The sequence below is a fragment of the Meleagris gallopavo genome, chromosome 2, assembly GCF_905368555.1.
Source record: "Meleagris gallopavo chromosome 2, MGAL_WU_HG_1.1, whole genome shotgun sequence".
In the NCBI taxonomy this organism is placed as follows: domain Eukaryota; kingdom Metazoa; phylum Chordata; class Aves; order Galliformes; family Phasianidae; genus Meleagris; species Meleagris gallopavo.
This window is the reverse complement of record NC_139405.1, coordinates 106274898-106400654: the sequence shown is the minus strand read 5'-3', so window position 1 is coordinate 106400654 and position 125757 is coordinate 106274898. Positions and strand designations below refer to the sequence as shown.

General features: G+C 47.3%; 7 protein-coding genes and 1 long non-coding RNA gene across 14 annotated transcripts; 4 read left to right on the top strand and 4 right to left on the bottom strand.

Annotated features, from left to right (window-relative positions):
* Positions 1-4235: 4235 nt before the first annotated feature.
* Positions 4236-24669, top strand: FAM167A (family with sequence similarity 167 member A). The gene is made up of 3 exons (XM_003204616.4): positions 4236-4791; positions 12027-12522; positions 21952-24669. Exons 2-3 carry the CDS (start codon positions 12151-12153, stop codon positions 22213-22215), a joined length of 636 nt encoding a protein of 211 aa, XP_003204664.1. The 5' UTR covers positions 4236-4791; positions 12027-12150; the 3' UTR covers positions 22216-24669.
* Positions 24670-45524: 20855 nt separating this feature from the next.
* Positions 45525-57267, bottom strand: LOC100544436 (L-threonine 3-dehydrogenase, mitochondrial). Of its 3 annotated transcripts, none has more exons than XM_085218320.1 (10): positions 57200-57267; positions 56492-56603; positions 54911-55112; positions 54062-54104; positions 52352-52422; positions 51491-51640; positions 51219-51391; positions 50244-50334; positions 49216-49485; positions 45525-48322 (listed from the first exon to the last, which is right to left on the bottom strand). In XM_085218320.1, the coding sequence occupies exons 3-10, from the start codon at positions 55092-55094 to the stop codon at positions 48183-48185; spliced, it is 1122 nt and encodes a 373-aa protein (XP_085074446.1). In that variant the 5' UTR covers positions 55095-55112; positions 56492-56603; positions 57200-57267; the 3' UTR covers positions 45525-48182. The 3 variants fall into 3 exon arrangements, with proteins under 3 accessions (XP_085074446.1, XP_085074447.1, XP_010706483.1); XM_085218321.1 differs by lacking the exon at positions 57200-57267 and adding an exon at positions 57082-57183; XM_010708181.4 differs by lacking the exon at positions 57200-57267 and adding an exon at positions 56989-57178.
* A 1995-nt stretch (positions 57268-59262) lies between these two features.
* Positions 59263-78445, top strand: LOC146545122 (uncharacterized). 3 transcript variants are annotated; one of them, XR_014881705.1, is made up of 5 exons: positions 59263-59600; positions 59697-61397; positions 62077-62272; positions 63538-63649; positions 71688-78445. It is a non-coding gene; the product is annotated as an uncharacterized LOC146545122 (long non-coding RNA). The 3 variants fall into 3 exon arrangements; XR_014881706.1 differs by lacking the exon at positions 59697-61397 and having other exon boundaries at positions 61901-62272; XR_014881704.1 differs by lacking the exon at positions 59263-59600 and having other exon boundaries at positions 59607-61397.
* Positions 75461-102344, bottom strand: MTMR9 (myotubularin related protein 9). 3 transcript variants are annotated; one of them, XM_085218318.1, is made up of 11 exons: positions 101994-102344; positions 98742-98850; positions 98247-98372; positions 91579-91752; positions 89393-89610; positions 87703-87864; positions 85465-85606; positions 82001-82221; positions 80447-80598; positions 79383-79582; positions 75461-79346 (listed from the first exon to the last, which is right to left on the bottom strand). In XM_085218318.1, the coding sequence occupies exons 1-11, from the start codon at positions 102176-102178 to the stop codon at positions 78762-78764; spliced, it is 2274 nt and encodes a 757-aa protein (XP_085074444.1). In that variant the 5' UTR covers positions 102179-102344; the 3' UTR covers positions 75461-78761. The 3 variants fall into 3 exon arrangements, with proteins under 3 accessions (XP_085074444.1, XP_085074443.1, XP_085074445.1); XM_085218317.1 differs by having other exon boundaries at positions 75461-79582; positions 101994-102343; XM_085218319.1 differs by lacking the exons at positions 98742-98850; positions 101994-102344 and adding an exon at positions 94781-94996 and having other exon boundaries at positions 75461-79582.
* A 9821-nt stretch (positions 102345-112165) lies between these two features.
* On the bottom strand, positions 112166-112731 carry LOC146545121 (meleagrin-like). Its single transcript, XM_085218519.1, has 2 exons — positions 112574-112731; positions 112166-112418 (listed from the first exon to the last, which is right to left on the bottom strand). Exons 1-2 carry the CDS (start codon positions 112629-112631, stop codon positions 112285-112287), a joined length of 192 nt encoding a protein of 63 aa, XP_085074645.1. The 5' UTR covers positions 112632-112731; the 3' UTR covers positions 112166-112284.
* A 3179-nt stretch (positions 112732-115910) lies between these two features.
* LOC109366509 (meleagrin-like) lies at positions 115911-116453 on the top strand. The gene is made up of 2 exons (XM_019613650.2): positions 115911-116040; positions 116196-116453. The coding sequence occupies exons 1-2, from the start codon at positions 115983-115985 to the stop codon at positions 116327-116329; spliced, it is 192 nt and encodes a 63-aa protein (XP_019469195.2). The 5' UTR covers positions 115911-115982; the 3' UTR covers positions 116330-116453.
* Positions 116454-119724: 3271 nt separating this feature from the next.
* Positions 119725-120656, bottom strand: LOC109366508 (small basic protein 1). Its single transcript, XM_019613649.2, has 2 exons — positions 120445-120656; positions 119725-119972 (listed from the first exon to the last, which is right to left on the bottom strand). Exons 1-2 carry the CDS (start codon positions 120500-120502, stop codon positions 119842-119844), a joined length of 189 nt encoding a protein of 62 aa, XP_019469194.1. The 5' UTR covers positions 120503-120656; the 3' UTR covers positions 119725-119841.
* A 2279-nt stretch (positions 120657-122935) lies between these two features.
* On the top strand, positions 122936-124026 carry LOC146545120 (meleagrin-like). Its single transcript, XM_085218518.1, has 2 exons — positions 122936-123100; positions 123769-124026. The coding sequence occupies exons 1-2, from the start codon at positions 123043-123045 to the stop codon at positions 123900-123902; spliced, it is 192 nt and encodes a 63-aa protein (XP_085074644.1). The 5' UTR covers positions 122936-123042; the 3' UTR covers positions 123903-124026.
* The last annotated feature ends 1731 nt before the right edge of the window (positions 124027-125757 follow it).

Sequence of the window (125757 nt, the reverse complement as noted above, 5' to 3'; positions counted from 1 at the left end):
GGGCACACAGCTCTGAACTGGTGGTATTGATCAGAAACAGCATGACAAATATAGGAAGAGGTGGACATCTGGGATGTCTCACGTCTCCAGATCAAGGGTAGTAAGCATAGGAATTCCCTCAGTGAGTACTCCTGGAGGTGCTCAAGGATGGGCTGGATGGAGCACTGGGCTGCCTGGTCTGGTGGGAGCATCCAGCCCATGGCAGGGGTTGGGACTGGATGATCTTTATGGTCCTGTTCAAATCAGTGATTCTAGAATTCTATCTGAATCTCAATACATAACCCAAGATGGACACATCATTCCAGAAGGGAATTCATCCCATCTTAAAGCAGTATCTGAGATAAGCTTTCCTTACCTTTCTCTTCCTTAGATCAGTAAGCCATGGTAACAAATTTAGGCCAGACAGAATATTTGAGCTGAAGTCTGGGTAGGTGGTATCCAGCCCAATCCCTCCACTGTCACGTTTTTCAAGGAAGATGTCCATCTGGCATTTTACTAAGTAGCCTTACTGGAAAACCAGGTAAGACTGGAAGGGTAATTCTTGGTTCACTAGCACTTCTGGAAAATAATTTACAATGATTTTGGATGAAAGTGTATCACACATCCTTTATTTTTTTTTTTCTTTTTTTCAGCAAGATAGAGAGGAGTAGAAAAAAACTACATCTTGTTCCCAAGATTCTAAATGCTTTTTCTTCTTTGGGCTGCTGCAATGAACTGGGGTTAGCAGATTCTCAAAGGAAAGCAGTTACAAATGAGCTACTTCAAATCCTTGGAAAAGGTTATGATTTTCTTTGGAAATGATTTTCAGTTCTTCACACCTTAGAGAAGTTTTTGGAGTTGAAGGGAAGAATCACTTGCTACCTTAACACATACATTTACAAAGTTCTGCAGTCCCCAGATTGATTCTTTTTAAGCTATAAAAAAAAAGAGTTGGCTCCAACCCTTCCGTTGGGGTGGTGAACTGCAGTGAGACGATATGAAGGGGCAAACAGCAATTACCCATAGTGACACCCAAGCTGGATTGGGTCTTCCAAGTAGAGGTCCCCAGTTAAGACATGTTGCTTTTCCACGAGGATGAGCTTAAAATCATAGAATCATGAAATCATGAAGGTCGGAAAAGACCACTAAGATCATCAAGTCCATCCATCAACCCATCACCACCATGCCAACTAAACCACGTTGCACCACCAGGTCATTTCCATTGTCCTGGACATCTCCTGGTCCCTCCAGATCCCCCAGTGACCCCTGGCCATGAGCAGCCATATGTCCACAACCCCCTGCACACATTCTATGTACGCAGTGGTTCCCCTGCAGTGACCAGAGCAGAGCATTCGCTGGAGTCCTGCTGCCCTCTGTAGGTGCCTCCATCCCATTTCAAGTTTGACAAGCACACAAAAGGCTCTCTGACCATCCCAGAGGACATTCCTGGTGCAAGTACCTATGCAATGATTAGAAGCTGCTGGCAGCTAGGGTAGATCAGTAGTGGTATCCTCTTTCATTGCAGTTCTGGCAGGCTGGGCTTCAGGGACTTTGTCTTATGGAAAAGGCATTTAGTTGGTGACCAGTTAAGAAGCCACCACTGATGCTCTTCCAAGACACTCCCAGCATATGGTACTACAAAATGGCCAACTTTCGTGCCGGGAAGTCCAGCTCCTCTGTGCTCCATTTTCAGGATGCCTACAAGTAAAACTACCTCAAAGCCAGGGAAAGGAGCAGATGATTCAAATCCTAGCTGCTGTGAGCAGCTGCCCTTATGAAAGAGGAATGGCTGCTTCTTGTTTCTGGTGACAAAAAGGCAGCATGGAGGGTTGGGCAATGATTAGCTGCCTATGGGACACATCTACCTTGTAACAACATGGCACAAGAGATTTGGGTTCCCAGCAAAGCTTGAAGAGAATTACCTCTGCAGCAAGCAATTGCCAGCATCGGCTTTGCAAAACCACATCCCAGCATTGACCCAGGCCTTTATCAAGGTGTTTCAAAGGATTCAGGCGTTCTGCTCAGGGATACTGAAGGGTGTAGCTCTGGGCATGAGCAGCTTTTGCAGCTCTGAGTGCAAAAGAAAGGCCTCACCAAGCATAAGGAAAAAAATTGAGCCATACGTATGGACAGCATAGGCACTGTAGAGGTTTATTCTGACTTCTTACACTCAGTCATACAATAGAATCATAGAATGCCTGTGCTGATCATAGAATCACAGAATCACAGAATGACTTGGGTTGGAAGGGACCTCAAAGATCATCCAGTTCCAATCCCTGTGTCCTGTGTGGGCAAGGATGTCAACCACTAGATCTCAGATGCTAATCTCAGGTGCTCACCACAGGTGGTTGGGGTTAGAGCTTCATCACAGAAATGGTTTTGGTGGAAGGAGAGGATCAACTCCCCGCCACAGATGCTTTGAGTGAAGACGATGAAATAAATTCAAGCCAAAAATATTAAAAACCCATGAGAAGACTTCAGAGGGATGAGGCTCCAGCTTTTCACTGGCATCTTATGGCAGCTCATTTGAAATCCATTACACAACTAAATTAAAAATAAACATTTACAGAAGAGGGAGCGGGTGGCCATGTGTGGTCTGTTACAGCGATGACAGAGATGTCCAGCCTTGGCAGCAACACCTCAGCTCCTAAACTAACCCACACCATAGCTTCTCTTCTTCTTTTAGGACAAGGGGGAATGGTTTTAAACGGAGACAGGAGAGGTTTAGGTTGGATATTAGGAGGAAGTTTTTCACTCAGAGGGTGGTGAGGCACTGGAACAGGTTGCCCAAGGAGGCTGTGGATGCCCCATCCCTGCAGGCATTCAAGGCCAGGCTGGACGTGGCTCTGGGCAGCCTGGTCTGGTGGTTGGTGACCTGCACATAGCAGGGGGTTGGAACTGGATGAGCACTGTGGTCTTTTTCAACCCAGGCCGTTCTACGATTCTCTCTAGCCTTGAGGCCAACTTACCCTCTCTGGCCACATTGTGCAATGAAATGCTCCTGTCAAAGCTGGGTGGCTGCATCCAAATTGTCTTCCTACAAGGAAGGGGCCTTGGTCTTGCTCACTTCTGAACAATGCTGATCCCACGTCAAAACTACATGTCCCTGGGTTTTGTCCATGCCTTGATAGTGTTTGGTTCATCCAGAGCAACCTGATCCAGTGGTTGGCGACCAGTCCATGGCAGGGGGTTGGAGCTAGATGGCTTTAGGGTCCCTTCCAACCCAAGCCATTCTATGATTCTATGATCAGCACAGACTCAGGATTGTTTCAATGAGATGCTGCATGAAATTTGGTGCTAAGACTAGAAATTCAGCTACAGCCCCGTATCAGAGGGTTTAAGCATCAAGGGAGCAGCTCTCGTGTCTCCTCAGTCCCCATTCAGCATCAGCAGCCCCAGGAAGGGTGGTTGCGAGCTGCCAGGTGGCTGGGAGAAATGATTGCCAGGCTGTTTGCATTTGCATATCTGAAAATTGACAAAACGAGGGTGCTGTCCAAGCAAAAAATAATAATAATAATTGCATTTGCATCAGAAATGTGAAAATGTTGCTCTTCACTCTTTGAAGTCTGCATGGTCTTGCAGGGCTGTACCCTACGCTGGAGGGGCAGCATGGTGTGGGGAGGGGGGTGGTTGGGATTGCAGCCTGGTGATGGGATTGTAGGGATGCTGGGCTCAGGGAGGGGCTGTAAATCATTCCCCACTGCCCTGGGGGAGAGGAGGGTGGGGAAAAAAAAAAAAAGAAAGGAAGGAGGCTGGCTATGGGAAGGGGCCGGGGTAATGAGGTGTCTATGGCCAGCACTTAACCCTTCACACCACCGCGTTTGCAGGCGCTGTCCTGAGATGCCAGATGTAAAACAGCTGCATGTGGGGACAGATGTAGGGTTTCTTTCCAGAGGTACCCTCACGTGTTGCAGGTTTAATTCTTAACCCCTGGGGAAGGAAGGAAGAACACGGTCTCAGAGTCACTGAGTCACTCAGCAACTGGGCTCGTGCCTCTATGGGTCCCTTCATAGAAGCAGTTAAAATGGTTTCCAACCCTGCTGGGTGAGATGTGGGAGCAACAGGGGCTTTCCCAGTACAGCAGATGGGCAACAACTGGTTTCTGGGTGGTGCCAGCAAGCAGTGCCCCAAGTTACCCACCCCACGGCTTCCCAGAGACACCCACACAGCCTCGCCAAATTATCCCCATCCCTTTTTTCCTTCAGTATACATGCTCACCTCTAGGCAAACATTTGGGAAACATTATCTTTGAGCTCTCCCTAGTGCCAGAGGTCCCCATCTCTCCGTGGAACGTGATGGGAACAGCCACGGGGATGCCATCCGAGTGTCTCCTGTGGGCTTTTTGGGGTCCCTGCCCTTGCAGCAGCCTTCCATTGCCAGTAGCATCCTTGCCCCTCCTGCCTGGAAGGAGGATGTCTAGGACCCGGGCGGTGCGGCTCCTCCCTTTCAGGTCTTTCCAGGGTTATTGCTTGGTGGGAGGTAGGTTCGGGGCTTGGTGGTATGAATGAAAGAGAGACAGGAAATCTGGACTGAAAAGCTCAAACTGGAATAGCTCGCCTGTCTCCAGGCAACAGGCCTGACGCAACCACTGGAAAAAAAAAAAAAAAAAAGAAAAAAAAAAGTCCCTTAAATTAAAAAAAAAAAAAAAGAAAAAAAAGAAAACAACAGAGAGAGAGAGATTTCTGAAGCGAGACAGGGAGGAGGATGAGACAGTCTCCTGGTGACATCGCTCTGCAAATACCAAGTTGGAGCCCCGGGGAGGAAGGAGGGAGCCAAGATGTCCGTGCAGCGCCCCTGCTGAGAGCCTCCCCGGTGAGTTGGGGTTGGGAGGGGATACCTGGGGTGGGAGCCTTGTGGAAATGGGGCTTGGCAAGGAGCAGGTCCTCAGGGAGAGAGTACTGGGGTGGGGGCAATGGGGACCCCAGCACGGTGATGGTGCCCATGCCCGCTCCCCCGCTGTGGGGCTGAGGACTCATTCCTCTCATTCCTCTCGGCCAAAATCCCTTGGAAACATCAGACTGGTGGCAACCCGACGGTTGGGATGGGTGGAAATCACTGCAGTGCTTGCACCCCTCGCAGCTGGGGAGAGGTGAGGGGCAACCACCACCTTCCAGGGAGGGGAAGGGATTTTTCTCCACTGTGGGCTGTGGTGTAACAGAGAAGAGTCTGTCCCCTGCTCGGGACGATCACCTGTTGCTCCCTCTGTCCCCTCCCGGACATCTGCAAGAGCCCCGGAGGGGTTTGTGCAGCGCAGACATCATGGGATGGAGCCTGCTGGCCTCGCAGGGCGTCACTACCTGTGGGTTTTGAGGCAGGCACGGTGCTGAGCAGGGTGGGTTTCCACCTGCTGAGGGCTGACCAGATCAGACTGAGAAAACAAAAAAAGAAAACAACCCCAAAAAATCACCCAGAACTTCTACAGAGCCCTCTGTAAGAGCTCGGGGTTAATTGCTAAAATGAATGATCAGCCTGCACCCCTACCAACGCCGGCACAAAAGCACCCCGCTCCCAGCCCCAGTGCAGAGCTGGAAGACCCCTCCCTATTTCCCCACCATTCTCCCTGCATTATTCACCGCTGCTTTGCCCCTCGAAGCTTTCCCACATTGGGAACCTCGGTGGAAAGAGGGGGAAAATGAATGAAAACCGAGCGCCTTGTTGGCAGTGAGGGGCTGTGTCTGGCTTTGTCTGCCCAAATCTGATGGATTCCCCACTTTCCAGTGGGAACGAGACGTGAGTTTCACCCCCCCCAGCCATCGTTTTGGTTCCATGGCTGTTATTTGCATGCCGTGTCCCCTCCGCATCCCTGTGCCCATTCCGGGGGATCTGAACGGTGCATAAATAAAACAGAAAGGGAAGGAGCTCACAACAGCCCCGCAGCCATTCAGGTTTGAAAAATGTAGCAGAAACACTGCAGGAAAAAAAAAAAAAAAAGTATATATTTATAAAAATCAGCTTGAGAGTAATTCATCCTTTCGGAGGGGAGGGAGCAGGGATCTGTTTGTGAGCAACTTGCCTTAAATGAGATATTGAACAGTAATATGGGGATCAGCGCTGGTAATGCTGGGGAGGAGCAGGTCTGAGAGCAGTGCTCGTTGGCTGCTGAGGCGGTAATTGGATGGGACAGGCGGCATGTAGAGGGGATTAGGGGGTCGTGGGGGCTGATCCTGCCCCTGATCGCTTTAATTTGGAGCTGGAACTGGCACTTGCTTCTGCAGGGGAAGCTCAGTGCTGGGCAGAATGAAAGCAGGAGAAAGGTTTGTTGTTTCTTACCAGGAATGTACCCTTCTGCTGCTGCCTTTGTGCTGCATTAAGGGAAAAATAACTCCCCGTGGCAGCCCCCTGGGAAGGGAGCATTTCTCAGCCTGATCCAGCTCGTTCCCAAGGAGTCCTGGCTGCGCTGGCACAGAGGTCCCTGCCATGCTCTTTTCATGGGTGAAACCCAGCAGGGTAGGGGGGTAGTGGGGAAAGTGAAGGAAGGAAGGGGCTCTGCCAAATCACTGGTCCTTTGGGGGCCCACTGGGGAGCCAGGGTGAGGTCCCACGTCCTGCTGGGACCTTGGGGCAGTGCCTGGAGGAGCGATGCTTGCCCAACGCTTGCAAGAAGATGGCTGTTGTGGATGGAGTATTTTCACCAAGGGGATGCAAATTGCTTTTTCTTCTGCAGCCTAACCCCTTCTAATAACAATTATACCTCGCTTTATGCGGTGGGCTGAGAGGAAGTATTGCCCTCCATCCACTTTCTACGAAGTCTTCCTGGTCCCCCACTCATCACCAGAGGAATTCCTGGTTTGCAGGAATACCAAACATCTGGCAAAGCCTGGACCATTTTCATGCTGGGTTTCCACCCAACCACTGGAAATCTGCTGATGGAGGGGAAGTGGGCTGCTCAGAAGATGGGGCTGCCAGGACCCAACAGAGGCAGTCTCCATCCTGCTGCCTCAAAAGCAGCTGGCTGTGACTTGTGCAAGGAATGGGCTCAGAGGTAGATGGGTATGAAGGAACAGATGTACTTCTTGAAGCAGGTTCTGACACTACCACTGAGGCTAGAGAGAAATGCCAGAGGGAGAAGTGGTCCCCTCTTCTTATTTTCATCCATTTGTCCGGATTGGCTGCAGTCCCCCACCGCTCTCTCTCCTCCATTGCACCTGGGGGCTGTTTGGGCAGAAGGAGATGTTGGGATGAATTCTCACTGTGCTTCAGGCCACGCATGACTGGAAAAGCCCAGTCCTTCCCTCTTGCCCCCATGTATTTGCAAATGCCACAACTGCACCCTAAGGGCTGAAGGAGCAGGATGGGCTGCTGTCCTGAGCATATGAGCTACCTGAGAGGGTTTGGGGGCATTGTTCACAGACATAAATGCATGGGAACATCCAGTGCACTCAGAACCCTATTAAGTCAGTATCCCAGACACAGCATGATGTAACTCTGAGATCACACTTCTCAACCTTCAGTCAGCCCGGGGACAGAAAGCTGCTCGACTCCCTGAGCTTCTGTCATGCATTAGGTTAGAGGTGGGTCCATGTGTGAGAAAGGGACACAGGTAACACTGCTATCCCTGCAAGTGTGGGGGATTCACCAGACCTGGAACTGTGCTCATGCTCATGATGCCCAGCTTGGCCATTTGCTGGCTTCAGGATCAGGATGATCTTTGGGCTGCAGGCATCTTCTGCTGGGAGGAGGGTGGCTGAAGGTCGCTTCAGGAAGGCATCCTCTTCACCATCCCACTGCCAATCTGCTGCAGACCACAAAGAGGTCAACCATCCCCATCCCCATCCCCATCTTTTTGCTGTACCCCAACAGCTGGCTCTGCCCCCCTCCTCCTGCTCTATTCTTCATGAGGTTTCATCACCCACCAAGGATGGTGTTGTTTGGTGCAATTTCTACGTAAGGTTTTCTTTCATAGGGTGAAGGGCTGGGTGTGTGGCTCATAAAGTGAAACCCATACAAACTCCAAGAGCAAATGGCTGCCAGCAATCTGGGGAACCTCATTCTAAACACCACGGGTCATACAGAGCATCCCTGCTCTGATAACAGTCAGAGTATGGACACCCAGATGGGAACGAGACACTTGAAGATGCTCTGTATATCCCTGAAGATCCTCAGAGTTTGGCTCCTGAAGGCCAGTTGTATGAGCTGCCTAACCAGTCAGAGGGATAAAAGGGGCTAAAGTGATTTTTGATGGTCATTAATAGTGCAAGCCCTGTTTGCCACATGCCAGAAGTGTTATCCATGGTCCTTGATGGCACTTCTTCATCCTGCTAAAGGACTTCTCTCGGCATGAGCTTTGTCACACACTGAGCTGTGTTTTTATTCTCAAAGGAGATAAGCAGAGTAATGTAGACTCTTAAAATCACTGCTGCTCCTCTGCAATAAAAATGGTATTACTGCAAGTTGATGTCCATCAGGAGTAGTGAAAGGAGCAGAATAATTTTTTCCCCATGCCTATTGTAACTGATGGCTTTGTTTATTCTGCTTTTTTTCCTCCAATTTTTATCCTGAGTATTTCTCCTTCCTTTTCTTCTTTCTTCCCCTAGACCTCTTGCTCCCTGACATGTGACCTTCCAAAGCACTGCACGCCCTTATTTATGGCCCTAAATTGAGCAGGCTGTAAATGTGCAAGCAATGCTGCTTCCTGAAAGCCTCACATTCAGAGCAGAGCAGGGCACGGAGAGCTGATGGGAAGGCAGAGATGTATAAAATTTTTCAGGCACATAAAACTCCCACAGGGTGTAGCATCATTTTATGATGCCAGCATCACTTTGTGCAGTTTCCCTTTTGACCATAAACAGCACCTGAACTGTGTTGTTATCCACTACCAGTGAGATAAAGCAAAGATCTTCTCCCACCCCAAGTCCACCTCCTGCTGCCTACCTCATCTCACCAAGGCTCTCCTGATGGATGGGCATAAGGATGCCTGAGAGTGTGTGGTGGGGACAAGGTCTGCTGCATCTGCTTCAGGGGTGGAGGAATTTCTGCAGTGGGACATCACGGTGGCCAGTGGTGCCACTGGACTTGTAAATGACTGTGCATGGGTGGATAGTAATAGCACAAGGGGGAATGGATTTAAACTGAGACAGGGTAGGTTTAGGTTTGATATTAGGAGGAAGTTTTTCAGCCAGAGGGTGGTGAGGCACTGGAACAGGTTGCCCAAGGAGGCTGTGGATGCCCCATCCCTGCAGGCATTCAAGGCCAGGCTGGATGTGGCTCTGGGCAGCCTGGTCTGCTGGTTGGTGACCTGCACATAGCAGGGAGTTGGAACTGGATGAGCACTGTGGTCCTTTTCAACCCAGGCCATTCTGTGATTCTATGATTCTATGACTTGGTTTCTTAGAGTACAGGACTTCCCAAGAATTTCACGAGGTGTGTCAGGTGTGGGAGACGGAAGGGTTTGCTCTGCTGACTTGCAAAGGTGTAAAAGCCAAGCCTGAAGGCATGTTTGCTCAGTGAGTCTTGGCATGATGGGACTTCACACCCCATCCAGATGACAGTCCTGTTATTCCTCCATCCTGTTTGCACACCGCTGCTAATCCCTTTGCACTGCAGCTTACCAAGTGTGTCAGTGAAGCCGACTTTTCCATGGAAGCCTGACCCAACAAGGAAATGAAAGGCATTCTGTTGACCTGGTGAACTGATGTGTCCTGTACGTTCAGGATTGATAGCTTTCATGAAAGGAAAGGGGGAAACCCGTTGGGTTTTGGTCACCATTTTGGTGCCAACCTCTTCTTACCCCTAATTTGGTACAGCATGAACCAACAGAGAGCAGTTGTGATAAAGAAGACAAATCAAGGGTTAACTACTCCAGTTCTTTTTCTTGTGAGGAAAGTGAGCGTGGAGGCCAGGTTTGTTCCTGGGAATTAGCTAGCTCTGGGGCAGCAGGCAGGTTTGGATTACACACAGACATTTTTCACACGTACAAATTTCAGAACTCTCTTTCTGCAGCAGGTCTTTCACTCAAGTCTGAGATATCAATATGAAATTTGAGGCAGCTCCTTTCTGCCTATTTTCATTTTGGAGAAGCTGGAGGACAGATGTGAGTGTCTGGGGTCTGTCCACTAAATTATGAGAAGTTTCATATTGCACATGGGAGGTGTAGGGTGAGCTGAAATGGTGCACGAGTATCCAATCCCTCAGCAGGCAACACAAGCTGCTGGTTTGTACTGGAGACACAAGATGAAAGAGTTTGTGGAGTCTCTATTTTGATGTTGTGATGCTTAACAATGTCAGCCTTACAGTAAGAAATTATCTCTGTTAAGGAGCACCAAATCCAGCAGCCTGGCGTGTTCAGCTTTTGGACAGCTGGATTCAGCCACAGCTAGCAATCACCAACCCACCAGAGGGAAAAACGCTTGGTTACTTAATGGAATCATAGAATCACAGAATGGCTTGGGCTGGAAGGGACCGCAAAGATCATGAAGCTCCAACCCCCTGCCACATGCAGGGCTGCCAACCTCCACATTTCATAGTAGGTCAGGCTGCCCAGGGCCCCATCCAACCTGGTTAAAGTCCCTGAACTCATCAGGTGCTACCCTTTATTGACTTTGATGGGCTAGAATGCAGTGCTGGAGCAAAATTTGTCAGTGTGCTCTCAGCTCAGTACACAAGCTAGTGCATGTCCTGGCTCTCTGAATGGGCAGCCCTCTTCTCGCCCCTCCCTATGATTTATTTTTCAGCAGAAGAAAGAAAATCGTGCTGCTCCAGGCATGAGAGCTCTTGGCTACAAACTGGTGTAGTATCTGGGCTTGCTCCCACTCACCGTAAAACCCTCATTAGCATAAATAGGAGCAGGAACAAGACCACAACATGAGTAATTCTCCACCCCCAGACTGTCTGTGTGTATATTATCAACTACTCATTCAGCCCATGTGCCTCCACACAACTGTGGGATAAATCTTGCTCACTGTTGGTGTTTATTTTAAATTGAATCTTCTTTCTGAAAAGGTTCGAGTGGCATAATTATGGTCTGGGTTTCAGAGCTGCACACGTCTTTGTGGGCACACATAGCAGGGAGGAGAATGGCTGATTTTACTCATATCGCTGTGTTTTAGTGCATCCAGCTAGAAACTGCGTACGTCCTGGCTGGTCTTTCTGGGCATGTTACCAGGCAGGCAGAAAGTATTTTGTTTTGTGTTTGACATGTAGACGAGAGCTCTGGATCTATTCCTAGCTCAGCTGCAGATGAATATATGACCTTGAGAATGTCTCTTATCTGATCCCACCTGAAATGTATGCAGCAGCTGCCTGAGCTTAACTCCCACAGAGGTATTCAAGTCCTGGCTTTGGCCCAAGTTAGCTGACCCTCTCCCAGACACTACAGGGTTGCAGTCTGGAAGTTAGCACAGGTGATGGACCATTTCCAATTGGTATACTGGAGATAGTCAGAGTTGGAAACCACAAGTCCAGATTTCCCTGGGAGTAAGCTTCTGAGCCCAACCACACCAGTGTCCCAGTTATTCCCAAAACTGGCCAGGGGCCATGCTCCTGTCCCAGGCTCACTGGATGGGTGGAATCTGATTCCCATGGCTAGAAGCTGGTGTCCTTAGCAAGCCTAAATCTAAACCCAAATCTGTGAAACTGGGTGAGAAAACAAATAAATAAGTAAACACATAAACAAGTGAAGACATTTGTCCAGCTCTCCTTTTGGCTCAAACTCCTGGGAGAAGTTTACGTTGTCTTACTTTATCTGTCCCTATCTTGCATAAGTGAAAAGAAATAGGATTGCCAAGCAGGACACCCCATCACTCAGCAACAGCCACTGCTGCCTCCAGAGGACATTGGGCAGTATGATTTGTGCTCAGAAGGTTGTGTGAATGTGTCCTGGCCTCATTGGCAACCTTTTCACAGCCCCTTAAAGATTGGAGATGTAGGTAACCAGAGCTCCACTAATGGCTGGAGCCTGTCTGTTCCTGCCCCAGAAGCAGATAGCTGAGATGAGGTAACACACCTTGGCACTGTGCCTTTCCCAAAGCCAATGCTCTGCAAGAGCTGTCTCTCCCTTCTTGCTCCCTTTTCCTTTTAAAAGTGGAAAACAATCCTCTGCTTTTCTTCTAGGTATTCACCCAGGTTTGGCGTGGGGCTTGAGCAGGAGCTGTCATCCAAGACCTGGCCATCAGGGCATCCTACCCCACCTCCGACCCTTGGGATCCCACCATATGCTGTTTGATCCCCAGGGAGAATGTCCCTACCTAAAATCCAGATAGAAGAGGCCCTGGACAGAACAGACGCTGGCACTGGAAGTGCTGTTCCTCCTGATGATCACCTAAGGAGCCTCAAGGCCCTGACTGAGAAGCTGAGGCTGGAAACAAGACGCCCATCCTACTTGGAGTGGAAGGCAAAGCTGGAGGAGCAGGCATGGAAGAGCCCCCAGCCCGTTGGGGATGAGGAGGGGAACGAGGCCAAAAAGGGCACAGAGGACACTGTCCCTCTGAGAAATGTGCAGCTGCACCTCAACGGGAGCCCTGCCCAGGACAAGGTGACACTTACCTCAGGGAAAATAGGCGACTTTGAGAGCATCGATGAAGCTTTGACGTGGCTCAGGAAGGAACTGGTAAGTGGTTTCCTGTCCCAGATAGATAGCACTCTTTCTCAAGAGAAAAATGAAGGAAATGAGTAGCTCCTTGTTCCCACCTGCCTTCAATACCTGCTGGAAAGGCAACCATTAGTCACTGCAACTGCTGTGGGGGGCTGTGGGGAAGGGAAAGGTGAATGACAGCATCTATTGCCTCAGAGAAGAAGCTGGGCCAACCTCAGTGTCCTTGCTGGGATCCCAAATGCTCAGGGAATACAGTAGCTTTTATAAGTTGAGATTTTCAGCAGTTTGCTTCTTCTGCTTCTCTAATCACACATCAACACTCATATGAATACAGAAGGTATGACACGTGCATGTAGCTGCTGCAGTAGCCCTTCTCTGATGGGGTTCAGGAAGGGATGTTACACCAAGGCTGTAGAAAGGAATGTGCCTAGCTAGACCTGTCCCCTAGATTTACCCTTGCTTCTTGAGGCTGTCAGTATCCTCAGTGGGATGCTGTCTGCAGAATGCTGCATTTGACAAGCATCTGGTAATGTAATCTCCAAATGATTGCCTATTTCCCTCTTTTTTCTCTTTTCCTCATTTTTTTTTTTTTTTTTTTTTCAACTCATAACCTCCTATAAGATTTTGGGGTAACCTGCTTCCCCCAGGTTATTTCTGCACTGCCCTCAGTGCTCCTTTTTGTTTCACATTACTCTGTACCATTTAAGAAAGCATATTTTCCTTCCCCTGCTGCATGTACAGTGTCAGAGCCTGATCTCAGACCCCTCTTCAGCCAACTCTTACAAGTTTGTCTGCTTCATTAGGCTCTGGTTGATATTTCTGTCAGCCTCTCATATCAGACAAGCACACCATCTTACATAAATCCTTATTTATGGTAGTTAAAAACTAATAGATTGAAGGACTGGAGACCTTCTACCTTGTCAAAGCAAGGAGGTGGCTGGTGGCTTTCTGAGGGGACATGGCCAACATGGGGGCCAGAGCCATACAGCCTTCACTGCCCTGGCTCCATGCAGTTCAAGGGAAATCAAAAATGCTGTTAACTATGATTCAAGGAGAAGAAAACAAGACATAAATGCTACATATATGCTAAGAAAATAAATAGAGCTAGGGCACAGACACTAGAAGAAGCTCAACTTTGACGTGTTGCGTTGCTGTCATGATCTTTATAGCACTGCCCCAAGCTGCTCCCAGCCCAATTTGGGAATCTGAGGACATTTCCCAGGAAGAAGCATAGATGCATCCTTCATGGAGGCCAGGGGAGGTCAATAGGATAGACAGCCAAACTGGAGCAGCCGTTTTCAGGCTGGAGAATAGACACGTGGGCCCTTCACATGTGTAGGAACGAGACTGAGACTTCACTTCCCACGATCCTTCCCTTCTAGAATGAAAATGAAAATAGAATGAAGTTATTTGGCTCGTATAGCTGGAAACTGGCTATAATGGATATCACGTGACTCTGTTGCCTAATTAGATGTTTGCCTATGATTGCCAATAGCATTTGCAGCTGTTTGGACAGCAGCAATCTTTGCAGCATAGTCCCCATGGACTGGGAAAGCATGTGGGCTTCACAGAATCACAGAATCACTAAGGTTGGAAAAGACCTACAAGATCATCCAGTCCAACCATCCACTATCACCAATAGATCTCACTAAACCATGTCCCTCAACACAAAATCCAAACGTTCCTTGAACACCTCCAGGGTTGGTGACTCCACCACCTCCCTGGGCAGCCCATTCCACTGCCTGACCACTCTTTCAGAAAAGTAGCATTTCCTAATGTCCAGCCTAGGTCTCCCCTGAAACTTCAGGCCACATACACCTGGGGACATGTTCCTGTGCAAGGGCTTTGCTTTTGATAAACACTGAAAGTCTCTGAAGAAAACTTCCCATGCAAAACATTTTTTAAACACATCTGTGAGTTCTACTCCAAAGAATGTTTATTTGACAAATTTTTGTTGCTCTCGCTGATTTTGCCAAGATCTCTAAAGTAGTTACTGACAGAAGTGGTCCTGGATGTCAGTTTTGGTGGTGGAGATGTTTCTCAGGACCGTGGCTTTTGGAAGACAAAAGCAGAACTTCAGGAATCCTGGAATATAACAAAGTGTTCTGAATCAATCTCATTGTTTTAAGATGAGAGGTGATGACCTTAAGTTGCACCAGGGGAGACCCAGGCTGGATACTGGGAACAATTTCTTCTTCAGAAGAGTGGTGCTTCATTGGCACAGGCTGCTCAGAGAGGTGGTGGGGTCACCATCCTTGGAAGTGTTCAAGAAGTATAGAGATGTGGCACTGAGCGACGTGGTCAGTGGACATGGTGGGTATGGATTGAGATTGGACTGGATGATCTTAGAGGTATTTTCCAACCTGGATGATTCTATGGTTCAATGATTCCCACTCAGTGCTCTGGAGAGAATATCAGCTCTATCAGCTCCTAATCTCAGCCCTGAACCTCGGTCCATGCTTGCATCTGTGATGAATTCTCACATTCACAGAGGACTAGATGTAAAACCCAAGTCTCAAAATGCCCGAAGACAGGAAGGGACAGATTTTTCCTTCTTAGTGTCACAATTCTTAAAGCGTTTGCTTTGTTCTTTGGTCTTCTGCCAAAAGTATAAATTGTCTTAGAGTTCAATTCTACCCTTTAGACTGGGGTGTGGTACATCAAACATCATAGGATGAAAATCTAAAGTTTAAATTAAGGAAGAAAAAGGGCAAAGTAAACCCTATTTTTTGCTCACTTTCCATTTTCCTCTGTCTTAATTATACCAGTCTTTGCTGGACTTGGACGTGACTCACATAATTTAGAACAATTTCCCCAGAAGAGAGAGCATGTATTTGACTGACCACATAGCTGAACTGCTATGTTGGAGGCAGTGTTGTTGGTCAGAGCTGCCAGCGAGGCCATCGTTTCACAGAGTGCTGGAACAAAAAAAACGCATTTCACATTACATCTGAAGAGTGAAAAAAAATTATTTTATTTTATTTTATTTTATTTTATTTTATTTTATTTTATTTTATTATTTCTTTATTTATTTTGGTAAATTAACAAACTTCCATTTATCACAACCAGGATTTTTCCTTGTTTACCACCATTTCATGATAGTAAAGCAAACAGGAAGGTTCAGAGCAGGATATGGTTGTTTGAGTTTCTACATCTACTTAAGGCAGGATCATGGAATACTAGAATGATAGAATGATAGAATCATAGAATGGCTTGGCTTGGAAGGGACCTCAAAGATCATCTACTTTCAAGCCCCTTCTGTGGGCAGAGTTGCCAACCACTAAATCAGGAACTAGGATCCAAGACCAGAAAGGCCAGGAAGGGCTCCAGTACCCATCCATTTGTTATGGTCACCCTAATTGGGAAATAAATCCTTCCAGTCTTCCTTAATGTAAGAGATGAAAGATGAAGGAGGCCAGGGCTCAGTGCCTGTGCTATGCTCTGGTCTTCCTTGCCCTGCAGTTACAGACACAGCCAATGTGAGTATCTGGGCAGCTTTTTGAAGAGCATCCAAAAATGATCCAGTAGTCATAGCTGGGTGAAATCTGCTTCTGCCATGCTGCCTTCCATCACAGGATTCTCCCCATTTTATGCATTCCTCCAAGAGAAGGCAAATTAGTGTATGTACGATTCATCTACCTAACAGAAGGGCAAAAGCTGCTGCACATCCAGAAAACAAGTGGACCACCAGCCTGTGCTCTTAATGGAATGCAGCAGTGCAGGATGTACATCTCCATCGCTCACACTGTGCAATCCTGTCACAGCTACAAGCACATTTAGGCAGGGTTGGTTCACTAGCATGGCCCCAGCATGGTTCTGGCTTGTACCAGTTAGCTCCTTGCCAAACAGCTAGAGCTTCAGGAGTTTGCACATGCTCCCAATAAGCAGTTTGTATTAGATCACCCAATTCTGGAAGCAAAGTGAATTTAATGTGTATACCCAGATTTCCACTTAGCAGAATAGGCCATAAGAATAGGCCATACGAATTAAAGCTACCTACTAAATCTGAAGCATTAGTCCCAGTTCACAAAATGAGTGTCATCCCATGCTGCAGGGAATTTGCATCCATGTATCCAGAATCTGCTCAGGTTCAGGTTCAGCCAGGTTCAGGCTCTTCCCATTCAGAAGCAAAGTGAGGGACAAACCCAAGGTCTTACTGAGCATCTGCTGCTCTTGGTCTTTCTCCCCAGGTGACCCATCTCAGTGCCGGATTCTGCCATTTGCACATGAAGATCTGGCCCTGGTATATAGGACTGAATATGCCCACTGAGCTCCAGCCAGCCCCATCAGCTGGCACCTGCTGTGAATCTGGCCCTGAGAAGCTGATTTATTCGGACATGCAAATTCCTGCTCTTGTTTTTGTGCTGAGAGGCTCTGTGTAGGTGTATGAGCAAATTGCAGTACTCAGCATGTGTTGAACTGCCTGAAGGCTGGAACAGTTCCCTTCCTGCCTCCTGTCTCTTCTTTGCCCTCTTTGCTTTTCTCATGTCAAATGCGGCTGCTTTTCATCAATGCTGAAATAGTTTCAAACTAAAGGAGGGGAGATGTATATTGGATATAAGGAAGAAGTTATTTACAATAAGGGCAGTGAGGCACTGGCACAGGTTGCACAGAGAGGCGGTGGTGCCCCATCCCTGCAGACAGCCAAGGTCAGGCTGGATGGGCTCTGAGCACTGATGGAGCTGTGGGTGTCCCTGCTCAGTGCAGGGAGTGGGACAGATGGCCTTTAAAGGTCCCTAACAACTCAAACCATCCTATGACCAATGTCTTGCTGGTCAGACATACAGAAAAGAGCCATGTTGGAGTGCAGAGGTGACTGGACTGGTGGAGGACTAAACCTGAGAGTGGCTGAATTCCCAATGGATTTCTTCCAACGGATTAAGCAAATGTTATTTGATCCTAATAAAACAGCCAACAAGGGTGGCAAAGACCTTAACGATTATCAGTGTCTCCATTTCAGATCAATTTGCTTTCCCCATCAGGAGCAACATGAGTTGTCAGCATGGTCCAGATATTATTCTGAGTTTTGACATCAATATTAGTTGAAGAAGAGCTTCTAAAAGAGATTTTAAACAACAGGGTGACACCAAAAGTGTCATCATGGGCTTCGTTGCTGAAGCAATGAACAGCCTTGTTTCAGACTGTGGGTTGCACCACAAGGGCCTGAGCATCCAAAATTAGCCACAGCAGGGTGTCATCTGAGCACCTTTGAAGATGAAACCTCAAATCTAAACATAGACCTAACCAATTTCTCTGAAGTATTTTGGCAAGGGTTTAATGACCGGCCTCTGCTCAAATCCAAGTGGTTGCACCCAGTTGGGACGGCACCACTTCACCTTTCATTTTCTTTTGATCTTTTGGATCCATGGAAGCGAGCATTTCTCCACTGATCACTACCCTGAGCTTCACGGACCACAGGTTGGGAACCTGTCCATGGGACACTTCTGTCTTGGGAAGAGGTGCCAAGGAGTTCCATGACACCTCCATGCCCTGGGATGGTCTCTGTTGCTATTTCCCTCCATAGCAGCACAGCAGGAGGTGGACTAATGGCAGTGGGAACAGTGATAGTGTGAGTGTGACCATACAGACAGCCCATGGTTAGAGACAAATTTGGAAACAAACCTAGGCTGCATCCTGAGCTACATCTGAATATTTGGGATAAGCCACCTAGACTGGACAAAAGGCAAGGACACAAGGACACATCCAAAATATTCCCTCCCTCCCTCCCTCATTTTAAACATTCCTGGACGACTCAGAGGCCCAACCCAAACAGAAAATCCTTCCTAAGACTCGCTCATTCAGATATTTGTGGTTTTGTGATTCAATTTGCTGGTTGCAGCCGGTCTTCTGCCAGGAAGGGCTTGGGTTTGGTTCCCTTTTCCAGACCCACACAATTCTTTGCCTGCTGGAGCTGGGCCGGAAAGAGGCAGGGAACATTGTTAAAAAGTGGTTTGTGCAAGCGAGAAATACGTGAGATTGCTTCTGCACTTGGCATGCAAGACTTGGAAACAATGCATGGCTGCTGCTGGGTCTGCCCTGTGGATTCCTATGGGACACTGCAGAGGGATCTGTTGTCGTCCCATTGAGTTGCATTATAGTAGCTGTCCCTGTGGGTGAGCTGCATAAACCAAAAACCCACAGCTAGCTGTGATGCAGCCCCTGTAATCCCATTAAGTCTTTCCAGGAAGCTTTTGGAGCTTGCTGATCTAGCAGTTCTCCTCTTTGAAAGAGGATTTCTAGTGATGGCTTGGTCCTCGGTGTGGGACATCTTACATGTCTGTAATACTCATGAGAAGCTTGTAGGAAAAGGAAGGAGAACTGGTATTTCTGGGTTCTGATCCAGATCCTGCTAAGATTTTGAGTGTTTATGAACAAAGCACATCACTTTCCTGTGGACTGCCCAGTCCTGTCCATCATCACCTCCTCAGACAAGGCAAATCCTGTATCTCCTGGTGGTAATCCTTTAGTACATCATTACAAGACGATGTTCCTCATCCATCCTCCTTGCTTTCCTGGAGGGCAAAAAAGGACTTTTTCTCCCTGGGAAATCAACATATCTGACATCTTTTGCCCTGCTCCCCCGCTGACCCCCAGAACATAGCAAGGGCTCGTCTAGGACAAGAAATGATCAATGTAGGTGGGTGCAGATTTTGCCCCACACAGCGCTACCCCTCCTATACAGGAGGACCTGTGGTTGGCATGGCAATGAGAGATGCCATTTCCACAAACAGCAGGGTATGGTGGGCGAAGAGAATGAAGACTGCAGATGGAGCACTGGAGGACAAAACTGGGATCTAACACCAATGGCCCAAGCAGCTTTGTCTGTGAACCTGTATGAAAGCAAAATGTGTTCTTAGAAAAGCAGAGAAAGAAAGAACTGGTCAGAAAGATGGCTTGTAGGGGGGAAATAGCAATTTTCATTTATGCCTTTCCATAAAGGCCTCTTAATTAAATTTTAAACCCTTTTCATATTTTTTTTTATCCCATGTTCATCAAAACCTTTCATGAAAGCATTTTTTGACGTTTCTAATGTAGCTTGATCAACTGACAAGAAATACTGACCAAAGGTTAGCTCAATAACATCCATGATCACCTTCCTGATAACATGTCAAGTTGCAGAGCTCATTGTGAAACAGGGGAAAATGTCATGAATACGAACATTTTTTTGTTGCAACTCACGTGGGGGAAGAAAAGCTCCCTGAGTGGCGTTGCTCTGCTCAGTGCAAGGAAATAGTGGTTTTCAGAGGACGGTAAATTGCCCCAGCCATGACAACCATTCAAAAGGAAGTTCAGAGTGAGATTTGTACAAAAGTAACTGAAACCTCTTCAGGCAACAGAGCTGGAGTCCAGTTGCTGGCTGAGAGCACCAGGCAAGGTCCTCCATGGTGTCTCCATGGTGCAGGAGAGAGAAGAGCCTTGCTTGGCTCGGATTAACTTCCATTATTAACGTCACCTCTTGGCTTGAGCTCTGAGCGTTGCAAAGGGCTTCCCAACAGCTGCAGAAAACACCTGGAGCAGAGCCAAGCTCTTCCCTGTGAGCCTTTCAACCTCCTAACGCTTCACCTTGCTGTGAGACTGGCAGTGCTGCAAAGGCCAATCCTGATCTCTTTGAAGGCATTGCCTGCAGAAGGAGAGATTGTGCCACAAACCAAAGCAATGGCAGTGCTACCCTGATTGATAGCCTGGTTGCAGCATACCCCACTTCATGTATCATAAAGACCTTGTGTAGAAATACCAGGGCCACCTGTGGAGCATCCTGATGTGAATTTTACCTCCTCCTTTCCTCTCTGCAGTTTCATGTTCCAACCACCAACCAGGAATAAAATGACCTCTCACTCCTATCTTCTGTACCTATAAACAAAACAGCTTATTTTCATGCTTGGGGGCAAATTGGTATGGCCTGGCCATGCCCATGCTGTTAGGATCCAGGCAAAGTGGTTGCATCCTAATGCCTACCAAGGATGAATCCTACTACGTCCGCTTCTGAGGAGTGCCTATGGTGAATCACTTAGGGCTGTGTGATAGACTCAGCTCAAAGGATGCCAGGACCTTCCTCGCAGACAAGCAGAGAGAAAGACTTTGTTGCCACGCACAATTTCACATATTAATATACTTGTAGTCTGGGTCTATTTCTGAGCCTCTCATTCAGACCACGGGGAGCCAAGAAACCAGTGATCCAAAGCTGTCCCAGTGCCTCAGCAACCTTATTGTAAAATTTTCCCTATATCCAATCTAAATTTCTCCTCTTTTAGTTTGAAACCATTTCCCCTTGTCCTGTCACAACAGACCCTGCTATAGAGTCTGTCCCTTCTTTCTCACAGCTCCCCTTGAGATACTGAAAGGCTGCACAGCATCTCATGCACAGCGATGTTGCTGAGGACTGCGCATATCTATAGGGAAGAAAAAATAAAGACAAAACCAGGAGCCTTGGTACATGAGTGTTTTTTCAGCCTGTACTGCTCCCTCCATGTTTCCAAGAGTTAAAGACTGATTCAAGCCACAGGGTTCACCCTGATCTGTTTGGCTTCTTTCCCAGCACTCCCTTTTCTCTGTGGCTTTTGTGGTTTGTTGCTGTTCTGCGAGGAGGGATGTGGGGTGAGAAGTGGGTTTTGACTTCTTGGCATCGGCTCTTTGACTGCTGCTTCTGCTTTCCAGATGAAGGCTTATGCTCACCGTGAATCTTGCCAGGTGTTCACCTCTCCCAGTATCCTGTGACAATTTTCTGCTCAGTTATAAGCTGGAATTTAAAGTAATAACAATAATAAATCCATTTCCTTTCATCACTTCTAAGTCTTCCACCTTTCAGAGTTAGACGCCAGGGGAGGATAAACCCTCTGAAACACTGAGCCCATTAGCCCATGGGATAGATATTCTCCTTCCCATGGGAAGCACGGAGGCCCCATCCCAAGATCTGTGTGCAGTCAGTGAGATGAGCCACAGGAGATGCTGACTGCCATGTTCCCTTCTGCCATGAACCAAGCTGGATTTACACAGGCTGGAAACCTGTGCCAAGTAGTTGGGGATCTGTTCTCTGGGGTTCTTTTAATTGGTTCTTTCCACCTCTAATTGCTACTTCTCACTCTGTGGCTGCTCCCTTGTGAGCAAAATTAATTTGGGCTTTGTTTAAGGTTGAGATGGAGGCTCTGAAGCTCGCACTGACTGATATCCCATTCAACAGCCTTGGCATGGCTGGATTTAACTCCAGTTTCTCAGTGCTCCTGGAAATCTGACCAAGCACAGGCTGCTAATGCTAAAGATTCATCATCCTGACCTGAGATGCACTGCAGGGAATACCCTAGCCTCCCTCCCAGCTCTTTGCATCTCTATCAAAGCTACATTTCTCATGATTTGCTGCAGCCTCCAGCAAGGACCGCTACGAGGAATGCATTTGCTGTGCCTTTGCTGATACTCTCTTCCCTCCCCCCTCTCTGTCGTGTGTTCCAGGCAGAAATGCGCCTGCAGGACCAGCAGCTGGCCAGGCAGCTGATGCGCCTCCGCAGCGACATCAACAAGCTGAAGATCGAGCAGACCTGCCACCTCCACCAGCGTATGCTCAACGACGCCACGTATGAGCTGGAGGAGAGGGACGAGCTGGCGGATCTCTTCTGTGATTTCCCCCTTGTCAACTCCTTCAGCCTCTCCACGCCTCTCAAGCTCATCGGGGTCACCAAGATGAACATCAACTCGCGCCGGTTCTCGCTGTGCTGAAGAGGGAAGGATGAGGGAGAAAGAGAGAGGTTTGGGCTCTCTCTGCCTAATGGCTGGGCACAAAGAGGCCTCGGAGGGGCAGAGGGATCAGGAGCAAACGGAGAACCCACCGCTGGTCTTGGTGGCAGGGCAAGGCAGCAGAATCTGGCACCAGGATGGCTGAGAGATGCCCATTGGGAAGACAGGACCTGCAGGAAGCACGGAGAGCATCTGAGCCCAGCATTTGCTCTTAGCCTGTTCTTTTGCAAAGTCCCTTCTCCCCTTTATCCTTTCCCTGCAGTAACAAAGAGGTGATGCATCTCCAGTGTGGTTGGTTGTACTCAGAAGTCCAAGGGGAGGTTTAAAGATCAGCCAAAAAGCAAGGGAAAAATCCCCCTTCCCTTTTCTATTACCTTCTCCCAGGCTAGAGCTGTGGCTTCAGAAAATACCTCTCCCTTCCCTGGATGTTTCCTCAGATCTCCATCTTCTGCCTCTGCTGCTCCAGGCAGGAGGTCTCTGGGGCTGCTTCAGGTGGAAAGATGGCTCCCAGTGGAAAGGATTCATCAAGTGAGGGACAGCGGGTTAAATGTATCCCAAAATGCGGTGAGAATGTGCTTGCTGACTTGTTCTGATGAGTCCACTGTATTCTACCTTACTTTTGCCTGTGGTATCTATTATGGATGGATTGTGGACACATTTATGTAGCCTTTAGGTGGCCAGGAGTCACTTGTGTGCCCTAGAATTTATACCCAGAGCAATACATGTTCCTGATCTCATTGCCAGCCATGGCCACAAGGCAACCTGCGGCTAGCTCCAAAAGTGGTAAGATAATGGATGTAGTTTACACTGATGAAATCCCGTATCAAAGAAGTCACCTTAGGCTGACATTCTCCCAAAAGTAGCACCAGCAAATCCTGGATTCTCTGTAGCAACACACATCCATCAAAGAAAGGACACTCAAGAGGAGAAAAGGGACTTCTGCATGATGAGCATCCAAGTGCAACCATAAAATTAAAGGGAGAAATATTGCTGTGATGAGCTGCCGTCAACAAGCTTTAGACCTGCAGCAGACACATGGGATTCTTTCCCTACCAGGCAGTGTGTGAGATGGATGCTGTACTTTCTTGCCTTTCTGTGCACGCTGCTGCACGCTATGCTGCAAGGCTAGGGACATGAGTGGTCTAGCCACAGCAGCCCTGGGACACCTGGCACCAAGATAGTCTGTCCAGAGGGTGTTTGGCTGTCTTTAGGCTTCAGCATCTCTCAACCCATCAGCCCTGCTCTCTGCCAGAGCAGCTGAGAGAAAGTGACTGTTTCCACGCAGCATCAGCCCAAGCTCTGGAAATGAGCTGGACATGCGAGCCAGTGCTGAGCTGGAAGCTGTGTGGCCATATGGATGTGCCTCTGCCTGTACTTGGCCGTGTCTGTGAGCTGTGTGTGTGCATCAGTAGTCGTGTGTGTGTGTGTTTGTGAGCCCGCAGGCTCGCATCATGAAAGGGTTCGTGGCCACCTGGGAATAGGGGCTGTTTTCAATGCCCTGCCTCCAGGGGCTCCATTGGATGTAACCCCACAGCGATGCCTCCCCTCCAGTTCATAACTCACAGGGTGACATTTCTTTCTGCTATGGAAGAAGATATTTGGAGGGCACAAGAGCTCTGTCTATACTAGTAAGTTAAGCAGTGTTGTGCCTGAATGTTGAAACTTGTACTGCCCAGGTACCGATAGGGTTGTGGCCAGACTGCCAGTTGGCCTCTGGACAAGACAACCAGCCGTGATGCCGTTTAGTTTACTGGTAGAAAAATAGCCTTATTTCCCCACGGACATTTTGAGGGGGGGGAAAAAAAAAAAAGGGGGGAAGAGAAGAGAGAAGAGAAGAGAAGAGAAGAGAAGAGAAGAGAAGAGAAGAGAAGAGAAGAGAAGAGAAGAGAAGAGAAGAGAAGAGAAAAGAAAAGAAAAGAAAAGAAAAGAAAAGAAAAGAAAAGAAAAGAAAAGAAAAGAAAAGAAAAGAAAAGAAAAGAAAAGAAAAGAAAAGAAAAGAAAAGAAAAGAAAAGAAAAGAAAAGAAAAGAAAAGAAAAAAGAGAAAAGAAAAGAAAAATCTCATTGAAATTTTTCTTTGTTTACTTTTTTAATTAAAAAAAAACTATTAATGTCTCATGTGGCTTTTCAGAGGCATTTTCGATCAAAAATAGCAGCGACAAATTTCAGTGAAAATAATGCCTTAGAAGAGGGGGACTGTCTCTCTCTAGGGTCACCTAGAATCAAATACAGAGAATTCCTGCCTCTGGGCTCTTGTGTGGTATCTGAATGCAGAAGGTTAGTATAAGCACAGCCTTTGGAGGTCATTATATATGGAATTAGAAATACCAGACGTCTGGTTTGCAGACGTGTATTTTCTGCAGCGGGGATGGTTATGACTGCCAGCTGTTCATCGAAATGCACAATTTTTTTTAATTATAAAATGATGTCTGTATCGATTTCTTGCCTCTGGTCTCTCACTGTGCTCAATGGCTCCAGTTCTGCTTGCAGAACAGCCAGGGAATGCATGGGGAGTTTCTGTCTGGTTCCCAACCTCTAATAGCCACCATCAGCAATGACCCAACAAGCGATCTCCTGCAATGCCCAACTCCACAACCAGTCCCTTTGCAAACGCAGACAGCAGTGGAAGGCAGGAGACATGGTTTGAAGCACCAGGTGGTCCCAGCAGCTCTGAACTGCAAAGTACCAGCCTGGTGTTTTCAAGATGTGTGCTTGTGCAAGGTTTCTCTATCCATGCACATCGTCAGGACAGCTCTGTGCCTACAGCAGTGGGTTACGTGTTTATTTTACTTATAAGCATATTAATGTGTAACCATTGAGAGCAGCTCATTCGCTCTCAGGCATCGTTTTGTAATGAATAGTCAAAATATTTTCCCTGAAACAACCTTAATGGAACTTCTCTTTCAGTGGTAACAGCTAGGCCCAGCACTTAGATGCAACCAATCCAAAGATCTGTGTTGCTTTACAGTGTGAAGAAAAAAAACCCTAAATCATCAAAAAATAAGTGGCCTGCCTTGATTTTTGACATTGAGTCAGTCAAGAAGCAGCACAAATCAATTCTACACATTTCTGCTTACAGTCCATTGGCCACGCTCCCCAGCATGGTCCATCACAATCAATGGACAACAGACCTCACTACTCTGCCACAGCTCTATCCAGCAAAGATAAAAAGGGTTATTATTCCTGAGGGAAATGCCCCATTCCTTTTTCTTTTGGCAATGTGAAGTGCTATCATACAATCTGTGAGCGATTTCTGTGTTGGTGTCTCCCACAGTTGATTCCATACAACCCCTTAAGGAAACTGAACAGAGAGACCATCACAGAAATGTCCCAGTAAGTCCCATTTATACTGGAAAGCTGGAGAATGACATGTTTGAAGACCAGAATCAGGCTTGTTGCCCTCTCTGTGTGTTTCATATCCAAGTGCCATGTCTGGAGACACGCACACGAGCACAAGGCATCTGAAAGACCTTAGCTCCACACGCACTTCATTCAGGCCAGCTGGGATTTGGATTTTCTCCATCCATCAGCAACAGGAGGACAATATGGAGCCCCTGCAATGCCAACCCTGGGGCAGCCAAGCCATCGTGCTGACTGTCACCTTCAGCACCTCGATGTGTAGGTCAGCCACTGGGAGAGGTCTATAGTGCTCTGGTCCCGAGCTGTTGGTGGAAGATGCTCAATGCTACACTGCTGTCACTTCCCCAGCACTCATTTTTCCCTTCAGGATCCTGCCTGCTGCCTCCCAGGGGAAAAAGAGGAGGAAGGAGGCATTACACAATATGTTTTTGTTGCATTGATGAATTCCCTGTGCCAGCTGGAACAGACTGCTCATAAACGCAGCTTTCTGGAGGGGTTTCAAGAGTGTTACATTCTTAGATCATTGTCTCTACTCCCTGGGAACAATGAGGGTAGGAATGAGCTGCTCCAGAAACGCTACGAGGTGATTTCTATGGGATAGGGATTGCTTGGGGAGACAAAGGGAATTTTCCCCCAACTGCTTCAGACTGCAGCCCGGATAGCTTACGGAGGCAACTCAGTGGGAAACAGGAATGCTGTTCTCAGTGCTCTGCAGAGAACTGCGAAGGTCAGCTTCTTCCGACTCCTCCAGAAAGGCAGAACAATTATCCACCAATTATAGGGTGGAAAATGAGATGCGGGAAGGCAGTGCTGTGCCCCAGGCTGCAGCTGCTCAGTCTGAGATATGCTGAAGGATCTTCTGGCCTTGAGTTTCAGCCTTGGCACGCTCTGCAAGTCCCTTGCCACTGCACTTAAGAAAGCCTGTCATGCAGACAAATTAAAATTGGAAGGCCGATGCAAAGCTCCTAACCAAGCTTTCTAACCAAATGAGATGGATGGAGCTCTTAATTCTAGTAAGTCCATACCCACCCCATGAGATCAGCAGCTGGTTCGGGTGTCCTGTCCCTCTCCCTACACTGGTCATTCCAGCCAAAGCTTTGGTGGCTCTGGCATTTGGCTTGCCACTGGTGAGCTCTTGATTCTAAGCATGGTTCCTGGTGTGGTTTTGTCCTGTCGGTGGCAGATATGGCTTAGGAGGTGACGTGAGCCAGGGACCAACCCTGGGAAGTGATTTGGGTGCAGCCACCTTTTGGGGGTAGGAAAGTTGAACTGTTTGAATTGTTTGGCCTCATGGACAGAGGAGGGACCTTGGTACAGTTCAGTTGCAACATCTTCATGAAGAAACACAACCAAAATGGGGTGCAAGCAACCTTTCTCATAATGCAGCAATCACTAATGACTCATAAGTCTTGCAAAAGGAATTTCCTAATGCACTTTCAAGCCAAGGTTGTGGAGACAAATTCTGCTTGATGCATGACATGTGCAGCTCCCACTGCGCTGTGGCTTTGATTTCCTCCAGGCAAACATGGGACTGATCCACATCTCCTGTTTCCTAGAGATGTGCTCCAAGTGCTGCTTCTCAGGCTGATGTTGAGCTCCATTCAGTTTTAGGAAGAGACACCACATCCTCACCAGACCCAAGCAGGTGTAGTTTGGAAGGGACCTTAAAGATCATCTGGTTCCAACCCCTTGTCAATCACCATTATTTTTCATGCCCAACAGGCAGTCTCGTGGATGTAAAGGCACTTAATTTCACCAGATAGTCCCAAACCTTCTTCTTCCCCCACTGCTGGCTGCTCTTCTCCTTCCCAAATGTTATGCACAGAGGTTTGGGACAAGTCCAGCCTATGAAAACTGAGGCAAACAAAAAAAAGGCTCTCAGCTCAGCCAGCTCAACTTAGCTATCCCCCTATTTAGAAGCAAACTCACATTTTCCCTGAAGTACGCTATTAAAATTGTAAGCCCACTTCTTATTATGCTTAGCATCCCTGTCCAGGCTTTGCTCCAGCTGGTCTTTTTCTCTCCTGCTTTCTTTCCTTAAGTACCCAAGCAACGCCTTTGCACTCTTCTTTCATTTTTCCTCTTTATTTCCATTTCTTGTATGCTCCCTTTTAGCAGCTCAGTTCACCAAGAAGTGTGTTAATTAGCCAAGCAGGCTTTGTGCTGAAATTCCTCATTTTCATGTGCAAAGGCAGCATTTGTTTCCAAATTCTGAATAAGTTTTCTCTAAAAAAAAAAAAAAAAAAAAAAAATCAACCGGCTGTCTTGGACAACTCCTCCCTCATAGCAACTTCCCTGCTGAAATCACCTCTCCTGAGGTTCAGAGTGCTAAATTCAGGTCTTTTCTTTCCAAACCTCTCTCCAGACACAATCCCAGCCATCTCACAGCCATCTCACACCAAGCTGCCATTTCGGACCACAACTACCCCCTCCAGGTCAAGCATATTTGTGGGGATATGGATTGGAGTTACCTGGGAACATCAGATGGGCTTTATGCTTACCAGGGAGGCAAAGATCCCTGCAGGTAGATGCTCAGACACCCTGACGGTGATGGTTTTCCTTTCCTAGAAAACTGGGTTAGAAATAAGGCCAGTTCTGCTCTCTCTGGAACTGGCCTGAATCCCTTCCAGATGCCAATCTCCTTTGCTAACTGCTCTCCACCTCCTCTACCTTTTCTCCCATACGATGATCCATGTATGACGATATCCCAGATGTATACTTGGCTTTATTTTTGTTTTTTGTTTTTTTTTTACCTGGTCTAACCAGATGAGTGGGTTCCCCTCGATGCTCCCCATGGAGCAGCACCAACTCTAATGCACAGGAGGGGACTGTTCAGGGGTAGGAATGAGGGACAGGGACAAAAATCCTCCTCTCTGCCATGTTGTGTCTAAGCAGCAAGCCTGGCCAAGGACTTCTGGCCTGTGAACAGCACAGGGGGGTGCTTTTGTCCTTTTATTGCTGGTGGGAGAGTCAGGCCTGGCTATGAGGATCACAGCCCGCAGGAAATAAAGCTTCTGAGTGAGTTCAAGGCCGGCAGATCTGCGTGATCCCGGCCTTCTAAGTTCAGTTTGTTTGCTTTCAGAGGGGCTCCTCCTCTGCCTCTTAGCTTTCCTTTCACTGCTCGGCGGCCACAGGGCTTTGATCACCTGCAGCCCGTTAATTACCATGTGCCACTCTCCCCATGGAATGCAAAGGAAGAAAGGTCCTCTTTTAGCTTCCCCCCAGGGACCCTTTTTTTTTTGTGTGTGTGTACGGGCCTCCGGTTTCCTCACAGAGCAGCTCTGCCCCATAGCCTTGTGCATCATCCCCTTTGCACAAAGCCCTCTTTGTGCTCATGCTGGGATGGAGCCAGCCCAATCTACAAGCACATGCTTATCTTCAAGCAGAAGTAGCAACACCGGCTTCAGCAGGAGCTGGAAACAAGGCATCATCACATCAGCCCCAGATGCTCCATGGTATGCTCATGAAATGCTTTTCTCCAGATACACGCTGCACCCATGGGTGTGCTTGGCCGTGTTCCTCCTTGTAAAGATCAGAGCCAAGGATAGGGGAAAATCATGCTGTGGGGTGAGAGGTAATCCCAGCATACAGTAAGCTGAAATTTGGGGGACTCGGGTTTGCTTGCAGCCTGTGTGTTTAATGCAGAGCCATGCAAAGCGTTGCCCCTTTTCCATGCTTTCCCAGTGTGGGATTCCTAGGGGCTCATCCTGGTCTCCCAGGGCAATGGGGAAGGGGCAGGGGGAGGCAGCAGCACGACGCCAGCATCACTGCTGGGATAACACTCATTTCATCATGTCTGGGTACAGGGAGGAGTAATCACAGAGGAGGCTGTTATCCTCCTGTCTGAGTAGAGAGGGAGATAGAGGGATTCTAGAGTGCCCTTCAGCTCTCATTTTGTTACAGTAGGGTTTTTTTCTATGGGGAACACCCTGATTTGTAAGCATGAGCAGTTTCTCTGGCCGCTTGTTGCAGCTCATGCCAGCTCACGTGGGTGCTGGGTTGCTCCCTGCGAGCAAAATCTGGGATGGAAACAACAAACGTGGGGAGTGGAGAGATGTGGCAGACAAAGGCAGGGGAGGGGAGGGAGCAGGATGGATGGCTGCGAGGCTGAGAGGGTTGCCATGGATTTCGTGTTCTTGCAGCCCCCTTCACCGCCTGCAAGAAGAAGGAGGGAGGGTTTGGGACTTGGAGGAACTGTGCTTGTATCTGCATGGCTATGCCAAAGCCCTCAGTTAACAACCAGATCTTGCTAAGCTAGAAATAGGGCAGGGTTTGAAGACAGCAAGGATGAAGCATTAGCAAAGCCACCTCTGTAAAGTCAAGTGTGATGCTAGCTTCCCCAAAATGCAGCTGCCTTGGGCAACCAAGGTGAGGGGCTTAGAAACATTGAAAGGTTGAGTTGGAAGGGACCTTAAAACCCATTCAGTCCCAACTGACTGGGGAGGCCTCCACCAGCTCAGGTTGCCCAGGGCCCATCCATGGCCTTGGGCACCTCCAAGGATGGGACACCCACAGCTCTGGGCAGCAGTGCCAGGGCCTCATTGCCCTCTGAGTAAGGATTTCTTCCTGACACCTAACCTAAATCTCCTCTCTTTTAGTTTAAAGCTATTCCCCCTAGTCCTGTCTCTATCTGCCCATGAAAATAGTCAGACTCTTCAAGTGCTGGAAGAATGCTCACTGCAGTGCACAAGGAATCGGAGCCATCATCAAGCATTCAGGAAGGCAGCTGCACGTCAGAAAGCTGGGGTTTTGAGGGCTCCACACACTTCTATGAAGGGATTATAGTTTATTAATGTGACTGTCAAAACTCATTAATTAACCTCAGACATGTGAAGAGATCTCAGGCTTGGGATCAGCATCTGGGATGTGAATTGTGGTGTCTGCATGTGCCACATGCTGTGTGCACACATCTGCATTCTGTGGGTGTGCACACATCCTTAAATCCTGGCACTGGTAGCACCTCCCCAAACGAGAGCCACTGTCAGAGGTTGGCTCCTTGGGGCACGTTTCCTTCCCCAGTTCCCTGCCCTATGCATCAGTCTCCCAACCCCCTCCTTGCATCGTTCTCCATCTCCTCTCCCACAGCTTCCTCCAACACCACTCTTCTCCAAAATGCCCTCAGCTGCAGGAGTGAGATAAAGATGCAATGACAAGGTAAGGATGAAATGGACGCAGATCTTCCTTCAAGGCCAGGCTAGATGTGACTCTGGGCAGCCTGGTCTACTGGTTGGTGACCCTGCATGTGGCAGGGGTGTTGAAACTAGATGATCATTGTTGTCCTTTTCAACCCAGGCCATTCTATAATTCCTCCTTCCCAGCCCCTTTGATGGATGGATGATGGTACCAGTACCACAGAGAGCTCTGCTTGAGCAGCCTTACCCTTCCTCTGCATCCCAAACGTTCAGCTATTTGTCCTTCTTTGCAACATCTCTTTGTAGAAATAAGAGAGAGGGTAGGACAGCCCATCTGTTTCTCCGTATCAGTGCAGTTCTCATTAAGAAGAGAGGACATCATTAGAGAAGAAATAAATACAAACTGTGCTGGTCCTGCTTTGCTGTTTAATGATATTTTCAGATGTTTTCATTGCTTGGTTGTCAGTGCTTGTTCAGCACTGGCTGCATTCAAGAGGATCCTGCAAAATGTAGAGCTTGTAAGCATGGATGCTTAGATCCTGAGTTAAAGGGACCTCTATATTTCTTAAAACCACACCAAAAGATTTCTCCCATTAGATTTCTCTAATCCCCCCCCTGGAGTCTCCATACCCCTTGGGTTCTGCAGCTCTCTTGTTATGGGGGAGCATGCAGCAGCCCAACTTCCAGCTCAAAACCAACCAGTGCTGACCCTCCTCCTGCCCCAGCCTCCCCTCGCTCAAGCAGGAAGGGGGGGATCGCAATCCAAGGCAAAACTGGGCTAATTCAGCATGGAAAGGTCTTTGTCTCCCCATTGCTCACTTCTCAAGGGAACAATGTGCTCCCTCCCCATCCCTGCTCGGTGCCAGCCTTCTCCATTCGTATTCTGAGCTCATTTGCTGCAGTGGGAGCCGTGCGGCCAGGAAGCACGTCTGGATGGTGATGTAATCAGAAATGCAGGTCTCCAAATCAATCCCCGACCTTCTGCTGCTCCACAAATTGCATGTTGGGTGTGGGAAGGGGAAGCCTCAGCCTCATTTGCTGCCTCTCTGCTTCCCCAGCTTCCTCAGAGGCAGAGCTGGGATTTTTTTGCTGGCTTGAATTAATCGTGCCATATAAAATATTCCCGTTTGTCCTGCCCTCTTGGCATCAGTTCTTACAGTTGCAGTTTGGAGGATCCTTTATTTAATTTATTCTGTGATACTTAGGAATGACTTTGAGTGTCTGTTCCTCTGTCATCCACCCCTTCTTCCTTCCCAATAGCTTTTGAACCCTGATCTCTGTCCAGTTTGACAGATCTGTGGCTCTCAAAAACATCACATTCCCACAACCGTTCCTCAAGTGCTCCTCCATCAGCTATTTACCCAGCAGCGGACGTGCTCGAGGCCTGTCCATACCACTACTCTAAGCATGGAGTGTCAAATAAACACATAAATATGGAGAGATTTAATATTTCATTTGTAAGGGAGGGGAATTTTGCTCGTGTTTCAGTATTTGTTTTAGCTCTCCTAGGGTTTTACCTTCAGCTTGTTGCTGGATACCAGAGCATCCCCAAACAAACCCACGCCTGGCTGGCATTTCTCTGAGCCCTCAGATAAAAGGTCAGCTTTTGGAGGAAGATTTGGGGATTTCATTATTTCCATTTCTCTTGAATCCCTTTGGATGAGGGCATATGGGATGGTATGGGTGGCTGTTCATCTCCTGGGAAGAGCACAGAGTCTGCAGACACCACAGGAGATCCCTGAAGCTTAACCCAAATCCCATTCCCATCAATTCTTTACCATCCTAGGCTGCTATGAAATGTGGAGATTGGTGGCCCTGCATGTGGCAGGGGGGTTGGAGCTTCATGATCCTTGGGGTCCCTTCCAACCTGGGCCATTCTGTTATTCTGTGATCCCACTATGCTGGGAATTCTTTGTTCCATCAGTGTTATTGCACTTTGGAGCTGTGGATATGCCAACTCTTGGCCTCACTGTGAGCTGTGCAGAGGCAGTGCCTGGCTGCTGTGTCCCTTCTGTATCAATCAGTTTGGGCACTGCCACCCTCGTCCTTCCTTCAATGCCAGTAGAAAAGCAGCCCCAGCCAGCAACGAGGCTTGCTGAACAACTGCAAGAACCAAGTATCTCCAAGACCTGTACCCCTAAATCAGACAGGGTTGTGATTTGCCAACACATTTCAAGGTAACTAACCTTGTAGACCAGCAAGTGGTATGGGTTTCACATGGCTGCACAAGCTTCCTTCTTTAGGAAACACAGCAAACCAGCATTTCAGAGCCTGGAGTTGGCTGTTGGCTGTAGTGTGGTTTCATTTCTTCCAAATGTTGCTATGTAAACACTAATCAGGCCAAATTATTCAAATCACAACTGTCGAGTGTGGAAGTAGCATTAATGAGGATGAACAGGGAACAGATTGGTAGAGCAGAAAGTGTCCTTTGGCTGAAGGTTGGTGGCTCCCATCCAACACATGCAACTCTCACCTCTTGCTCTCCCATAGCCCTTGGAAATGCCTCTTCTTGGGAGGGAGCATTGGGCCAGGTGTCTAGCAGCCCCAAGTTTTCTGGCTGTCTAAATACAAGGGGATATTTCCCTCTTCTATGGAGACTATAAGCACCTTGGGGTCCTGCTCAATCCTGAGATGTCCCAAAGAATGGAAGGGCTTTGTCCACCTCTGCTGCCTTGTTTGCTCATGGCACAGCTGGACACAGTCCCAAGTGAACTTAGTCAGTGCTGAGTGGGATGTTGGACTAGAGGAGCTCCAAAGGTTCCTTCCAGCATACATTATTCTGTGATTTTAGATTGATGTTGGGATCTGCACTAATAAACAAACCAAATGAGGAGGCTGTTCTGATTCAGCACAGTGGAGCCGTTTTCAAAAAGCAAAGAAGGTGTTATGTGCAGAAAGAGCAAGCCAGGCTCTGCACAGAGTCACATCAGCACTGTCCCATGGAAAGCTGCTGGTCTACGATGAAAATCAGCCAGAAATCACCTGCATCCACTGTAACTACGACCACGACCATGATCATGACTATGACTATGTGTTCAAGAAATGTTTAGATGTGGTACTAAGGGATGTGGCACAGTGGGGGCAATACTGGTGGTAGGTGGACGGTTGGACTGGATGATCTTGAAGGTCTTTTCCAGCCTTGGTGATTCTATGATTCTGTGACATCCAACCATAGCATAGGCTACAGCAGGAAACCATCAAGTCAGCTCTTGAAGCTGCTGTTTAAACAACCTGGAAAATATCCCAGACATTAAATACTTGGAGCTATTAGAATAAGGTCAAAATAAGAAAAAAACTATTTGTGAAAGGAAGGAATGAATCCATCCATCTTCAGGCTTCAAGAAGAGCTATTTTAAAACTTTTAAGGGGATTTATTTTGAATTTGGCCAGAGCACCATCAAACACTTCATCTGTGGCGGTTGAGTTTCTCTCTTTCCCCTGCTGGCAGTCCTGTTTGGCCCCAGAAATGTGGAAAATATGGGTGCTTCACTTTGTGGCCCTGCTCCTTTCTTTTCTGAGGTATGAAAGCGTCCTTTTATTCTCACTGCACCCAAAGCAGCAGCAGCTCCCAGAGACAGAGTCAATGCCTGTGATCAGATGCTAGAGGAAGGTGTCTGTGTTTCTCAAAGACTTATTTCTACCATTTTCTACCCAAGCCCAATTCAATTTGGAAAGTGCAACTGTAGGACGCTTTGCTGTGGTATGTTGCTGCTGCCAAAGGTCGACATGGAGCCGATGGGAGACCAGATAATTTCACCAAAGTGACACTTCATGTTGGTAAATGAGTGCACAGAAACCACAGCCAGGAAGACCTGGAGGCACAGATGAGTCTGTAAGAGTACTTGGAGTAACAGAATCATCCAGGTTGAAAAAGACCTCTCCAATCTCCAAGCCCAACCTCAGCCCACCCCCACCATGCCCATGTCCCTCAGTGCCACATCCCCATGGTTCTGGAACATCTCCATGGATGGTGATCCCACCACCTCCCTGCAGCTGTGCCACTGCATCACTGCTGTTTACAAGAAGAAATGTTTCCTAACATCCAACCTGAACCTCCCCTGACACAACTTAAGGTCATCATCTCTCACCCTAAAAATCACAGGGGCTGGAAGGGATTTCTCAGTCCTTCTGATCTCACTTTTCTCAAGCAGGGCCACCCATGGACCATGTTCAGGTTCAGGTGACTTCTGAAGATCTCCAAGGAGGTGACCTCATAGCCTCTCTGATCCCTGTGCCAGTGCTTCACCACCTGAGCATTCCCATCAGCTGTGAGAGCCAAGTGCACCTCACAGCATCCACCACAGAAAACAAAGGGATCTCAAAACTCACTGTAAGGACCTGCAGTCCTCAGAGACATGCTGGGAAGGCCTTCTCATGAGTTACGGAGTGGTGCTAAGGTCAGAAGAGGGCCTTACTTCCAAATGAACTGATTTGAGGAGGGACTTTTGGCTCACTGATCTCAGTCCGACATAAGTAAGGACTGGCATGAATCACAGAATCGTTTGTGTTGGAAGGGACCTTTGCAGGCCATCCGGTGCAACTCCCTGCAAGAACAGGGACATCTACAACTCAAACAGGTGCTCAGAGCCCTGTCGAGCCTGACCTTGGGTGTCTACAGGGACAGGGAAGGTATTTACCTGATCAGGAATACACCTCATCCACCACAATGTCAGCACTATCCCAAAAAACTCAAACTTTGACCAAATGAAAGACAGAAGGCAAAGAGCAAGGCCTGCTGTTCTCCATCATGAGATGCGTCCTAGGCTAAGTCCTAGGTTAGCCAGCACTTGGACCTGACAGAAGGAATTCCTTCCTTCAGAGCCCATACAGTCAAACAGTGGGGAACCTTCCTCAGTCTCTCCACCAATCCCTTTTTCTTCCAGATTTGAGGGAGAAATCCCCAGTCGTGTAAGCAGTGTGACAAAACTGTGCAAGAGAACGTGATAACCCAGTGGAGATGGCCATGGTCCAGCAAATAGGTCCATCCCTTGTCCCTGTTTTGTCTGAACGAATGTAGCCAACAAAACCTACTTCAGCCTGCCTTGCATGAAGCCTTACATGAGATTGATATGGAACTTCACCTCGTATTAACCCCATGTTCTTTCTAGAAGACGTGGAAGGGACCCAAAGTTCCTCAGAGGCCAGGATACAGTTCATTAGTATGTAATTACATGAGCAATTACAGCAGAAAAACTGAAATAAACCTAAACAGAAGGGCCAGCCTCAGCCACAAGCTGCTACATCATATCCCTGTCATTGTGCAGCACTTTTGAGATGCAAAGGAAAGTCTGATGGCTCCAGGAAGTATAATTAGCCTGCAGTGATGAGTGGAAGACTGGGAGCAATATTACTGCAGCATATATCATCTTTTAAATGAGTCCTGTTTATTTATAACAGGCTCCCATGACCTGTACCCTGAACTCAAACTTCCTCTCTTTGCTTTCTTATCCACTCATCTCTGAGTTTTTACACTGCTGGGAGAAAGGGAAAGCCAGGCTGCTGGTTAGCAAGCCTCTATAGCTCTTAGGAAATGCAGATTTAATGAAGCTGGAAGGGACCCTGAGAGGATGTTCAGTCCCTTTTCCTGTCCCATGAGAGGAGAAACAATACCCAAAATCAGTGCTGATGGTCTCATTCAGTATCCCACCTTCACCATGTATGTCACCTCACCTCACCTCTGCCCTGGGCTTTCTCTGCCATGATCCCCTTTGTCCCTTCTCCATCCCAAAGCTCTGTGTGACCCTGCACAGTTCCTTATCTTTGCCATTTCAGGCTGGGACGATGTCCATGGCATAGAGAGGTTGGCAACGGGTCCTTCATCTCTCTCCTGGTGGTGTCCATTGGAAAATCATTCTTTCCCAAACAGATCAATTTTCATAGTCCACAAAGATGTGTAACGGGGTGTTTTGGAATCAGTGCTACTCATCCTGGCCAACCTTATACCCATAGCTGAGTAAGTAACAGGGTGCAGAGCAAGTACACAGCTCTGAGCCCACATGCAGCGTTACACAGGCTCTGGTACTGCATTTCCCACACAGCTGTGACTAAGAGAACTGATGGATTTCTCAAACAAAGGGACAATTTTCTACCTAAGCCCAATTCAATTTGGAAAGTGCTTCACCTGAACTGTGGGATGCCTTGCTGTGATAGGCTGCTGTTGCTAGAAATTGATGTGGAGCTGATGGGCTGCAGGCAAGAGTGGGCCTCAGCACATCGTTCCCACCTTGCAATGGCCAAGCTGACCCCAACACCAGCCTTTCTCCAAGGCACAGTGTGTTCCACTGTGCTGTGGCCTTGTATCCAAGTGTCTTTGGGGTTGAAAACTCACTCCCAACTCTTTGGCATTCAGGTATGAGTGGAGGAAAGGTTTGCAGGAAGGCTGTGCCATGCTTGGCTGGGCTGGAAGGAGAGCTCGGAGCCCTCGTGCTCAGTCTCACAGCTGACAAGTAACACTTTTCCCCCATCCCCCTGATGGTTCTTCCCACTGGTTCAAGGAAAGGAGTCCCTCAAGCAGACCCTGGCCAAGCTATTGCTGCAAACCCTTCCCAGAAACCCAGCCAGGAGCTGCACATGGAAAATATCTTCCTCAAGAGCATCCCTGCTTCTTGTGGCATCCCACAGTGGGGATTTCCTTGCTCTCCAGCGAGAGATTCCCATCCCCAGCCCACTCAGGTCTGTGGCATTCATACAGAAAGCTCTCTGCATGGCTCAAAAGAGAGGGCAAAGCAGAGGAGACCAGTGGGACTGTACTGCTTTCTGCTCAGCCTCTCTTTTTAAATGAAATATCTCCAGCCTAACTCTGAAGCCCCTGAATGAGGGATGAGGCAGACGGGGTGGTTTGGAGGAACCACTATTTGCTGCAGCTCAGATTTTCAGGAAAGAATACCATGAAATCACAGAATCACAGGATATTTGGGTTGGCAGAGAGCTTGGGGCCCAACTATCCCCAACCCTGCCATAGGCAGGGACACCTCCCACAGCCCAGGCTGCCCCAAGCCCCATCCATAGCCTTGGGCACTGCAGGGATGGGGCACCCACAGCTCTCTGGGCAATATCAACAGATAACATAACGAAGACCCTTTTCCTTCTCCCAGCTCCTTTCACGGCCTCACTGTGTACAATCTGGGTTGAAGACCCCTTGGACAGTCCCAGAATCCTCCTATAACAAGGGCAGCCAGTGGCAAACCACACCGTGTGCTCAAAGCCATCCCAACCCTCCCCTGAAGTCCCCCCTCCCCAAGGCCATCCATCCTTCCCTCTCTTCCCTCAGCTCAAGCCACAGAAAAAGAAAGAAAATGCATTCCCAGCTCCAGCCCATGGGGAAAAGGCCCGGGGAGAGCTAATTATAGCCCAATGCATCGGTGCTGTTAATAATTCAGGAAGCTCTCAAATTGAGCTGGAGATGAGGCAGAGGATGGATCTTGCTTGGATGCCAAAGCACCCAAAGCTGCTCTGTCTCCAGGGTGAGGGTGGCTGAGTGGTGGGAGGACACACGGGACACAATGCTATAGCCCACATATTTCAAGGGGCAGAGATCAGGCTCCCCATCCTTTCTCCTGCTTCACCAACAAAGCTGATAGGGTCCTGCTCCTGTCTAGGTTTCAAGACACCAGGCTTCAGCTTGCTGCTAGGATTCCCATTCTCATTTATCACCTGTACCCACACACAGACCTGCATTTTCCTTCTCCCTCAGTAAGGTTTTCACCTTACTGGAACAGGATTTTCTCTGTAAGGCTAAAGTTACAGTATTTGTACAGCACTGAACACTTTCTGGCACTAGAAATTTCCCACTCATCATCTTTGAGATGCTGGGATGAAGCTGTGCACACACACACCACGATGTTCAAATACACAAGAAGTATTTAGGGGTGGCTGAATTCAGGTTCCCAGCACAGGAGGAGGAGGAAGCAAAGAGAAATCCCAACTAAAGCAGCACCCAACATGATTAAAATTCAGGGTGAATTTTTCCTGCGGTTTAAAACTGCCATCCCAGAGGGAAATGGTCCTTTGTTCTGACTGTGCTAGGACGTGTCTCCAAAAATCAGAGCCCTGAGGGGCTTGATTTGTTGGGTCTGCACCACAAATGCACCTGGGAGCAGCTCCTAAGGGACAGTGGTGGCTGTGTGGTTGTCCCCAAGCTGTCACTGCCATTCTGCTGCTCTCAGCTAGGGCTCTGGCTCCCTCTCCTGACACCTTTTTCTAGTCCCAAAAGCTGGTTGGGAAGGCACTGGAGTTGGTCATCAGCCAGCAGGTGTGGGCCACAGGTGTGAACCAAACCAATGCAGCTGAGCATCCCCCAGAATCCAGCTTGGTAGCAAAGCATGGTCACTAATGTTTGCATGTAGGATATACGTCTTTCCAGACCTGTGGTGAGCTGTCCTCCATGCCCATCCCTTTGCAATGCAGTGGGATCTGCACACATCAGAGCTCCTCTTGCTCTGTGGCTGATTTTAAAGCCCTTTGTCCCTACATACACTCATACCATGGCCCATCTGTGGCTCATCACTGGGACTGGCACATCGAGCGAGGTGAAACCAGGACACCCACAGCAGGGACAGGCTGAGCCAAACCCAGGAACAAAGATGGGAGACAGTCTTGGTACCCCCAAAAGAGGGGTAATGCTATCACAAGGGTGTGTGTGTTCAAACAGATGTTAGAAAACCAGCCGCCCTGCTCCAGCTCCTCTGCTGGGCTCCCACCAGTAGATGGCAAGACAAGTCCACGTTTTGGGGTGAGAGCAGCCCTGAGCCCCAGGGAAAGAGGGCTGAGCCAAGGAGGCATTTCTATGGTGTCTGATATGGGCTTCAGCCTGCCCCACAGCACCTCCTTCTTGCTCCTTCCACCTGTCTCTGCCCTCAGATCTCTACAGGCTGGGCATTTTTGCCTACAGCCTTTGGTGCAGCTTGGCTGAAATCGATCATGGGATGCTGCTGTTGCCAGGGGAGTGCTAACAGGCATGAGGACAGACAGTCAGACAGATACTGTTTCATTCCCTTAGAAGCAGGTTAAAATGATGCCCATGGCATTGCAGCTTGGGGAAGGAGGAGGAGCAAGAGGGAATGGCCAAATGTTGAGCTCTTTAAAAAAATAATTGCGAAAGCATTGCTGGTTCCAAGCAAACTCCCTTGCAGGCCACTTGGTAGCATTCCCCGCCTGAATCTGGCATTTTGAGGAGACATTTGGTTCACATTGCTGTCCCCTAAGGGTGCCTGGGGTGACTATGGGCACTTTGGGAGTTGCAAAAGCCACTGTGTGACTGAGGCTCTTCCAATTATCACTGGGCATTGGGGTGTTCCATGACAACATGTGTTAGAGAGTGGTTGAGATGGGATGGAATAAAATGGGGGGTGGGAGGGGTGGGGAGGGGAGGGTGAGGAGGGGGAACAGTTTAAAGCAAAATGCATCATGTTGCTGAGTAACTGTACTTGCTCATATTGTAAGTAATGCCAAATTCACCCTGAGATGCCAGTGCTGTCTGGACAAGGAGAGATGTAGCAACACAAATTTGCTCTGGGCTCACTGTCTGGAGATGGAGAATCCCCTTCTCCTTCCCCACTTCTCTGAAATTGCTCCTTGAGCCCCTTCTCTCAAGTTGACACAGAAAGCTGTGCCTGATGTGCCTCTGGCACCAACCTTGCTCATGGAACAGCTCCTTCCAAACCCTTCTGCTCCAGCAGCATTGCTTGCATCTCACCCAAACTGGGCCAATTGCTGCAAACTCAAGCATCTCTATCTCCCAGTCAGTGGCAGCACTGATTAATTAACAACTTCCTGAGAGAGGCCGAGTCAAGTCTTAAATTAAGCTTTCCACTTCAACAGGCAAGAATGGGGACCCCTGCCCTGGTCTGGTGACAAACAAAGCTGTGACATGGGGAATGCCCTGGAGATGGAGATGTGGCTTCTAGTGGCACAGAAAGGGCTTTGGAAAGCAGAGCACCAGAAGCTAATGCCCCAACCTCAGCAAATAACTAATCACCATCCATGTGGAAAAAAAAAAAGCACTGTGGAGAAACATCAGCCAGAGCAATGAGCAGAAACAACTTGGCACTATCTGCAAAGTGTTGGGGGAGCATCTGGGCTTCACGTTCCCAGACTGAAGTCATCACCACACACATAAAAAAATAAAAATACAGAAAAAAATCCCAGACATCTTCCTTTGGTGATGGAAAGAGTTGGGAGTTGGAAGAAATTTGGGAAAATCTTCCAAGGTACGAAGCTGAGTCCAGCCATGCTTGCACTCCTTGCAGACGAGACAGGGCTGGGATGCTGCATTTGTCTCTTTTGGGGGGGAAGGACATGTGGTGGAAAGCTCAGACCACCTCAATGCACTGATCACTGAAGGTCCAGCAATCTTCCAGTCTCAAATCCTCACGGTCTGTATAGAGAGCATTCATAGGGAAATCCAAAACACCAAGGTAGGGACCAACAGTCAGATTTCATGTCCTCCTCCTAATTCTTCTTCTTCTCCTCTGGATTCTCTACTACATACCTTTTTCATTTGTGGCCAAATCCAGAACTCCTCAATGTCCACACTACACAAGACTTTCACATCTCTTCTTGGCCTCTTTTCAAGGCCAACAGACTACTGAATGTTTTAGGGAGAGGCACACAGGAAGAATAGAAGATGATCCCCATTGGTCCAAAAGTCAAGAAGACTTTGGCTTCCGCATTTCTGCCCGAAGAGGTGGCAGATGGATGCACACGAGCCTCACACCAAGGCTTCATAGCTGAGAAATAGGGGATGAATTTAGGGCGGTCCTTTGTGAAGCCAGAAGTTGGATTCAGTGATCATACCTAGAATTAAGAATGGCTTAGGTTGGAAGGAACCCTGGGGAGCACCCAGTTCCAACTCCCTGCCATGGGTAGTGTTGCCATCTAGTAGACCAAGCTGTGATGATGCTGTAGGTCTCTTCCAACTTGGGATATTCTAACCTCTCCAAACTGCCTTGGACACTTGCATAGATGTCTTGTCCGGACCCTATCATGATGTGATCCCAAGAAAAAGGACACAACCACCCAGGATGGTTCTTTCTGGCCAAGGACCCACAGGGTCTGCAGGAGGCATGCATGCCTGGGGATGGAAGGGAAACGTCCCTGCTCTCTCTTCCTGAAGTTCAGCTTATCTTGGACAATTGGCACAGCTGCTGTTGCCAGGCAGAGGGGTAAGAGGTAGAAAATCTACTCTTGGCATTGCTTCCAGGACCTGCTGCCAACAGAGCAAACACCCCGGGCAGCCACGTGTCATCGGCAGCTCAGACATCTCTGTAGTGTTTGCAGTATTTCATGAGTGACGGGGGACACAGAGTGTGTCCAGCGAGCACTGGGGTCCAATTGCAAGATCCTAGATTATACCCATTTTCTTCCCACATGATTGATACAAGCCCCTCCAGTTGTTTATTTATCATCCCCAGAGGCAAATGCAATGGGGAAGGGCATGGAGGGACGCGTGCGTGTGGGCATGAGGACGCTGGACTAAGGCAGAGGGAAGGGGCTACTAATAAAAGGGATTGGGTTTTGATTAGTTTAAAATTCATGAAAAGTTAGCTTCGTGAGAAAAAAAAGCCATGAAAAAGTGGACCTCAGTGGAAAGGACCTTTGGAGATCACCTGGATGAACCCAGAACCGGACACAGTGCTCCAGATGTGGCCTCCCCAGGGCAGAGCAGAGGGGAGGATCACCTCCCTCTCCCCACTGGCCACACTCTGTGTGATGCGCCCCCATGGAACCATTGGACTCTTGGAGGCAGTGCTTTAAAAACATACCAGAATCTCATGAATCTTGAGCTGCAGGTCCAGAGAACTGGCAGTGTCAGTTGAAAGGGAAGCAGACAGCTGGTGGACAGACTCTGGACTTTGTTTTGTCTCCTGTGATGTTGGTTTTGCAACAGTTCAGCTGATGACGGGTTTTCACCCTACCATTACTGAAAGTCCTAGATTAAAGACCTATTGCACCAGATGGGTAAGGAGAAATCATCTTTGCAACAATGACCATTTCTTGCCAAAAAATGATGAGTTCGCTGGTGTCCTTGGAGCAGAACTGATGTCCCCTGCCAAGAACTCCTCTACTGAAGATTGGCCTGAAGGTTGTCCAACCCATTCGTCAACATGCCATGACCCCACTGCAGAGCAAAATGCCTGGGGATTCATTTATCCTGCTGGGAACAGGGCTTTTGCCCTGTCCCATGATTAGCAGGGGGTTGTGGATGTCCATGGGACTGGGACCAAATGCAGGGATAAGTTGAGCGACTTGCAGCAAGGTGGGGGAAAAATTAGAGTGCTGAGGTGATGTGTAGAGCTGTCTTGGAACCATCCTGCCTCCAACCATCCTGCCTTCCAACCTTGGAACCAACCTGTCTCCAAGCCCCTTTTCCTTTCCATCTGTCCTTACACCAGCTCTTATCAGCCAGGAACACTTCTGAACTCTGGGGCCACAATGATTTTTCCACAGATTTACAGCTTGGTTGAGGTTGGAAGGGACCTTGGGTCCTTCTGGACCCAAAGCAGTGTGCCCAAGACCACGTCCAGGTGTGGCTTTGGGAGTTCTCCAATGAGGAGATTTGACAACCTCACTCCATTTGCCTATAGATTAGTGTGGGGGTTGTTCCCTATTTAAAGACAAAAGTGACTACAGTAACGCAACAAAATAAGAAAGCCTTCAAGCACTGACACCTGTAAGTGTTTTCTGCTTTTCCCAGTGCCAAAATGAGTTCCACACAAGCAGAATGAGAAGAGATGGCAGCTAGAGAAATCAGCAGTTCTGTGCTGGAAAAATGCCTTCTGGATCAGAAAAGGAATGGGATTTGCCACTGGCTGAAATCCTTTGATACGGAACACATTTCAAGACAGAAGGTTGCTCTAGACAAAAATAAAACTGAATATCCTGTTGTAGTAAAATCTATATGGGAAGTTTCAGTCAAAACCCATCACTTACAGGAGATCTAGATATTTTTCATATTAATGTCAGAATTTTCTGCTGTAGGACCCACGGAGGAGAGGGCACTGAGCCCTCTAAGGCTTGAAGATCTGCATAGTAATTCTGTACACAGCAATCCCATTCGTTATAAATGAAGCACCAGGCACCACTCAAAGGGCATGCACAAGCACACCCCTCCACACACCTCCTGCACTCCCCCCTCCAAGTGTAGAGAATTTAAGCTCACATACAGTTATGGTATTGAGCCAAAAATAGTCTGCAGATCACTCGTCTGGCCCAAGCTTCCAGGATAAGGGCAAAGGTTTCACAGCTCAAGCCAACGTCTGACTGAAATAGAAACAACCTGCCCCGGGTATGCCAGCAAAGCCCCCTCACTGCCTGAAGCATGAATGGGAGCTGAAACATCGGCATCCCAGCCCTGCAGGCCCACACAGTGCCCTTTGGCTAACCTCAACTTCAGCTCCTTCTCTTCTTGCCCCTCGCTCCTCCTCCCTGGAGGCACACAGAGCCTGGGTCAAATGGCTCATCGGCGCTACATTAGGAATCAATCATCCAATAGAATCCTGAACCAGACAGGATTTGAAACTATATCCCTGACTCAGAAGGTGGCTTTGCACAGGACTGGAAGATCCTTTCCTGAGCACTGGAAGCAAGCTCTGTTCCAAGCTCAGTAGCATGGGCATTAATAGCACATTGCCATAGAAACACCATAGTTGAGCACCAACTTTGAAGCCTATGGGATGCCAAACAACGGACTCCAGCAGCATTCTCACCTTGAGAAAGTGCAGAGTTCCTTTGGTAACTTTTTAGCATCATTTACCAAGCACCATGGTGTCAGCATTGCTCCAGCTCTGTGTTCCTTTTTAAATGGGAACAGAGGAGAGAGGTCAGCAAAGTCAATGGCTGACTCCAAGGCAATCCAAGCAGAAGTAAATCTGAGAATTAAAAGTAAAAAGGTTATGAGGCTTTTGTTTTTGCTTCATGAATATGGTTTCAAGGTCAAGTGCTCTCAAATCTCTGAATAATGGAGCAAACTGTGATATAGAGTTTTTTGCAGGGGCTTATTTAGGATCTAAAGTGTAATCACAAAATCACAGCACTGCAGGGGTTGGAAGGGATCTTGAGAGATCAAGCCCAACCCCTGCTAAAGCAGTTCCCTACAACAGATCACATAAGTTGGCATCCAGATGGGTCTTGAATATCTTCATAGAAGGAGACTCCACCACCTCTCTGGGCAGCCTGTGCCAGTGCTCTGTCACCCTAACTGACAAGAAGTTCTTCTGTATGTCTGTACAGAACTTCCTATGTACAAGTTTCAGGCCATTGCTCCTTGTCCTACCATCGTGCACCAATGATAAGAGCTTGGCCTCATCCATTTGCCTCCCACCTCCCTTTAGAACAGTGATCTAAAGCTATCTCCATCAGAACATTACTATTTTTTTTTGTGATTTTGAAGATGCAGAGATAAGAAGAAACAGGACTGAGCATAGACCAACTAGCTTTCCATACCCTACAAAAGGGGTAGGAAATCTAGAAGTGACAGAAGAAAATCTGAAAGCCAAACTGGGCTACAGCCACCCACCACCTACAAAGCACAGCGCAGACACTTGCCTAGTGGCTTGCTAACGTTAAAAGGGTAAGCATGTTGTACCTGCTTGTGACCAAGTGCCTACTGTACAGAGCAACTGGAACAATCAGCAGAAAGTGTAGATACAAATGTCTGAGAGTCACTGCACAGACTGCCAAGGGATGGATCTCTGCTTCAAATTATCCATCACTTCTGCAGCAAAAGGAAAGCCTTCAGCACTTACTACCATCCTGCAACATGGATCAGAGTACCTACATGATCTAACAAAGGACAAAGCAAAGACATCTGTATAGAACTTTATTAAAGTAGGCATCACCCACAATTTGCAGTATTTGAAAAAAATATTTCCAACATTTTTTTTTTTTTTCCTGAACAGGTAACAGCTGCAACACTCAAATATCATGGGAAAAGTCTAAGCCCAGAAGTCAGACTTCATACAGGTAAAAAAAGTTGTACACTTTGTGTCACATCAAATTGCTTTAGTACAGAAAATACTGCAGCATAGTTATAACAGAAGTTACAGGGAAGATATGCAAAAAGAAAACTCAGGCATTGCTGGTCACAAGTTAAAAACCAGAATGCTCTTAAATTAGTCAGCAACTTTTGGTAAACAACACACTGTTTAAAATGCCATAGGTGCGATTTTCATCTGCATTTTTCACCTGATTTTTTCATCTGCACTTTAACAACTTAAACCTTTTGTGCAATGCCACAGTGAAGGACAGCTTGCTTCAGAAGAAAGAGTATTTTTTGTTCTTCACTCCTTTTAGCATTAACTAGAGCTCTGAACAAGGGCGAATGGAGTGGGACCCCATGACTTTCTCTGAGTTAAAGAAATGGAATCAGACCCATCAACAACTCTTTGGTTGGTTTCATGGAATGGAGGCAAGGAGGAGTCCCTTGGTGCTGATTTAAGAAGGACTAAAATGGACAAAACATCTTAAATCCTGTTAAGCCCTTTATCTGAAGGATCAGTGTAACAGTTTAATGGTAGATAATCCTGTTTTGGCAGGCCAGAGGACAAAACCAGAGTCAAACTATTCTTGGATGGTATGATATGAATAAGCCCAACTTTGCTGGCCCATTGGACCAAACATTACACTTGAACAACATGAGAGCTACAACAGTGGTGAACATTTAAAAACTTGCCTTTTTCAGAAATGTAAACATTATAAAGAAAGTTTTAAGAACAGGCCACAACCATAGAGGGGTTTTGAGCTTAAGTACCTAGGAAATGCACGCTTTGCCAACGGATAAAGCAGTAAGGTATACAAAACCAAGAGACACAACTTTAATAAATGTTCAAAATGATTTCTGGTTTTCACCGTATCATCTTTGTTTGAAGGTTACTTCTATGAGAAAACCATTTATCCTGTAGTATGTAGATTCCCTCACAAAGTGACAGAGATCAGGTCATGTCAGTTAGCCACTAACTGAAGAAACACCGCAGGGTTACAGAGTGAAGCAGACTCTCAGTTACCAAAGCCTTGCCACAGAAAACTTGGTGAACAACACAGACAAGAAAATACTGAATGTGATACCTGCATGGGCAACTGGAGTTTACAAGAGGAAAAAAGATGGAGAGCTTCATCTAGGGAATTTCCAAACATTTTGAAAATGAAAGATATTTTTTTTCTTTGAAAAAGTAAAATACAATCCAAGTTCCAAGATGTTGTTTCTCAAGGCATACTACTCCTATAGTAGCCCATGGCTCAGATTCAAGACTGCAGTTTTACCTTGAAAGGCTTTCCTGTCTCTCCAGTCTGTCATTTCTCACTTTCAAAGTCTCGAATGTAGCTTTTGGATAGACACATCTTCTCTGCATCCTTCTACTAAGATTCCCTTGTTAATCCCAGAATCTCCTGTGCATTAAACTCAATGAGCAGAATAGGCTTAACTGTAGCTAGGAGATGGTTTCAGCCTCTGGAATCCTCTCTGAAGAATAGAAGCGTATGACAGTTACACATAAATAGCATCTACAAATACATCTACAGCACATACAGAAAAAGCAGCCAACATGAACAGATGTCAAAGGTCAACCTGACTCTAATGTAAATAAGTCTCCATCATCAGTCCAACTTTAGAACTTGCTCCAGGCAGCATGTCATAATGCTAGCATAGCAAACGACTGGGATAACCAGAAGTAGCACTAATTAACAGTAACCCCACTCCTGGGCATTGTCTTCTTGAGATAAACCCTGAATTCTCACAAATGTAACAGCTTTCTGTATTTTGGATTTACTGATGTTAAACCGATGGCAGCAGCATTTTGAAATAATAGGAAAAGCTTAGTTTGTAAACCCTGTCATTTTTAAAGCACAAAGAATTCAAGTTATATTCCTCTTCACATTTATAGGCATTACAAGAATAATGTTACTCTGTATGCCCTACATACGGTATGTTTATACAATAATATACATAAATATGAAACACTAACCAAAATTTGACTTCAAACTAGAGTTGCAAAAACCCTGCCTGCAATTTGGAAGCATCAAGTAGCTTGTTTCTCTCTTCTGTAAGCAGAGAGGAAAGATCATATCTTACTGTGATCTAATAACCTCCACTAGGGAAATGAAAAACGTTTTTAACACAGTGGGATCTTCCTGAAACATCAGGTTTGACAGTACTGCCCCATGTTGTTTGCTGGATATAAGGCAGGAAGAATGACTGGAGATTCATCAACCAAGAGTACGTGCTTTTTCTTCCTAGTTCCTTGAATGTGAAAGTTCTAGAGTTCTGTACTATGGGTGCTTGGAGACAGCACCTAATGATGTTGTTTATCTAACAGAGCATTCCAGCTACACTATACTTCTGCCCGACTCCATTGCTACTTAGGAAAGCTAATAATTGACATGCTTTAAGACTCAAAACTATACAACTGATTCAGCCATTTCTTCCTGGTCCTCTGTGGAAATCTGGAAACATCTGATAAAATATTTCAGTTAGCTTGAGCAATCCTGGAATCAGACCCAAGGAAGCTAAACATTGTAGACACCAATTCAGGGAGGTCATAATCATGTTTCCATCCCCAGTCTCTCCGGGCATTGCTGTCATCAAAGTTCATTGGCCAGGTGTCAGCTGCAGTGAAAAGAACAAGAAACAAGGAGCATAAGGCTTAGGAAAAAATCATAGAATCATAGAATGGCCTGGGTTGAAAAGAACCACAGTGTTCATCTGGTTCCAACTCCCTGCTATGTGCAGGTCACCAACCAGCAGCCCAGGCTGCCCAGAGCCACATCCAGCCTGGCCTTGAATGCCTGCAGGGATGGGGCATCCACAGCCTCCTTGGGCAACCTGTTCCAGTGCCTCACTACCCCTTGGGTGAAAAACTTCCTCCTAAGATCTAACCTAAACCTCCCCTGTCTCAGTTTAAAACCATTCCCCCTTGTCCTATCACCATCCACCCTCACAAACAGCCGTTCCCCCTCCTCTTTAAAGTACTGGAAGGCCACAATGAGGTCTCCCTGAAGCCTTCTCTTCTCTAAGCTAAACAAGCCCAGTTCCCTCAACCTTTCCTCACAGCAGAGCTGCTCCAGCCCTCTGATCATCTCAGTGCCCTCCTCTGGACCTGCTCCCAGAGCTCCACGTCCTTTCTGTACTGGGTGTCCCAGGCCTGGACGCAGCACTGCAGACTGGGCCTCACAAGAGCCAAGTAGAGGGGGACAATCACCTCCCTCTCCCTGCTGGTCACCCCTCTTTCAACACAGTTGGCCTTCCGGGCTGCAAGCGCACACTGCTGGTTATGTCCAGTTTCTCATCTACCAGGACCCTCAAGTCCTTTAAAAGCAGTATCTTTAAACTCAAAGATGTATCATCTCTAGTTCATTTGAACTATTAAAGCTCATTTCTGGACCATAAGACTTGAACTTTGCAGTAGACATTTCCAAGTGTCTCAAAGGAAAAACACTTTTGTTCCTGACGTACAGCAACCCAGTATTTCCCCTTACCCACTGCCCACAAACAATACCCACCTATGGCCTGCCTGACCGCATCCACATTGTAGGTCACCTGAAGCTCAGGAACGTGCTTCTGCACCTCTTGAGCCAGCTCTTCAGGAGTGAAGCTCATGGCACTGATGTTGTACGTCCTCATGCTCAGTGCCTCTGCAGGGGCCTCCATGACCTCTAGAGTTGCTTTCAGACAGTCATCAATGTACATCATAGGGAGGCGGGTGTCCGGCTTTAAGTTGCACTCAAATTTGCCAGTCTTAATGGCATCGTGGAAAATCTGGACAGCATAATCTGTGGAAAAGTAGAATGGATGTGTGTATCTACCTTAGTCTGTTCTTCACATCATAACAGTCAACAATCTTCAGACGATCACAGAATGGCTTGGGTTGGAAAGGACCTCAAGGATCATGAAGCTCCAATCCCCCTGCCATAGGCAGGGCCACCAACCTCCACATTTAACCATCCAACATAAATCTTCCCTCCCTCAACTTCAAACCATTTCCCCTTGTCCAGCTGTTATCAGCCCTTTCAAAGAGTTGATTCTCCTCCTGTTTGTAGGCTCCTTTTAGGTACTGGAAGGCTGCAATGAGGTCACCCCACAGCCTTCCATTCTCCAAGCTGAACAAACGCAGTTCCCTCAGCCTGACTTGATTACCTCTGGTGTCCCATCTAAAACCCAGCAGAACTGTTTGATTTACAAGATACAGCAGAATGTGAGAAGCCATCTCAAACTGTCTTGAAGTCATTCTAGCATTTGCACATTGCAGCAAGACAGCAGATTTGAATTTATTCTTTTTTTTAAAGAAAATGGTCTCACAATGAGCATAACTAAGCCAAACTCTGCCAGACAGTGCTTAAAGGTAAAGACTACCAAAGTACACCCTAAGGTTGCAGTGGACAGAAGAACTGTCGTAACTTCCAGCTGCAATAGAATCTCTACACTGATTAAATTCTTATTAAATTCTATAAACAGATTAAAAATGACTCCATTGGCTTATGGATTTGTTGTTCTTGTCTGAAACATTGACAAATGCACACAAACAGCTTACCAGTTGTTCCCCCACCAGGCTGAGAGTCGGCAGATATGATTCCTGGGTACCTCAGGCAGCGAAAGTCGAGGCCATATCGGTAATGGTAGTACTACCAAGGGAGGAGAGAAGCAGTTTTACACAACAAAGCTAGGCTTTACAGCTCACTGTTTCCACAGGAACAATCTCCCGCAGGATAAACCGTCATTCTGCAACCTTCCCTTTACAGGGAAAGAAGAAAAGGAATTACTGAACAGTCTATACTCCCTATCAGGCAACTGAGCTGTCTGCTTGTCTAGTCTTCATCCACTTCAGTCAATCATAGAATGGTTTGGGTTGGAAGGGACCTTTAAGATCACCTAGTTCCATATGGATTGACTTTTAACATTGGGTCTAGATTCAGCATTCAGAAGTTCCTGATACAAAGCCAACAGAGAAATTTATAGAATCACAAAATGGTTTAGGTTGCAAGGGACCTTTAAAGGCCATCTGTCCCACTCCCTGCACTGAACAGGGACACCGACAGCTCCATCAGTGATTAGAGCTGATCCAGTCTAACCTTGGCTGTCTGCAGGGATGGGGCACCACTGCCTCTCTGGGCAGCTTGGTACAAGTTATGCCTGTACACTCTCGTGGCTTTGACTGTGCAGAAGTGAGGGTTTTTTCTGTTTGTTTGTTTTACTTTTTGCAAAAGTCATCATTGCCTACTGTGCTTTCCCAATGCTTTGTGTGCTTTCATTTATGCAATGTCATTCACACTGGCAGATAAGGAAGAGAAGTCAAAGTCAAAAGAATCAGAGAAAGAAATGGTATTGAAACTCAAATTGGCCAGTTTCTAATTCTTAGTGCTTATTCCTACAAAACTCAAAAATACTTTTTCCTGCTGCTTCAGACTGCTAGAGTACTGAAGCCTAGAGGAAGGAAAGGGAGGTGGAAAACCCACTAAAAATCAATGAAATTCTCCCAGAACTTTAATGAAAGAAGACAAGTTCTCACCTCTCCCATCAGTTCAGCATGAACCTTGGAGACACCATAGATGGTCCTTGGTCTCTGAATGCAGAGATCAGGAGTCGGATCTCGAGGAGAGGTGGGCCCAAAGGCTCCAATCGTGCTTGGAACAAAGAGTCGCAAATTATGCTCAGCTGCAATATCCAGAACGTTGTGTAAACCTGGAACAATATCAAAATTTATCAGAACACCCCCTGCACTTCCTCAAGCCTCTACGGGAAGCCTAGAGGAATCAGGAATTTGAGACCCTTGTCACATACCAGTAATATTTACAGCTCTGGCCAAGGGGACGTTTGCTTCTCCAACAGCACTGAGCAAAGCGCTGTAGTGGAAGAGCCACGTTATGCGGTTATTCACCACTATCTCACGTAGATTCTTGTAGTCCAAGATGTCTGAGTAGATGAAAGGCCCTAAAAGAATGGAGCCAGAAGGAAAGTGAGCACCAAGAAGCATGGAAGTCAAGACGAGCCCAAGATGAAACTCAGATTGCTTCTTTCCCATTCCTCTACTTGGGATTTGACTGCAGAGCAAAACGGACCCCTGGTACCAACAGCAGCCAATACATTAGGAAATAGAGAGGAAAAATTAAGGTAAACTGTCACCTTCTCCTTAACAGATTGACTCAAGAACTCCTCTTTTACCCAGTTAATGACATGAGAAAAGGAAACACTCAGTATTTCCTATTCAAGTATCTATGTACGTTATTAAGCTGTGATGAGAAAGAAGAATCTATTCAAATTTAATGGAAACTCGAGAGTCCAAAAAACATTCTACATTCATCTTAACATCTAAATTGCCTCAGAATGGAGGAACAAAACAGAAGTTTCATTTACAACATCTTCCCTCCAAAAGAATAAACATTTCTTTTTACAGCCGGAGCCCGAAAGCCAACTCCAACTTGATCTGAACACTTACCCTGGTCAACAAAGTGGCAAAGAGACAGTAAAATAAATGCAGAGAAAAATTACTTAGAAAGAGGGAGTAACTAATAGATGAAATCCATGTCTGGGCAGGATTTCAAAACAAGAAGGCACTATCCAGAAGTTTCAAGTAGCAACCACACACCATTTAGACTTTGGTAAAGTCAGTGTATTTTTCCATCTGCTCCCCCAGGCACTTACCACTATAAAAAACATGATCTGCTGGCTTTCGAATGTCAGACAAGATCACATTGTTCTTTCCAAATCGTTTCCTGTAGAAAAATACCCACATGGTACAGTGAGTCCACAGCCTTCACAGTAATTCATCAGTTGCTCTTCTGCTGCTTTGATTAGCAGGAGCAATATCAAAAGGAAAATAAGTTTTTCAGTGAAATCAGTTGCTCTACTAAAACAAAACAGACCACCACCACTCTCTCTTTAGTATCAGTATGGTGTCTTAGGAAATCAGTAAATTAGTTCTAGTAGTCTTTCTATTGAAAGACAAATCTTTCAGAAAATAAGTTGAGAAAAGTAAGTTCTTCCTGCTCTCCTCTTGCTGAAAATTGTATCCAGAAAATCTATTCCCTGCCCAGACACCAGAAAGCCACTGGGTGAGCTGTAACAGCAGCTGTTTTCCTATCAGCAAGGTAAACAGAACTGATAAAGTAATCTCAGCCTTGTACTGTTCTAATCAGCACAGTCTGGGAAAGCAAGTCTGACGGAATCGGAGTGCAGTGCAGCCTTCCATTATTTGTATGACTTTAAATATATCACAGAAATGGTTGAAAACACTCAAACTGCAGCATGGCATCAGATGCAGCACTTGGGCTCACTTTTATCACAGTCCAAACACTGCCTGCATGCAAAGTACTCTCTGGAGCTGAGTAGTGAGTATATGGACAGTGATGAGAGCTCATAGAATTTTGGAAAAGTGTGTGTTGTGTGGTGTTGTGTGGTGTTGTGTGGTGTTGTGTGGTGTTGTGTGGTGTTGTGTGGTGTTGTGTGGTGTTGTGTGGTGTTGTGTGGTGTTGTGTGGTGTTGTGTGGTGTTGTGTGGTGTTGTGTGGTGTTGTGTGGTGTTGTGTGGTGTTGTGTGGTGTTGTGTGGTGTTGTGTGGTGTTGTGTGGTGTTGTGTGGTGTTGTGTGGTGTTGTGTGGTGTTGTGTGGTGTTGTGTGGTGTTGTGTGGTGTTGTGTGGTGTTGTGTGGTGTTGTGTGGTGTTGTGTGGTGTTGTGTGAGAGGTAGAGGAACAAAAAGAAACAGAAGGGATACACTTTGTATTTACTACTTCTGCCACATCAGCCCATCTTTTGTCAATTATAAAATATTAGAGTACACAATCTTGACAATCTTGAAGGAAGTTTTATTTCTGTTTGCACTGCACTAAGCAGGGCATCTTCTTCCTGAAGCAGACTGACTAAAACTCTCACAGAGAAAAAGGTCAGCAGTTCTTACGTGCAGTTGCTGGGCAGTTAGCAAAGCTTCTGCTTTCTTCATGTAGGTGTTTGTAGTCCTTTCCTCTCCCATAGTACCTATATAAAATCCCAACCTTTTCCTCTTGGGCAGTGAAACACAGCCTTATTTGGCTGCCCACACTCTGAGGATATTGGTTCTGAATACTCCCATTGAACTAGGAACAAGCTGAACTCAGTGGTCAAACTCTCAGACAAAATTATTTCGGGAACCACGACCAATGTACACACAGAAAGTACGTCAGTGAACATAAACCAAGTACAGAAATTTAAAAAAAAAAAGTAAAAGTTTAAGGTTATGTATGAAACCAAGCAGCAAAACACTCTGCATTTCTCACCAGGATTCTTTCAAAAAGAACTTCCCTGAAAATTATCGCTTCTCGAAGCTGAAACTCAAGTTTGAATTCTTCACTACTACTGAGTCAAAAAATCATAACGTACCTGAGGAGCTTAGCAAGTCCCACACCAAGCTGGCCGAGCCCACCTACAAGACAACACACAGGAGACAAAACGGATAAGTGGTACTGAAACACAGCATCTCAGTATTACATGCATCACATCAGAAACATGCTTTTTCTCTTCTGACAATCATAGAATAGTTGGGTTGGAAGGGACCCAAGGATCGTGAAGCTCCAGCCCCCTGCCACATGCAGGGCCACCAACGTCCACATTTCATAGCAGCCCAGGCTGCTCAGGGCCCCATCCAACCTGGCCTTGAACACCTCCAGGGATGGACGGGGCATCCACAGCCTCTCTGGGCAGCTGTTCCAGCACCTCACCATTCTCTCTGTGGAGAACTTCCCCCTGATACTCAACCTAAATCTTCCCTCCTTCAACTTAAAGCCATTTCCCCTTGTCCTGCCATTATCTACCCTTGCAAAGAGTTGACTCCCGTCCTGTTTGTAGGCTCCCTTTAGGTACTGAAAGGCTGCAATGAGATCACCCTGACCTCATTCTCTTCTCAGAATCAACATGTTTTCTTTGAGAACAGTTTAAAACTCAGTTGTTTCTAGTAGATTTCAGGAATAAAAACTGGAAACACCAGGATCACAGAATTGCAGGTGTTGGAAGGGACCTGTAGAGATCATCAAGCCCAAACCCCCTCACACATGGGGGATTCGCATGGGATTCAGATCCTATTACCATACAGGAAAGACCGTAAAAATTCCAGAAAGTTTTGACTATTTTTTGGTCTGAACATCTTTGCTTCCATTATTCTGCTCACTGGGGAGAGAGGAGGGGAATGTGGAATTCCTGGAGCAGGCATACAGTTACAACAGGAATGCTGACCTGTAATTAGCACCCGAGGATGATCAGACTCGGAAAAAGAAACCGAATGAAAGCTAGCATCAGAGGCCACCTGGCGGGGTGAGATGCCAATGCATCGAACAGGCACGATGGAAACCCCACATCCACAAGCAGAACTTTGTAGCAGCTTGCTGACAGCTCTGCTCACGTTTCTAACGACTGGCATCTTCCTTCTTCAAGCACGCTGTGAGAACAGGAGAAAAATATTAGTCACAACTGACTCAACCACGCTCAGCTTTTTCAGTGCTCCTTTAGAATACTCTTTTAAAGAGGCCTGATGCAATCCAAACCCCAGCTGATGTGCCAACCGAGAGCCACGTCTGCTGGAAGGAGCCTGGGAAGGAAGATGAATAGAGGTAATGCATTCACCAGAGAGAGCACAAGAAAACATCCAGAGCCCCAGCACAGGCTCCAGTGGAATGAACATAGAATTCAGTTCAAATTTAAGCCTTTTTATGCTAGAAACCATGATTTCAATCACAATAGACAGCAAATGCAGAATTCTTTCTTAAAATCCTTCAACTTTTAACTGTCTTCTCCAAAATGTAGCTTGCTTGTGATCACATTGTCAATTATGTTCCCTTCCTGTTGCACATACAAGCAAGAAATATGGGAAGATGGAAGGCTGTAACAAGAAATGACACTAGCTAATTGCTGCAGATGTCTTCCAGCACCAATTCAGAGTAAGCACAGAAAAGCAAGCAACCTATTAATTAGGGTGTTCTTTTCACTTATAGCAACATACAAGATGGGGAATTTTCTGGCACTTGAAAGAGTCCTATTGAAGCTTTTTGAACACTATTCCTGGACTTAATCTCAGATGTGACTCATTGCTATCCAAGAGGCTGTGAGACCTCTCTCCTACCTCGATTCTCTAGTGTTGATGAGCACAGTTCAGCTTACAGTGCTGCACTGGAAGGCAGCCCTGCAGGGAAAGGTCCTGGAGGGCACAAAGCTGAACATCAGCCTTGCACAAAGAAGATCTCATAGGATACCTGATCCGTAACATTTTCCCTGACAGTACCTCAAGCAGTATTTTACACTTGGAGCTCTAGATGCAGAGTACACTGATTAAAATTAGTTGCTGTTGAGAATGCCACGGTGGGATCAGGTTGGTTTCCAACTCACTGAATTAGTTTCTCCAAATGCACTCACAGGATAAATACATAGGCTTAACAGGGGAATTTATGTGCAAGTCCAGGCTAACCCAAAAGAGCTGTAAACATTCTACACCAGACACAGAAAACCCTTTAGTTAGCTAAGCAGCAAAACTTAATGCAAAAAAATGCCGTTTATGTCATGCATCCTGCGTTCCTTCTTATTTTAAAAATAAGAGGGGAAATTGAGTGATTAACTGCTGAAATCATAGAATGGCCTGGGTTGAAAAGGGCCACAACACTCATTTAGTTTCAACCCCCATCCTACATACAGGGTCGCCAACCACCAGACCAGGCTGAAACACTGCAGTTATTTCCCCCAACCCCACTGATTGAACCAACAACCAACACTACCTTCAGGGATGACACACACGACATTGCAGAATCCATTCCCTCCTGTACTCACCTGTCCCTCAGCCAGCAATAGGGCAGAAGCACACCGCAGACTGCAATTTATAGGACACTGCCTCTTTGGGAAGCCAATCAAAAGGAGACAGAAAGTAGGAGTTGTCCCATAGCTAAAAAAAAAAAAAAAAAAAGAGCACGAGGGTGAGAGCAGCAGGCGGGGATATCGCTTGGTTCACATCTGCTTGGTTCTGAGGTGTCTGTAACGCTGTGATAGAGGAGGCTGGAGCTGACAGATGCATCCCATCCGGGGTCATCACTGAAGGATGGGTTTCGAGCCAATGGTGGCAGCGCACAGGATTAGCATGGAGCAAAGCTGTGCTGAAATGTAAAGCAAAAATAGCCCCTGGATAGCAGAATTTTCTGGATTTTGTGAACTGAAAGCAAAGGGAGAGGGAAAAGAGGGGGAAGGGAGAAGCTTACGAGCTGACATTGAGCAAATCGCAGCGATCCCCGCCGAGCTGTGTGTTACATAACAGGCAGGCACCTGTCACTCACCTTACAACAAAAACATGCTTATGCAAGCGAGTATTTTCTCCCGTATTAGTTACCAATAGAACGTTACAGCGATAAGAAAGATAAGAAACTCGCCAGGCCGTTCTGGAAAATCCCATAAGGGGCAGAAGAAAGGGAGGAGGGCCTGAACGCGGCCGTCCCGTCCCTCCCCGCCTCACCCAGCGCTTCCAACCGGCCCCGGTCCCGCACTCACCGCCCGGCCCCGCGGCCTCCCAGGGCTGGGGGGGAAGGAGGGGAGGCGGAGCTGAAAGCGATCTAGCGGGGGGAGGGGGTGGGGGGTGGTGACGTCAGAGTGACGCAAACGGGGTGTGACGTAATGCTGCCCCCCCTCCCCAACCCTCCCTTGGGAGATGGCGGCTCGGGGGGGAGGGCCCATGGCAAAGAGGTGAAGCACAGTCAGGTGAGGCGGACCCTGGGGAGCCTCCAGCTTCAACCGCTCTCTGGTTCTGTCAGGAGACAAACAGGTGTAGAACCACAGAATCATTCAGGTTGGGAAAGACCTCCAAGGTCACCCAGCCCACTGACCGTGTCCTTCAGTGCCACAGCCCCACACTGAACCCCACTAGGGACAATGACCCCACCACCTCCCTGGGCAGCTGTGCCACTGCATCACCGCTCTTTAGGAGATGAAATGTTTCCTAACATCCAACCTGACCCTCCCCTGGCACAATGTCAGGCCATCACCTCTCGTCCTATCACCATTATTTGGGAGCAGAGGCCGACCACACCTTACCACAGCCTCCTTCCAAGAGCTGTAGGAGCAATGAGGTCACCCTGAGCTCCTCTTCTCCAGACTGACCCGTCCCAAACCCCTCAGCCCATAACACTTGTGCTCCAGATCCCTCACAGCCCAATGACTGTTCTGTAGTGAAGGGCCCAAAGCTGAGCACAGTACTCACCAGCCATCCATCCTTCATCCCAGTGGTGCTGGCAGAGGCCTTGTTTGTGAAAAGAAATTAAGGATGTGTATCAGTCTGGAAGGTACAAGGCCAGAACACCAACCACCGTGTAATGCCTTGCCCTAGGATTGCCCCCTTGAAAGCATGACTTAAAATAATATTTCTAACCACAAAACATCTTCTGATATGGCTGCGAGGTAAGAATGCCACAAAGCCTGTCTGACTGTGAAAAGGATGGGGCTAATTCAAGAAACAGTGAAGAAACTTCTCATTGTGATTGCATTACCTCTTTCTCAACCGCTGCTGAGGATAAGTGCTGCTGTTGATGACCCCTCTGGGTAGAAGGAAGGAGCAGCTACCTGTGCGCCCAGCAGAAAACCTTTTGGTTAAACAACTGCTGAGGAAGGCATGGCAAATCATAGAGTCATAGAATGGCCTGGGTTGAAAAGGCCCACAGTGCTCATCCAGTTCCAACCCCCTGCTATGTGCAGGGTCACCAACCAGCAGACCAGGCTGCCCAGAGCCACATCCAGCCTGGCCTTGAATGCCTGCAGGGATGGGGCATCCACAGCTTCCTTGGGCAACCTGTTCCAGTGCCTCACCACCCTCAGTCAGTGAGTTCTGCAAGATTTACATACTTCGAAGTAAGACTACTCAATAATCAGTATGCAGATGGAAAATCCTCCTGCCTCCAAGAAGGACTTTGCACAGAGGTTCAAGGGCACATATATTTGTCAGAGTAAAGTGACAGAAAGGTTTTCAAGTAGAAGAAAGGAAGAAAGGAATCAGAAGCTCTATCATGGAAACAATAGAAGGGCAAGGTTCTTCAAGACCCTAGTAGTTATCTTCTGACTACTGATGTCATGAGTTAAGGTATAAATCATAGAATCATAGAATGGTTTGGGTTGGAAGGGACCTTTAAGATCATCCAGTTCCATTTGCTTGTCTATATAGAAGATGAAAAAGTAAAAGCTGGAAGGTATTTTATCTCCTGTTTTCCCCGCTGCAAAGTTTAAAACCAATTTATGGGCAGAAATTAGTCGAAATATCATAATCTAGGAACCACCATCTTACGAAAACATAGGTGACATTTCAAAAAGACATGTTTAAATGTGAAATCCTGGTCAAAGGAGGAGGCTTGTTTGCCTTCAGGAACACCTTCAAACACCCATAGTACTGCTGAAAGGAGAGCGTTTGAGGGTAAACATGACTCAAGCAGTAATCATTTATAAAAGAAAAATGATAAGCTCACCACCATGAACGTGACTCCATTGTAGGAATGACAAGCAGGTGGGTCCAGCCAACAGGAAGGGCCCATGCTGGGCAAATTATTAAAGTGTTACAACTAAATAAGAGTCATTAGTGCAGTCAGGTTCTTTATGCCTCGGTGCTCTGCTTACAATAAGTGGCTTTGAAAACCAGCATTATCAGAAAGTTCATTTGCAAAGCTCTGTCCTCATCCACTTCTTGCTGTGAGTGGGCAGGTGTTGCTCAGCACTCAGACAACCACAGCAAACCAAGTTCATCCTGCTCTATTTTCTGTGTCTCTTAACAGCAGTTGTTTCCCTGCAGTTCTCTCTCAGATCTCTGCACTCTACAGCTGAAGGAATTTCTGAACCAGACACAGCAACTTCACGTTAAGTGTTTTTGCAGTCACTCTCCTCTATGAACTCCTCCATGTGCTTTCAAACTCAGGTAAGCCTTTATTATCCATAGTGGATCGTATGCCTGCTTCACATATAATTTTGTGCCCTCTAATTATGTGTAGCTAAACTGTTATGCAATCCCCAGCCTGCCTGCCAAGGGGTGAAATTCATTAGAAGGAGGGAAGGGAAAAAAGTCTTATAAACATCTCTGTGGTAAGCTAATCTTATCTCAAAGTCTTTGTTCTTCAAGATTACTTGGGAAATTAATATTGTTCGTGTTTGTGCAAGATAGAAATGCTTGAAGTAAGGAGGGAAAAGTGTGGATTGCTAGAAGTACAGCTCAACAGAAGTAAGAAAGGGTCTGGAGTTCTGGAAGCTCTTTGTATAGTTGCAGCTGCAAATAAAACTTGTGAGGATTGGCTTAGGAAAATCATAGAATCATAGAATGGCCCGAGTTGGAAGGGATCTCAAGGATCATGAAGCTCCAACCCTCCACCACAGGCAGGGCCACCAACCTCCGCATTTAATACCAGCCCAGGCTGCCCAGGGCCCCATCCAACCTGGCCTTGAACACCTCCAGGAACGAGGCAGCCACAGCCTCTCTGTAAAAAAAAGAGATTCTATCAAGTTCTGCCTAAAGATGGGCATCACTGATTGCATTCCCTGTTCGGGACTTCTGTGGCCCATCAAATCAATGCTTGAACAAGCATGGTGTCCTGTTTGCCAGAAGCTTCTTTCCTTTATCCTACTAATTCACATAGTCACAGTGCCCCCCGTGAAAGGAAAGAACACATGCTTCCCCTGCCAGCAGCACCTTATGCTGACAGAAGTCACCAGCTCCCTCAGCCAGGAACAGCATGAGAACTTTGATTTAGGAATAGGATAACCACACTGAGCCCTGCTTCTTAGGATAGAAAAGCCTGGCACAGCAGGATGGTGCTAAGACTCTGAGAAAGCGTGATATGAGATCAGGTTTAAGTCCAGATACTTTGCACAGGCTGCTCCATGCCCTCTAATCCTTCTGGATGCTCAGTAAGAACTTCTTGCGACATACAGCTTTGCACAGGAGTGTCAGGAGTGTCTGGACTGCAGCAAACCATGGCATGTTCATGGGTTTTTGCAGTTTTGCCCAAACAAGACCCCCTTCTATCAGGATGCTCTGCTGTGGCCTCCAAGAAATACACAATGTTGTCCATGCTGCCTCCATACTGTTTTGCAGTATCAATCATATTGATTTGGGGAGTGGCTCTGCATGAGCCCCACCAGATGGGACTGCCTTTCAGTGGGTGTTTGCAAACAAGAACAGACTGTTCAGGACATTTCCTTTAAGTAACCCAAGCAGACAAGGGCAGGGAGGAGTACAGCAGTAACAGCATGTGATGAACTGAGGAACAGAGCAGGAGATTGCAGCTCAGTGGTGGGCAAAAGAGAAGGAATGAAGAGGCTGAGTGAAGGACAGTGCTGGAGAAAACAGGCAGAACTAGCATACTGAGGTACCAAATGACTGTGTGAGCTGCGTGTTGCATGCAATCATTTCTCAACGGAGGCTGTCTTTGTGGGGCTGACACGAAATGCATCTAACCCCTAAGAGTCCATTTCACAAAGATGTGGTTGGGGGTGAGAGAAGGATTTGTGGAAGCTGCATTCCCTGACATTGATATAAAATGTGTAGGAATGTGTATCAAACAGTTCCTTTCCCCAGAAGGAAAAAGAAGAGGCAGAATTTCTAAGCAAGAAGCACACCAAGAGCTCTGGAGGATATGCACAGGGGAGACAGTAGGACTCAGAGGACACATTCCTGTGACTGAGATCCTGAAACATAGGGTCTAGGAAAATAACCCACCAGGTAAATATTTACAGTCCTGCATTCCTGTCTTGCACAGAAATCTACCATTCATGTGTTTCAATTAAAAAGAAATCTGCAGTGGATACTCCCATCCTATCCCAGCTCAATATACCTGGTATCACATGCATTCCCTTTCTCAGATCGTTTTAGTTTTCACTTACAGAGTTTAGCAGTATCTGACAGTATCTGAATGCTGATGCTCAGTGGGACTCTAGTGGACAGAGAGCCCCACTAACTGCACTGTATGGCCTTCAGCTTAAACAGCAACTACATCGATAGGGTGAGTTTTCTTCTTGGAACAGCAACGCCCATCTCCTGCACAAAATCAGCCAGCAGACTCTTGTTTGTGATATGCTTGAAGCTACACAGGGGTTTCCTGAACTGCTCTGTCAGCTGGGGCTGTAAATGTGAGCCTATGTACTGATAGGGCATGTGTCCAGTTTAGAAGCATGGTGTATAACTGCTCTGCAGGCAGCTCAGACACCAAGTAATGACTCTTACAGGTTCTGTTCCATGAGGATCCTCTTGACTGAACAAGGTTGGACACTGGTTTCTGCTCCTAAGACCAACCACGTCACCCATTCTGCTGGGCAGAGGCACTTTGGACTTCACACATCCATGAGCTGCTGAGCTTGATGGAGAAGGGAAAACCATTTCTTTGTGATATTTTCCTATACAGCAAAACCTGGCTCAGAAGCACTGTAGAACTCAAGAGGTCCCAATCTGCCACCAGGCCAGTGACACCAGTAAGACTGCAAGCACTGGAAACCACATCCTAACAAAGGGAAAAGAAGTCTTTACAGCTCTTCATGCACAAGAGCCACTGAAAGGATGCAACACCAGGAAAGGCAGCAGCAGAAGTTTGAAATGTGAAGGTGAGGATTAGCAAGAGAGAGATCAGTTAGATACTACAGCCTTCCAATATCTGGGCAGTCAAGGAGAATTGCTGTGGTGGTACAATTAATAATCTTCAAGGCAAAGTAACTAAAAAAACATTCCTTTCAAATAAAAGCTAAGCCTGTGATTGTTTCCAATTGCCCACTTAAGCTAACACTCCCACAGGCTCCACCAAGAGCCATCTCTCCATACTGTCACTTAATTCACTGCCTGATTCCTTCTTAACAGCTGTTGCAATTAACAAAGTACTTAAGGCGTCCTTCCCTCACAGGGATGATACCTGGCTTTGTTAAGACTACAATTATTCTTTGGAGTCCATCCCTGAAGGCTCTGTTAACATTGGAACGATTTGTTTCCCTTCATTTTTTCTTCCCTGAAGCTGTGTATCTGCAATCAGGTGAGAGAGAACTAGGGAGCAAAGGGGTAGATGCTGACCAAATGTTCTCTCACCATGATTGTTGTTAAAGCTTTTGTCTGACCTATCTTAAATTGTACTTGAATTATTACACACTTGGAGTCCTTATATTCTCTGACAAACAGCTCTTGAGCACATGGACTGAACCAGGCAATGCTAATGGAAAGCTGAGAGAGCATGCAAGAAACTGGACCCAGGTCACTCAGTTCATGTTACCAGAGACTTGTATGACCAGATCACTCACTTGAGTAAACCAGGAGCCATCCTGACTTACACTTAGTGAGAACAGCCTTGACTTCATATGGTCTATGACCCTCAGACCATAGCAGCCAACACCAATGAGTAAATTATCAATTCTGGATACCACAAGTTTTTGTTGTCACCTAATGTGCCACAGAAGCCATAAAGAGTCACTAAGAAAGGAAAGTGAACTTCAGTTTGGTGACAGCTCAGCCACAAAGACCGTAAATAGAACAAACATCTTCCCCCTGTGGCACTGAACTGTTCTAACCCTGATGTTCATCATCCCCAACAGATCTGACGTGGGCTGTGCTTGTGCACAGGAAGGTGTCACACTGTGTTGGCAGGTGAGGGAAAATCTCCCAGTCAAAGCCAGTCCAGTCTTCCCTCTGTGGATGACTGGCATTGCTTTGGCACCCAAACATGTCACAATGGATTGCTATTTCCTTGGAGGAGAGGAGATGGAAAAGATTTTCTTGAGAATACTTTTTTTGTTGTTAAAAGAATGATTGTTGTTAAAATCACTCTCGTTGATTTCATTAGATTTGCTTTGCCTTTTTTTTTTTTTTTTTTTCTTCCCAAAACAAGAGGCAGAGAGCTGTGCGAGCCATTGCTGCAGTGACTTGAACATCATTCACCTGGCATCACTCCAGTTCTTGTGAGCTCATGCAGTGTGAAAACACAGGTGTCAGCCCCTCAGGTGGGTGAGCAGGAGACGCTCTTCTGCTGGTGGCATCCCCCTACCTGCCTGTTCAGCACAGTGTAGGGCCACTGCCTGCAAAGCAGCATTTTCAGCTGGTTGGAGAGAGGAGAGGGTTGTGCAGCAGGTTCTCCTCCAGCACTGCAGGCATAAATCTTACAGACTGCAGTGGCTGCAGTCACATTTCTCTGTGTAAGGGGAACGTGCAGCACCCTGCACAGGAATGCTGCAGGATAAAGCCTCCAGCTCTCCCTGGATGCTTTTGTCTTGTTACCTTCTACCAGTCAACATTTTGTTGTGAATGCAGGGTGATAACCCTGCAAGGACCCTGTAAAGACAGCAGCAAGACGTGTGAATGCTCGGATCTTTTACATCCATGATGCTCATTTCCACCTTTACAGTAAAGGGGTTTTGCAAGAGAGGTGAGACAGTTAATGACTACAGAGACCAGGAAGCCATGCATTAATAGCAAGGTTATATACTAGGGCAAACTTTTAGATATAAGAAGTCCTGGAAAAGATAACTTGGGAAGGAAGCAGAGTTTCTGTCGCCAAGAGATTTAAGAGCAGGTTTGGTAAACCTCCATCGGTGGCAACGCACATTTAGTGGATCTCATTTTGACACAACTGAGGAGGCTTAGGGCCTGAATCTCACCATGTTTGCCACTTCTGCTGCTCTGAAGCCTTTGCAGTATAGCTCTGCCTGCATACAAACTGCCCTTACAGTTCTAAGATGATCAGAGGGCTGGAGCACCTCTCCTATGAAGAAAGGTTGAGGGAACTGGGCTTGTTTAGCTTGGAGAAGAGAAGGCTCTGGGGAGACCTCATTGTGGCCTTCCAGTACTTGAAGGGAACGTATAAAGAGGAGGGGGAACGGCTGTTTGTGAGGGTGGATGGTGATAGGACAAGGGGAATGGTTTTAAACTGAGACAAGGGAGGTTTAGGTTGGATATTAGGAGGAAGTTTTTCCCCCAGAGGGTGGTGAGGCACTGGAATAGGTTGCCCAAGGAGGCTGTGGATGCCCCATCCCTGCAGGCATTCAAGGCCAGGCTGGATGTGGCTCTGGGCAGCCTGGTCTGCTGGTTGGTGACCTGCACATAGCAGGGGGTTGGAACTGGATGAGCATTGTGGTCCTTTTCAACCCAGGCCATTCTGTGATTCTGTGATTCTGGTGTCACCCATAGAATTGCTTGTGATTTATTTCATAATCAAGCAGTGCATAGAAAACAAGAATAATTTTTATTCTGAGAATATTCCTAAAAGGACATTGCTTCTAGCTTTGAAGGTTACACAGTCCTTGAGGAAACACTGCAACCAGCTTGTAGGAATTCCAGCAGATGGATTTGTTATTTCGGGGATGGAAACAGCTCCATTTGTTTCCTGCACACTTTCTTACACAGACCCATTTCTGCACTGCCTGCCATCTAAGCAACTGTCCATCTAAAACGGGTGGAGAATACATCTAATGCATAAGAAAAGTACTCTGAGATATGTGTGCATAGAAAGAATTGTGCCCTAAGACACCCTTCATGCATGTTTGCCTGTACAGAGTGTAATGTTTCTAAGAAATCCACCAATCCACCACAAGCTGATGTTTGCCCTTAAGCAGGGTTTTCACACCCCTACAGATAAAGAGAGCTCACAATGAATGAGCAAGGCTTTGGTTCAAGCTGACTTTCAGTTCCTTTTTGCTGATTTTCCCAGTTTCTTCTTTACTGGCCTTGACAGCCAGGGATGAATTTGAAACAAGTTCTGGAAATGAAAGGCACAATTAGTGCACAGATAAGTGTCTGCTGTAAGCAGGAGCAGCATCCCAGACAGCTTTTAGGCTTATTTGTAGAAGTCTTCTCCAGTTTCAGGCTGGATGGGATTCTGAGCACCTTGTTCTAGATGTAGGAGGCCCTGTTCATTGCAGGGAGTTGGACTAGATGGCCTTTGAAATCTCTTCTAACTCAATTCTATGATAAATCACAGTCTGCTTTCCTACAGGTCTTTCTCCTACTAAGCAACGCCCAACCTGGTTATGAAAACAAGCTGCTACAGGTCTGTGCTGAGCAGATGTTGCAATGCAGTAATGGTTAAGGAATGCATGCTGGGAAAGGTAAAAACCAGGCTATTTTAAGCAAAAATCCAGTCAAAGACTCAAACCAAGTTTATCACACACAACAAAGAACCATGGACATAAAGGCCACTGGACAATTTAATTGCCCTCCTCAATGAGGATTGATTGTAGCTTCCAGTATTCAAAGGGGAATAATAAACAGGAGGGGAATCAACTTTTTACTTGGGTAGACAGTGATAGGACAAGGAGGGATGGTTTTGAGCTCAAGGAGGGAAGATTTAGGTTGGATGTCAGGGGGAAGTTCTTTCCTATGAGAGTGGTGAGGTGCTGGAACAGCTGCCCAGAGAGGCTGTGGATGCCCCGTCCATCCCTGGAGGTGTTCAAGGCCAGGTTGGATGGGGCCCTGGGCAACCTGGGCTGCTATGAAATGTGGAGGTTGGTGGCCACTCCTGTTGTGGGGGGGTTGGAGCTTCGTGATCCTTGAGGTCTCTTTCAACCCAACCATTCTATGATTCTATGATTGAAGTTCTCCTGGATCTGGCCTTCCAGGGAATAGCTGGGCAGTTCAGTGGTACATGAGCTGCTGCAAGCAGAACATGCAGTGAGATTTCAAATTCCATGAGAAATAGGAGAGTCCAATGGAAAAGATCCAGACAATCCTTTCCTTAATTACAGTAAGGGAGAAAAGCCTCAAGCCTTCCGCCACGAGCCTTCCAGTAGAGAAGATACTCCACAGTCACAGGTACACCTCTTCCTTTCTTCATTCCAACAGCACTAATTCTGATAAGTTTCCAATCCAAACAGCATCCATCTCAGGCTGGCATTCATCTGCACTTTGAGACAACCATTGCAGCTGGGATGCATTGTTAAGCTTTGTGTATGGAGAGATCCTTTGGTGCTAGGGAGGATTGGAAGCCACAAAAGGCAAAACAGACAGCTTTGAAAGATATATTTGTGCTACCATTTTTGTAACTTAAGTGTGCTGTCAGTGCAATGATGTATCTTCCTGAGAAGCTCAGAAATCAAGAAAATGGGAAGTGACCAGCTGATCTGAAAGGGGTGGACTACATAGTGGTTTTCTCTCCTTCGAGTGAATCATAGAATCCTAGAATGGCCTGGGTTGAAAAGGAGCACAGTGCTCATCCAGTTCCAACCCCCTGCTATGTGCAGGTCACCAACCAGCAGCCCAGGCTGCCCAGAGCCACATCCAGCCTGGCCTTGAATGCCTGCAGGGATGGGGCATCCACACCCTGGATCAGCCTTAGATTGCTGATGGACTGCAGAGTTTCTTAATGAGTGTGTCAGCACATACACTATTTTTTCCCAGTACACATGCAGTTATCATATGAACAGGGCAATGAATGCACCTCTTTGTAATCATAACCTACATGTATTGAGTAGGAAAGGCTCTGCATCACTCCAGTCCCTTCCTCACCATCACAGACAGCTGAACAGAAACAACACGAGCATCAGCTCCCTTAAAGGGTCACTCTTCTGCAGTGGAACAAAGCAGAGAAGGAAACGGACTCCGGTTTCATCTGCTAACATAACAAAAGTCTCCCTTTTAGGGTCTCAACACCTGGTAAAATCTTTGGTTGCAGTCTGCCAGATCTGGGATTAGGTGCACAACTGCTGAGTGCAGCCACTGGAGGTTACTGTGGTCTGGGGAACCACCACATTTCACATCTTAAAATATGTAACCCTCATGAACAGACTCGAGAAAAGCCTGCTAAGTGCATATCAGTGTATTTTATGAAATCTGCAAGAGTCTCCTGGATGTAAATCCCTCATCTCTGAAGCTCTCTGTTCAATTAACCTCAAAACTTTGACTTGAAAGCAAAGCTGAATTCTGGCAGAAAACCCGGGGGGGAAAACTTTGGGAGAGAAAAGTTAAAATGCATTTTAAAATGAAATCTAAAATGGCTATCTTTGCAAAACAGAGCCATAAGCACAGCTGCAAAATCATTTGTCAAGTGTGTGCTTGATGCATCAAGGAGAGGCAGAAGTCTTTCCCACAGCCTCCCCAGCTGCTAATATGGAGCAGAGCAGCCTCCAGCAACACGTGGAGTATCAGTGAAGATCAGCTTAAGGATTTAAAAGTAGTTCTTGCTTTTGCTTGAGGGTAATAAGGCACTGCAATGGGAGTGGGGGAGAGGCAAAAGACTGGGGAATTCCATATCCCATACGTTATCATTAGATAATCTTTATAATTTGACACAATGCCCCATCCCTGCAGGCATTCGAGGCCAGGCTGGATGTGGCTCTGGGCAGCCTGGGCTGCTGGTTGGCGACCTGCACACAGTTGGGATTGGGACTGGATGAGCACTGGGGTCCTTTTCAACCCAGGCCATTCTATGACTCTGATTCTAAAAAGAAGGGCTTGTCAGCTCAAGCAACTTGGGAATTTTCCATACACAAAAAGAGCAATTTCAGCAGGAAAAAAAACCAGAGTTGCCCTTGGGGATAAAATGGGATTTCACCTACATTTTTCAATTTTCTTCTCATTCCCCATTAAGTCAGACATCAGCATTTTCTTGAACTAAACCCAAAGTGTTTCAAGCCCTGTCAGTGTTAAGCTGCACGATTTCAGGCCATTGCCTGCCTGCACTGCGCTTTTGGGTGTCATACATTCAGAGCCTTTCCAAAGCAAATGGGACAACTTCACTTCCTACTCCTCACAAAGTGTGGCTCAAGCATTTGGTCACTGAAATCCCAAAGGAAACATGAGAGAATTAGAAGACAGCTCCATAGTGACCAATGAGGATGACAATCCAGATATGCATTTTGCCCCAAGAAGTCACTGCAGTGTTTGCAGCTGAGTCAGGCAGATCCCACATCCTCTTTTGCTTCGTTACTGGAGGTGCTCAAGGCCAGGTTGGATAGGGCCCTAGGCAGTCTGGGCTGGTATTAAATGTGGAGGTTGGTGGCCCTGCATGTGGCAGGGGGGTTGGAGCTTCGTGATCCTTGAGGTCCCTTCCAACCCGGCCATTCTGTGATTCTGTGTTCTCTTCTTATTCATCCACTGTTGATGGTTGCTGGAGATGAGCACAGAGCTGCGTGAGCCTTCATCCTGACCAGCATGGCTGCATTTACTGCTTTCATGAGGCCAGCTCATCCCTGTGTCCTGCTCTGGGGAGCTGCCTGGGCAGCATCCAGACCATGAAAACACAGCACAAAGAGTCTCAGAGCACGGTACGCTTCAGTGATCTGGAACCTTCAGCTCAGCAACCAGAAAGGAAACCTGAAATAGTAAACTGCTTTTGTTAAAAGTACCAAAAGTAAATACTCTGGCAAGCCCAACTATGCCAAGAAAAAAGACATACATTGTACAAAAATTATCGATGTATGCATATTTTTTGAGTTCTTACATTCCAGTCAGGATAAAGGCCAATCTTAACCAGCAAAAGCAATTTCCCAGGAGGGAAACCTTTCACAGAGCTCTACTAGCAAAAATAAAACCCTCCACTGCACACACATCTCCCTCACCAGAGATCAGAGATGGAGCCAACCACCTGTGACAGCTATTAATCGCATCCCTTAACGCCGGCTGGGCAGGACGTGGGCATGGCTTAGAGGACGAGAAAAAAATCCTACACAAAACACTGGTTTGTGCTGATTGCAATAGGAAAAAGCACTTCAGATTCACTGTTCGGCCTTTTCAAATGGATGAATGCTTTGCTGTCGAAAAAAATCCCTGGCATTTCTTGGAGATAGGAGATTAAGGTTGGTTCAGGATTGGGATTTTTTGTTTAACAAATAGAAGGGAAGCAATGAATGAAGTGACTTTCAGATAATTATAAAGTTAAAAGTAAATGGATTGCCCTGAGAGGCGGTGGGTGCTCCATCCCTGCAGACACCCAAGGTCAGGCTGGACAGGGCTCTGAGCTGTGGCTGTCCTTGTTCATCCATCACAGTGCAGGTGGAGTAGATGACCTTTAAAGGTCCCTTCCAACTCAAACCATGCTAAGATTCTGACCAAAGCAAGACTGACCACTGTGTCATAGAATCATAGAATCATAGAATCATAGAATGACCTGAGTTGAAAAGGACCACAATGATCATCTAGGTTTTTTTTGTGGTTATGTGCAGGGTCGCCAACCACCAGGCTGCCCAGAGCCACATCCAGCCTGGCCTTTCCAGGGGTTGCAGCCTTTGGGCACTAATAAATAGCCAATTTTTGGAAGCTGAGCTCGCAATGCATCGATATCTCAGAAAACCACGGCGCAGCAGAAGTTGCAGGCAGAAAATATTTTGCTAGCTGCAGAAGCTGAGTGCTTGCAACTGCGGGCTCCCAAGCACCTAAGTGAGTTTGAGAGAACTGTTAAGTACCTTTCACAAAAAGAGCTGTCTCTCTTAAATGCTATAGCAGGAAAATAAACTCTGCAGAGCCTCAGAAGTGCATTTAAAGCCCTTGGGAATGTAGTGCTACAGGTGCTTCAGCAGTATTGCTTCATCTGCTGTGAACTGTGCAGCATCTTCAGCAAACCAAGTCAGACTCACACACACTGCAGAAGAACACCTCCATTGGGTTCTGTTGAGCAGAAGGGCTTTTACTGCTCAAGAAAGATGATGCACAGAGCATCTGAATTGCTCAGCAGTGGTTTTCACATGAAACTAGATGGTCATTGTGGTCCTTTTCATCTCAGGCCATTCTATGATTCTATGATTCTATGAAATAGTGGTCAGTCTTGCTTTGATTAGAGTCTTAGCATCATTTGAGTTGGAAGGGACCTTTAAAGGTCATCTACTCCACCTGCCCTGTGATGGATGAATAAAGTTCAGATCTCTTCTTGATGAGTAATTGTGCCAGCATGGTAGACTGACAAAGAGGCAAGAGGTTTACATGTCCTGAGGGACATAGATTAGTGGGAAATGTTGGTGATAGGTGGATGGTTGGACTGGATGATCTTAGAAGTCTTTTCTAATCTTGGTGATTCTATGATTATAAGATTTAGTAACAATTTGACCTCCTCCAGCACCAAGAGAACCATCCGGAGGATTGAACTGGCATGAACATGGGCTAGACAGAACTTGCAACAAGCTGGCCTCAACACCACCCTGTCCTAAAGGTTCAGCTGAATTCCAAGGCCTCCCTGATAAGGCCCAGCTGGATAACCCTGCCTTTGGGTATGGAGGTTGCCAAATTGTGAGAAAGAGCACAGAGCCCTGCAAGATAAGAAAGAAAAACCGAGGACAGAGCGTCAAAATGTGATAGGTAGCAGCTCAAAGGTCTGAAAGGAGAAAACTCAACAACAGAGTGGCAAAAGATCCTAAAAGGGTAAAAGCTGAACCCCATGAGCACATTAGTAGCTGATGATCCACCCAACTGCTGCCTGTGGGCAATAAATACAACGTTGGGTGTCTTTTTCAGTGGTCTGCATAATCTTGTGCCTCACTAGTCCTTGCTATCTGTTATGTACAAGAAATGCTCCAGGAGAAGCTGTGGATGCCCCATTCCTGCAGTGCCCAAAGCCATGGATGGGGCTTGGGGACAGCAGGGGCTGTGGGAGGTATCCCTACCCATGGCAGGGTTGGGGCTGGGTGGGCTTATAGCTCCCTGCCAACCCAAACCATTCTAGGATTCTGATTCTACGAGAGGCAGCAGGTTACAAACTATTAAGAAGCTTCTGTGTTTTTAAAACCCAGATAGGATGAAAAAATACAAGTGTAAGAGCCTGCAAACAGGAAAAGCCAGTCTTAAGTCGAGAAACTTACTAACAAAGGAATATTGGAAATGCAAGCTAAGAGAGCAGGACATGTTCCCACAAGCTGCTCTGCCTCCCTGAGCCTCGATGACAGGGAAGGGAGAGTCATATCTGGGCTGGAGGCAACATTCTTGTTGGAAAAAAGGGCAGGGAGCTGAAGAAAGGGCAAGAGGGCTCTGTGAAAGTCAGTGACAGGCTGATGGTAGCTCAGGAAGGAGGATGGCAGGATCCCAGCTGTGTTATGACATAGCTCCTCTTCTTCTCCCACACAGGAGCAGAACTGAAGATTTGAAGGATGGTCAGCAATTTGAGAGCAGCCCACCTTTAAGTGATCCTATTCTTTAGCAGTTAATCTTATTTCTTCCCAGCCAGAACTGATCCGCAGCAGCAATTGTAAAGGTGCAGTGCAAGCTCGAGCGATGGCAGCACACAGGCCATAGCAATCTCCCAGGAGGGAAGAGTTCTTAAAGCACAGTAAGGTGGCAAACTCTGAAGCATCTTTTGCACAGCATGAGTGCACAGCACTACCAAAATGGCCAGAGCAGGGACCAGGGCTACTGGGAACAACTGCTGTCAGGAGTCTCCAGCAACAGAGCCATGCATACTCTTACAAGCAGCACAACACCAGGGAGCTGATGGCTCAAGAAAACTCTTGTCATTCTCCCTAATCTATTTCATACTACCTTCTTCTTCCTTTTCTTTCCCATGCAGCATCCACAAGTGCTCATAGAATGGTTTAGATTGGAGGGGTCCTTAAAGATCATCTTGTTCCAACCTCCCTGCTGCAGGCAGGGCTGCTCCCCACCAGCTCAGGCTGCCCAGTATCCCAGCCAGTCTGGCTTTGATCACCTCCAGGGATGGGACACCTCAACCTCTCTGGGCAGTGCTGCCAGGGCCTCACTTCCCTCCAAGTAAAGAATTTCTTCCTAACACCTAACCTAAGTCTCCCCTTTTTTAGCTTAAAGCTATTCTCCCTCAAGATCACAGACTCAACCAGGGCATGTTTGCTGCAGCCCAGGCTGCCTCTGATCTTAAGGTCTTCAATAATCTCCTCCACATTAGCGAGCACCAGGCCCAGCAGTTCTTCACCTCTTGTGAGTCTGTCCAATACCTGAACCAGACAGTTATTGTCAATGGAGTCTTCTTCATTGCTTGCAGGCTGCTATGTTGTTTTTCCAGGAGACATCCAAGCGGTTGAACTCTCCCATCAGGATGAAAGCCTGCAAGTATGAAACCTCTTGCAGCTAAAGCAAGAAGCCCTCATTAGCATGTTCCCCTTGATCAGAGGAGCCGTCCTTAATTGCTCCAATCCAATAACCAAGACCCTTCACCTTTTTTTTTTTAGCAGCACTGGTTGTGACTCTGGTTCTCAGTTGCACCTTCTTAACATGGTTGCCCCTTTTTGGCTTTGAACCACTACCCTTTCCTTCTCCTTCCATCCCCACAGCTTTGTATCTGCTGGCTAGGAGGACTGCAGGGACAAATGGGAGAGGCTTCTCCATCTGCTCCAAGGAGAGACAAGCTTCCAGTCCCCCTCATCCTGTATGTTTGCTGTCAGGTTGGAAGCCTTATCTATTTCCCTTTGCCGAGACTTAGACAGTGCTGCTGTTGGCCTGCCTGTGCCACTGCGTAATACCAAGCATCACTCTGACTGCTGGATACATCTCAGCCTTGGTGACTTCCTCTTGCATCCTGCTCAGCTGCTCATCTTGTTCAGAGCTCCCTGCAGCTCAGCCTCACCACAAGCCTCAAGCTGGATCTCTATGCCTAGGTGCCTCCTGGAGCCACAAGCAAGCTAGCTGTAGACATGCTGTCCTCTTGCTTTGCTGCTCTGCACATTTGCCCACAGAATATGGTATTTCAGTGGACCTGCTGTTTTTAATCCTGTTGACAATGGTGCAGATGGCTTTCAGCAAAGTGCTAAGCAAGGTGGTAGCTCCACCTGGGCTCCACTTCTTGCTCCAGCCTCCAATCAGAGCCCAGAGGCTGCTTCTGCTCAAAGCCGTACAACAGCTGAGCATTCCACTCCAGCAGTGAATGAGAGGCAGATGAGAATAAAACATTTTATCTGGACTACCCCCAGAAAGCACACTTGCCTGGACACTGGCAACATCAACCCACGCAAGATGCCACCAACAGCCCACGGCAGCGGCAGGACCAGGGTTTTGATCTTCCAACCCTATGCCTTAAAAATCAGTCATCCTTCCAACCTGCATAGGGATCCCACTGACAGGGGCTTAGATGACATCTCATTAACCCACACGGAGTTTTCATCTCACAGATCTTTGTGACTTAATTGCTAAAAGCATCATCAGAACGTTTACCACCACAGATGGCGATTCAGGCTGCAAAGCTTTCTCCTTCTGGCTGGCTTACTTATCATCCACAGCAGTTTCTCCCAGTAAGTGTGCTGTGTGGAATCACAAGCAGCTGGGCCAGCACAAGTGAGGAGGGAAAAGAAAATGTAGAGAACAGCAATCAGACCCATGAATAGGCCGAGTACCTTATACTGTTCATCCTATTTTCATACCTATAGAGCATCTTTAAGACCGACAGGACGTGCATTTTACTGTAGCACATCAGCCATTTCGTGGACACTTCATCCCTATGACAACCCAACATTCACAGAGCTCCAGCTCTCCTGCACATGGCACTGCAACAGTAGAACCTTCAGCAGTTACAGCAGTGCCTCACCAGCCCAGTATGACCTACGATGCTACGATGATTAAGATCTCAGAGGTACCAGTGATGCTCTTACAACAGATAACCAAAGCATCATCAGCTCCACCTCTGAAAGGTGAACACCACAGTTGTGTCCTCATGTTCACACAGCAGAAGAAGTGGAGAAGCATCTCAGTCACATTCAGGGCACGACGGTGGTTCTTTCTCATTGTTTGCTTCCACTGCTTGGGGGAGAACTGGCAGCTTGGAAGACAGCCCTGCAATGGCACTAAACGAAAGCATTTGGCTTTTCATGAATGCTTATGGGCACAGTCTGCTGACTTTTAACACCCTCAAGATCCATTCATGCCACAGCACGCACAAGATACAGGGATTTGGATGCTGCACAAACACCACTAACCCCAGGTGCCCAGGATTTAATGAGATGAACTCACACACAGTCCATTCACAGAGGTTAACAGGCATGAGGAAATGTTTCACCACGAGGCAGTGGCACTGCTGGCCACGGAGCTGTAGGTGCCCCATCCCTGCAGTGCCCAAGGCCATGGTGGGGCTGTGAGAGGCATCCCTGCCCACTGCAGGGCTGGTGGGTTCTAAGGTCCCTTCCAACCCAAATGAGTTACAAGTCATCCTGTGAAGCTTGGGACTGCACAAGCTGCAGGGCAATGGAGAGCCGATCTGCTGAAAAACCAGAAGTCACACAGCATTCTTTTACCTCTCAGTGATGGCCCAGGGACACAGCATGCTGACCCACCCCCTTTCCTGGCATGTAGAAATGATGCTACCTACTGTTTTTAAGTGAGGCGGGGAGAGCCCCAGCACTACTAATGAGCTTGCAAGGTTCTGCTTCAGTCCTGCCCACTCTCCCTTTAACATCTGCCTGCATCATAGAATAACCTGGGTTGAAAAGGGCCACAATGCTCATCCAGTTCCAACCCCCTGCTATGTGCAGGTCGCCAACCAGCAGACCAGGCTGCCCAGAGCCACATCCAGCCTGGCCTTGAATGCCTGCAGGGATGGGGCATCCACAACCTCCTTGGGCAACCTGTTCCAATGCATCCTTTAAGGAATCTAATACAAGCATAGAACTGTAATTTGTTTCCTGCACCACGTGCAGAACTGGTGACAAAGGACCAAAACCATGGAAGCAGAGCTCTGCAATCCACACACAGACTTGAAGTCTCAACCTTTTCATGTAGCCCTGCAGCACAGCTCCCCTCTTTGTCACCGCTGTAGGAGAAAAATGCACATCAGCCAGGAAAAATAAGCTTTAGACAAGTGTTTGCATCCAACTCACACACACAATGAGAACTGAAGGCAGTACTACAAGATTCTCCAGCACTGTAATTAAAGAATCCCAGTCTTCAAGGTTTTAATTGGAACATTTTAATTTGAACAGACAATTCTATTATCTTCTCAACATATCTACAGTGAAGCTTACAGCCATTTTGTGTCTGTTTCTCCCCCCTCTAATGGCTGAGCCATTTCAACCACAGTCATTTTTTTTTTCCCCCAGTATATTCAACACCACAGCAGCCAGGATTCTGTACATGTTCAGCATACATCTAACAACAACACACAGCTCCCAGCCCTGATATTTAGTTTTCCAATGAAGATTGATGCAGCAGCCGAGTCCAATTAACCATTCCAGATGTTGAGACAGAAGTGCACTCATCACTTCAGTTTGCACAGGCTGACGGATAGATAGCACACATCACACAGTGCTATTCAGTGTCACAGTTACAAGAAAGGAGTGCTATTACAGACATCTTCCCTTGTACAGGAACCTGTACACGACAGCACTTTCCAAGGCTTTAGCAAAGCACAACGAGAAGCCGACATGCTGTACAGTGCAATTTCAGTTCCACTGTATGCAACGTGGACAACAGTGCACTTCAACAGGTCTCCACATTCAAGAGTTAGGTCGATACAATCAAAATATTGAAGGTACATATTTCCCTTTGTCTTTGTGAAAACTGTGCAAGTTTGATTCCTTTTCCCTTTTTTCTTTTGGTTAATGGCAGCATGTCTGCACTGCCCACAAAGGCTATATGCTAAGGAACAGAAACGCGCATCCCAGCAGCTGTGCAAAGCAGCATCACACTCACAGCCTGGGAAGACACAGCAGTGTGTGGTTAACTCCATGGGGTGAGCCCTGCAGGCTGAGGGGAAGCAAGCTGATCAAAGCAAGGGAATAAGTGTGATAGACATAAGCTAGCAAACAGCTGGAGTGCTCCACAGTGTGGAAAGCACTGGAATGGAAAGGTGAAAAGAACTGCAGGTGCCATGAGACATCTGAGAAGCGTTTGTTTTCCCCGGAGGATGTGTGGGGTCCAGACGTTGGGTGAGCTCTACCACACAGCACCCAGCAGTACTGTAACACTGCACAAAGGGAACTATTTGGAGAACTGGGGGGGGGAAAAAAGAACAACCTGCTGCCACTGCTCACAATGACAGTGTCATTTTCACACCAAGGCTGCCAATCCATGCCATCTCCCCAGATGCCTGCAGTTTCTGTAAGAGATAAGAGACTACAGCAGCCAAGCAATTACATTAAAAAAGAAAAGAGAACCACCTTCTTTGCTCCTCTATTATTTAGCTCGATATATAATTACTATGTTAGGAAATTGCATAACCTTTAAGTGTGTTTTATGTACAGGATCTTTCAAATCCTTCTCGTCTGACTCATGATGATGTGTTTTGGACATACAGCAACAGCAGAAGTTCTGAATGGGATGGGAGTACAACATCCAGGCTGCTGCAGACAGCACAGCCATAGCTCTGAAGGGTGAGCAGTAATATTCAGGGCTTTCATTTGCAATATAAGCAGGCAGCTCCAAAAATCCAGAGCCTGGAAGTGGAAGAAAGGCATGGCCAGCTTGCATCTCCCTTGTGGTGTGCTACAGGTCATCAGCCACTCTGATAAATACAAGTGTTCCCTATGTCAGCTGTAATCTGGGGAACAAGTTTGCTCTACGAGAGTAGGAAGAAGCAGGTGTTACAATGAAGTGTTTAAGCCACAGGACTTTAGAAGTTTAGGCTACTCAAGAAGAAAATTAAGGACTGAAGCAAAAGGCATTAAGGTAGACTTAATATCAGTCTCCTTCATTATGGAACACCTTTTAAAAAGGTATTTTTAGGTGTTACGCAGAAGGCTGCTCTCCAGATACTTCCAAGGCAACTGAGGAGCCTCTATTTTCATATCTTTATGCTAAGTGGCTTTTAAGCAAAGGCAGCTTCAATCCAAAGCATCAAAAAAATGACACTTAAATTCAACACTTGTCAAAGAGGTCAAGATTGACCTCATGCAGCTGCACTGGTTTCAGCAGCAACAGGCTAACAGTGAGCAGCTTACAGTAATCCCAGCCACATGCACTGCTTGATTGATTTCAAGTCTCCTCAGTTATGGGTAGCTATCAATGAAATCTAGTTGGACAAACACCAACATGAGTTGATGCACCACACCATTCTCATCTGAAGGAGAAAGAGACTTAGAAAAAACAGAACAACCTTATAAAATAGCAGATTACAGGCTCAGAGACAAATAACTACAAAATGAACTTATTTGGAAGAAAATCTTCTCCAGCATCTTTGAACAGTTTTAGTGTAAGTCATTTGCAGCTGCTGTTAACACTTCTGTAATGTGACAGCCTTCCCATCTGCAGCAGCTACCTGGTATGCTGGATCACGCCAACTCAGCTTTAGCTTTGGATGTTTGACAAAGCATACAGAAAGAGCATGAGAGAAGAAACAAAATGGAGTAATAATGTTTTGCTGAGCAGTAAATTAAGTGCTGCTTGTGCACCGTGAACCTGTTCAAATGTATGGAAACAGACAGAAGTTCAAGAGGGTAGTGTGGCTCTAAAGAGCACAGCTCCAAGTCCCTTGCTTTGCTCAGCAAGTGAATACACCTCCTGCAATCACAGCCTTTTTGTTTTCCAGGTAGAATAAAAAATATTTTTTATTCCTTAGGAGTTACTTGTCCACGAGGAACAATTCCACCTGAAGGTCACAGCTTAAACATTAGCAGCAGAATCCCTATTCAGTTCTGTATTGCACTGAAATTTCTTACCTGGTACGTAACCTACTGCTCCCAAACCAGAAAACCCCCAAGTCTGAGATGTGAAGGCTACTGAAAGCATTGTTTGGACTGGTTGGTCGTGTGGTTAGATTATAACTTTTCTAGGAAACTAAGGAACTAAGCTGCCCTAACTACTTGAGGAGAAAAGGTGCTCTCAGATAGAATGCCTTTAACCTATCTATACATAACTTCGTCTTTAATCCCGCAAAGAATGTTTAGAAAGTTCAGCAAAAATAAAATAAAAAAAAGATCAAAGTCCAAAATAAATCTGTAACATCTCTTGGCCCATCGTGGTCATCCATACAGCTGGGTGGAGGTAAGAGTTCCAGCTTTTGCTGACACTGCACAAGTAAGAGACAAGAAAGCTGCCAGGAAAGGAAACTATGCCCAGTTGTACCTTCTGTAAACAAAAGAAAATTCCCTCCCAAAAAGCAGGGAGGTACATTGTGTGAAGTGAAGGTTTCAGCAGTGGAGGACTGAGGGTCAGCTGTACCAGAGGACTCTGCAATACATGCACTTTCCATGTTTAATCTTTAACCTAAAAGAACTGGAAAAGAAAGACCTGAGACAAAGCCCTGGCAGCTCACGGGTTCTCCTGCACCTTCTGCACCTCCTGTATCTCCTGCACCTTCTGCATCTCCTCCACCTTCTGCATCTCCTGCACCTCCTGCATCTCCTCCACCTTCTGCACCTCCTGCATCTCCTGCACCTCCTGCACCTTCTGCACCTCCTGAACCTCCTGCACCTCCTGCACCTCCTGCATCTCCTGCACCTCCTGCATCTCCTGCATCTCCTGCACCTTCTGCATCTCCTGCACCTCCTGCATCTCCTGCACCTCCTGCACCTCCTGCACCTTCTGCATCTCCTGCACCTCCTGCATCTCCTGCACCTTCTGCATCTCCTGCACCTTCTGCATCTCCTGCACCTTCTGCACCTCCTGCATCTCCTGCACCTCCTGCATCTCCTGCACCTTCTGCACCTCCTGCACCTTCTGCACCTCCTGAACCTCCTGCATCTCCTGAACCTCCTGCACCTCCTGAACCTCCTGCACCTCCTGAACCTCCTGCACCTCCTGCATCTCCTGCACCTTCTGCATCTCCTGCATCTCCTGAACCTCCTGCACCTCCTGCATCTCCTGCACCTCCTGCATCTCCTGAACCTCCTGCACCTCTTGCATTTCCTGAACCTCCTGCACCTTCTGCACCTCCTGCACCTCCTGCTCCTCCTGCACCTCCTGCACCTCCTGCATCCTGTCCATCCCGTCCTCCGTTTCTGTCTGCATTATCTGCTTCCTCATTGAATTAACCTTATCCAGAAGAAACCTGTTGTAGTCTATAATCCTCCTCATTTCTTCCTCAGCTTCATCTAGGAATCTGGAAGGCCTGTTCCATCGTAGGAATACACCTGAAAGCCCAGAGACAGAAAAAGTCAGAAGGATTTCTTGTAATCAGAGGTGGAACTGCTATTCTCATTCAGTCAGCTCTCAAGTAACATGCATATAGTTTACATATTTTTTTCTTACTCTCTTCTCTAAACAGCACTTAGCAATACTGAACCTGCTATGCATCCATCATTCTATTAACTAAGGTTAAAGAATTTGCCTTCCTTTTTTCTCATACTAAAACGTCCATGTTCAGTCTCTGGCCTGCCAAAACAGCCTGCTTACTTCATTGTCGTTAACTTTTTAGCAGACACAGAATCTTAGAATGGCCTGGGTTGAAAAGGACCACAGCGCTCATCCAGTTCCAACCCCCTGCTATGTGCAGGTCGCCAACCAGCAGCCCAGGCTGCCCAGAGCCACATCCAGCCTGGCCTTGAATGCCTGCAGGGATGGGGCATCCACAGCCTCCTTGGGCAACCTGTTTCTGCACATCACACATAGGTCAGAGAAAGTTTCTTGAACAGATCATCTAGTGCACAGATTACCCACCTATTGGCCGGGAGGAAAAGGTCTTGCTTACACAGAATAAAGAAAGCCTGAGGCTTACAGAACTTACCATAGATAAGGCTGCATCACTGCAAAGATACTGTGCTAACAAGTTAAATGGTACTGAGAAGGTTCAGTGTGACTCCTGCCAAAAATGAGCATGTTGCTAAACTTCATGAGGAAGCATTATGCTTCTGGGTAAGCTACATTCCAAACATATTTTGGAACAGATTTCAAAGGGAGTGAGAACGTTAACAGCTGAGACAGACCAAGCATGCAGCAGAGACAACAGAAGCAGATGCTTCCCCAGTAGTCACAAAATATATATGAGCTTGGTTTACCTTCCCAGAGCTGCAGGCTCTGTGGGGCCACAGAGGGCCAGATGACAAGGCTGTTGGCCTCAAAAAGAGGATTCTGGAAATTTTTCAGCTCTTCGGGCTGGTTCACCCAGGACCACAGGGACATAGTCTTCTGCTGCAGCTTCAGTTTAGACCTGGCAAACCCAAAGGACCTAATTAGCTTTCAGTTTTAGACTAAGAATCATAGAATCCTTAGAGTTAGAAGGGTCCTTTAAAGGTCATCTAGTTAACTCTCCTGCAATGAATAGGGACACACATAGCTAGATCAGGTTGCCCAGGGCTTGATCCAGAAGAAGACAACTCATTTTGTTTTGTCAGATTAGACTGCCACAGGCTTTCCTATGTGCTACTACTATCCCAAAGTAATGGATCAACAATTCAAGCTCATCCCTTCAGTACCACTCATCAGCATGGCACCAGCTTGGTAGAAATCTAAAAGCAGATCACTCAAGTACTGTTTCCCCAGCTTTTCTTTGTCATTTTAATTTGGGTGGAAGTTAGCTGCCTTCTTCTTTCCGGATGTCAGTCGCCTACCCCAAAAATAGTTTGCCTGCCAATTTTGCAAAAGGACTCAGTCTTGTTAAGATTGAGTCGTGAGGAATGCTGGTAGGTCAACATTAAGTGCAATTCCTGGTGTAGGCTGAAGGCAGAATTGGATACGGCCTGTTAGATCCCTCTGGTGGCAGGAAGCATCAGAGCACAGAAAGAAACGTTTTTTCCTGGGTCAAACCCACCACCTAGAGTTAAACAAGGGTTTCTAGTCGTTGGATTCTAGCAAATCTCATCCTGTTGAGCTGCCACCCAGGTGGGATATTTGCCATCCCCACGAATACTTCAGGCAGCACAACCTTAACACTGGACTTCAAACATGCTTGTGATCACAGGTGGATGCACTCAGACATGACAGAGGTTATTACACCTAACATTCATATTCTTCCAAATTTCATTTGATAAGTTTTAAACCTGACTTAGTTTTGCAGTCTGACCAGTTCAGCAGCCCTGCAGAAGACAGGAATCTCTTCTAAGCAAAGGTTACTTTCAGGGCTGAGAGGTTTTGAAAGGCTTCACCCTGCCTTTATTTGTATTTGTATTTATTTGTATGATCAGCACTATTTTTTTCCCTCTGTTCATTCAGAGGTCTTCACATATGGTCTTACTGGACTCAGGAGACCTGAAAACAGACAGGTTTAAGATAAAAAGAGGAAATGAAACCACTGGCAGCTGCCAGCTGTCCTGTGGGGTTCCTACCCTCCTGAACTCCAGCAGCGCTGCTCAGTGCGTGCCCAGAGCTGCCCCACTGGTACAGCACAGCATCAGAAGCTGAGCAGGATTCAGATGCTGAATGTTGGCCTGCTCAAGTGCTTGAGAGAAGGAGAAGCCCCCTAGCATTGCAGCACACCATGCAACTGCATCAAGAGAAACTCACCTGTGTCCAGAGAGACCAAACCATCACCCTCACCTTTTTTCAAATCAAGCAACATTTCTGCCAGATACAACCTGATATTTAAGGGGTTCAGAGCAAGCAATCTCACCAACCTTTCATTTTCGTTGTTTCCCAGGAAAGTCCCAAATTGTGAAGCGTAGGCGTGCTCAAAGAGTGTAACAAGAAAGTGTTCGTTGAATTCAAAAGAGCAAGGAAATTGATGAAGGATTTGCCATACACAGTCCAAAAAGAGAAGGAACACTGGGGCCTCAAATTTCTGCTTGCTATTTGAGTAGGCTGATTGGGCACAGCGCTGCTGAAAAGGGTGACCAGCCTATAAAGAAAAATCAGAGCATCACAAAGAGCAACAGAATGTGAGTATCACAGAACCACAGAATGGCTCGGGTTGAAAAGGCTCAAAATGATCTAGTTCCAACCCCCTGCTATGTGCAGGGTCGCCAACCAGCAGACCAGGCTGCCCAGAGCCACATCCAGCCTGGCCTTGAATGCCTCCAGGGATGGGGCATCCACAACCTCCTTGGGCAACCTGTTCCAGTGCCTCACCACCCTCTGAGTGAAAAACTTCCTCCTAAGATCTAACCTAAACCTCCCGTCTCAGTTTAAAACCATTCCCCCTTGACCTATCCCTCTTCACTCTTGTAAACAGCTGTTCCCCCAGAGCACATGCAGCATGTGCAGCTTCAAACACCCAGTGATACTTTTCTGCCTTTTCAGGCTATGTAGTTGATGGGATATTTTTAACTAAGAATGAACTGCTGTAGGGGCACCAAAGAACCGAGATGAGGATATTAACTCCAGTAATACAAAGAGTGAAATGAAAGTTTTCTGTTTCAGTCCAGATGGTATTCTAAAGAGTTGTTCATCTTACGCACATAAAACAGGCTGCTGCCCCAAACTGCAAAACTGCAGCGAGAGGTACAGGCCCCATGATGTGCCAGAGGTACAAGTGACTCGGTAACAACTTTACTTGAGATCATTAAAGGCGTTAAGGTTGGAGGCAGCCTAGCTGCAGTGAGCATGTCCTAGTCGAGTTTGTGATCTCAAGGGATGTGCGCCTGGCAAAGAGTGGCGTCAGGACCCTGAATTTGGAAAAGCGAACTTTAAGGTGCTCAATGGACTGTTGGCCAAGATCCCCTGGGATGCCATCTTTAAAAACAAAGATGTTGAGGAGAGCTGGCTACTCTTCAAGGACGCCTTTCTGAGAGCACAAGAGCTCTCTGTCCCTCTGAATAAGAAAGCGGGCAGAGGAGGTAGGAAACCAGCATGGCTCAGCAAGGTCCTGCTGGGCACTGAGGGCAAGAAAGGTGCGTACAAGCTCTGGAAACAAGGCCGGGTCACTTGGGAAGAATACAGGGATGCCATCCAGATCTGCAGACGTGGGATCAGGAAAGGCAACTGAACTTGGCGAGGGATGTGAAAAACAATGGGAAGACATTCTACAGGTACACTGGCCAGAAGACACAGGCCAAAGCGAGTGTGCCTCCTTTGGTGAATGTGAAGGGAGAACTGGCTTCAATGGATGAAGAAAAGGCTGAGGTACTGAATGACTTCTTTGTCTTGGTCTTCACTGGTGGCCAGGATTCCAGTACTTCTCACGTCCCTGAGCCCTGCATCCCTGAACCTATGAGTGGGGACCATGGCAGTAAATCCTCCCACACTGTAAGGGCAGAACAAGTCCGAGACCGCCTCATGAGACTGGATGTGTACAAGTCTATGGGGCCGGATGGCGTCCAGCCCAGGGCGCTGAAGGAGCTGGCTGAGGTGGTTGCCAAGCTGCTCACCATCATATTTGAAAACTCATGGCTGTCAGGTGAGGTCCCGGATGACTGGAGGAAAGGTCACATCCCTCCCATTTACAAGGACCCTGGGAACTACAGGCTGGTGAGTTTCACCTCTGTGCCTGGGAAAATCATGGAACAGGTCACAGGTCATCCTGTATGACATGCTTTATCACATGAGGAATGAGCGTGTGATCCGAGACAGCCAGCAGGGCTTCACCAGGGGAAGGTCATGCTTAACCAATCTGGTGGCCTCCTATGGTGGAGTGAGGGCATTGGTGGACAAGGGAAAGGTGACTGATGTCATTTACCTGGACTTGTGCAAGGCCTTCGACAAGGCCCAGACACATCCTTATCTCCAAATTAGAGGGATGTGGATTTGATGGGTGGAGCACTCGATGGATAAGAAACTGATTGAAAGGCCGCAGACAGAGGGTGGTCATCAATGGCTCTGTGTCCAGGTGGAGGCTGGTAACGAGCAGTGACCCCCAGGGCTCTGTCTTCTACACCAGTGCCTGCACCTTGTGTGGCCACTGTGCAGCAAAGCAGGCAGGGCTCCTCTTCTGCAGTCAGCTGGTACCTGCCTTTGTCCTGTGCCACTGCTGAGAAGCTCCCATCTATTTGGGAGCCCTTCTCAGGGCGAAATTTCAGCACTACCCAACTCAAAACTCTACTGAAATAACCCAGGGAAAAGTGCTCTTTAACATCTTTATCAATGACATCGATGATGGAATTGAGTGCACCCTCAGCAAGTTTGCTGATGACACCAAGCTGAATGGTGCTATTTACACGGTGGAAGGAAGGGATGCCATTCAGAGGGACCTCAACGGGCGTGAAAGGTGGGCCTGGGTGAACCTGAGGTTCAACACAGCAAAGTGCAGAGTTTTGCACTTGGGTCGGAGGAATCCCAGGCATCCATACAGACTGGAAGGAGCGGTCCTTGAGAGCAGCCCTACATAGAAGGACCTGCGGGTCTTGATAGATGAAAAGCATAACATGAGCCAGCAGTGTGCTCTTGCTGCTTGGAAAGCAAATGGTATCCTGGGCTCCATCAGAAGAGGGGTGGCCAGCAGGGACAGGGAGGTGATTGTCCCCCTCTATTCTGCTTTTGTGAGGCCCCTTCTGCAGTACTGTGTCCAAGTCTGGAGCCCCTAGTACAAGAAGGACAGGGAGCTGTTGGAGAGGGTCCAGAGGAGCCACAAAGATGATCAGGGGATTGGAGCACCTCCCCTATGAAGACAGGCTGAGGGAGCTGGGCTTGTTCAGCCTGCAGAAAAGGCGGCTGTGGGGTGACCTCATTGCAGCCTTTCAGTACCTAAAGGGAGCCTACAGACAGGAGGGGAGTCAACTCTTGGAAAGGGTAGATAACAGCAGGACAAGGGGAAATGGTTTTAAGTTGAGGGAGGGAAGATTTAGGTTGGATGTCAGGGGGAAGTTCTTTCCTGTGAGAGTGGTGAGGTGCTGGAACAGCTGCCCAGAGAGGCTGTGGATGCCCCGTCCATCCCTGGAGGTGTTCAAGGCCAGGTTGGATAGGGCCCTGGGCAGCCTGGTCTGGTATGAAATGTGGAGGTTGGCGGCCCTGTCTGGGGCAGGGGAGTTGGAGCTTGATGATCCTTGAGGTCCCTTCCAACCCTGGCAATTCTGTGATTCTGCTTCTTCAGACAAGGATTATTTGTTCACACATGTACACCAAGATGTAACCTGTTTACTGCCTCTCAGGCCATTTCCCAATGGAAATGCCAAGAGAACAGATTGACATTTTGTCCACCAGGACCTACCTGTAGCCACTCCCTGACAAGAAGAGATTCAAAGCCTTGTATGGTCCTGCAGTCTGGATCCAAGATAATCTGTGCCAGAGAAGTTACCTGGAGTGTTGAATCAGTTCCTTCAGTCCCATGAACCAACACTGATGCACCTTCCCTGTGAGAAAGATGGAAGGGAATAACAGTATGAATGAGCAGAACACATCCCAGGAACACACCCCAGTGAATGACAACACATCAGACTTTGCTCATCATTTATTGTTTTGCTAAGTACTCTGAAATGCTCCCATACCCTCTGAAGATGGATCATCTTCCCAAATGTTCTGTAAAAAGTACTGTGAGATTCTTGCTCACACCTGCACCTTAACTGCTTTCCTGAAAGAGAAGCAAGCCAGTTCAGGAGAAAGAATGGAGAAAGGCAGAGCTTGGTCTCTAGAAAGGGAGATAAATTGTTTGTCCTGAGCAAGAAAGCTTGTCTAAGAGCCAGGAACAAAGGCTTCCTGCTCACCAGCCAGCACAAGTGAAGCAGCAGAACATGAGGAGCAAAACACGTGGCAGTTTGGGACAGGAGGGTCTTGCATGCTGTTAGGGGCTCACATGACCCACACCCCAGGACAGCTGATTCCCTCTGGTCTTCCTCCATCCTAGGCCACATTTAGATATGCTTCCAGAATCTAATTTAAATACTCATGAAGGAAAGACTGGATGGTATTAAGTGGCATTTATACCCCTTACTCCTCCCAGACCTTGAACTGATGTCTCAATTCTGCTAACATCATTACATAGAAAGGAGATTCACTGCAGGCTGTATTTGTTTCTGTGCAGATACCCAAGTTTAGCAGCAAAGCGTGGGTAAAACAGCTCCATCTGAGAAGCAAGTAATCCTGCAGATAGATGTTATCTGCTTTTTGAATTGAAAAGCAGTAATAAATCCATACCTTAAACATTGCAACATCTTTGTTTACAGTCCTAAACCTAAAATAAACCCAGTGCTTCAACAGTTCAGATGATCTTCAGATATTTTCTCTGCTCCTCCCCCAGACAGCAGCAGAGGCCCCTTCACTGCCAAGCACAACTGCAGAAGTCAATCACCAAGCCTATGCTCTCATCAAAGTGGAGCACATGGGGATAACAGTTTTACATTTCATCTTTTTTGCCCCAGAAAGATGTTCCAGCCACTCCCTCCCTGGGGCCAACATAACTGAGCCACTTTTATCAGCTCAGCTACCATCACCAGGCTCCGAGCGAGGCAGGCAAGGCATCAGATTGGTGCTGGCATGTCAGAACTCCAGGTAAACAGAAAAAAGGAGAGCTTAAAAATGACAAAACCGTCTGCTCTCCCGAGAAGCCAGAGGAGTTTCATCACTGATTTTTCTCAGTGTACACAAGGGGAAAGAATTACAGATAAAACCATTGATTTGAGAGCCATCCTTTCCTGGCACAACCTATAACTAAACAGATACCATCAGTGCTTTTAGAACGCACAGTAGCTCATATTTCAATGCAGTAATTCTACCAATGAGGCTGCATTTCAGCTTTGCTTGCGTAGCTGTGTAATGTTCCCCAGCTGCTATGAAAAGCGAGGGCTTCTTCAGCCTTGAGAAAGGCTTTCTCCTTCCAGGGCCACAAAAAGACTGCATTTACACCCCTACCTTTGGTCTTAAATCCTGACACCTGACATTAAGCTTCTCTCTCAAGCTTGAGGATAAGTTAGTCAAGTGAGGAGCATTTATTAAAGAAATGTTAGGTTAGAGTCACAAACACTTATAATAAACGAGCAAGATTTCTCAGATAGACCAGGGGGATAAAGGTTGAGAGCTCTTTGCAATGGACCAATTCCTAGGAGAATAATAAAAAAAATCCATTTCTCCTAGAAGCAGCCTGAAAGTGACCTGGGGTACTGGAAGCTTTCAGTTGAAAAAATACTTTAAAACTCCAATAAAACCAACTTTGTTAGAGCAGTAGAAGCAGACACAGGAATAGATCTCATCTAGGTGAGATAATACTCACCCTTAGTCAACATTTCCTCCCTCAGGCTTGTACTCAAATGCAAACGTGAGGTACTAAAGGAATATTCTTTAATCATGACGAGGAAACAATGCTGTGCATTAAGTGCAAGCAAGCTAGTTATGGTGGCCAGTTACTAGAGGTTTAAGTATTAACACCTAAACAGGAAATAAATGTATTTAACAATTATTCTAACCAGTGAATGAGAAACCCTAGGCTCTTTGAATAAGAAATAAAAAGCTTTACCTATCAATACACTGAGCAGCTAGGCAAGCTGCAGTGAGTATCTCTTTGATGTAAGTCATCCAGTTGGAAGCTTCCAGTTTACTGAGCCAGCGGTCCATGTTGTGTGACTGGTCATTGCAAGCTTCTACGAGTTTGATGAGGCTTTCCTGCAGAATATTAAACCTTTGGGAAGAGCAAAATATTGGAAATATTAGCAGTAATGCAGAAAAACAGACAAAACACGCACTGATCTCAGAATTACTGATATCAAAATGAAGCACTGAGAGTTATGCACAGTTACATGAGGAAGGATGACCCCAGGGATGTCATGTCATTATTCAGAGCCTGCTTTCGCCAGGAATCCCAAGCCATGGCTAGATGCCAGCAGAACACCACTATCTGGACAGAAGTTGTCTCTTCCATTTCAAAACAAATTGCTTCATGGGGTATTACAACAGAGCTCAGATCTGAGCTCTGCCTGCATTCAGCCATACCTACACTTTATATGCAAAGTGCTTCAGAGCCTTAGTCCTCTTACCAAACACACGTGTCACTGCAGTCTGGCATGGATGTTAGCAAGCGTGAGCCAAGCTTCAAGTGTTTTGTTTCCTGTTATGCTGGCTGCTTTAACCTGCAGAGCTGCAACAGTAACCCAAAAACCATTCATCACATAACTCCCACTGCAACACAAAACTCTAAGCCAGACTCAGCTTCGCAATGTAGGACCACACAAAGATTAGTTTGGCTAAGTGAATAAGGTAGAAGATTAAAAGGATAGGGAGAGGGAATGCATTTTGTTTCACTTTTGCAGTTGAAGTGCATCCTCAAGATCTGGAAAGCTGGCATTCTGCACGCAGTGGTAAAGTGAGCTGCTTCTCTGGCCCTGTATCACAACATGCCATCCAGAAGCATCAAACTACAAGTGGATCAGATGTCACTTCCCAGTGACTCCAGCACGTGCTCAGGGTAACAAAGGATGCAGCCAGTAGACTAGACCTCAAAAAGCTTAAAAAAACCTTACAAGAAATGCAAAGAGAGGAATGAATAAACCTGATGCCTACCATCAACCTGCAAAGTAACCGACAATTCTACAGTTTTGAGAAGCAAAACCTAACAGTTCAAAGTAGAGGATAGGAAAATCCTTCTATTAGCTTCTCAGAAGCTAGCCTACACAGCAAGTAAGAGTAACTGACTTTGAATAGACCCAGCAACATTACTGCATGCCCATATAGAAAGACTCCCCAAAACCAAGGCTCAGGAGCAGTAGAACAAAGTCAGATCAAAGGTCTGTTTACTCCAGCAACTTGTCTCCACATAGCCAATAAAATATTAAATTTCCAGAGAAAAGTACTGGATACAAAGTTGTGACAGCCACGCTCAAGTCCTCTCCTGTAGCAATTCCCTAGCAAAGGACTTCTTCATTCACATGCACTGCAAAAAGGAAAGCTGGATTGCAACTACGGATGGTCAGAAACATAGATGGCACAGGGAGACTGCAAAATATCTGAAACCTGCAGCAGCATCAAGCTGTTCAAAACAAGCTGCTCCAAAGCTAAAAACCTGCATTTTGCTAGAATGCAACCCTACTGACAACAATCAAGATGCACAGCCATGTCTTACAGAAGACAATTATTCCATGGAGCTGGCGTGGCTCTGCCAACACAACCCTCCAAAGCCCAGTGCAGAAGAAGGCCTGTGTGATCTCACCCACCTCTCAATGCACCTGTGAATCCTCCTCCACTGGGGATAATACACTTCTTGTTCAAAGCCTCCTCCTTTAGCCCTGGCCTGCTGGGCAGCATTCAGGGACCTCGTGTCAATGATGTACCCACGCTTCCCAGGACGAAGAGTGGCATTAACAAGTTTCTCATCTTCTTTACAGCGTCTCCCGTTTGTACCTGTCAGAGGCTGGCTGCTTCGCATCATCACCTGTGGAGACAAGTAATCCCCAATTAGGAAACAGAGTCTTAAGACTCTCAACCTTAAGGAGCTTCTTACGTATCTGCTCAGAGAGGAAAATGGCAAATGGAGCACTCCTGGATCTGTAGTTTTTCTGTGGTGTCCTTCCAGTATTTGAGAAGAGCGTATAAACAGGAGGGGGAACGGCTGTTTGTGAGGGTGGATGGTGATAGCACAAGGGGAATGGTTTGAAACTGAGACAGGGGAGGTTTAGGTTGGATATTAGCAGGAAGTTTTTCAGCCAGAGGGTGGTGAGGCACTGGAACAGGTTGCCCAAGGAGGCTGTGGATGCCCCATCCCTGCAGGCATCCAAGGCCAGGCTGGATGTGGCTCTGGGCAGCCTGGGCTGCTGGTTGGTGACCTGCACATAGCAGGGGGTTGGAACTGGATGAGCATTGTGGTCCTTTTCAACCCAGGCCATTCTGTGATTCAAACACACCTCTCATCCCACTGCACTTCTCATATCAGCTTCAAGTTTGATCCACAACATCAGGACAATCAGAAAAACGTGCTCGTCTGCACTGTTTGATGCACAAAAACACTGACCCATGTTTCTCTGGTTCCTCCTGTTTCCCCTTGCCCTGAATCTTCCATTCTTTCAAGTGCAGAGACTGAGCTTGTTGTGCAATCATTTGGCAGAGTACCTCTTACATTAGACTTCTCAGAGACCTGATCCCTTTAATTATTATCACAGGGCCATCTTCACAAACTCCTGCCTATAATTCCTTCACAAACCAGTGTTTTTAGGATCATCATTTTTAAAGTCTCTTTCCAAATCTGTGTGTGACTCGAGTATTCCAGGTGCCAAAGATGCAGGTAAGTTAGGAATAGCTCTCCTCAGCAGCTACACAAATAAGCCCTAGTTCTACAGATCTATTAGCTGAGATTTTTCTTTCATAACTGCTTTTCCAACTAGAGTTCTGCTTCATACCAACAGCTGAAGCATTCAAGAGGTGAGAACAGCCAGTCAGCACCCCCAGCTGTACTGGGAGCCCAAAGCCAAGAGAGCAACACGACAGACAGCATTACTGTCACAAGTTCACGCACTGAGACAAATGCTGTTACATTCCTCACACCTGAAACGTGCCCAATTCAGATGGGTGACTGAACAAGTCTTCCTTCAACAGCTTTCACCCAAGCAGAGAAAGAGCTGAATGCGTGACTTAGGAAACTGGAGGCAAAAAAAAAAAACAACCCACAAAAGTAGAGTACTGCAGGATTAGATTAGGTGTCCTTACAAATCTTGTCCATGGGAGGTGAGAACGCAGCATCTGACCCAGGAACCTGGATCAGGGATGCAAGCTGGGCACCCCAACATCCTCAGAACCGACTACATCAGCAAGATGCAGGGAATTACTCAACGATTTCATAAAGTACATTTAATTATAACGTATCAGTTCCTGGAGTCTGTGCAACAGCAGGATTTTGCTGCTCCTGAAACACGTTATACTGAAAGGCTTGGAGAACAGATTGTTCTGATCACTCAACCAACAGTTACACAGCAGAAGCAGTGCTGGCTCCGTGCACACTTGCTGTCACCAAGATTCCACTGTGAAGGAGGCAGCCCATCACCCAGAGACAGGACAATGTGGTTTCTGCCATCCTTTCAGTACGAAGCCTCTTGGCAGATAAAGCAAGTTAGGGTGCCAATTATGGCTTTACAAGCTCACAGCACTAAGGGCAAGATGAGACAAGCTCATGCCACATATGTGCCCAAACAAGCACATTAATAGCTATTTCTAAGATGGAGATTACTCATTCCATCACCCAGAAGCAGTTTCGAAGCTTAAAAATAAGTCGGAAAATAATATGAGAGAATGTCTCATGAACTGTATTAAGTCTAAAGCACAAGTTGTTTGTCATTAAAGAAGGCTGATGAGATCTGAGCAGGTTTATATGCCTCTTTCAGGTACGACCAACTAACCAAATGCAGCTTACCATGCCGTTCTTCTTATGATAATAGCTGAGGACCGGGAAGCGACCGCCATGGCGATACACTGCAACTTTCTGAAGTGTTTCATCATCGATGGATCTGGGGACAATAACCACTGGAGGGTAGGAAGGGCAGATGGAGAAGTCCTTATTGATATAGCTGAGACGCCATTCATCTGTCTGAAAGAGACGAGCACATCCAGGCATTGGGTCAGAACACACAGGCTGTTACTCCTACAGTAAGGCTTACTAAGGAGCTCCCACAGTCAGATACAGAAGGTATATCCCTGCCTATAGGACTGCTAGCATCCACTTATAGAATTGCTGATCCTTTCCTCCCCCAAAAAACCCCAACCTCCTGATGCTGTTTGCAACCATACTGCAGCAGCCCTCAGAAGCTCATTACCCAGCACGCAGGTCATCTCTTCTGCTGCCTGCAAAACACTGAGATGATTTTGCTTCTTGAGGTGTGCAATTTGTTCAACAACAGCTCCTGATTTAGTTTTTCCATATCCTCAAACAGCACAAAATTCACCCACGTGGTCAGAACTATGTGGTTGTGGCTTTGAATTATTTCACAGGCACAGCAAGAAACATACCTGCAGTACACACTACGGTCTAAGTTGCTAAGCAGGCAACTTCAGTCTTAGAGAGAGAGCACAGCATCTCACTTCCAGAGTGACCTCAGAACAGGAATGTATAAACACTGCTGTAACAAAGAAGGCCAAGAAAGGTAAAAACGTTCACCCATTTCAGGTGATGAAGCTGCTTTGAGGTTAAAATTGCAATTTCACACCTCCACTCTGGGCTCTGCTTTACGTAAGGCACTACAGCTCCTTCTCCAAAAGCACTTCCTAGAACCACCCCAGCACCTGAGCACAAAGTTCTCATCGTGAACTCCCATTACATAATTTTCCAGCTTCCAGGAGCTCAATGCTTGTGCAAGAACCTGCAGGCTGCCAGCATTCAGTCGGTGCTATTTCCAACAAGTAGCTGGCAGAACACATGGGCTATCAGATACCTCGGGTCACACACGACAGTTGGCTCCATTTCAGGTAAAACCAAAGGTCAACAAGTGGTCTCACCGGTGAGAGGCTCTCACTGAAGTCCAGGCTGGACACTGCCCTACCTGAAGCCTTGGACAAGCCCAGCCTACACGCTCAGCTCAGCACTGACACCATCCTGGGACAGCAAAGCATTGCAAGCTTTGACTAAAGGCAGACTTTCTGTCTGTGATCATATGAAGAAAATTGATTCATAGAATCATAGAATGGCCTGGGTTGAAAAAGGCCTCAAAGATCATCTAGTTTCAACCCCCTGCTATGTGCAGGGTCCCACAGCCCCCAGATCAGGCTGCCCAGAGCCACATCCAGCCTGGCCTTGAATGCCTGCAGGAAGGTCAGCTCTGATCAGGATGTCTCTTGTCCTCTTAGCTTCTCTCCACAGACATGCCACCTCTTGCCTTACACCTCCTGACTGATACTCAATCATACTTGCTACTTGCCCAGCTCACTGGATCAATTTAGAAGTGTTTCCTTGCAAGGAAGCATTCCCACCAGGTGAACAAGCTGATCCAATCCACGACACGGCTTCATCATCAACAGATGCAATGCAAAAGGGATGTGGAGCCCGAGAGGCAGCAAAACTGTCTTTTGGTGGCAGACTATGAAAGATGCTGGAAAATACAACTTTGTGTATCATCAAGGACAGCAATTGCTACCTGTGTTCAGTTCATTTACCTCAAGACAGCTTCTTTGAATATCTACACTAAGGAGTGAAGTCTTTCCCAGATGCCAAAGTTAAACTGCCTCTGGCAAATGCATCACAGGAAGAGATGAAAAATGCCTTGATTGCATATGAGAGGCTGACTAGTGACAGCTCATGCTTTTGGTGCATCAAAAATGATGTTTTTAGAGCTCGTTGGGGTGCCTGTGTCAAATTACAGCACATCTGAGATGACCATCCACAACTTATTTACAATGGAAAATAATATGCATGGACATAGAAAGGAACTGACAAATATTTGACTGTCACATAGGATGCAGGGAAGGCAGAATCAAAACTCTGCAATACACTTTTTGAGAGACTGGCTGTCACTGATATCACCAGCATGACAGGGAATGAAAGCAGCAACCTGATTTATCTCCACTGGTAACTTCACTCTGTCCACAACTGTCTCTCCTCACCATTTATAACATGAGACAGATACTGTTATGTCATCCAGTTGTAATCTATATGGCAAGGAAGAGGAGAATGGCAGCAATTAGCACTATTTGCCTTCTGCAGCATGGCCACTTCTGCAGAGATCCAGTTACCCTCTGCAGAGCTGTCAAAGCTTACTCCAGCATGAACTTCTCCCAGCAAGAGATGAGTGCTTGAAGGAGCCTCAAAACCAAATTCCACTTAAGGCTGGAAGTGCAAAGGATTATGGAATGAGCACAAAAGGGGAGAAGACTCCAAAGGAAGAAAGGTAGTCAGCGTTAGTGTGAGATTCTCACATTTCTACTTTGTTTGCCTTGGTACTTTTTAGAAATAGCAACTTTCAAATGTTACTGGGAGGCTAGAGCAATAGCTATCCTTCCTCCCAAATGCTTATCATTGCTAGAAGAAGTCACTGTAAACAAAAGAGTATGAAGTAATTTGGGCTCTGCTAATAAGACTTACAAGAGCACTAGAAACCTACCTAGGAGCCAGAAGAACCCTGCAAAGCAGCAACAGGAGGTCCCTACCAGGAACAGGCAGATGGCTGCAAGCCCTGCAACAGTTTGTGCAGATGAGAAGGATAACAACAGATGCCAAGATTGATCCTTGTCTGACAGAAGTAAAATCTACACCGATGCAAAGTGAGCCAGAAAATTCAGTTACTCATAAGAAACTCCAGGAGGGTAGATAAAAGATGTCTAGGATCCTAAGCTCTTTGATGACTAAGGAAAAAAAGAACCCAATTTGGTGACAATGAAATACTCTTGTGTTGATTACATTGTTAATGTACAAACTTTTCAGGGCCTTTTCACCTAACTTTAAGAGGAAGCTGCATTTTCAGAGTTACAGCTCACAGTATGCTGCAGTCCTACAAGTGAGCAGAAGGGAAGCCTGTCCATCCCCACCTATTAGCTCTCCTCTGATTACTCAGACAACTGGAAAATCCAGCTGGGTATTCTAATCCCATTCAGCCACTCACTGTCCTTGACTCCTCTCACACATTTACCTTTAAAGTCTCATCTGACAGCACAGCAGAGTGGAGCCTGCAGGCACTCTGGACTTTCTGCTCTGCTCCTGTGACATTTATACGAAGCATCAGCCCAGCACTTCACTGACTGATCCTCAGCTGAACTACTCTGTCCATTTGTTGGGTATAGCAGAACAGCTGCTTTTGGAGTCAGTGCTTGATGAGAATCCTGCTGTCGTGCGCTGGAGATTATTCCTTCGAAAATAAATATCACATTCTGCAACATTCTTCAACAACTGACAGCACACTCAAATTAGTAAATTGCTCTATTTTCTTCAGATCAAATGAAATCCTTTATGGATTGAAGGCGAGAATGTGTGGCAGAGGAACAGCCTCCCAAATCCCAAACCTGAGATAGAATGGGGAGTGCTGTCTGTCAAGCTCTGGGAGCAATGCTGGGTGAATCATACGATTCTGTGAGATATTCCATCAGACCAAAGCATCAGGAACCACACAGGCAAGTCTCAGTGTTGGGAGAACAACATCAATCAAGAGAAATAGACTATTATTACACAGCAAAATATCACAGTAAAAAAAAAAAGGCAATATATTACATCATCTTTTTTAAATTCTAACTTGTATACTTTGCCATTTCAAGTGCCTAAGAGCTTTAAAACTGTCCTGTAACAGACAATTGTTGAATGCACTATTGGAACTACCATGGGTGATGAGGTGCTGCCATACAGAGGAAGGGAAGGCACCACACATATAGATGGATAACATAAAAGAGGAGACAACCTCCTTAATTCCATTCATTTGATTTAACAGAAAAAAAATAATTGGTCACTTGTTGTAGTCTGTCACAGAAGCTTAATTACAGAACAATAAGTGTTTGCTCAACAATATTTGCCTGTTGTTTGGGGAAAGTAAGTCAACTGAACATGGCTTTTGTCTCCATTTCTTTAAAAAATGGAAAGAAATGCCAAAGTTTGAGGTTAAAAGCCAAGAATTAATCAACAACTGTTAAAAATACTTCATTGAAAGGAATGAATCATTGCCATTGAGACAAGGCACTACAAAGTAATGAGGTTTTTAAATGTAAGCCTCCCAAGAAACGTATGTTCAGAAAGCTGAGAGATCCACAAAGAAGTTATCAGAGCACTTTTACCTCTCTATAAGAAAAAGCAATATACCAATAGATGTGTGTTAGCAGCTGCATCTCTGTGCTGGTACATTCAGAAGTCAGCAGCGAGCCAATGCCTGAAATCTAAAAAGGTTTTCAAATACTCAGGAAAAGGAAAGCATCTCCTGCATCCTCTCACTGAGCTCCAAGGTCTCCTGCTGCTGCCTTCCTGCTCTCACACGTCCTCCCATCACACAGGACCCGATTCTGTTCCCTTCCTTTTGATTCCCACTGAAATGCCTGCATGTTTCTGCTGCTGAGCTGGGCACACATCTGCTTCTCTGCCTCCACTGCTGAGCTGGGCACACATCTGCTTCTTTGCCTCCACTGCTGAGCTGGGCACACATCTGCTTCTTTGCCTCCACTGCTGAGCTGGGCACACATCTGCTTCTCTGCCTCCAAACAGGAGAGTGCTCTGATTATATGCCTGACTCACCTAACTGCGATTAAAACAAAAGCTGTGGTGCTGGTTATTGTAACAGATCAGCTTGCATGACTTCTGACAGCAGGTAAAGCTAGGACAAGTGAGAGTACTCTAATTATGAGACAAAAAAAGAAAGATCCCTGAACTCCCTTAATTTCCTAGTGATCTCACCATAGGAATCCAGCCAAGCTGATCAGATCCAGTTATTACTCAAACAGGAAGCAACAAATCCTGCAGGCAGGCTGGACTGCAGATAAAAAAATCAATATTCTTTGATGTTGTACTAATGGATGTAGGCTCAGAAAGCCAAGATGATGCAGCAAACACACATTTCATGTGAAACAGAGTTGGAGCAGAGAGGCTAACCCAAGGCACTGTTAAAACAGACAGGGTTCAGCCATCTCCCACTACATCAAACTCAGCATCCTAAAATGAAGAGATTCAACATGAAATTCCATAAGAACAATTGAGAGCTGGAGCACCTCCCCTATGAAGACAGGCTGAGGGAGCTGGGCTTGTTCAGCCTGCAGAAAAGAAGGCTGTGGGGTGACCTCATTGCAGCCTTTCAGTGCCTAAAGGGAGCCTACAGACAGGAGGGGAGTCAGCTCTTGGAAAGGGCTGATAACAGCAGGATGAGGGGAAATAGTTTGAAGTTGAAGGAGGGAAGATTGAGGTTGGATGTCAGGGGGAAGTTCTTTCCTATGAGAGTGGTGAGGTGCTGGAACAGCTGCCCAGAGAGGCTGTGGATGCCCCGTCCATCCCTGGAGGTGTTCAAGGCCAGGTTGGATGGGGCCCTGGGCAGCCTGGGCTGCTATGAAATGTGGAGGTTGGTGGCCCTGCATGTGGCAGGGGGTTGGAGCTTCGTGATCCTCGAGGTCCCTTCCAATCTGGGATATTTAGGCATTCTGTGAACAATTGATACCCCTCAGGTACCAAAATAACATCAACATGTCTTCATGGCACCTGGAAGAATGCAACTAGAAATCCTCTTCTCTGAACCCTCCCAGTATTTCTCCAGCATAAGCTAGAGCAAAGAGTATTTGGGATTGGGCATTGATATGTCACCCTCCAAGCTATGAAATTTCTACTAATTGTTAAAGATTTTTTCGTAGATTTGTTTAAAAATATCTTGTTTCAGTTAAGAGGTTGACAAAGATTCACTCTTCTCCAGATGCAAAATTAACTGGAGCAAACCCATGCCAGAGATCCTGAATTAATTCCTACAACGAGGCAGCCATCTCCAAAGGACAGAAGATGTTTGTCTTCCCAGGCAGGGTTTACATGGGCCTCAGAACTCCATTTGTACAATGAAATCTGTACACCAGATGGTAATATTTAGCAGAAACAGAAATGCCTGATATTCAGAGAGAATACTTGAATGACACTTCTTTCCTACCCAGGCACTGGACAGCTATTAGAATCAGAGATTTTCAGACCAGACACTATAGGAGGAAAACTCTTCATAGAATCACAGAATGGCCTGAGTTGAAAAGGACCACAGTGCTCATCCAGTTCCAGCCCCCTGCTATGTGCAGGGTCTCCAACCAGCAGACCAGGCTGCCCAGAGCCACATCCAGCCTGGCCTTGAATGCCTGCAGGGATGGGGCATCCACAGCCTCCTTGGGCAACCTGTTCCAGTGCATCACCACCCTCTGGGGGAAAAACTTCCTCCTAAGGTCTCACCTAAACCTCCCCTGTCTCACTTTAAAACCATTCCCCTTGTCCTATCACCATCCACCCTCACAAACAGCTGTTCCCCTCCTGTTTATACTCTCCCTTCAAGTATTGGAAGGCCACACTGAGGTCTCCCCCAGAGCTTTCTCTTCTCTAAGCTATATTCAAGGACTACTTGCACAAGCATACCCAAGTGCCTGTGCAAATCTTTAAATTCAACTTACCACTGAACTGAGGACTTCAAACTCTTTCTCAGGCAGAAAAGCACTCCATCCATCCTCAACTATTTCAAACATGGGCCGGTAGAAGAACGGGTACATAAGAGTGACAGAATCCAACGTAGAAAGTGCCTGTGTGGATGAGAGAAAGAAACACATGGCTAAGATTCAAACGTTTTCCTCTAAAACACCACTTTCTGTATGATTTTTCTCTAATACCGATGATGAAAGCTTAAGAAACTTAAGTGATCCAAACATATACAGCTATCAAGCTTGAAATAGGCACCTGAAGGGTAGTTTAGCAGTCACACAGCCAAGTATCACAAGAAAGCTGATAATCATCTAACCATAATAGGGGATTTGCCTGCATAGTAACCCTGGTGCAAGCCATGATATTTAACAGCACTATAAAGAACAGGACATGTCCCGTGTGACATTTACCCCCTTACTTGAGCTAAAGCAGAGGTCTGAGAATCCATGTTTACCATTTTAAATTCTTACCTCAATAGAGCTAGCAATGTTCAGACACTCCTCCATTCCAGGAATATCCAGCTGAATAATTCGCAGATCTTTGCATTTTATAATGATGGTTCCCACTGAGCCCAGAAACCTAGAGCAAGACATGAAAAAAGAGCCTTTTCAGAACGTGATGAAGTATTATAGCTTTTCCTACAAGACAAAATGCCATTAGCAGTAATTCCTCTACAATACATACGCTATAATCTTTCCAAAGTGTATATACATTTGGTTGTTTTCAAGCTGCACTCTGCTTTATTTCATCTGTGTGGAGTGGCATTACAGGATGGAAAAGACTTTCATCCCAACTTTGCTTTAAAAGATGAAAGAAGGGGCACCTTCAGTTATTTCCTGGTAAGACTGGAAGCATTCAGGACCAGGCTGGATGGGGCTGTGAGCAACCTGGTCTAGAGGGATGTGTCCCTGCCTATTGCAGCAGGTTGGAACTGGGGGATCTTAAAGGTTCCTTCCAACCCAAACCATTTCTATGATTCCATGAAGTTCTCAGCCTCCTTAGAGCGATATGCTGAAACTTCAAGGACAGCTGAAAACAAGTGAGCAGAATTTGAATTTTAAAACATTTCAGGCTGGCTATATTATATCTCTTTAACAAACAAGTTTGGTTTCTGATACCTGCGGTGCCACGGAGCTATCTGTTCTATGAACCTCAGAAGTTAAGCTCTTATCACAAGCATTTACAAAGCAAACCAGAAAAGCTCTATGCTGCAAAGTAAACACAGCACACAGACGCCCTCTCCAGTCTTCCTTGCGTATCTGAAAGCTGGATGATGCCTGAGCAGGAGTGTTTTTTTTCCACCTAAAGTTGTCAGCAGCGTTCACAGCAACAACACAGATTTCAGTTTGCACAACAGAGAGCTAAGGAAGAGCAGCAAAGTTTCCTCATTCATCAGAAGAGCTGCTTGCAGCAGCCAGGAATGATGTAAGAAACAGAAGCAGATGAGAATTGAAGGGCAAGGTTCCAGTCAGAGCACACGCATAGAGTCAGAACTGTACCTGCTCTAAAAAGAGACTGTTGCTAAGCTGTGGTTGCCTCACCTGGGCTCTGAGAAATGCCTGTAATTTAGAAATTACTTCAGCTGAAAGGAGATCATCTATTTCTTCAGTGCTAAGGTCAGCATGCAGAACCTGTTATAATTTTAGTACTGCTGAAGGAAGAACTAGAGGCACTTTGAGGCACTTCTGCATCTCCAACACAGAGCTGGTCTGTGCACAGCACTGCAATAAGCACATGCAATTTCAGACTCCCAGTGTGCAGAACCAGCAGAGTAGCACTCCCTTTCCCTGTTACTTTAAGGAAGAGCTCCATGTGAGATCACTTGAGACTTTTTTTCTTCCCCATAAAAAGGACTGTAAGGTCATATTAAGTTGTAGGAAAAACCACCAGAAATTGAAGAGCACCCTGAGGGCTGGTAAGTTATGAAAAGACTTTCAGACAGAATACAATGAAAGTGGGAGAAAAGACAACAAACCTGACATGTATCACAGCTGTGGTGCACTAATAACCTCAGGCAGTGCCAAAGAGGAGATTCCTACAATCCTTATTGGCTTGAAGAGCCTTTTTATTGCATTCCCTCTAGCACTGAGAAGAACATGCTCTCCCATCCTTTTGTATAGGGACAATTACTCACACAAAGCCATTCTCTGGGAGGAAAACATCCAATCCAGAGACCTTTTAACACTCCTTGTTCCTTTGGTATTAACTTACTTTTTCAGTGAAACTCAAAAATTCTTTAGAGAAGAGAAGGCTCCCAGGGAGACCTCATTGTGGCCTTCCAATACTTGAAGGCTGTATAAACAGGAGGGGGAACAGCTGTTTACAAGGGTGAAGAGGGATAGGATAGGGGGAATGGTTTTAAACTGAGATGGGAAAGGTTTAGTTAGATCTTAGGAGGAAGTTTATCCCCCAGAGGGTGGTGAGGCACTGGAACAGGTTGCCCAAGGAGGTTGTGGATGCCCCATCCCTGCAGGCATCCAAGGCCAGGCTGGATGTGGCTCTGGGCAGCCTGGGCTGCTGGTTGGCGACCTGCACATAGCAGGGGGTTGGAACTGGATGAGCGCTGTGGTCCTTTTCAACCCAGGCCATCCTATGATTCTATGAAAAAGAAAGAGAAGCTTCTTTATAATCATTTCATAAGACAGAGCTATAGCTGGTTTATTAGCAGCAGCAACGAGGACAAGGCCAAACCTCCCTGATGACTGAGCAGTGCCAGATGGGAGCAGATTTCCTTAGGTTTCACTCTGTTCCTCTCCACCCTCAGGCTATTAAACAGCATTTCTCAGAAACACTGGGAGAAATCAGAGCCAAAGGAACAAAGTTAACCAGTGCCAAGTCCTTTACCCATTGTGAGAAAGCCTGATTTTTATAACCATTGCTGCTGGACCTTTCCTGTTTTTGTCAGAAGGGAAACCTATTCTTCCAGATTGCTTTAAAAGAGGAGAACAGGGCAGATCTATATTATATCACCATACTGAGAAAAGGAGCACAGTGAAGCAGCAGTGGGTTATGGCCAGAAAGGGGACTGTCACTCAGCAGAACAAGGGAAGCACAGTGAGGAAACAGCGCACACAGAACAGAAACAATGTGGAGAAGATTCATCTCTGAAGTTACTGTGACAAAAGGAGATGGACAAAGGTAAAGCGCCACCGGAGAGTCACAACACAGCTTCACCACACCGTCCTGGCAAGAAGCATCACAATGCTAAGTGCTAATAATTCCTGGAACAGCAAGGGGGAGAATCACAGAATGGCTTGGGTTGGAAGGGACTTCAAGGATCATGAAGCTCCAACCCCCTGCCATATGCAGGGACAACAACCTCCACATTTCATACCAGCCCAGGGCCCCATCCAACCTGGCCTTGAACACCTCCAGGGATGGACGGGGCATCCACAGCCTCTCTGGGCAGCTGTTCCAGCACCTCACCACTCTCTCTGTAAAGAACTTCCCCCTGACATCCAACATAAATCTTCCCTCCTTCAACTTCAAACCATTTCCCCTCATCCTGCTGTTATCAGCCCTTTCAAAGAGTTGATTCCCTTCCTGTTTGTAGGCTCCCTTTAGGCACTGTAAGGCCGCAGTGAGGTCACCCCACAGCCTTCTTTTCTGCGGGTTGAACAAGCCCGGAGAAACCAGACGGGCGTTAAGAGCTGCGTACGGAGCCCACCGAACCCCGAGACAAGCACGCAGGAGGGCAGGGAGGCAGGCGGGAAGGCCCGCACCTTTTCTCAATGCAGTCGATATTGGAGTGCAGCAGCCACAGCTCCTCCTCGTTATCCTGGCGCCGGGAGGAGAAGATGAGGTGGTGCCCGGTGAGGCACAGCGTTCCCTCCACGGTCGGGTGGAAGGGCCGGTGAAGGACGGCGTTGTCCGCGCGGGGAGTCTTGATCAGCTCGGCGAACTCCATGCTGGCAGGGAACAAAAGAAACCGAGAGTCCCGGGGCCGAGGGGGGCCAGGCCGCCGCCAGCACCCCCGGGCCGGCGGGAGGCGCCGAGCGGAGCGGAAGTGGAACGGGCGGATCGCCCGCCGCTAACGGGACGAGGCGGCGATCATGTGTCTCGCCGCTGACCAATAGTGGTCCGAGTGGGCGTGCTTGGGGAGGAAGGAACCCCGCCTTTACCGGAAGTGCTTCCCCTCATTGGTCCGGCGCACAACGCGCCCCGCGGCCGCGCGTTCCGCAGCACAGGGCGGGCACGGAGCGCGGTGGGCGGGGCTGAGGAGGGCGGGCAGAAGGGGCGTGCGCGGAGCGTATGGGTGGGCTGCGTCCAGTCCGCCCATCGCCCGCCCATCGCCCGCCCCGTGTTTGTAGAAGCGTGGAATCATTCACGTTGAAAATGACCGCTAGGATCCCCGAGTCCAACCCCAGCCCACCTCACCATGCCCACTGTATCTCGCAGTGCCACATCCCCACGGTTCTGAGCACCTCCATGGACGGCGACCCCACCACCTCCCTGCAGCTGTGCCGCGGCATCACCGCTCTTTATGAGGAGAAACGTTTCTCATCCTATCGCCACCCCACCTCGCCACACCTCCTGTCAGGAGCAATGAGGTCTCCCTGAGCTCTTCTGCTCCAGACTGACCCATCCCAGCTCCCTCAAGCACTCCTCATGACGCTTGTGCTCCAGACCCCTCACAGCTCCATTGCCCTGCTCTGCACACGCTACAGGCCTCGATGTCTTTCTGTAGTGAGGAACCCAAATCTGAACACAGCACTCGAGGTGCCTGCCAGGCACTGCCTGCTGCTCTTTGCCTGGGGAAAACACAGAGCCTGCTTCTGGCTTTCTTCTTTATCATCACAGAATCCCAGCACTGCTGGGGTTGGAAAGGACCTCAAGGGATCATTGAATCCAACCCCCTGCTAAAACAGTTCCCTACAATAGGTCACATAGGTTGGCATCCAGACAGGTCTGGAATATCTCCATAGAAGGAGACTCCACCACCTCTCTGGGCAGCCTGTGCCAGTGCTCTGTCACGCTTACTGCAAAGAAGTTCTTCTACATGTCTGTACAGAACTTTCTGTGTTCAAGTTTTTAGGCCACTGCTCCTTGTCCTATTGCTATGTGCCACCAAGAAGAGCCTGACCTCATCCATTTGCCTCCCACTGTCCTTCAGATATTTATAAACATTGATCAGATCCCCCCTCAATCTTCTTTTCCCCAGGCTGAACAGACCCAGGTTACTCAGCCTTTCATTTTTGAAAAGCTCTTTGAAAATTCTGATATAAATCCACTTTCTCTTTCAAACCTAAGTCCCAGCCTGTGCCATAATCTAAGATTTCAGGGGACAGTGATGCCCCAGCACTGCTGGCCAGAGCAGTGGGTGCCCCACACCTGCTCAAGGCCATGGATGGGCTCTGGGCAGTCTGAACTGCTGGGGGGCACCCAGCCCACAGTAGGGGTTAGAACTGTGTGGGCTTTAAGTGACTGTGTGTGACTGTAAGATTTTCCTTCTCCCTGTGCTCCTTCCATGGGGCAGCACTGTGGTAGCATCACCCTGTGCATCATCCTGAAACTTTCTCAGTGTCAGAAGAATTGACTGTAGCTGCTACTCCATGGCATGAGATGCCTTGATGGTTAGAGAACCATTAAGGTTGGAAAAGACCTCTGAGAACCCCAAGCCTAACCCCAGCCCACCCCCACCATGCCCACTGCCCACATCCCTCAGTGCCACATCTCCACGGTTCCCTCAACTTCAAACCATTTCCTCTCATCCTGCTGTTATCTACCCTTTCCAAGAGCTGACTCCCCTCCTGTCTGTAGGCTCCCTTTAGGTACTGAAAGGCTGCAGTGAAGTCACCCCGCAGCCTTCTTTTCTCCAAGTGAACAAGCCCAGCTCCCTCAGCCTGTCCTCATAGAGGAGATGCTCCAGTCCCCTGATCATCTTTGTGGCCTCCTCTGGACCCTCTCCAATAGCTCCCTGTCTTTCTTGTACTGGGGGCTCCAGACCTGGACACAGTACTGCAGATGGGGCCTCACAAGAGCAGAATAGAGGGGGACAATCACCCAGGATACCATTTGCTTTCCAAGCAGCAAGAGCACACTGCTGGCTCATGTTATGCTTTTCATCCATCAGGACCCCCAGGTCCTTCTATGTAGGGCTGCTCTCAAGGACCGCTCTTTCCAGTCTGTATGGATGCCTGGGATTCCTCCGGCCCAAGTGCAAAACTCTGCACTTTGCTGTGTTGAACCTCATTAGGTTCACCCGGGCCCACCTTTCAAGCCTGTTGAGGTCCCTCTGAATGGCATCCCTTCCTTCCACCGTGTAAATCGCACCATTCAGCTTGGTGTCATCAGCAAACTTGCTGAGGGTGCACTCGATTCCATCATCGATGTCATTGATAAAGATGTTAAAGAGCACTTTTCCCTGGGTTATTTCAGTAGAGTTTTGAGTTGGGTAGTGCTGAAATTTGGCATATATGCTGAGAAGGGCTCCCAAACAGAAGGGAGCTTCTCAGCAGTGGCACAGGACAAAGGCAAAAAAAAGCTGACTGCAGAAGAGGAGCTCTGCCTGCTTTGCTGCACACTAGCCACACAAGGTGCAGGCACTGGTGCAGAACCACAGGTCTTGCTCAGCACAAGAAGCTCCAGTTCCTCAATCTCATTATCTCTGGTGAATAATAAAGCATGAAGATTGTGTTATCAGACATATCCACAGCTCTCTTTGTCAGAGAAGAATAGTTGCTTCATACCATCCTATCTACGATTACCTTGGTAGGGCAAGTTCAAGGCTGTTTAGTCCCCACATGTTGGAAACAGCATGGAACTATCAGTGCAGATGCAAACAGACAGCTTTTGATGACAGCCAGTTCTAGACAATTGCACAGGAGAGAGATTGCAGGGCTATTTAGGTACAGTGACCTGAATTTGTATAATCACCTCTGTTGGTGAGTTCACTCTCAGTTTGTCCAGACTCTTCCTTGCGTGTTTTATTAATGCTAGCAATTTAGATGATTTCTATGTCTGAACATAATTTGAAAGTCTAATTAATGGCATTTTCTTCTCCCAGATACAGGCAAAGGTTCATAATAAGAGAGTTTAATACTCTTCTCCTAGTGTTGGCACTGCCCCACAACATCAGCTATTCTAAGAGAAAAGAGAGTTCTCTCCCAGTTCTGGAGCTACTAGAGCATGGCAGTCCGGTGGGTAACTTAAAAATGTATCTGCACTTTTTTAGTGCAGTGCTGGGATGGCCTCGAAGCAGCACTGTACCATTTCTCTCTGCGTTTTGCATGATAGCCTGGGAAGCCTTTGGTGGGAATCCAGAGCTAAACAAATTCTCTCACCTTTAGGTCATGAGGGGTAGCATTAAAGTGCTGCTTGCCTACACAGCTTGTCCTGGCTCACAACGAAGAGCTGCTTCAATGTCCGTTATCATGACAGGGCATCCCTGGAGGTGTTCAAGGCCGGGTTGGATGGGGCCCTGGGCAGCCTGGTCTAGTATTAAATGTGGAGGATGTGGAGGTTGGTGGCCCTGTCTGTGGTGGGGTGTTGGAGTTTGATGATCCTTGAGGTCCCTTCTAACTCAAGCCATTCTGTGATTCTATGATTCTACGATTCACAGTGGAGGTTCCCATGCAAGTGCATGGTGTGGGTACAGCCGTCCATCAGAAATCCTTGGCTTAACCTGACTAAATAAACCTGGAAAAGAAAATGAAAAGCATATGCTCTTGGGAACCAGTATTCATTTTTACCTACCCTCATTTCTAGGTCCATCTGCCATCATTTCCAAGACCAGAGCACAGGGAGCAGAGAGGGTGATAGCCCTAGACATTTGCTGTGCTGCTCATCTCCTGTCTGACTTTCACCCATCTTGTAGATCTGAAGCCACTAAGGTAAAACCCAGCTTGCCATTTCAGGAGGGTAGGTGCTATGGTGATACCTTCAGCCACAGGAGAATGGTCTCCATACAGCCCCTTCTTCCTTATGCCCCATCCTTGTTCCTTGGGACCTTATGCTCCATCCTTAGAGATGCTCAAGGCCAGGTGAAAAAATAAGTTGGCTCAGTTCTCTCCCCGCTCTGAGCCTGGCCATTCTCCAAGGCTTGTTGTCCCTCCTGTGAAATAAAGAAGGAGGGCACTTCCCACATTCCCATTTTCTGGCTGGAGAACTGTCTGGGTCTCTGGCCACGCTTCTCAGGTTGGTCTGATGGAGGTCCCTCTCCCCCCCAATGGCAATACATCTCCCACAGGGAGGTAATTAGCATGATACTGGGCTTCTCAGTGAATGAGTTCTTGTCCCCTCTTCTGCTCCTATCAGCTTTTGCCTGTCATATCCAAAGCATAATTGGCTGCAGAATACCAGAGGATCACCCTCCATCTGCCACAGTTTCACAACCAGTTGCCTCTTGGAGAAGCACTAGTACTTTTGTAGGGCTCTGCTGTTTGTATGTTTTCATTCCTGAAACAGATTGCAATTTGATTATCCAAACACCAAACCATTCCCTCTCCTGACGAGGAGTGGAGGAGCAGCAGGCACGAAACAAAGGATGTTTGTGGCTGAAACCCACCTGAGACTGCAGAGAACAAACCTGTGGTGGGAAGCCCAGACTGCCAAGGCAGCCATGAAGCCTATGTGCTCTAACCACATACTGGGCATGAAGGTGTCCTGGCTTCCCAAAGAGGGATTTGCTTTTGGAGTATCAGTCTCTGTGCTCTTGTGGTGGAACTGGCTGGACTGATAGACAGCAGTGTGAACAGGTTGCCCAAGGAGGCTGTGGATGCCCCATCCCTGGAGGCATTCAAGGCCAGGCTGGTTGTGGCTCTGGGCAGCCTGGTTCTGCTGGTTGGCGACCTGCACATAGCAGGGGGTTGGAACTGGACGAGCATTGTGGTCCTTTTCAACCCAGGCCATTCTATGATATGATTCAAAGAAAAACCCACAGTTCTGTGCTCTCGGGGTATCCTCAGGGCAGGCCATCCGAAACGCATGGACAGCCTGATGCAAAATTGTATGCAATTATTCTGACTGAGTGAGAACAATTGCTCTGATACAAAAGTTCTGTCCCCAGAACTTTCCCCAGCACTCCCTACCACCCATATGGAAAGCTTTTCTGATACCTACAGTTGGCTTTTCTGCATGCTGTGAAGGAGAAAAAGAAAACTCAAACTCTGTAGAGAATGGAGTTGTTTATAACATCAGCTTAGGCCACCTAGTAGGAGTCTGAGCTGGTTTATTAGGCAGAAGCATGAATGTTCTGAGGGCTTATCTGTGACCATGATTTAACACTTAGAGCTCACTCAAGCAGGAAGAGGCAACACAGTGGGGTCTTATGGTTCCTTCTCAGGCTCCATGTTTGCCTTCTGAGAAGGAAAAGGAGCCCAGGGTGGTGGGAGAGACACAGAGGGAAGAAAATGGCACAGAGGAAAAATCCCTGAGGTTATAAAGGTTTTATAGCAGACAGCAGTGTGAGAGGAGAGGAGAGGAGAGGAGAGGAGAGGAGAGGAGAGGAGAGGAGAGGAGAGGAGAGGAGAGGAGAGGAGAGGAGAGGAGAGGAGAGGAGAGGAGAGGAGAGGAGAGGAGAGGAGAGGAGAGGAGAGGAGAGGAGAGGAGAGGAGAGGAGAGGAGAGGAGAGGAGAGAAATTAATGAAATGATCTCAACCTGTGCTTATACAGTGACTGCAGTTGTAACAGAGACGAGTGATTTCTCTGGAGTCCAGGAGAAAGCATTACATCATTGAAGTGAGCAGGGCTCTTCTTCCACCTGCTCTTGAAAGAGCAAATGAGGATAATATAAGCTGATAAAGCAATCTGCTTCTGATTTTTTTTTTATTGTTAGTATATAAAAGCTGTGGTGCTTTCAAAGCATAATTCTGCATGCTTTTCCATAGGATACGGAGCTCTGAGTCCCAGGAGGTGCATACACCAGGGTAATTCCTCCTGTCTTCAAAGCTGGGCTCTTGGAGTCTGACCCAATTTAGGAAATTACCAAATCATTCCTGAGGAAGCTGCATCATGAATTGCCTCTAGAAAAGTATAAATTAATCTATCTTCAAAACCAAACCCTCCTGGGCTTGATGGAGATTTGGTGAGGTCTTCTGCTTAAAAAGAAAAAAAAAAAAAAGAAAAGAAAAGGAATAAAGGGATTTTATGCTGGAAGATAAGAACAAGTGAAACCTGGCAAGCTGCTTCGTAGCAGATTGCAGCCTGTTTAACTACTGTTTCATCACTACAAAGTGAAAAGGATTGCCATGATCTGGTAAGGGACTAAAGAATTCATTTCTTCTCTACACACCCTCATGTCCCCTTTATATTCTCTACACATCCTATATGCTTTCAGGTTATAGCTGTGGTTTTCTTTAGGGCCCTGACTAACCAGAGGAGAGTATCTTCTGAATGTCACTGTTTATGTTCAATTGAACAGCTACTCCAGGAACCATTTAGTCACCTCCAGGGTGTCTTTCTGATCTTCAGACACACCACTGTGTAAGTCTGATTCTTGTAAGCTTTGCTTGAGTGAGCTGATGAACTTGAATTCCCCAAGAGGAGAAAGAAACAGTGAAACCAGCTCACATTTAATTTAGAATGAGCAGAGAACAACACATTTCCATGGATTCATAGAACCGTAGAACGGCTTGGGTTGGAAGGGACCTCAAAGAACACCTATTTCCAAACCCCTGCCATGGGCAAGGTTGCCAACCACTAAATCAGGCACCAGATAAGGCTGCCCACGGCCCCATCCAACGTGGCCTTGAGCACCTCCAGTGATGAGACACCCATATGTTGTAGAAGAGGAGAGAAGAAACAGCTGTAGCTGACCATCTTTGTTCTTCCTCTGCAAGCCCTCCTTGGCCACCAGGTCAGCATCTCTACACAGCAGCCATGCTTCCCACAGTTGCATTTTCCCACAAATGAGCTGGGTTTGTGCACACTGGGTAACGGGAAGCATGCAGCTGCACATTTCAGTCTGTGGGTACAGGTCCTAGGAACTACACGACCATGGGAAATGGCATGTAGCATTAGAAGTCAGGGAGTAGAGCTGCATGTGGCCATTCATTCAGCAGTGATTTTGGATTGTGGTGAATACTTCAGATCAAATCTGAATAGACTGCATTAGGATTTGCTAGGCTGAGTACAGCAGCTTGAGGTTATGTCTGACAAGAAGAAAAGGTGCTCAGCTTGGGAGTAAATGTTCTCTCTGTTGCATGTTCTGAACTGCAAATCTTTTCATTCAGAACCCAATTAACAGTTCCAGTTAATAAAGAACAAATGGACAGAGTGCCCACGCTTATATGTGACAAAAAGATAAGCAATAGGATAGCCCAGCAGGGTCAACCATGCTCCTATGTGCTGAAATGCCTTTTGTTCCACTCCCTGTTATAGTGAGTGGGATAAATTCAGAGCAATGAATTGTCATTGTGAAAATCAAAAAGGACATAAAGTAAGCACTGGCAAAAGTCAAGCTGTGCTATAGCTCACCAACAAGTCTCTGGAGCTGTAAGATCAGAGACAAAGCAGTGCTGCTATTGTAGTGGGGTAGTTTTGCAAAGTCTGCAAGAGCAGCTGACTGATTTTGTTTTAGTGTCCAGGAAGAAGTAAGTTCAGAAAACTGAAGAAAATTGGAAGTGGCCTTGCTGAAAGTCAGCCTCAGAGAATGGGACAGTCTTATTTAGAGGAGGGGATGGGATGGGATGGGATGGGATGGGATGGGATGGGATAGGATAGGATAGGATAGGATAGGATAGGATAGGATAGGATAGGATAGGATAGGATAGGATAGGATAGGATAGGATAGGATAGAAGGGTCCCATAAAGATCATTTAATATTATCCTTCCCCAAATTCAGAAGAGGGGCTTGTAATACCACAGTGAAACAACAGGAATCCTCGTTCATTGCAGAGGAGTTGAACTAGATGACCTTTAAAGGTCCCTTTTGACTCTAAGGATTCTATGGTCCTATGATTCTATGAATTTCTCAGGGATCTGATAAGAGTGTGGCTAAACAAGTTTAAGAACAGCAAACATTATTACAGTTCTGATTGACCATCCATGTGAATATGATCTGATCTCAATATTGTGCAAGGCTTTGAGAACAAACAGACAAGCAAGAACAAAAAATAAAATGCATCAAGGGTTCTCAGCTGCATAGATTTCAGCAGACCAACCTGATGAAATAGCTTGTTTAACAAAGAGAAGGCACCAGATCTTAGGAAGGCAAATGCAACAGAGAGTTCAAACTCCAGAGAGAAACAGAGCAGCACTTGTGCCTTTATTGAGATCTTCCTTGCATGAGGAGACCAAATGACAGAGGACTCCAGATGCAGTCCCACAAGTGCCGAGCAGATAGAGATAATCCCTTCCCTTGACCTGCTGGCCATGCTTTTACTGATACAGCCCAGTTTGCCTTCACAGATGCAAGGATATTTGAATGCTTGTGGTTGATGATGCTACAGGAAAAGATATGCTTTGGAAAAGGATGTGGTTTTATGCAGTAAGACGGAGGAAAGTTTACCCTGAGGAAAGATAAGGAGCTGAAATCAGTGAGGTTTATCAAAGTTCTATGTGCAGGAGTTGTCCAGTGCAGGATGTGTTTTCACAGGGAGAAAATGCCAAAAATCAAAGGGAGCTCTTTAATTAAAGACATAACCTCCTGATGCTTCTTAGTCTGGCAGGCTTTGCATAGACAGAAAGCTTAGATCTTTCTAAGGAGAGATCTAAGAGAGGAGAGGAGAGGAGAGGAGAGGAGAGGAGAGGAGAGGAGGGGAGAGGAGAGGAGAGGAGAGGAGGGGAGAGGAGAGGAGAGGAGAGGAGAGGAGAGGAGAGGAGAGGAGAGGAGAGGAGAGGAGAGGAGAGGAGAGGAGAGGAGAGGAGAAATAATTAACAAATAATTAACAGCTACATATGAGTCTAATTAATCTGACTACTGTCATTGTTGCATGGCAGAAGACCTCAAAATCTACTGCTTTGAAGCAGGCATATAGGTAGACTTATGGTGGTGGTGAGGAAACAGATCTGCCTCGGAGGCCAGTGGGCATTGTACAGCTCCCAGTGCAGCGGGCACAGCCCTGCGCTGCTGGACATCAGGGAGCAGTGGGTGCTCTCAGCCATAGTGTTTAGGCTGTGCTGGATGGAGATGGGGTTGGGCTCAGTGATCCCTGCAGCTCCCTTCCAATTTGGGATACTCTGGGATTCTATGAGCGTGAAACATGGGACAAGAGGCCCACATCCCTCAGTGCCACATCTCCACGGTTCCCTCAACTTCAAACCATTTCCTCTCATCCTGCTGTTATCTGCCCTTTCCAAGAGCTGACTCCCCTCCTATTTGTAGGCTCCCTTTAGGTACTGAAAGGCTGCAATGAGGTCACCCCACAGCCTTCTTTTCTCCAGGCTGAACAAGCCCAGCTCCCTCAGCCTGTCCTAATAGCGGAGGTGCTCCAGTCCCCTGATCATCTTTGTGGCTCCTCTGGACCCTCTCCAACAGCTCCCTGTCTTTCTTGTACTGGGGACTCCAGACCTGGACGCAGTACTGCAGAAGGGGCCTCAGAAGAGCAGAATAGAGGGGGACAGTCACCTCCCTGTCCCTGCTGGCCACATCTCTTCTGATGGAGCCCAGGATACCATTTGCTTTCCAAGCAGTAACACACTGCTGGCTCATGTTATGCTTTTCATCCATCAGGACCCCCAGGTCCTTCTATGTAGGGCTGCTCTCAAGGACCGCTCCTTCCAGTCTGTATGGATGCCTGGGATTCCTCCGGCCCAAGTGCAAAACTCTGCACTTTGCTGTGTTGAACCTCCTCAGGTTCACCCGGGCCCACCTTTCAAGCCTGTTGAGGTCCCTCTGAATGGCATCCCTTCCTTCCAAGGCAATGTCTCAGTTTTCTATCTGAGACATTAGTATTACTGCGACTAATACTTTGCATGGGGTCAACAACAAGCATCCACACCACACACACAGGAATCTTTTTGTTCTCTTTCTCTTTATTGAGCAGAGGGGATGACACGTGGGTCAGAGCATGGAGAAGCTGCTCCCAAAGCCACCGCCGTGCCTCCTCTCCCCCAGGGGCTCCTCCTCAGCCCTTATTTCCACTTCCGGTTGGCAGGCACGCAGCAGTGCACCTTGCAGTCGGAGGAGTAGGCCCAGACCTCTGCCTTGGAGCACTTGCTGGAGCAGTAGCCGATCTTCGGGCAGTACTTCAGGACCTGCCCATAGCCTGCGAGGGGAAGCACAGAGTGTTTGGCTCAGGGTGCTGCCTCCGTGTCCCACTGTCCTGTTCCCTAAAGCCAATGGAGCCCCTGCCACCCCAACCCTCATCCCTCTGCTCTCCCACCACCCTCTGACTTCTCTCCCAGTGCAATGCCCTCCTACCTGGGGCGGCCAGGGAGACCAGCAGGAGGACAGCGAAGACGAGGCAGAGGAACCTCATGGCTGGAGGCGAGCTGGGCTGTGAGCGAGGCTGGAGAGAGCTGGAGGAGAGGAGCTGGGTGCTGCTGAGGGCAGCGCTGGCATCCTGCTACTTATAGGGAGTGTGAGCAGAGAGGAGGGCTGTGGGGAGGGCCTCCTGCTCACCGCACCATGGCTCACTGCACTGCACGCCTGCTGGCTCCTCCGCCCAACACCTAGTTCTGCTGGCAGCACTCTGCCCCCCCAGCCCTGCTATCAATACCAAATTCAAAAGAAAACCATTGACTTTTATAAATGACCAGAGAATGGATAGAATGGATCTGCTTGGGCAGAGGAACCTGATGGAAATCAAGATCACTATCACAGGGATTCAGGTGTTTCTCAATATTTGGCAGAGATGTAACTCCACGCAATAGGGCTGAGCGGTGGATATGATGCAGCAATAACTCTCTCATTGTGGTCTAGTCCTCTGGGTCCACACATGAGAGGGAACCTGGTGTGAGCAGCCTTGGCTTGGGGCAGACCTGGGATCTGTGTCCCCTTCCTCACCATCTCAGGAAGCACGAGAGCAAAGTCCTTCCCCAGTACAAGAAAGGCAGAGAGTTGTTGGAGAGGGTCCAAAGGAGAGTCATGAACATGATCAGAGGGCTGGAGCACCTCCCCTACGAAAACAGGCTGAGGGAGCTGGGCTTGTTCAGCCTGCAGAAAAGAAGGCTGTGGGGTGACCTCATTGCAGCCCTTCAGTACCTATAGGGAGCCTACAGACAGGAGGGGAGTCAGCTCTTGGAAAGGGTAGATAACAGCAGGACAAGGGGAAATGATTTGAAGTTGAGGGAGGGAAGATTTAGGTTGGATGTCAGGGGGAAGTTCTTTCCTATGAGAGTGGTGAGGTGCTGGAACAGCTGCCCAGAGAGGCTGTGGATGCCCCGTCCATCCCTGGAGGTGTTCAAGGCCAGGTTGGATGGGGCCCTGGGCAGCCTGGGCTGCTCTGAAATGTGGAGGTTGGTGGCCCTGCCTGTGGGAGGGGGTTGGAGCTTCATGATCCTTGAGGTCCCTTCCAACCCTGGCCATTCTGTGATTCTGCGATTCTATGATTCTGTTGTAAATTTAACTGGCATCGTGTTCAATGCTGTTTTGTGGTACTCTCAATACTGGGGAGGAACACTGAGAGTCTTCTCCCAGGAGCCTGTACACAGTGACAGCATTGCAAAACTTTGAGTGTTGTAACAGAAAGAGAATGTTGATTTTTCATTTCTCATAGCAAAAGAAGCAAAGACAACATACGAAAGGATGATGCACTGAACAAAGAAAGTCTTCTCTCACACCGCACACAACAGGGTGCTGCAACTCACTGCCGTGGCTTATTGTGGGAGGAGAATTTGTCCGTGTGTTCAGAAAGCAACACAAACCATTCTATGATTCCGTGATTCCATAAGTGCTTGCCCAGCTATAATCCTGCTTTTCCATCTCCATGACAGAATGGTGTACTGTTAGTTGTGTCCTTGTTGCCCACTGCAGCTCCACACCTCTCCTGCAATACTTCTGCACTGTCAGTTACCGCCTGTCCCAACTTCTCCATCAATCTTCTGCAAACAGTGCTGATTGTCAGCATTCTCCAGCCTGCTGTCTGCAAATTCAGTAAGCACTGTCTTTATTCCATTATGCAATTTGGTAATGAAGACCCTGGTTAGATCAGGACTCAGAACAGCCTTCTGAGATGTCCTTCTACCGTTGCCATGGTAACTGGCAAATGTAGTAACTGATAGTCCCGGACCATTTTGTTTTCATTTCCTTTAAGACAAAGTCACTATTAATACTGAGGGGAAAAATTGAGAAAAAATACCCAAATAGTTCTCAGGTCAAATGAATGGAGAGAGCCCACTGCAGGGAGCAGGGCGCTGGGTGCCTACAGGTAGATTTGGAGGAGGGGCATCACACCCACATGTCCAGGTTGGGGCTGGGAGGTGAGGCCTACTGGAGCATGGCCCCAGGCGCCAGGCAACTTTGGCAGTGGGTGCAGCAGGTCGGGGTGACATTGCACACACCAGAAAGCAAACGCTGCCTTTTTGGAGGTGGCTTTGGTTGTGTTCCTCCTCCTGCCATGCCACTCGTATCAGGAATGCACCTCTAATTAGCATCTCTGTCTCTGTTTCTGGTGAGGATTGTTCTTTGTTCCTGGTGTGCCGCAATCTCATCTGGTCCCCTGGCACGAACATTTTCTTCACTGCTTTGCTTTTCTCTGGTGTTTCTCCATGCACAGCTGGGTAACACTGCAGCTGGGAAGCAAGATGGAGCAGGGAGAGCTGGAAGCTCACAATTCAAGACTACCACCTTCACAGTGCTCTGGTCTAGGCAAGCTGTGCTGGAATGCAGTAAGAACTCCAAAAGCCATAAATCATGTATGTGAACTTTTCTGAAGAATAAACTGGAGAAAAACTCATTCTCCTTTCTCCTTTGCCCTTTTATCAGTTTCTTCTGTTTTAATCCCAACTGTCTGTCACCACATGCCCGTACCATCCCAGCTCTCTTGTTCATCCTCTGTTTCTCCCTTTTGCCTCTCTCTGTCCTATTCCAGTTTCCCACGAGCACTGTAGGGAAATAACTCTGCTCATTTCTGCAATTGGACATTTGTAAGTTTCTTGAATGAATAATGCTATTTATTTGAATTAAACTGAGAGCATCCTCTTTATTTTTTTCTTGACAAGCAATTGTTTATAATACAGATATGGAATGTATAAGTTCCTACAAATTCTTGAATTAGGAGAACCCCTTATTCACGCTATTCATATTTGAATTGAAATGAACACCACTGCTCATTGCTAACGTTGGCTCAGCATGCAGAGCCACAGTGTTTGTGTGGATCCACCTCTTCTGGATGCAAAAGGAGCAGCTATAATTCCCTTCCCTGAGTTGAGGCACAAGGACTGGAAAGGTTGAGTCCAGATGAGTCTGCAAAGAGATAAAGAGAAGCAGTGCTGGGGGATGTTGAGGTTCTCCATTCCATGGGAGAAACAAGAGCTGGAGATAAGGCACAGAGGAGAGAAGGAAGGTAGAACTACAGAGTATCTCAGGTGGGAAGGGACCCAGCAGGATCGTCAGATCCAACTCCCAGCTCCACTCAGGGCCTCTCACAGTGCAAACCCTATGTCTGAGAGCAGTGTCCAAATGCTCCCTCAGATCAGGCAGGCTCAGTGCCATTCCCGTTTCCATGGGGAGCCAAGAGAGGTGTGGTGAGCAGGAGGCCCTCCCCACAGCCCTCCTCTCTGCTCACACTCCCTATAAGTAGCAGGATGCCAGCGCTGCCCTCAGCAGCACCCAGCTCCTCTCCTCCAGCTCTCTCCAGCCTCGCTCACAGCCCAGCTCGCCTCCAGCCATGAGGTTCCTCTGCCTCGTCTTCGCCGTCCTCCTGCTGGTCTCCCTGGCCGCCCCAGGTAGGAGGGCACTGTACTGGGAGAGAAGTCAGAGGGCGGTGGGAGAGCAGAGGGATGAGGGTTGGGGTGGCAGGGGCTCCATTGGCTTTAGGGAACAGGACAGTGGGACACGGAGGCAGCACCCTGAGCCAAACACTCTGTGCTTCCCCTCGCAGGCTATGGGCAGGTCCTGAAGTACTGCCCGAAGATCGGCTACTGCTCCAGCAAGTGCTCCAAGGCAGAGGTCTGGGCCTACTCCCCCGACTGCAAGGTGCACTGCTGCGTGCCTGCCAACCAGAAGTGGAAATAAGGGCTGAGGAGGAGCCCCTGGGGGAGAGGAGGCACGGCGGTGGCTTTGGGAGCAGCTTCTCCATGCTCTGACCCACGTGTCATCCCCTCTGCTCAATAAAGAGAAAGAGAACAAAAAGATGTAACCCCTGTGTGTGTGGTGTGGATGCTTGTTGTTGACCCCATGCAAAGTATTACTGTGGTTCCCTGAGCACACCCCAAAGACCCGTTAGCATCCTGTCTCAGCGGTGGTTTTGCACACAATTGCTAACAAAAGGGCTGAACACGTGGAGTTTTCCTCCCTGGGAGCAGCAGGAGAAGAACGGATCGCATTTCGGTCCAAAGCACGGGGACATGGAGCTGTCAGACTGAGTGCAGTCTGTACTTATAGCAAAGCAATGACCCCTCAGGGCTTCTTCCAGTTTTCACCTCCCAACAAGGAGGAGATTGAAGGCTCCCAGATCTCCCGTTTCTCTCTTTGAGTGGCACGTAGAAGTCTCAGTGCCTCAGACACTTCCTTCTTCTTGCATGTGGATATCAGCTGCCATTAAAAATGAGTTTGATGTGCATCACTTCTCATCTATCTCTGCTGGGGTTCATCAGCAGGTTTATGAGCCAGCCTGGGTATAAGGAAGAAGTTATTTTCCATAAGGGCACTGAAACACTGGCACAGGTTGCATAGATAGAGAGGCAGTGGTGCCCCATCGCTGCAGACAGCCAAGGTCAGGCTGGATGGGCTGTGAGCACTGATGGAGCTGTGCGTGTCCCTGCTCAGTGCAGGGAGTGGGACAGATGGCCTTGAAGGGTCCCTTCCAACTCAAACCATTCTAAGACTCTATAGAGTCTCATTTAACATCCATGGAATGGCTTTTCTTTTTCTGGCCATATCCTGCCCTTCATCTCTTCACAAAGCTCCCTGCTCTAATATGTTTGAAATAAAATGTTTATTTGGGGAGGCTTCTTTGCTTTTGTCAGGCACAATTTATTACCTTTTCTGTTTTCCGCATTTGGACACAATTTCAACTTCTTCCTTCTAACAACCTTCCTCATCCCACTGTTTTACTGTGACCTTTTCTTTCTGCTCTTTCTCAGGGCTTTTATTTTAATAGGTGTCATACATTCTCTCTGAATCTCCAACACAGTGGCCTTAAATTGTTCCCGCAGTGCTTGCAAATAATCTATCTGCAAAGGTTTAACTCCTTTAGCTGTCCCTTTTGTCCTCTTTTCAACCTCCCCCCCTTTTTTATCTAGCTCTCTTATCACAATTAAGCACAGAAATAGTGGCCTTTCCGTGTGGCTTGAGCCCATAACTGCTCTTTTCTCCCTGCAAACACAGAAAAACTGTGCAGCAGTAATTTATCAGTGCTGACTTTCTAAGGCATAAATATTCATCTAATAATGGCTTTTAAATAAAGAGGGCATATCACTGGAACAGGTTGCCCAAGGAGGCTGTGGATGCCCCATCCCTAGAGGCATTCAAGGCCAGGCTGGATGTGGCTCCGGGCAGCCTGGTCATCCCTGGAGGTGCTCAAGAATTGTGGAGATGTTGTATTGAGGGACATGGTTTAGTGGGGAAATATTGGTGGTAGGTGGATGGTTGGCTTGGATGATCTTGGAGGTCTTTCCCAAACTTGCTAATTCTGTGGTTCTATTCTATGATATTTTAATGGGGTCTTCATACTTCAACATCCGTGGTCCTACAATTGCATTGCAGTCACAGTCCATGCCAACACTAATTCACTTCTGGGCATAATCTACTCCCAGTCATGGTCTCAGCATAGTTTCTGAAATCTCTGTATCAGATCCCAACTCCAGCAAGAATGAGTCGTGTCTCCCAGCCCCACCACACACCATCACACCCTAAGCACACAACAAGTAACGCACCATCAAAATGATGTTGTACAATGTGTGATGCTAATGTGGGTTACTATTTAAGATGTTTATTAATGACTTTCCTTTCAAGAGACTGGTTGATCTTTTGCTCCTATCAGCTCTTGGCTTGCCCACAGAGGGATCTATTGAGATCCTGGATGCTATTTGCAGAGGGACATTTTGTTGCCCATTTGGGAAGACAGTGTGGACAAGCATCGCACCCATACCACAGAAACAGCACTTTGGTGGCCAAAACATTGCAATAAGCACCCAGTGTCCCTTGGTTTCTGCTCCTTGCTTTTTTCTTCTGAGGACACATCAGTAACATCTACAGGGCAGTAATACTGGGGAGAGCTCTCTTTCTCCTACCAATGGAAATTTGGAATCGGCTATTGGTATCAAAAACTTTCTTTGGCTACAGAGTACAATTTGAAGGCTGGAGATGCTGTAGAGCTAGAGACACTTCTTCAAAAACCCATTTTGCAGCTCATTTTTTCCTTTCTTCATGTTATTGTAGTTTTCTTGGGGAATAATGGCAAAGAAACAGAGAAGGGTTCATTGCTGTTGTGGTTTGGGGTTTCCTCTTGCATGTTTTAATATTTGATCATTTCAGCCCCGTATGGCTGTGTCATCTCAATGTCAGCACACAGTTCTTTCAGGCTTTTCCCCTTTGTTTTCAGAACCTGTTGTCTGGGGCCAAGGGAAGCTTGGCAAACCACTGCTCCTTACTGGCTGCCAGGTGAGCAGGATGGGAGCAGCTCACAATGGCACATCGTACACCAGTGCTGGAGCCTTTTGCTGTGTATGAAGAGCCCCATTTCTGGTAACTAGTTCTACTTTCTGGAGGGTTGGACAGCACTGTTGTCTATCCCACAGGGCAGTCAGGAGTTGATCCTTCTTGGCACAAAGCATCTCACCCTCTGATGCTGCTCCTTAGGCCCCTCTGGATGCAGAACCTGAAGCAGGTTTATTGTGTGATAGAGAGGTGGGGATGGGGGCACTGAAGAACTATGCAGCTTTTCTTCTGTTATTGGTGATCCCCGAGGAGTCTCAGGGTACTTAACCTCTGGTGATGGACATGGACATGTATCCGTGGCCCGTGGGCACTTGATCATGGATTGCATTGATGAGTCCCCTGCTTTGTCTTGTGCCAGAGGCAGCTGCAGGATGTGAAATCTGGGTGCCTGCACTGGGTGAGGATGCTCTAGAGACAGCCTGGCAGTGGGATTTTGGGGGTGCAGAGATGGCTGTTCACCCCAGCCTCTACCCCTTTGGTAGGCCAAGGGCTGAATGGGATTGAGGGGGCCCTGGGGGCTGTTGTGTCTTCTCTAACTAAATTGTGATGGAGGAAGATGCAATAGTAGGCAATTCATTCAACTACTCCACGCTCTGCTTCAAAGCAGGGCTCCCAAAGCCTCTTCCCAGCCTGTATGTCATTTTGCAGTCCCAGGTCTGGGGCTACCCGAGGTGTGTTGTGCAGGGATGCTGCAGAGCCCTTCCTGGTTCCCCTACCCAGAGGTGTACGAACCACACAGCACACAGAAATCACATCAACTCGTATTTATTTCAAAGCAGAAGAACACCATCTGTCACTCAATGAACACAGCGCTGGTAGCTCCTCTGCCAGAGCCTCTCCTGCTCCACTGCTGGACCTGCTGGCCATCATTTTCCCTTTTTGGGAGGGGGAAGGCAGCAGTACATCTTCTTGCAGGACTGGTGGAACGTCCACTCATCCTTTTTGTTGCATGCGGAGGCGCAGTACCCTTTGCAGGTGCCCTTGTGCTGCCCATACCCTGCGGTGGGAGAGATGGAGACAGGAGATGACATGTGGGAGAGCAGAGCCCAAAAGTCAGGATTTATCATCTCCTTGCTGGCTCATAACACTGTGCTCATGGTAGGGTAGGATGAGTGCTTTCTTTCCCCGTTGACCCTGCTGGACACTGGGCACTCAGCTCTACGCTTGTCTGAAGCAGAAGGGAGCAGAGGGAAGCAGGGAGGTGAGCTGCAGTGCCAGCACCATCACCTTCTGCCTAACTGCAAACTGGAGGGAAAAGACAGGAGGCACAGGGTGCTGAGATCAGAGGATGGAAGGGAAAGCGAGGGCTGAGTCTATAGCGTGGAAAGGAGAAGATCAGCATGTGCTTCCAGTACATCCCTTGTGACTACGTGCCACTAAAACCCAAGGGAAGCGTTTGGGGATGCTTCTGCTGGAGGCTGTGCACCCACCCGCACCCTCAAAGCCTGGGGACAGTGTTGCTGGCTTACCTGGGGTGGCCAAGGAAAAGAGCAGGAGCACAGCAAAGAGCACGCAGAGCAGCCTCATGTCTGGAGAAGAGCGGAGATCTCAGCACACTCAGAGCAAAGCAGGTCTGGCACGGCCACAGTGGGCAGCTCTGGAGATCCTGGGTTTTATAGAGGGATTCCTGATACGAGCGGCATGGCAGGAGGAGGAACGCAACCAAAGCCATCTCCAAAGATGCAGTGTTTGCTTTCTGGTGTGTGCAATGTCACCCCGACCTGCTGCACCCACTGCCAAAGTTGCCTGGCGCCTGGGGCCATGCTCCAGTAGGCTTCACCTCCCAGCCCCAACCTGGACATGTGCGTGTGATGCCCCTCCTCCAAATCTACCTGTAGGCACTCAGTGCTTTGCTCCATAAAGCTGGGGTATATGATCTGTGGATATTTGGAAACATTTCTTCTCAGAAAGAGCAGTGCTGCATTGGCACAGCTGCCCGGGGAGCTGGTGGGATCACCATCCCTGGTAGGGTTCAATGTGGGACTGTGGCACTGAGAGATGTGGTCAGTGGGCACAGTGGGGGGTGGGCTGGGGTTGCACTTGGAGATCTTTTCCAGCTGTAATGATTCTGTGATGCTATGATCACATCCATCACAGAGAATTGTTTTCAGGTTGCATTCATCCCTGCATTGGCAAAGAGGTTCCTCGGGGGTCTTTCCCAACCTAGTGCTTCACAACAATAGCCTGAGAGATATTTAGGTAATTTTGTCTGAATGTCTTCCAAAAGGCTGATTAAATGAGATAGGCAGATATCTAAATGAAGCTAAGAAAATGGAATCGCACACCATATCTGGTCAGAAATCTGTTGTGAGTCCATAACTGTATTGCCTAAGGATTTTTATGGTCGTCTATAGAACCTACTGAATATATTCATAGATAAGAAGTTGAAAGGGACTTCAAAGCATTAAAGGACAGAATTAGCAATCCCATGGATCTTTTTGTGCTTAAGAAATAATAAAACAAATACATGGAAAGCTACCTTCTCTGTACAAACAAGAGCAATTTGCTGGAGAACACGAAACAAAGAGCCTGCAAAAAAAAATAAATCAGATTGCAGTGGGTCATAGGCAGGAACAAAACAAAGGAGCAATGTCATGGTGCTGGAAGGACAGAACCAATTGTCTCACAAGGATAAACAGGAGCTGGGCTTGTAAAGGGCATCCAGCCAGTCCATGTACTGTAGTTCATTTCAGCAGGATAAGAGCTGAAGGCTGTTGAGAAAATGACAGGAGATTGAGAAGATAAGTAAGAGAAGACTGAAGCCAATAGAAAGATGAGGGCCAGGCTGGACGGGGCTCAGAGCACTGATGGAGCTGTGGGTGTCCCTGTTCAGTGCAGGAGTGGGACAGATGGCCTTTAAGGGTCTCTTCCAACTCACACAATTCCTCAATTCTACAGTTCTATGACAAGTGCATGGGAAAGAGTGCAGGAATGTGTGTTTTCAATCAATAAAACTCTCCAGCTTGCAGTAACATGAAATCTGGGGACTTCTTCAAGGAGGATGTATATATCTAACTTTTGAGTTTGCGTTGACTTTGTGAGTTTTTTAATTGTTTCATGTGCTCAGTGTAAAAGAGGGCTTTTTGGGGTTAATTTCCTAATAAATGCATGCTTTACCATTACATTCTACCCAGCTTTTGAGTCATAAAATACTGGAGAACTGGTTGGTTTGTAGGGCAGGGATAATGAATAAAATGTCTGCAAATAGCAAGCTCACCCATGTGCAGGGTAAAGGGGTTAGCCACAGTGCTCATCAGTGGGGTGAGGGGCAACAGAAGGGGTTACGTGGAATATGAGGTTTGCTAAAGTAGAGCTGTGTTGGTTCCTGTGACACTGGGGATGGACACACAGGCCCCAGGTCCTTCCCAAGCCAAGATTGCTCACAGCAAGTCCTCTCTGCAGCCAGTCTCTCATGGTGATGCGTCCAAACAATAGGGAGAGTTATCAGCACACTGTGGCCGTGGCTCAGCTCTGCTGCATCTCTGCCAGAGGCTGAGAAAGGCCCAAGCCCTGTGATATCAATCTCATTCTTCCCACAGATGTCCATCAGGTCCCTCTGACCCATCCCTGCAGGCATTCAAGGCCAGGCTGGATGTGGCTCTGGGCAGCCTGGTCTGCCGGTTGGTTACCCTGCACATAGCAGGGGGTTGGAACTGGATGAGCATTGTGGGCCTTTTCAACCCAGGCCATCCTATGATTCTATGATTCTATGACGCATCGATCCCATCAGTCCTGCTGTTGACAGTCCCTATTTCCTCATGCTCTCTTCAAAGGCAGTGTGTTGAAATGATGCCTGATATTGAGCAACTGGACCCAGGGAAGCAGGAGGCTGCCAGCACACCTGGATGCATGCAGGAAGTTCTGGTTCTCGTTCCACAGCTGCGCGTCCGGCCACAAACAGCACAATCTTGGATGGATTCCCATGCCTCCCTAGCATCCTCCGCTCAGCAGGGGAACGCTCTATAAATACTGGCAGCCACAGCTTCACTCCATACCACCTCTTCCCATTGAGACCTCTGCAGCTCCTCTCTCTCCAGCCTCGCTCAGACCCCAGCTCACCTCCAGCCATGAAGTTCCTCTACCTCATCTTCTCTGTCTTCCTGCTGGTCTCTCTGGCCACCCCAGGTAAGAGGGCAAATGGGGCAAGAAGAGCTGATACAAACTAGGATTAGTTCATTTAAAGTGATTTAAACTCTCAAAAATATACATATCATCATGGGAGGTGATTGCTATCCAGGTTAGGTACATTAGCAATGGGGCTACGAAATAAGGACTAGCTCAGGCAGATTTGAGTGAGAATAACTTCAGTATTCAGTCTGGGAGTGAGCCCAGGAAAGACCATTTCTCAGTAAGTGTACAGATGTGCATAAATCTGTTGGGGGCTACGAGTGGTTCGTGGTACCAGAGAGTACTCATTCAAATTGATTTCTGTATCGAGGAGCAGTCCTGGGCGTATCCGATTTACTGATGTGGCACAGCTATAGTTGTTAATGATTCTTTCTGTGACTTTGGTCCTTCTACAGAAGGCAAAAGGAGACTTTGGGCTAAGTTTCCCAGCTAGGCCTTAGGAACCCCGTTCAGATATCACTTCTCATCCACATGTGCACCATCAGCTGGTCCTGTAGTCACCAGCGGCAGGGAGAGGGAGCTGCAATTAGTTTCTTGAGCTTGTGTTCTTCAAGTTTCCTTCCAACTTCTGTGCTTGGGCAGTCATCCCCCTCAGCAGTGCCTGTGCCTGGAGGTGGCACTGGAGTCAGCACCCTGAGCCAAACACTCTGTGCTTCCCCTCGCAGGCTATGGGCAGGTCCTGAAGTACTGCCCGAAGATCGGCTACTGCTCCAGCAAGTGCTCCAAGGCAGAGGTCTGGGCCTACTCCCCCGACTGCAAGGTGCACTGCTGCGTGCCTGCCAACCAGAAGTGGAAATAAGGGCTGAGGAGGAGCCCCTGGGGGAGAGGAGGCACGGCGGTGGCTTTGGGAGCAGCTTCTCCATGCTCTGACCCACGTGTCATCCCCTCTGCTCAATAAAGAGAAAGAGAACAAAAAGATGTAACCCCTATGTGTGTGGTGTGGTTGCTTGTGTCCCCGTGATTCCACACAGAGCATTAGAAGGGTATTCCAAACTCAACCCAAACGATGACAGCCACAGTCACTGGGAATAGTCAGACAATGGTTTGGAGAGACCTCAGTGTGTGGTTTCACTTCTCCCTAAATGAAAATCTTCTGGTCTGTGAGATGAATGACTCCCCCAGTTCCACAGACTGTGTTGAGCAGATGTCTGTCATCTGTCAAAGGACTGTCGACACCCAGAGCATCAAGATTGAAGTGTACTCATTTCAAAATCAATCCTACTCAGAATGAATAGCAAATGTTTCTGTAAGTCCTGCTCCCCAGGGCAGATAAACCCAACCTGCTCCCAGGCAGTGCTGGAGGGAATGGTACAAGGCAGCGCCAGCATTGTTTGGTGTGAAAGGTTCAGTCACTGCCAGGGAACACAACTTGCAGTGACTGCTCGGGTTCAATTGCTTTTTGGGGTGGAGGTGCTGTGGCTGCTATTTCTTTGCCTCTCTGCAAGAAGAAAGAAGGGAGCTTATAAGCAGGAGGAGGACTGACAATTTACACTCCTATGACTCTTAGTAATAGGAGAAGGGGGAATGGCTTTAAACTAAAAGAGGAGAGATTTAGGTTAGATGTTAGGAAGAAATTCTTTACCCAGAGGGCAGTGATGCCCTGGCACTGCTGCCCAGAGCTGTGGGTGCCCCATCCCTGGAGGTGCCCAAGGCCATGGGTGGGCACTGGGCAGCCTGAGCTGGGGGCACCCAGCCCACTGCAAGGGTTGGGGCTGGATGGGCTTTAAGGTCCCTTCCAAGCCATCCTATGAAGTGACATGTAAATCACAAGCTGATGTAGATGTAAATGCTAGGACTTCTTTTCACTTTATAGTGTTGGAGATTCTAAGTAAGCAATAGAGGCAGTGCTTTTGATCATCTCTGCACTTATTTCTTTGCTACATTCTACTCATTTATGTTTAAAATCCAACATTCAAAGGGTTTAGGAGAATAAGCAACTAGGACTGACTTGCTGATTAATTTATCTGCAGAGTGTTGCTTCCATATCCCTTGGACATATTGATGAGTAGGAGACACCTGGGGAATGGTGCTGGCTATCTGCATTCAGGCAAGTGAATTAAGCCACAGCTGATGAGCTTAGACCAGTGATCTTGCTTTCAGATAGAATCATAGAATCATAGAATGGCTTGGGTTGGAAGGAAACTTACAGATCATGTAGTTCCAATTCTGTGCCGTGGGCAGGGACTCAGTATATAAGAACCAAGCACTGTTTGACAGTAAAGAAGTGGGAGTGGTTGGAGTGTTAGCTAAATTAGAGATACACAGAGATCTTTTGCAGGAAAGTTATTTCAGCTTTATAACACCTTTCTTATCCACTGCCACACTACTCTGCATCCAAGAAGAGGATTTATGTCTTGACATGCTGTTGAGAATGCATATGGTGGCATTGGCCCATGGACTACCAGTCCTTCTCTAGAAGGGCACTCTTATCCTTCTGACCCTCTCCATCACAGCCAAGCCACGGCCCCACACTCAGGGGCTGACTGTGCCAGCACTGCTCTGAAGGAGTCTGCACAGCCCTACTTCACAGAACCAGTGACAAATGGCTGCAGAGTGGGTGTCTCATTGTCAGATGGCCACTGGGTTGGAGTGACATAATATCCTACTATGTAGCAAACAATATGTCCTTGGACAGCAGCAGAGTCACGCTCCTC

Bases quoted from the DNA above. Each gene is read 5' to 3' on its own strand.
- FAM167A (XM_003204616.4), top strand. From the start codon at position 12,151: ATGTCCCTACCTAAAATCCAGATAGAAGAGGCCCTGGACAGAACAGAC. The intron at 12,523-21,951 runs GTAAGTGGTTTC...CGTGTGTTCCAG, and splicing joins CGTGGCTCAGGAAGGAACTG to GCAGAAATGCGCCTGCAGGA.
- LOC100544436 (XM_085218320.1), bottom strand. From the start codon at position 55,094: ATGCCAGTCGTTAGAAACGTGAGCAGAGCTGTCAGCAAGCTGCTACAA. The intron at 54,105-54,910 runs GTCAGCATTCCT...GTTGTCTTGTAG, and splicing joins TCCTCGGGTGCTAATTACAG to GTGGGCTCGGCCAGCTTGGT. The intron at 52,423-54,061 runs GTACGTTATGAT...ATTTTTCTACAG, and splicing joins GGACTTGCTAAGCTCCTCAG to GAAACGATTTGGAAAGAACA.
- MTMR9 (XM_085218317.1), bottom strand. From the start codon at position 102,178: ATGGAGTTCGCCGAGCTGATCAAGACTCCCCGCGCGGACAACGCCGTC. The intron at 98,373-98,741 runs GTAAGAATTTAA...TCATCCACACAG, and splicing joins ACATTGCTAGCTCTATTGAG to GCACTTTCTACGTTGGATTC. The intron at 79,583-80,446 runs GTAAACCAAGCT...CTGGGCTTTCAG, and splicing joins GAGCCTGCAGCTCTGGGAAG to GTGTATTCCTACGATGGAAC.
- LOC146545121 (XM_085218519.1), bottom strand. From the start codon at position 112,631: ATGAGGTTCCTCTGCCTCGTCTTCGCTGTCCTCCTGCTGGTCTCCCTG. The intron at 112,419-112,573 runs GTAGGAGGGCAT...TTCCCCTCGCAG, and splicing joins GGTCTCCCTGGCCGCCCCAG to GCTATGGGCAGGTCCTGAAG.
- LOC109366509 (XM_019613650.2), top strand. From the start codon at position 115,983: ATGAGGTTCCTCTGCCTCGTCTTCGCCGTCCTCCTGCTGGTCTCCCTG. The intron at 116,041-116,195 runs GTAGGAGGGCAC...TTCCCCTCGCAG, and splicing joins GGTCTCCCTGGCCGCCCCAG to GCTATGGGCAGGTCCTGAAG.
- LOC109366508 (XM_019613649.2), bottom strand. From the start codon at position 120,502: ATGAGGCTGCTCTGCGTGCTCTTTGCTGTGCTCCTGCTCTTTTCCTTG. The intron at 119,973-120,444 runs GTAAGCCAGCAA...CTCCCACCGCAG, and splicing joins CTTTTCCTTGGCCACCCCAG to GGTATGGGCAGCACAAGGGC.
- LOC146545120 (XM_085218518.1), top strand. From the start codon at position 123,043: ATGAAGTTCCTCTACCTCATCTTCTCTGTCTTCCTGCTGGTCTCTCTG. The intron at 123,101-123,768 runs GTAAGAGGGCAA...TTCCCCTCGCAG, and splicing joins GGTCTCTCTGGCCACCCCAG to GCTATGGGCAGGTCCTGAAG.